Consider the following 144,179-nt stretch of genomic DNA (forward strand, 5'->3'; position numbering starts at 1 on the left):
TATCTAAGGATACTTATGACCTGGATTCAAAGTTTGGATGGTCACCTCCCAGTTACGTGATCACATTTTGGGCACTCGGGAACTGGACTGATTTACAGCCATTTGCAACATTTTATTATGGTTTTGCCAAAAACCAGCATTTACTTCTGATTTTTGGAAAAAATGAGTCATAGAAAACCATAAGTTTGCTTAATGACTGTAGGGTTCATTTAATGACCACAGCAAAAAAAGTTCATAAAATCAGGTCAGTCACATAACTGATTTGCTTTATGACCATCATGAGTTACAACCATTAAGAGCAGGTTCCATTATGGTTGTAACTTGAGGATTGCTAATATCGGTCTTTATGGATGATGCAGCTCCCCTTTTAGCTGTGGTATCAATCAATTTGGCTATACTTTCTACATTATGCACAGAATTAAGTTCAAGACCAATGACAATCTTTCAAAAATCTAATCAGGAGTCATCCTGTACGACTCTTTGGAGAATGTGAGTGAACGTCAAGCACTTCCCTTCTGCTAAATTTAAAAAGAACACATAAGATACAAATGGAAGGGAAAAGGCCATAAAATACATACAAATGTTCAAATCTGTTTGCAGGTGTTTTATTGTTCTACATAAAGACTTCAAGTGACTCTTACTGTGCAGCAGAATTAGCTGGTTGATTCTGGGAAAGTTCCCGTTACATAATAATTCTGTTTTGTTTTTAAAAGAAATGTGTGGCAGCTGTTATACAGGCCTCATTATTGATATTTTTAGAATTATAAAGGAATGCTATTAATGAAATAAGTTAGATAGGATTTCGTTTGTCTGCAGCAGTCCTGGTGCATAGTGACAGAAGTGTGTGAAGGAATCAAAGAGGGCAGTTACCCCAGGTGGCACCAATCTAGAATTATTTTCTTGAAAAAAGTTACTAAATGATCATGGTAGTCAGGACAACAATGGAAAGATGGATGGCAAGCATCAAAAGAATATAAGAAGATGCTTGAATAAGTCTGTGTTTCCACCAAGTCTTGAGGCAGCAATGATGAGATGGGAAGTTCCAACCCCAAAGCATTCTGGGAAAACAAACAAATACAAGATTAGTTTACAGGATATACAGCAGTGTATCTCAACCTTGTCAACTTTAAGCTGGCTGGACTTCAACTCTCAGAATCCCCCCAGCCAGCAATGCTGGCTGAGGAATTCTGGGAGTTGACCTCCACACAGTTTAAAGTTGCCAAGATTGAGAAACACTGGTACAGGAGATAATTCTCTGGAAATTTAAAAGAGACAAGTACAGCCCCAGCATTTTTTAAAAAAATAGCTGTAGATTCTTGAGGCAGCACAAATGAGGATTTATTTTAATCAAGCCCATTAAAGAGGGACGTATTCTTTCTCAACTATGCCTAGTGGAGAGGACAGTGCTGTTTTTAAATCTAGGAAGGGTTCACATGCAAACAATAATTAGCGTAACATTTACCATTCAATATTTAGTTCCTGATTAGCATAACTTGTGATTCAGAATTTGAAGTCTGGAAACTATAGCACTTTTAACAGCAAAATACCTAAGCATTTCTTCTTTACCTTTATATCAGGAAGAAGCAATCTATGGTAATAATGAAACACTGCAGTGGCTTCCTTGGCTTTCAGTTGTTTGATATGCAGGGTAATTGCTCAACACACTTTTTCCAAGGCAAAATAAGAAGTGGCAAGTAGTCTTTACTGGCAACGGGGCAAGCAAAAAGTATAGCTCCGGCCTCAGTCTCAAGTTAATGGTATATGCAGAGGGTGAGCTTACAACTAGAAAATACTATAATGTGGTAGATTGCTTTTGTATCCCATTAACTGGACTGCTTTAGAAGAACAGAGATGTGATGATAACTAGACATGTGGTGGGGAAATGCAAAAGTTCCACATCTGGAGCATACCAGGTTGAAGAAAATAGTTATGGGTTCAATTTTAAGTTGAGGGTTTAGAAAAAGAGTTAATGGGGCCAAAAGGACATATTAAAGTGCCCTATTGATCAGCAGACCAAACTGCCAGTGTCAGGGAAATTGCACATAAGTGGCGGAGAATGACAAGGAAATAGCTCAGGACAACTTTAGCATTTGGGAAAATATATCTTTCTCTCCCTCTCTCTTCTCCACCAGATAGGAATGATTTAAGTAAGATTGGAATATGAACAGATGAGGAGGAAGAGGAAATCCAAGGTCTATCAGCTACTACAGACAAAGAGGTGCTTTCCTCTGGATAATTGATTGGGCAGTAATGAAATGCTTTTTGACATGCTTAAATTGTATGCTGAGCTTTATTTTCAAATAAACTCAAGCAGTACCAAGCCATCAATGATCTTCTGCATCAAAGAAAGCCAAACCCAGATCAGCACTGTCCACCCAAAACCTTCTCACCACTTGGGAGATCTAGTGTGCAACCTATTGCTAAGTCAGATAACTGGATTAGCTGTTCAGACAAAAACCCAATTTTAATTAAACACCAGATCTATAGCTCAAATAACAGTACTGAAAGCATTACTACAGTGGAATACAGTATTAAACCTTGTCCTATAAGCTGCTATAAACTCATCAGGAATCATGGTTTCAAGGTGATAAGTCAATTAGTAAATAACTTCTTTAAATAAGTCTAAACCGCAATCATTTCCTTCTCAAAGAACTAAATATATATCCCCAGTGAATTAGTAGGATTAAATATATATCCCCAGTTAATTCCTATAACGGTTGAGCATGGTTTATTGAAGAAATTTTCTTGGCTGAGTTTATATATAAATGTACACCATACCCCAGAGTTTACAGATCACAGTGGTTAGCTTCAGATAATATGCCAAATGAAAGCCACACCATATTATGGGGCAAGTGTGAAGCAAGCCTTAATCCATTTAATTAATCCATGACACACTGGGGCCAGAGCTCAGATAGTAGACATGATTTGACAAATATATAATAATTCAAAAATTCCCTTCTCAGCCCTATGAGTTGTTTGTATCTTCCTCAATCTCGGGTCCTCTACCAGAGGCTTGGGACTTTGAGAGTTCTGCACAGCATCTTAGCTGTTCTTAGCACTGCACTCTTCTGGACAAAGAACTCTGATGTTGTCCATGGAATCTGATGGAGCCACTCAGCCAGCTTAAGAGTCACAGCTCCGAGTGATCTTACCACCACTCTGGGACCACTTTGGTCTTTATTTACCACATCCTCTCTATTTTCTCCATCTTTTCCTTTTTCCTGATGTTGCTGTCACTTAATACCATTACATCTATCACCACTGCTGTTTTCTGGTCTGATATACAGTGTATTAGAACCCTGAAACTCCCAGATCTCTAGTAAAGTACCTGAAATTGAAGAAGTTACATATTACTCATAGAAGTGAGAAGGGAATTTATATATCAGCACATGCTCACCTTCAGTCTAGGTGTTTGTCTTCTCAGTCAGTTCCAGTAAGAACTTGGTGACACTCTCTTTCATACTCCTGGGAGCTCCAAAGAATGGTATTTGTCATTGTGATAGTTTCATCTGTAGTCTCCTCCAATCCTATTTCACAGTTCATATTTCCATCTTTTTCATCTGAAGGGGTTTCTTCTGAAGGCTCCCCTATTCCTTCTTCTGAAGGCTCCCCTATTCCTTCTTCTGAAGGCTCTCCTGTTTCTTCTTCCGAAGGTTCTCCTGTTCCTTCTTCCGAAGGCTCTCCTGTTCCTTCTGAATGCTCCCCAGTTCCTTCTTCCTCACTGTTACTGCTCTCAATTATCTCCCTTTCTTCATCTACTACAACAGCAAAAAAATCTTCACTCGTGGCACACTCCTGAGTTGATTCGTCTTCTGCTGATCTTTCCACCGAAGGTTCTTCTTTATCTTTATCATTTTCATTGATCTGTGATACTTCTGTTATCAGTTGCTGTATCCCTATTAAGAGAGCTTCTTCTACATCTGCAAGTGTTATCATTCCTTCTCTCATCTCATCACATGTGTCTGATTCGTCCTGTTCCTTCTCCTCTTCAGGAGCTATGACTTCCTCCTGTACTTCCATGTAAAGAAATGTTTCCCTTGTTCCAGTCTTGTCAGATACTCCAGTTTGGACACTAGGTTCTTTTTTCATTTCTCCTCCAACGAATGCTTCTTTTTGTGGGGCTGATTCAGAAGTATGTTTTATTTCTGCTATAATCTCTTCTCTCCTGGTGACTAACCCTTGCTCTCCAAAGGTAGTTTCATTCAGAGATCCTATGACGACAGAAAGCACTTCTCCATTTGCTTCTGAATCTTCTGTTTCTTCTTCCCCCCGGAGTTTTGGTACAACTTTAACTTCTGCTTTCTCTTCAAATGCTACCTCAGTCTCTGGCGTTACAATTTTTGCCTTCTGTTCCAAGGCTACCTTGCCTTCTGCCTTCTTTTTAAGGGTCCTCTCAACTTCTGCATCTTCAGCTTCTAAATCCTTTCCAGCTATCACTTCAGACTCTGTTTCTATAGTTTCTCCTTTCCGCTTAAGTGTCATCTCGGCTTCTGCTTCTTCCGCACCTAACTCCCCTTTAGGCACCACCTTAACTTTGGCCTGTCCGGGTTCTGCCTTCCTTTTAAGTGTCCACTCAGGTTCTGCCTCTTTGACTTCTAATTCCTCTTTAGGTATCACATCAGCCTCTTCCTCTATAATTACTGCCTTCTGTTTAAGTGCTTTCTCTATTGCCTTTCCTTTAAATGTCAACTCAGCTTCTGCTTCTTCAACTTCTAATTCCCCTTTAGATACCACATCAGCCTCTGCCTCTCCAGTTTCAGGCTTCCATTTCAAGGCAACGTGGCTTTCTGCCCTCTTCCCCTCAGCTTCTGACCCTTCAACTTCTAATTTTCTTTCAGGTATCTTATCAAATTCTGCCTCTATAATTTCTGCTTTTCCCTTAAGTCTCACCTCAGCTTCTGCTTCTTCAGCATCTAACCACCTTTCTGGTACCATCTTAGCTTTGACCAGTCCAGGTTCTACCTCTCTTTTAAGTATCATTTCAGCTTCTGCTTCTTCAGCATATAACTCCTCTTTAGGTGTGACTTTAGCTTTGACCTGTCTAGTTTCTGCTTTCCATGCAACTGTCAACTCAGCTTCTCTTTTTTCAGCATCTAACTCCCCTTTAGGTGCCACCCTAGCTTTAACCTGTCCAGTCTCTGCTTTCCATCCAATTGTCACCTCAGCTTCTGCTTCTCCAGGATATAACTCTCCTTTAGGTACCAACCTAGCTTTAATTAGTCCAGTTTCTGCCTCTCTTTCAAATGACACCTCAGCTTCTGCTTCTTCAGCATATAAGTCTTCTTTAGGTACAATCTTAGCTTTGACCTGTCCAGTTTCTGCTTCCCTTTTAAATGTCACCTCAGTTTCTGCTTCTTCAGCATATAAGTCTCCTTTAGGTACCACCTTAGCTTTAACATGTCCAGTTTCTGCCTCTCTTTCAAATGACACCTCAGCTTCTGCTTTTTCAGCATATAACTCCCCTTCAGGTACCATTCTAGGTTTGACACGTCCAGGTTCTGCCTCTCTTTCAAATATCATCTCGGCTTCTGGTTCTTCAAGATATAACTCCCCTTCAGGTCCCATCTTAACTTTGATATGTCCAGGTTCTGCCTCTCTTTCAAGTGTCATCTCAGCTTCTACTTCTTCCGCATATAAGTCTTCTTTAGGTACCATCTTAGCTTTAACATATGCAGTTTCTGCCTCTCTTTCAAATGTTACCTCAGCTTCTGCTTCTTCAGCATATAACTCCCCTTCAGGTCCCACCTTAGCTTTGACACGTCCAGGTTCTGCCTGTCTTTCAGGTGTCATCTCAGCTTTTGCTTCTTCTGCATATAAGTCTCCTTTAGGTTCCATTTTAGCTTTGACACGTCCAATTTCTGCCTCTCTTTCAAGTGTCATCTCAGCTTCTGCTTCTTCAGCATATAAATCTCCTTTAGGTTCCATTTTAGCTTTGACACGTCCAATTTCTGCCTCTCTTTCAAGTGTCACCTCAGCTTCTGCTTCTTCAGCATATAAATCTCCTTTAGGTTCCATTTTAGCTTTGACACGTCCAATTTCTGCCTCTCTTTCAAGTATCATCTTAGCTTCTGCTTCTTTAGGATATAACTCCCCTTCAGGTCCCACCTTAGCTTTGACACGTCCAAGTTCTGCCCCTCTTTCAAGTGTCACCTCAGCTTCTGCTTCTTCAGCATATAAATCTCCTTTAGGTTCCATTTTAGCTTTGACACGTCGAATTTCTGCCTGTCTTTCAGGTGTCATCTCAGCTTCTGCTTCTTCAGCATATAAGTCTCCTTTAGGTGCCACCTTAGCTTTGACACGTCCAATTTCTGCCTCTCTTTCAAGTGTCATCTCAGCTTCTGCTTCTTCAGCATATAAGTCTCCTTTAGGTCCCATCTTAGCTTTGACATATCCAATTTCTGCTTCTCTTTCAAGTGTCACCTCAGCTTCTGCTTCTTCAGCATATAAGTCTCCTTTAGGTACCACCTTAGCTTTGACACGTGCAATTTCTGCCTCTCTTTCAAGTGTCATCTCAGCTTCTGCTTCTTCAGCATATAAGTCTCCTTTAGGTACCACCTTAGCTTTGTCACGTGCAATTTCTGCCTCACTTTCAAGTGTCATCTCAGCTTCTGCTTCTTCAGCATATAACTCTAGTTTAGGTTCCACCTTAGCTTTGATACGTCCAATTTCTTCCTCTCTTTCAAATGTCATTTCAGCTTCTGCTTTTTCAGTGTGTAAGTCTCCTTTAGGTTCCACTTTAGCTTTGACATGTCCTCTTTCTGCCTCCCCTTTAAGTGTCATATCAGCTTCTGCCTCTGTGACTTCTAACTCCTCCTCAAGTCCCACATCGACTTTAGCCTCTCCAGTTTCTACCTCCCTTTTAAGTGCCATGTCTCCTTCTGCTTCCCATGGATATTCCATTTTCTTTCCTATCTCTTCTTTTTCTACTTTTCGTTTAGTTTTAACTTCTGTCTCATCAGTTTCTGCCTCTTCTTTAAGTGCCATCTCAGCACCTCTCTCTTCAGATTCTGCCTTTCTTCCGGGTGTTTTTTGTTGTTCAATCATTTTCTGTCTTGGAGATAATCCTTTTACTTGTCCCTCTGCCTCTTCAACCCACATTTCTCCTTTTGCTTTTTCTTTCTTTGCTAATTCTTCCATCAGCACTGCCATAGATTCTAAGCCGGGTTCAATATAAAGCCCTTCTTTCTCCAAGTCCAGTTTCTCTTCTGGAGCTGCCATTTTGAACTTTAGCCTTTCTTCTGCTCCTCTTTCTACAGGTTGTACTACAGTCTTTTCTCCTTGGGCTGTTTGATCAATTGCCAAAATATCTTTTGCTCTTGCTTGTCTCTCTTTCTCTCTTTCAGAATATGGTTTGCCTGCTAACTTGTCTTCCTCAGTTATTTCAATTTCATGGTCGAGGAAGGCCTCTCCCACCAAAGGCTCTATTTTCTTGAGGGATAAATCTTCTGTAGATATGGCTTTCATCCCAGTCACATCTGGATATTCTTGGTATAAATCTTCATCCCATCTGGATGAAATTCCTTGGATTGTTTCTTCCATCTCAGATGGAACCTCTCTTCCACTAGTGATTGCCTTTTCTGCAGCAGCTGCTTTTTCATCTCCATAGAGAACATCTTCCACTTTTAATTGTGATGGTCTAAGTCCTGCTTCCAAAGGGGAAATGGGCCTCAATTCATATTTTCTCTCCTCATCTTCCCTCAAAAATGCCTCATCCTTTCTTTTCTTTTCCATTATGTCAGCTTTTTTTCCGGCCTCTGCTTTATGTTTTTTCTCTTGAAAAATTTCTTTGGATTCAGCTTCTCCTACCTTTTCTGGTCCCTTTCCAATACTGATCTTTTCTGCAGATGTTGTCTCCCAATCTTCAGCTGTCTCATATTTTCCTTTCATCTTTTCTTTTGCTTCAAGCCTGTCCTCTGTCTTAATTTTTTCTAATTCTCTTGTCTTTAAAGCTTTTGGTGCCTCAGTCACTTCTGCACCTTCTTCTCCCTCAAGGATCTGCCATCGCACATGTTCTTCTCTCTTTGCTGCTCTTGACTTCTCACTAATTTTGGCATCTTCAGTTTCTTCCCCTTCTGATCTGAATCCCCCTAAAACCTCCTCTCCGTCAGCAGCTTTATGTTTTATTGCCATTTCACCTGTTTTTGTCACGCTCTCAATTTTTTCATCCTTGGGGGTTATTTCTTTTTCTATACTGGCCAGGTCTGATTCTATGGGTTCTCTCTCCCATTCTCTTTTTCCTGCCAGAAATTCAGGTTTTACTCCCTGGTCTCCTCTAAGACTTGCTCTTTTGGGGGCTAGCAATTCTTCTGTTAGAGCTGCTTCTTTGGGGCCTTTACCAGCTACAAGCTCCTCTTCCTCAAGTATTCCTTCCTTGTCCATCATCTCTCTCTCTCTCTTCATTTGCTTTGTAGCCCTTTGCGATTCAGTCCTTCTTGATGGTTTTGCCAAGGAAACTTCATCTGGTGCTATTAAAATAAGCACAGTATGAGTTGTAATTGTGATAACTTTATCAGTGTGGCATTTTTAAAAAATACATTGACATATGTTTCTCCTGTCCTTGTTGGCCCAGCCATTTTGAATGGATAGCCATCAGTCACTTTGCTTCTTAGATTAACCTGAGAGCAACTGATTTGTGAAGGATGGTACAATATAATGGAAAATTGGACAAGTTAATTTTCTGGTCCCACATTATTCTACATAAGTCAAGAGAGAAGAGTATTCTGAAAACTTGCTCTTGTATGGTTCATTATTAGTCTACCTTACAAACTACCTGGTATTCCTCCTATACTACTAATTTTGCTGCTTCTTTTTACACAAAACATTGCCAGCAAAGCCTTCCTTTTCCAAGCAAACTAACTATTATAAAATATTAAAGAGTGGCCATATCACTGAAGTTGGACTACAAAAATGATAAATCAATTAGAAGTTCTCCACTGCAGAAAAGGTCCATAAAAAGGAAATAGTTGCAGAAAATTAAAAGTATAGAAATATAAAGGTTTTGCCCCCAAGATGGTGACAGATAATCTCTTTTCTCTCATGGACAAACAGCTGATTATGCAGCCAAACCTGCTCCCTAGATCTGAATGGGAGCATTAGGAACAACCAAGGACAACCCTAAGAAGATCATATATCTTTGCAGAAGAGGGATCTTGATGACCACAATTCTCAGTAGGAACAATCGGAGAATCAGGTCTTTTATCTTCCCTTCACTTTCACTTTTGCTCTAAGAAGTTGGTGGCGAATAACTTACTCTCTGGTAGTGAAAGCTATTTGATTGATTTGCATGCTTTTCTCTAATTGTGTTTTGGGTTTTTTTGTAAAATTCCCTTTTTCCTTTTTGGGAGTTTATATAGTTTTATTTTTCAAAAAGTTAAAATACAAAGAAAAAAGGAATATAAAGGTTCTGAAATGCATTAAATCAAACATTAAAGGTCAATGTGTACACACATATACATAGGAATGATATATCTTGAAAACAAGTGTGACCTTACATCAAAATAACTGGGAATTTATTTTAAAATCAAATACTTTAGACATTATATTCTAGACACTACAAAATAAGCCTGGTCTTAGTTGCTGAACTGAAATTATTGCCCACCTCCTCATGGCTTTGTGTCTATACTAATATAAGGATAAGGGGGAAAATGAGTGGATTAAATATCTGGTGTAATAATTTCTTTCCAAATATCCTAATATTTTGAAAAGCTTTCTAAAAATTGTAATGTTCTATACCTCCTGGATCTATCATAAAACAATTCCTCACTTTAAAAAATATATATATGTATAAATGTACATTTAGGTTCATATGAATATGAATATGACTTTTCATGTAGTTAAAACAAGTGAATTAAAAATGCAGATTAGTAGGAAGTGAGAAATAGCTATCTGGGACCAAGAACAGAGTGTCTGGGGGGGGGGTGTTTAAAAAGTTAAGATGAGGAACGCACAATAAAGCCCTGCCCCTTTTTATGTTTGTTGTGTGACCCTTTTTATGATTGCTCCTCTCTGCTTGATTTTTTTCACCCCTATGTATAAATGCACCCAACTTAGAAGCCTTATAACTACTTTCTAGAAATATCAGCAGAACAACATATGATCCACTAAGGAGGAATTGTGAGGAACAATAAAATATTCTGGTCTGGATGGGAATAAATGCCTCATCAGAATATATACAGAAAAATAGTGTTAAACCTATTTGAGAATAATGAACCCCAATTGATTTGGGATTTACTTTTCCCACTGATTTCAGTGAGAATTATGCAACAGGTAGTATAGGACTACATATAAACATAATGTTCAATGAATTTTGATAGGATTTTATTTTTGCCCAATTGTTTACACTACAGTCTTTTTACTTTAATTGGAACTACTGTACAAACTCTCAGTGTACTCATTATTAATTATGTTCAATAAATTATCTTCTAAAACCTTAAAAGATTAAAGAAAATATTATAATGGCATATATAAGGACACAGATTCTTATAGACCTTTCCAACCTGTATGCTTGCATAATTTAAGTACTTGGCACTAAAAACTGTTGAAATTGAAGTGCTGATAGCATTCATCTAGACCTTTATATTGTAGGTGACTTTCAACAAATAATCCAATCAAATAAGATATATCTTGGAATCAAAACTTGTTTCTTAGGGAACAGAGCTAAAGAAAGTGCTTATAATTCAGCCAGGAAAATAAAGGGGAAAAAAACACAGTATTATTAAGAAAATCTCCATTTGCCTTCTGACAAAATGGTTTATTGGAGCTGTAAAATTTGCATGGTATTGTATGACATGGAAGAAGGTATCTAAACTCTTATTGGTCAGTCTCATGAAGAGGCTGCCAGTCTAACATGTATCCCAATGTTGGGGATTTGGGTACTGAAGGCCCAAACTATACATTACAGAAGATAAGTAACTGATATTGACTTTCATTTCCTTATATCAAATAAAACTCAACATCTGTATGTATTTATAGGTCTCTTGTTCTTCATGAACATTAATAACATGATTTGTTGAATAAATCCCAACTGAAGGTCATGCATAATGCTGAGCCATAAAGCACAGTTTAGAAACCAAAATTGCTGAGTTCCCACAACAGGCAATCAGAACTGTATATTGAAAATATGACTGCACCACCTGATGTGCATAAAATATTTCCCCTCTAGCAACAGTATGAAAACTTGTCAAGTATTTATATTTTTCTTCTTCTATACTTAGGGCTGGATTTTGCATGGCTAAGATTTTAATTCACTATGAAGGAGAATAAACAGCTGCTAAAATCTGACTTGGACTCTACCCATTCTTAAAATACTCTAGAATAGGAATGTGTCATTTTTTGTGGAATCCCAGAGAGTTACTTTTGAGGATTCCTCAGAGGTTTCAATAATTTAAGACAATTTCATTTCACTATTATATTTTTATTCCATGTAATATAGATCTACAGAAGATCCTAAAAAGTGACCTGAAGTTTACTTTGTGTTCATGTGATGGCAAAAATCCCCACTTGTTATGCTGTGTACAATTGTTGGATAAGACATAAACAAGCAAATTTTTTTTAAGTTGACTTCCAGGACATACAAGGAATATACAATCTTGTCAGCATTAATGACAAGATCAGCCATGTATGCTTATATGTTACTTGTAAGAACTCGGAGGGTTTGGCAAATTAAAGGATAAAACTGATGCATTCAACCTCAAACTGACTGCATTCATTTGAACTTTAACTGACCAGGAAAAAAGGCTGTAACTGTGGTGCCAAATATCAGCCATAATGCCAGCAAAGATAATCTAGGTCAGTTTTTCTCAGCCTTGGCCACTTTAAGATGTGTGGATTTCATATTGGCTGAGGAATTCTGGAAATTGAAGTCAACACATTTTAAAGTGGTCAAGGTTAAGAAACAATGATCTGAGCCAATGGTGTGAAACTGTCAGCCCACAGGCCGGATGCATCATGCCGAAACCGCGCCCACCCCATTGTCGGCAACGGAAAAAAGTCATGATATGTCGCGACATGTCACGTGACGTTGCAAGTTTGACACCCCTGATCTGAGCTATTCTGGAAAGCTCTAAGGATCATAAATAAGAGGCTGGGGAAGGTCTCAGGAAGTCTACAATTGTTGCTGCTGACCTAAATTATATCTGAGTTCCCTGCCTATATAAGAGTTTTGTAACACATAGGGTGATGTGCAAGGACTGGATTGAAGGTGAAGCGGCTTCAAAGATCACTATTTCCTGAGGAAGACAGTAGTGATTGAGAAACTTTTTCCCCCTAGGGAAGAGAGAAAAAGAAGAAAAATATGAAAATATAAAATATAAGGAGTGAAACACTGATTAGACCAGTGGTGGCGAACCTATGGCACGGGTGCCAGAGGCGGCACAGAGCCCTCTCTGTGGGCACGTGTGCCATCACCCCAGTCCTAGGCCTTCAGCTGGGTTTTATTAAAACCTTTTCGCTTTAGGCTCTGCCGCCATGTACAAAAAAAAAAGTTCAATCAATCAGTCAATTTCAATCTCTCGCAGGAAAAAAAAAGATCTTGCAAAGTTGGAATTGATTGATTGAACTTTTTAGTCACAGTCTGCTGTTACCACCGCAGCCACACCCACCCAATGGGTCACACCCAGCCAATGGGTCACACCCACCCGGCACTCGACGATGCATAAGTGGGTTTTGGGTTGCAGTTTGGGCATTCGGTCTCTAAAAGATTCGCCATCACTGGATTAGACACAGCATTTAACTAGAAAGAAATACTGAAGACAGGTTCCATGCAAACAGTAGAACTTACCTTCATGTTTGTCTTGAGCAGCTGTTATATGTTCATCCTCATCCTCTGTACTGTAATCGCTAGGTTCAGGTTCAGAACTCAAAAGCTGATCTTTTTCAATAGCCTCAGCTATTTTCTCTCTGACCGATTTGCGATCTTCAAAAAAATAGTTCCACAATCATAAAAGAAGAGAGCAAAAGAGAAAGCAAAAAAATAAAACAAAATAAAATAAAAACCAACCCATCCTTGAACATAAAATGAGCTTACAATTACTGTACAACTAGCTAAGGATGGCAATTAAGATCCAGCAAAATTCTTCACCATAAAGATGAATTATGTACACATATAAGCAAACATCATTCTTTCTTTAGGCAATGAAAATTTCATGCAATGCTGTCTCTCCCATGCAAAAATTACACAAAGCACTCACTACTTTCAAATATCACCAAGCTGTAAGGTCAGAAATGGTTTTAATTTGTGCACAAATTAAAATCAGAAAGGTATCCTGAAGGCAGGATACAAATAACAACAAGAACAGTAATAGCAACAATACAATTGAAAAGCTATTATTCCATCACAGATAAAATAAGGGCATCTTTGAATACTAAGCTTCCTGATACAATTCCAACAGTTTTGTTAACTCCTTAAGGAAGTAAAATAACTTGCAAGCTTTGTCTCATTTTGATGCATGGGAAAGGCTGAGTGTAAATCCCCAGATGCTCCAGTTTTGCTATGCCGTTCTACAATATTATTATTATTATTAGGGTCCATGACAGCTTAAGGGAGTACTAGTATTTTAACTGTAACTTTAGTGTGTTAATAATTAGGTTATTTATATTTCACTTGTTTATAACAAAATGTCCATTATTAATATCATATTCCTATCAGCTCAGAAACCATGATTTACTAAGAAACAGCACATTTTTTCTTTTGTCCAAAATGACATTAAAGGAGAAAGAAATTGCTCTGTAAAAATGCTCTTCAGCATTTATGTCTTGTCTTTTTAAAAAGGAAAATATTGAAGACTCTTCTTAAGTATGGACACCCTATTCATGCATGAGCAGTGGTTGTGCAGTGGTTAGAATGCAGTATTGCAAACTAACTCTGCCAACTGCCAGCAGTTCGATCCTGACCAGCTTAAGGTTGACTCAGCCTTCCATCTTTCCAAGGTTGGTAAAATAAGGATCCAGATTATTGGGGGCAATATGCTGACTCTGTAAACTCTTAGAGAGGCTGTAAAGCTCTATGATGCGATATATAAGTCTAAGTGCTTTTGTTATTTTATAGGAAAATTTTCAGTATTGCCACATCACCTGAAGGTTAATGTATGTATAATGTGGTAAATCCTGTTTGGTGCATGGAGATTCCTTTATTTTATCTCATCTGAAAAGTTTTTGCCTACCACAGACATAATCAATTATGTCTGATATCTTTGTTGTCATGGCTGTCATATGGCATGGCTATATATTTGAAGAAGTAACTATTGACCTTTGATCAAACCTAAAGCTAACCCAGTGTTTCTCAACTTGAAAACTTGAAAATGTGTGGACTTTAAATTTCTAAATTTCCTAACCAGCTTGCTAACTGGGCGATCTCTGGGAGCAGAAGACCACACATATTCAAGTTTTCAATGTTGAAAAATACTACTCCAACTCATTAAACCTAACCTAACCCATAGTTTTTTAAAAAATGCAAAACAGCCAAAATAATCAACTGATGCCTGAAACTCAGTGGGCTGCTAAAGGTTCTTCGCAGGCAAAAAAGGAGAGTTGATGCCTCTCACACTGAATCTGGGCAACATGCTAAGAAATAAGATTCATTCAATTTACAGACCTTTGAGAGGTACTACCTGTAATACATTTCCAAGGGAGAATGTCCTTTTGCATCATTTTCACATACATGCTTCTTTTATATGTCTCTTCTGGGAATTCCTGCTACTCTTTCCTCTGGCTATTGGCAAATGTTACAATCTGAGTCCCACTTTAAAACAGGGGAGTCATTCTGTATAGGGATGATTGTTCTGTGAATAAAGAGACCTGACCAGAACCGATCACAGTATTTGAGCTTCAGGCCATTTTTAGAGTCTGATCTCCTGCCACAACCTAATAGGTTAATTGAGCGTTATATGGTCTTAATGATTTACCAAGCTTGAATAGTTTGCTGTTCCCAAAACTATCATCAAAATCATCCATTAGAATGTTCACGTGTCCTCACATTCCTATTCAGAAACTATTAAGTAACAACTTTCTTTGTTTGCCAGGACATTCATCAAGGCATACTATATCATCTACTACTACCCTGTAAAACGTCTTTTAAAGAGGTGTTGGTAGCTGACATTTTTAAAACCTTCAATCACAGCAGCAGAATCTGAAGACACTGCTGAATGCTATACTGAAAGCTAAAACCGTTGCACAGTCATTTCATGATTATGGTCTAAACAAAATAGAAGTAATGATATTCTTTTATGCTAAAATCTGGGGCAGGCCACTGACTCAGCCTACATACTTTTTTCCACACTTGCATTTAATGTTAGAATATTTAATTCTATATGTATTCCTCTTAAGTGGTTAATTTCATTCCTCAAATATTCATCTCATCTAACAGTGTAATTGCAAAGTCGCTCATACTGAAAACCTAGCATATGGATGAAGGAAAATATCTCAAGCAACGAAACACCTATAAATAATTCAGCATAATTATCCCGAACTGTATTTTTTTCAATATTCCTCCATGTTTTATACATAAAAAATTGCAAGACAATGAAAAGCAATCCAGCACCAAGATGTTAGCAGACAATTACCATTTTATAATCGTCTGACCCTGCCAAACTAGTAAATCCAGCAACACAAAGTCATATGAAACAATCTATCAAAATATATTAAATCAAGCAAGAACATAATGTATCACCATCCAAAGAACATATTCCAAACCACAAATCAAAAATATTAGCATGACTTATGGCTTTCTTTCACGCCTGCATCACCACTGATAAAATGCTAATTAGTATGAATTGATTCACCCTTACAATATTTCCATCACGAGCTACATTAAAATGAAATAAAATATTTTTGTCTTTTTGCCAAAGGGATCTGAGGCAGGAAATGGGAATAATCATGTAAATAATATGTATTTTATGATTCACAGAAATAAGCATATGGGTTACAATTCTGGATATTGTAGCCTAATATGTTTAGTGGTCAACAGGTTTGGAAAGGTTGTATTGGACAATGGTAGCCGAGATGATCAAATAATCTAATACAGAATAAAGAAGGATAACCTAAATATGGCAATCCATATTCTTCATGATCATGAAAAAACTGAAAAAATATCATGTATTTGGGTCTCCCAATTCATTGTCTCAAGTGATAAAAAGACACAAAAACTATGTTTCTGAATCTTTACGAAATATACACAACTATTTTGATTTTGTTCTTTTTGTATGAATTGTACAACTAAGATTTCAATTATGGTCATTATCAATTCCAGGCATATTCACTGATCTAAGATTCATTTCATCTCTTTGCCCCTGGCTAACTAGAAATTAAATTAATTCAGTCACCAAATGTGATGCACAATAGTGATGGTGACAAAGAAAGACTCACGGAAGCCCTATATACGTAATATTATTCAATCCCGGCACTTGAAATAGTAAGACGGCAATTTCAAGACAAATCTCGACCAGTTATCTGGCCCATACAGCAAAGCAAAATCTTGACCCATTCAAGGATATTAATAGATTTAGGAAGATTCAAGCAAGGTTTTTATTCATATTCAGTATCAAAACATGGCACCAGAAAAATCAGCATTCACTTAAGAATCAACAAAGCAACACACTTGTATTCACCAACCCTAGTACAGATCTCTCTGCCAACCATACTTACCACCTTCCTTATCTTCAGAAATCCTCCTGCTCGGATAGCCTTCTAGGGCACTGCTTTTCAAATGCACTAACTTATCCTTCTCTTCCTCCTCCCCCATGTCTACCGACCCTATAAGCTTGGGTTTCTCATGGCCCGGACTCATGTCCTGAAGGGTCATCTCCACTTTTTCTTCATAGAAGATATCTGGCACATTCTTGGTGGACAAGCTTTCTGTTTCCCCCAAGTTTTCCTCTTCTTCCACATCAGTTCCCTGACGTCCCTCCCGTTGAGACTTGGTGGTTTCCGTTTCATATTCTGAATGAATGTCTGTAACGTCTTCCTCCTCATCACGCTTCCTGCCTTCGGACTCGGATTCGGTTGCGCTGCTGTATAATGTGCTGCTGCCGGAGACGGAAAGCACTTGTTTTCTACCTACAAAGAGTAAAGACAGTTACTGGCATCCTGCAACGCAATCCTTGGGATGTATTTTTTGTAAGGTCAAGTAGAGAAACTTACAATTAAGCCTGAAAAAGTGCCTCTCTTCACACACACACACACACACACACACACACACACACTGCACAATCACTTCATCCACTTGAAAAACACACTTGGAGCTTTATATTATCCCCTTTTTTATACAAAACATAAGTGATGCAAGTGGGAACTGAAGTTGGTGATGCTCGCTCTGCCATGGCTTATGAGGAATATGCAAATAGCATTAGGTTTAAATCTCCAAGAATGTAAAAAGAAACAGTACCTTTGAGTTATCCAGCTCATTAAAAATATTATCAGAATTTTAGAGAATATAAACAGACTAATAGCAAAATCGCTGTTTGCTACCCTCAGCAAAACATCATGAAATGTTTTCTCTAACTAATGAGTCTTGATTTATTCACAGCATTATGGCCTACCAGGATCTGAAAAATGTAAGTTCAGTCTCTCTGACCACCTCTTAACAAAACAATGGGAGGAAAAAATAAGAGTAAAGATTCCTTATCTATCTGGAGAGGTTATTAAAAACTTCCACATTGGGAGAAATTTTGCCTTCAATTAGACTTGCAGGTCTGCAGCTGTCAAGAATAAGAACAGATTTTGTGGATCATTGTATATAGAAAATAAGTCTACTGCTACAGTGTTTGAATTTTAATTTTCAGTCAAAATTAAATAAAAAATGCATAGTCCCTCCAAAATCTTTCTGTACTACTACCTGAGAATGAAGATAGATAGATAGATAGATAGATAGATAGATAGATAGATAGATAGATAGATAGATAGATGATACATACATACATACATACATACATACATACATACATACATACATACATACATACCAGACAGACAGATATGGAAAGAAGAAAAAGAACTCATCATATAATGCATCTGTTTTCTATGTCCGAACAGTCCAGCATCTTTTAAATAAGAAATCCATTGATACTATAAGCAAAGAAGCAAATCAACAAGGACCCTGACAAAATGACTTTGTTCCATTCCAACAAAATAAATTACACAATAACAAATCAAGGAGCTCGGATATATTTTTTTCAGATATAAAACAAATTCAATCATGGCTAACCATCCAGCGACCTGAAAGAAATGAAGGGGTGAGCTTTTAACAAACATCTAAATATTGTATTGACAGCAGAACCAAAGAGGAATGGAAATGAACAATTAAAGAATAGTCATTGGCCTTCTGATTATCATCTCTGTCTGGACAATCCTCTATTACAAAGTGAGACTCCCCACCCATCACTGTATGGTATCCATATCATATAGAGTCGGTACCCTACAGAAAAATACCTACACAAAAAAGAAAGGTCTGTATACATTCATTTGGAAGCAAAAACCCCACAAGCAAGTTGCCCACATTCATTTGGAAGCAAAAATTAGCTGCTAATTACTTTCCCGAACACGAAATATGATCATTGTTGAAATTCAAATCATATGATATAATTTGGCCACAAGCCTCAGAAGACACACCAACTTTTTAAAAAAGGAACAAAATGTGCAATTATGCTTATTAATGATTAGCAAAGCTGCAAGATGATTATTTGTCACAGTCAGTGACTATGTAAAAATTGGGTTTGTCTTGATCAGAACCAAGATTCTTTTCCATGCAAACCAACCCCAAACCTGGTTTGACAGCCTGAGTTTGCTGTTGACCTTTATGCTTCCTATAAAAAGCTTGGATCTTTCGGGCAGATGCATCCATTTCCAAGTCAGTTGCTTTACCTTTGCCTATATTTCACAGAGAAAACATGAAAGTAAAAGCAACATTAACATTTGGTTTGAATAAAACAATGTTCTTTCATGTACAGTAAGGCCCATCAAAATGGAAGAATTTTAGGGATAAGCAGTAAATATAGAAAAGTCTGGAATAGCTTCGGTGTCAAGAGGGGAATAAGTTACAGCCAAATCAGAAACAGTAAAATAGAAAAGAAGAAATCAGGTTTGCATCAAGAAGAAAGCCAAAAAGCTGGCTGCTTCCATAATTTTGCAAATGTGCTCTGCTTGAGACCTGCTTCCACACTTTTTGTATTAATGAATGGGAAATGAAATACATGCTTCCCACTAGATTATTTATGGGAGTGGGTGGCTGCAAATACATACAGGAAATAATTATCTCCATCAGTCATGGTGACTGGAAAAGAGAGAGGTTACCCAAAATCTTATTTATTCTCCTGAAACAAATCCTGTGACATTTTAATCTCCTTGTGCTAATAATTATTGAGGGTTCGCTACACTGAGCTTTCGTTCCCTGCCTCGAACCCATCTGGCCCATGAACACACATTTTTCACCTTGAGGTTGGGACATTTCATTGTAGGAACAAAGTGAGGGTGGGTCGAAATAGTGCACCGTAAAGTTCTGTGGTGCAAGATCACAAAGATAGGACAAGAGATCTCTACAACTGCTGACAGACAGACAGACAGAGATGCAAATGGAGAATACTCTTACAGCACTTGACACTTTACAATGCTAAAGTGACACCTACTGGCTACCCTGTAAGTGTAGAAAGTGAGAGAAAAATACCACCAACTCAGAAAAGACAATGCATAGCATAGACCATTGTTCGTACTATCCGACTTTGCAAACAAAGTCATCAACTCGCCTTTGTTTTCTCCAGTGTAAACCATGGATTACAAGCTATTTGAGTTTATAAGAATATAATCCCATCTTCTCAGTCTCTCCTGCAGGGAGCTTTTGTTAGCTAACTGGCATAGAAATTATTCAAAGATCTACTGGCAGGAGCCTCCTAAGAACCGAAGATCTGCTTCTGATTTGACAACAGTACATAGAACAGAGTACATAACATGGTTATGAGGGAAGTTTCAAAAAAGACAATAAGAAGCAAAGCTCTCCTTATGCCTTGTTTTGTACAGAATAGAATAGAGTCTATTTCATTCTACACAAAGGTAAGACCATTGTGGTTCAGGCTTCAAATGCAGACATAAGTCATAACAGATACTATAATATTTCATTCTATAACTGTCAACTTCATTCCTTCATTCGTACACTCCTCTTTGGCTGAACAGTCACAGAGGCAGATTCAAAAATAAGAACATGGGAAATGAATGAATGAATGAATGAATGAATGTAAATTCAACTTTAACTGGTACTTAACCATGACCCTGAAAATGAAGAGTCCTCTGAAATATTAAAAAGCTATTAGGATGGTGTACTTCAATTTAAGAAAAAAACAACTAACCATGTTTTCTCTCCTCTTCCTCTGTGTAGCTTTCCGTATATCCCTCACTTTCATCTCGCTCACTATCAGAAGTCCGTGAAGATTTCTGTGATGAGATTTTTTTCTTCCTTTCATCATCTGAACGATCTGTTTCCCCTTCGGAGAGCGGCTTCCCTTTTTCACTCATTTGATCATCAGCACGTGCTTCTTTCTCAACTTTCTCAACTTTCCCAACTGATTTCTTTTCATCAGCTTCAAAATCTTCCTCATATGCTGAAATACAATGATACATATATTGGGAGATAGGAAATTGACTGCATCTTATTACTGGCTCTCATTAACCCCCAAAAGGTTAAGTCCATTAGCTTTTGGTTCGCCTTTGTACTTGACCCTAAAAAATAGCAACAACATCAAAGTTAATAGTGGACTGAACCTGTACAATGTGTTTTTCTGTCAAATTTAATTGTCCACTCTGCTTTTATTCCTTTCATTCACCCTCCCCCCCCCCATGTTCTAGAATGCCAGGAAACAGGAAGAGATCTCACAGGAAACCATTTAAGGAAACAAATTATCAATAAAATGCGGCCAAAGCAGCATAGGACTGATTATGTTGATCTCTCTCTATTCTGCTTGTGAAACTCCATTAAAACAACTGGTATAGTACAGTGTTACATTTGCTTTATAAACTGTCAACACTTCCTAAATTATGTGCAGAAGAGAGGCTCTTCTTGTCCTTTTATCTGCTTTTAGACAAAACCAGTTTTATTCTCCTAGATGGTATTCAGTTCCTATTGTGCACAGGATTCTGCTTAACTACTTTGACTTTATTGAGTGATCCACGATAAGAATGAAATAATAACAACAAGCGCCTTAGAAGCTCAAATCTGGTACACCTGGACAATAGTAGATCCAGGATGGCTGTTTCAGATCAATTCAGTTTTAGGGATTCCTTCATGCAACTTACCCTGATAAAAGAGAATATTTGTAGCTCAGGGTTGAAATGAGGAGTCCTTGGTGTTCTTTGAGCTTGGTTGTTTTCTTGCAGACATTTCATTACCCAAATTTGTTACCTAGTTTGGGTAATGAAACATCTGCAAGAAAACAACCAAGCTCAGAAAGCACCAAGGACCCCTCACTGACTAACTTGCTTTCTCTTTTCAAACCATACCTTCATAAGCAGACGTTTTCTGGGTATCCTCAAATTCATCTCTCTCTTCTTCTCTTTTTTTGGTCTCCAATTGCTTTTCTTCAGCACGTTCTGCAGCCCGTTTCTTTACTGCAGAAGCTGAAGGAAAGTGGGGCGGTAATACTTTTTTTTCCTCTTTCAACTTGTGTGTCACGTCCTCTTTCTTCCAATCTTCCAGCTTTGCACTTTCTTCAAGGGTCTTCTTTTTTGGAGGTGTAGGCTTTTTGTCCAGGCCCAATGAAATTATACATCTGATAAAAATTTAATATAACATTATGAAAACATACTAGCAAAAGTGTCTGATTCTACGGATTACTCGAAAATAAAAGCAGAGAAATTTCCTGCATTTCTTTTTTTAAAAAAAAAAACAAGAATGGGTATACAACAATATACAACAAAAAGATTTATGTATACTGGAATTGTACAAGTATTACCAAAACAGCTGGAGAAAATCATTTCACCAGCTAATTGACCCTAATGAAAAACTGTAACGTGAGAGGAGACCTTTTTTGGGAGGGAGGTAATTTTCCATTTGTCAGTCGATTTTCAGATGAATGGATTCATAACGCATTAAGGGAAAATATGGCAGAGTTTTTAAAGTCTTTTAAAAAAAGGAACGTTGGATGAAGCTTAATGTAAGGGAAAATAAGGGCAATTGATTTTATAAAATCAATTTTTAGGGCGATAGCCACTCTTAAGTCTAAGGAAGTGTTGAAGTCAATAGGCTGTGTCATTCGTCTACATACTTTCAACTGAAAGAAATATTTAAATTACACACAAAATTATGGGACTGACCCTGTGAAAATGAATTTGAAATTATACTAGGCAGTAAGGACGAACTTGTTATTGCCAAGGTTTATAAATTGTTATTGAAACTGAATTTGAAAAACAAATATGTGAAGCATTGTATGATTCAAAGAATTTTGATTATAATGTAATGCTAGAACAATGGGAAAACATGTGGATGAAGGGTTTAAATTTTATGTTGAATTATAATTTAAAGGAAAATGTTTATAAAATGATGTACCGATGGTATTTAACCTGACAAATTGTTAAAGATATATAAGGATGCTTTAAATATATATTGGAAATGTAAATGTAAAGAAGGAACTTTTTATCACTTTTATTGACAAAGCAAAGAAATACTGGGATAAGATTCATATTTTAATACAGAAGATTCTCAAAATAAATATAAAAATCAAACCAGAGACTTTTCTTTTTAATGGATAAAGAACTTGGGGAAAAAAATCAAGAGCTTTGTTATTATAGAGGTTGATACAGCAAAAATGCTATATGTGCAAAAAAGGGAAAGAGACACTATTTCCCATAATGGAAGAACGGCTGAAAAAACTGTTGGAATTAGTAGAGATGATGAAGTTAATTGTTTTAATCAAACAAAAGAATATATCCAAATGAGCCGAGGTGGCGCAGCAGTTAGAGTGCAGTACTGCAGGCCACTTTAGCTGACTGTGTTCAGCAGGTCAGCGGTTCAAATCTCACCGGCTCAAGGTTGACTCAGCCTTCCATCCTTCCGATGTAGGTAAAATGAGGACCCAGATTGTTGGGGGCAATGTAAATATATATATACATTGCTTACTGGTGTACACCGCTTAGAGAGTGCTTGCACTTAAAGCGGTATATAAGTCTCATAAATAAATAAATAAATAAGCTTTGCTTGGAAACTGCTTCTAGATTTTGTGCTTGAGACAGAAAAAAATGACTTTGACTTTGGATTTTGCAAGATTAGACAAGTTTGTTGTTATAGAAATGGCTAGTACATATTAGATAAAAAGTAAAAGTAAAATGTTGAGTCTGTAATATTATTTTTATTCTACTGGGCTGAAGAGTCAGAAGTTAATGTTTTTCTTCCTTTTCCCCCTTTATTCTATACTTCTTTCTCCCCATTTTCCCCTTCCCCATTTTTCCATTGTAAGCTTAATAAAATATTATATGTAAAAAAATTGAGGGCAATTTTTCAGGGAAAAAGCAAATGTACTGATTTGAGGAAATTAAAGTACCACTTCAAGATCAGAATTCACAAAATGAATGAACAAAATCATTGAGAAAAATATTTTTAGTAAAAACTTCTGTAAAATGAAATAGGTATAAGATTTCTTCCACAGTTCCCCAATTAAATTCCAAATTAAGAATTCAAAGATTTGTAGAAAGCAAATATTCCAGATTCAACTATACAACTGGATTGTATAGGCACAGTTTATAGAAGCATTATTTAATTAAACTGTGTTGTAATTTCTTTATAAATTGTAGAAATAAAAAGTTATTTCATGGGTTATTTTTTTATTTATTAAATTTATATGTCATCCATCTCACTGTTGAAGCAACTCTTGATAGCTTACAAAGTGATAAAAAGATAATATAAAACAATTAAGATGAAGAAAGATTGAATAAATATTTTAAATAAAGAGAATTTAAATAGGGACTAAACACCAAGAGGATGGGAATTTAAATAGGGACTAAACACCAAGAGGATGGGCAATACATAAAACAAAATCCAAGAAATCATTAAAGTATAGGAAGAAAGGACAATCGAGTAGAGGTATGGTACCTTTTAGAAATCACATTCAAAACACCTCATATATTATTTGTTTGTCTGACTGCCCATCTTACCTGTTATAATCTCATAATAATCTTATGAGAAGAAATCTGTGGGAAAATGGTGAGGCCACTGCTGTTTGATTTGTCTCTTGACTAACTAGCCGGCTGTGCTATTCCAACATTCTTTTAATTCTGTATTATCTAGACTATGTTATCTTTAATTTAGAACACCATAACTCCTCCCCCCCCCCAGAGATCACCTAGGCCAGGGGTAGGCAACCTTGGCTCAGGAATTCTGGGAGTTGAAATCTACGAGTCATAAAAGAGCCAAGGTTGGCCCTTTCTGCTGGCCTTTCAAAGGACCCTGGAAACATAGTTTTGCCATCAAGCATGGGCAGCAGAGAATGTGGCAAGCTGGCCCAGGGATAGAACTGAATGGTGTTATTGTGATTACCGTGGCTATACATTTTATGAATTTTGATATGATGGTTTATATATGTTTTTGGATTGTTCTTTTTTTTAATTGTTGCGTGGCTATATAAATTTGAATAATATATAAAGAAATTCAACCATCCATAAAGTGAAAGATAGTCTATATAAACAAAGTTTTAATTGACATTTAATATTTCAATGGCTTTGCTCTTGCGATGGGCAACAGTGGTTCTCAACCTTTTCTTCATCATGGACACCCTTTTAATACCTTTTGTGGCCACAGACCTCCATGACTTAACTCAAGATTTAAATCTTCAAGCCTTCATGAACCCCCTGTGATGACATCGTGGACCCATAGAGGTCCGCGGACCACAAGTTGAGAATCACTGGGCTACAATATAGTTGTATGATAACTGGGGTTCTTACTACTATCCCAATGGTTAGATAAGCTAGCAAATTAAGTGCCATCTGTTTGGAAAGGCGTGATCTAAATCAATCAATTAACAAAATAGCCTGCAGTCAGAATAAAAAACATTTTGCTTATAGAGAAGATTACAGGTGTTTTTACGCAAAGCAAAATCAATGAAAATGATTAAAATGCACAACAAAGCTATGTCTGTTCCCCAGAGTAATTATTCAAAGCATTTCACTATTCTCTTGCCTGATTTTTTGTCAAAATAAATTGGCATATAAGCAGACCTATATGGCTAGACTAGAAATGTAGTGAAAAAGTATCACCATGGCTTGAATTTGCATGCTTTCCAATCCTCAGAAAGCGCTTATCACATTAGTGATAGCATAACATTTACATTAATCATGCAAATCTGACTCTGAAGAGGAAGTGAAGTGTTTCTGGATGGTGCAGTATGCTTATCAGAAAAATCATTTGGCTCTCTGGGTATTTCTATTTCTTTCCTTTCCTTATTTTTTCACTGCTGTTTATACAATATTTTTCCCAGTGGGGAAATGTGCACCACTTTTTTGGCCTATCAATGCTTTGCACATCAAAGAAATGAAAATATTACAGAAGAAATGGAGGTGGTTGATGTTTTCATTTCTGGCAAAAGACGTAAAGAAGGTTCCTGGCCTAGACTAAAAATAAATGCCCTATTCTTTTATTTACACAATCAGCATAAATCAATACTTTTTTCAAACAGAGAATGCCCAGAAGAGCCCATCTTTTGAAACAATATAATATATGAACCTACTTTCTGAATTTATATCTTATGTTTCTCTGTATTATACTTTTGAAACATACTTTGAAAATGTAGGTTAAATAGTGTAATGCTCACAAATTGTAAATAAGTATTTTACTGAAAGGAATTTGGGCATAGAATTGAAAAGTAATCAACAACTATATAGCTACTGTTCTGTGATATAGAATTGAGCCAAAAATATCCCCCAAAATCAGCCTATAACAGGGGTATCAAACTGCTGGCCTGTGGGTTGGACGCGTCATGAGGAAACCATGCCCACCCCATTGCCGGCAATGTGGAAAAAGTTCTGATACATCGTGCGATGTCACATGATATCGTGAGTTTGACATGTCTGGCCTATAACATCCTAGGGTGTAGGATCTAGGGAAATAGAATTTGAAAATATATTACAAAAGGACTATGTACTATGAACAAGAGAACAAACTATTTTAAGCCAATCTAAGCCATTACATTATATTAATAGATGTCTTAAGTTTACCAAGCTGAAATCTACACTTCACTGTTTCTTTGAAATAATTGGCATTCTGACTGGTTATTTGCCACCAAACATGTAGAGGTCTTTATTGTCCACATCTTCACACTTTTGCTAACAGAACAAAGTGGGAATCTTCATAAATGCAGCTAAAATTATCCACACCACTGGAAAGCTGGAGTGAACTAGGTCCACAACCATGTAGATGATTCTAATGATGTTCAGCTGAATATGCAAAGTTGTTTCTTTCTAACTTTACAATCAAACCCCGAATCTTTGAGGCCACAGATTGTGAGGACAATCTGCTGGTAACAGTCTTACTGTGCCCCATCTCCCCTTCAAATATTCTGTGAACTCCCAAATAGTCTTAAGTATGTTTCAGTCTTCCTCTGCAACTTTCAGACAAAAGTGGATATAAAAATTAGATGGTTGGAAAAGATTTAATCAATCCTATTTTATAACATAAATTAATGGTTCAGTGGATGCTCTGTGTTATCAACATTAAAAAAAATAATCAAATTCTGATTTTATACAAAAAATCAAAACACAAGAGAGATCTGAGATAAATTTAAGGTTTTAAATAAACAGTTTTCCCAAATTTTCCGAGTAGAATAAATTGACAGAATTGTGCAATTGAAAAATTAATGGAAATGGTTGCTAATAATGTTTTGGAATCAAAATACATGTAGAAATGCCATAGAACAGTTACAAGTATACAGGTTCTACTCTGGCTTTGTGTTTGAATAAATATTATTCATGGCAATTTTCTTTCATAGGAGCGCTCCAGCAAGTGTTTAGTATGGATTTTTGATATGGTTGTTATTGGTGGTTATTTATCATATTTAGCCATTTCAGTCCAAAGCTCAAGATCAGGGACAGGAGTTGGTTGAGTCTTCTTGTGTTCCCAGAATTATTAATTCTAGCCCTGCATTTAGACTATTTTATCATGTATATTCACTACATGATGTGCTACAATTCAAATTACGATGCAACTACTTTAGATATCAGTTTACTGTAGTTAGGGAGAAAGGTGGATGCCATAAAATTGATGTGATAAACTTTTTGGGTAGGAGAGACTTCTGCTATATCATATATTATTCAAGCTGCTCTTTACTCTGATGCATTGTGTGGCTATCTGCAAATTGACCCCTAGATATGAGGAGTGACACATATACAAGACTCCATTTGACCAGCATTCCAAGTGGTACCAATGTTGTTATCCTATGCATTGAAAAGGTTTTCCTGTACACGGGTTTCTTGGGAACCAAATGAGCCTAACAAATAGACCCAGCTCTGAGGATAAGGTGAGGAGCACAATGCCAATCATGCTTTATGAGATCATTTTTCTCAACATAAATAGGTCACTGTCCCATGCCATGTAAAATGTATAAAGTTATTCATTCCCATGGAAAAATATATATAGAGAAAGATTTATTCATAAACTATCATTTATTTTTATATTAAGGATGCAAAGGGACTCTCTACTTTATAAGACTTAAATGATTTCTCCTTCAGAGCTGTGATCCAGACAATACCACTTGAAAGAAAAATTTGGTGGCAAATTAAAGACAATATTAATGCCTCAAAACAGACTGATCAATATAAACGCATACCTATAGCAAGGAGATGATCTTTCCACATTGATGAAACCAAAGTATCCATGCTTGCCTCCTAGCCGAGTACCTTTCCGATGCTTATATTCGCAGCAAGAACTTAATCGGTCAACCTGAATTCCATTGAGATAAAAGGTGAGACTGAAGGGGAAGCCATGATGCCTCCTGGAGATGAACTGAAATGTTTCTGTAATTGAAAAAAAGAAAAAAAAAGTATATATAACGGAGCTTTTTTATTATTTATTTATTTTTTATTTATATTTATTTTTTAAAAAAACAAAACAAAACCCAGAGCTTTTGATCATATTTAAGATAGACAAGGAACCAGTTCAATACAAGTATATCCCTGTTTCTTCCAAGACTGTACTACTTCAAGCTGTAAGTTAGAGGTGGCATGTTTCAAAGCTGTCCCAAATAAAGGGATCATGTATGCATAGGAAAGTAGTACTTCTAGGACAAATCCATGGTCAAATTGTCTTTGGTAAGCTTTCAAGATGCAGAAACATTTTATATGTTGTTGTGGGAAAGTAAGAGGAGAAAGGTGTATGGGATATGTTCACCTCCTTGGGTTGTTTGTAAAAATAATAAAGGTGGGACACATTAAATGAACAGAATTTAATAAAGGGGAATAAACTTAAAGTGGAGAGCTTTCTTAAATACAAAACAACTATAAAAACAATAAGCTAGTGTTAGTTTCAAGATTCATACATACACATACCATTACCTTACTATCTGACTAAACAGACTAATCTGATGAATACTAACAACAATAAAACTACTTCTAAGCACACATTTAAATCCAACTCTTTTTCTCTGCCTTATCAAGATCCATTCCCACCCAAACCTCCTTATGCTTATTTAGACCTTAATTGTTCTTTTATCAGATCTCATAGAGACTATTTTAATCTGTGCTTTACTTAACGCCAAACAAGATGTGACACTACTATCTGCAAAGCTGCTTTTTTCCTGATAGTACCACCACATCTTGTTTGGCTCTAAGTAAAGCACAGATTTGAATAGTCTAGATTAGAACTGACTAAATGAAGATGAGGATTCCAATGTAGAAGGGCAGAAGCTTTTACCTCAACATGGAATCATTGCAACAATATACCAGCTAGTTACACTACAGGAAAAAAAATACTTTTAAGCTACAGGAGGTATTTTTCCAATTGCAAATAGCAAAGGTGTGTGTGTGTGTAGGAAAACAAATATTCACTGGGATTACAGTAAAGAATAACCTAGTTTATATCCCACTTTAGGATTAAAGCCCTCAAATTTCCTATTTAGTGTTTTTAAAAAATGCCACTGCTAAATATACAGAACTGAGGGGTAAAACTAATTGCATAAAGGTATCTTTTCTGGTTTGACCCTTGCTTCTGTCTACTTTCCAACTGTTGCCCTGGTCCACTGCAGTCCGAAACCTCTGCATTCTCCTTAAACCTTATTAGTAATGCTTTAAAAAAAATAAAGTTACTCTTGAACATCATTTATTGCAAGTTTGCAATGCTTTTTTCTCTTTTCTAGAAACTTAAGTATCTGCTGTTTCATTCAGTATCAATCTCAGTTCCTTCTGCTCTTTACTTGCATATTTATGGATCAATCCTTCCTTTCACTAGGGAATGTTTTGTTTTGTTTTTTGCTGTTCCCCTTCATTTTTTTCTGTAACCTCCTTTCTCAAATACCATTCCAGCTTTATTTTACAGTTTCTTCATTAGCAGCTGATTTTTTATTTCATCGTTCCTTGACCTCTTCCCCTGTTGTTGTTAACCAGTCAGTCTAATACAGATTTAAGGCCTTTGGGCACAGACTACATTATTTCCACCTAGTGCCTAGCACTATGACAAATTAAATAAATGATAACTAACGATATAAAGGCTATCATTCCTTAGCAATAGCCCAGGACCATGGCATGAGATTAATTCTACCCAGTATGCTATTCTTCCCTTATTTCTGCTGGCAATTATACCTGGAACAGCTTTGCTTAAGTCAATATCATCACCATTGATTCACATTCAGAATCAAACCTCAAGCCTGCATTCATTTCCCTTCTGGAGCGATAAACAGTTCACACTGATATATTATAGCTTCTTGTATGTAGATAATTTGGTATTCATTTTACCCCTGCAAGTATTTTATTAAACATGCATCTCCATCCAAAAATTAATCTAGCCCACTGCATTTTGTTAAATCACCCCTGTACATCCCTCCTTCCACAATTTGCAAAAGTAATTGCAGCCTCATTTTCAATCATGAAATAGTAAATCTAAACTTGGTTTGAGGCAGCTGGAATATAAGTCCCTGGACACACATAAGCAGACTAAGCTTTGCAGAAATAATTCTGCTACCACTTCAACAGTTTATCCATATAAAAATAAGAGGTTGCCAGAATTCAGATGAATTCTTGGTGGTTTTTTTCAGTCTCACCTCCCTCCAGCAGTTTGCCTCTATACACACATAGGTTTTCTCCTCCACAATGCTGTTGGTAAATTTTTATTTCTTCTCGATAATCTAAAAGGTCATATGAAAGGTGCACAGTTTTTCCCAAATAGACCATGGTAACATATGCATTGCTTTGTATTTGAGGCCTGCAGAATTTTCCAGTGTCCTGCATAAAAAGGCAGAAAAGTGTACTGAAATATGTGGATTGTTAGACATATGTTCCCATGTTATCTCATTCTATTTTGAGATCACTTCAGTACTCACCCATGAACAAGTGCTAAAATTCAAAGGGATTTAAACCATTCCAAGTACTTCTTGCACATATCACAAAAAAGGCCCTCCAAAAGAAACATGTTGAATTAAAATCTGAGCTCAATCTGGCTGTATAAAAGTTTGTTGCATAAAGAAGAGCTACTTTAACGATATACAAAGCTGCTTTTGACTGCCTCTAGATAACCTGGTCTAGCATTACTGAATGATTGACATGGTTTCTTCAGAATTTCAGATAATTGCTTGAAGTTAACTGGAGATGCCAGAGATTAAACTAGGGTTAGAGTTAACCTAACATGAATAATGGCTCTCACCTTTGTGCTGATATAGCACAAAGGGAGAAAAAGATAAATTCTGGATAAATAAGGGGAACCTAAAATCTAATTTCACAATGGCTTTACTATCATAATGCCTTTCCACAAAACTTCTATGAAACCACTTTCAAATACAATACTGGTTACTGCAACTCCAAAAAGAATATTGTAGAACTAAAAAAAGGTACAAAAAATTGAATCTGTATGAAAAAAAAAAGTACTGGAACAATTGAAACTTTTTTGTGAGAAAAAAGTTAAGAGGAAATGTAATAGGAATTTGTAAAATTAGGTATGCTCTGAGGATGTAGAGAATACTGAAATTAAAAGTAATCCTATAATTCTGAAGGGTGAATAGTCAGGATAGTGGAACCAAAGTCATTCTCATAAAAGTAAATAACCACATTTGAAGCTAGATGATATGGTAACGGCACCCATACTAATCGTTTTAAAATAGGATTAGACACATTCGTTTAAATTAATATAGTAATTCAGAATCTCACTGTGGATAGCTCCCACACTGGAGCCTCGGGTAAATCTAAACACCTGCTGAAAAAGCCTAAAAGAAATGAAAAAAAGGGGAAAGGAACATCTAGGCCAGTTCCAGAGCCCAGATCAGCTATCTGTAAGGTCTATGGGCCCAAAGGCATAATACAGTGCTTAACTGAAATTCATGGGATTTCAGTTACTTGGTTATTTGTATTTTATAATGGCTTTATTTAAAGTCGTCATCCTTAATTTCAGATTTACATAACATAACGTTTGCTCATTGAGATCAATGAGCAGATATGAGTTCTTTAATATTATGAGCATCACATATAACACTTTTTCTAAAAGTGTTACTTGTATATTTAAATGCAGCTTCTCTAGCTACAAGGAACAGTCAGTCTTTTGCAAAAGGGCTTACCTTTCTTTTCCAAGTTATTTGCTATAAAGTATCACTCTATATCCACTTTCCTTATCCTGGTGCCTTCCCCCAGATACAGCAAAAGCTTTCTGATGGCAATTTCTAGAATTCACAGCTAACATTTTTGCACTGCTGTAGGTTGGGAAAATGTACTCTATATTTTGAAAAATACTTGAAGGAAAGCTTGGATGAAAAAGCAGTAGAACAGATTCAAAAGAATGGTTCAAAGTATTATATTTATCTATTCAAAAGACTGATATTAGAAACAAAACCAAGTTTTTACAGGAAACGAAAATGCAAACTTTCTTTATTTTAAAAGATGTATCTCTGTGTGCATTTTAAAAAGATGGAGAACGGTATTTCTTTAGCAAAAAAAGCCCATCAAGGAGTAATTCAGCACATCTTCATATGCTTAGTAGAGGCCATTACAAAATTACTTACACAAGAAAAAAATGCAATAGTGGGAAGAAGAAGAAGAATCACCTTCATTAGCAACTGCTCCAGGCCATTTGATGAAGTTGTAGGGCGAAACCGTCGACCTCTTCCCACAGGTTTCATGGGGATTATAGTTTTGTCACTTCTGGGTGGTTGTGGAATAGGTATCATATAATTGTTAATAATGGGAAGTCTGTATGGGGATACTTCAACTGAATAATCCATTGAATGCACAGGCCTTAATATCCCTTTGTCCCCCTGAAAAAATTGAACAATATTAATATTCATTAACACTTAGACTCACAGAGCAGTTGAAAGGTGCTTAGCTAGAATTTTCCACTTAGTAATTCTTTAGTATTTTGTTCATTTTTAAAAAAAAAAAAATCTAAATTTCATTGGTTTCAGCAGGGATTCTCAGCTGAAAGAGATTTCTCATTCCTGACTCCATGTATAAAATAGACTATTGCTTGACCACATTCTGTAATAAACCATTAAGGTTCTTGGCAAGTGTTAAAAAGGCAGCTCATAAGTACAAGATCAATTGTTACATCCAATCTATGAGTCAGATTCTGAACTAGAAGAGTAGGTTTGACATATTCTGAGCTTACAACTCAGGAGTCAGAGGGATCTCAGGTATCTGCTCAAAAAGAGCAGGACCTGTTGGAGGAAGAGCCTGCAGTTCTGAAGCAGTCAGGTAAGCTCTCACCTGACCTAAAGCCTGAGCTGAAAAAGTTCCATAACTCTTCTTCTACAAAAAGTATACTAGCTTGCTTGAATCGGGGCTACAGCAACACAGGCTTGGGAGTCAAATTTCTTCTAGCAAACCACTTTTTAACTTTGGATTTGACTTCCTGAAAGTATGGTGCTTCTGATTCCCTGACTGACTTCTGAAAGTACAAGACTCCACTCAGCTTTTATTCCTGCACCTTGGGTTTATCGGCACAGAATTTCCACTTCTAAAATAAAATTGTTTGTTTTTCCTCAGCTTTTTCATTCCTGCACTGCGGGTGAGATTTACAGCCACTATAAAGACCATTTTTTCTGACTTCTCGCAAATTGCTGGTTGAGAATCTAAACCGAATTACTACTTGCATGTAGAGATATATTATATTATATTATATATATGCTTTCTAAGGCCAGAAATGATATGAGGTATGTTTAAGCTGAATTTGAAGACTATCTTCCCATACTGATCATGTTATTTACAAGCTGAGTCCAATATAATGTATGGATAAAGTTATTGCTATTATAGAGTGGGTTCTCTCTCTAACCAAATACTCCATTTTGCATTAGCTGAGCACCTGTCACTTTGCAGTGTGTATGTGTATAAATGATTTAATAGTCTTAATAGCTTAATTATTAATAAAACATTACATGTTATTAATAAAGGCAGAGATCAACTCTAGGCTGGAGCCAATATGTACAGGTGGGCCTAGTCATGCTGTTTAGATGTCATTTTTACCACTAGTGTCCCACCAGAGCTCCTATGGCCTAGATTGCTCCATTTTGTAGCTGCTTTATCTCCTGTCACTATGTCCTCCTGAATATCTCCCAGGTTCAGTTAATATGATTAAGCCAACAGAACTATACATTTGGTTTCAATCACTCTGCTTTGCTCACAGTTCAACAGTTTTCCTTGCCCTAAGCTTAACATGGTGTGAAGTAAATCAGGTATCATTGAGATTATTGGCAGCTCCCTCCCTTCCATCCAGGACATAGCATATAAGCGTTGCTTGAACAGGGGCCGCAAGATTGTCTGGGACACTACATATCCACTTCACAACCTGTTTTCTTTGTTTCCTCCATAGGAGGAGGCTCCGTGGTATTCGAAGCAGAACATCCAGATTCAGTCACAGTTTTGTTCCATACTGTATTAACCTTGTGAACTCTAAAGCTTCCTCCTTCCGTTATGTATTAAAGATGGACAGCAATTAATATTTATGTTACTTATATGTAAGGGTGTAGGTCTATACATATGTTGTATATAGTATGTTTAAATATGTGTTGTGTATGTGTACACTTTGAGAACAAGCGACGAAATTTCATTTTTAATGTGTGCCATTGTGCCCACAGTAAAAAATGACAATAAAGGTTATCTATCTATAACCATAACACTGCTGCATAAAACAATATTTTAGGAAGTATTTTTATCTCACAAGCTTTCAGAAGCTATAAGCTGACGCCAACTTAATTCAGAAGAACAGTAGTACTAGGAATTAGACGTGTGTAGAGTTTCAAAGACGTGTGCCTCAAAGGTGCTTTTTTGAAAGATCTTCTTTCAAAGAGGTGTTTTTCCCTTTCCCCCCTTCTCCATTATATTTGTGTCTATATACATGCCATACGCTCTATGGGTCACTTTGGGTGAATCCTTCTCTCTCAACCCAACCCACCTTACAGGATGGTTATTGTGGGGAAAATAGGAGCAGGAAGGCGTATTAGTTATGTTCACTGCTTTGAAATATTTGTAAAAGTAATAAAGGCAAAATAAATAAATCTTTAAAAAAAACAAATGGTGAAAGAAAGGAAAGGAGAACAAGTTCCATTACAGAAACAGTGACTATTCAGGCAGTTTCCAAGCAACATCTAATCTTCAGAGGCATCCATGCCCTTTGCACCTTTTCCCCCCTTCCTTTATTTTCAGCAGCTGCTTCTCTTATTTCTTTCTTTCTTTCTTTCTTTATTTATTTATTTATTTATTTATTTATTATCTGTTAAAGTTATTTGCTGATAGCTAGTGCTATCTCACCATAGCACTAGCAGCTAGCAATAACACTCAGACTTATATACCCCCTCCCCAGTGCTTTGCAGTCCTTTCTGAGCGGTTTACAGAGTCAGCCTAGGGCCCCCAACAATCTGGGTCCTCATTTTACTGACCTCGGAAGGATGGAAGACTAAGTCAACCTTGAGCCAGCTGAGACTTCAACTGCTGAACTGCTGGCAGCCAGCAGTCAGCAGAAGTAGCCGGCAATACTGCATTCTAACCATTGCACCACCATCCTAGGCAGCTTACAGCAATAAAAAGGAAGAAATGAAAAAAGTGTAAAGAAAATAGAAGTAAAATAATAGAACAAAGTAAACAATGAAAATGAAAATGAGAACATCCGTATGATAACAAAAGATGGATAGGTGGAGAGCAGAGATCAAGGGGGAAGGTGGAGCCTGCCATCAATCCAGCAGCTACCTCCAGCATGGAATTCCCCCACTGGGTCTCCTTATCAGGAAGATGACCCACCCCCACCCCCCATTTGCAACCAATTGTAAGAAATAATTGCCCTTTGTGGTTATCAACATTCTGCATCATTCTGCATTACTTCACATTCTATTTTTTTAAAAAATGTACTAGATGGTTCCTTGTGTATAATTGAACAAAATGACGGTATATCCTCATTCTTCCTATTGTAGTGCATGTGTAAAGAAGTAAATGCTAACCTCACTAGCAAAATGATATTCTTTGTCAACAGTGAGAAACTTTGGTCTGCAGCTCAAACCAGTCTTTGATGAACCTTCAGTCACAACATTTCCGTAGAGGGGCTGAAGCCGGAGTGGCTGTTGTATGTTTCCTGGAGCAGTGCTTGGTCGAGGATAAGTAATCTGAACCATTAAAAGACACAGAGGTAAATACTTAAGTTAGGTTGAGTAAACTGGTACTCTGTAAGTTTTTAGTTACAACTCCAAATATCACCACTGGATTTGTAATCAAAAATACTGAGAGGACACCACACTGCCCCTCCCTAACTTAAGAACACGTACCTTATGCACATTTCTGAAAACGAAATTGTAATCTGTCTATATTTGGACTTTTTGTTTCAAAAGAGATAGATGGATAGATAAAGATTTTACAACTATATCAATTTATATCCCTTAAACTAAATTGTGCAAAAACTGAATTAAGTAAAATAAGCCAATACATATTTCATTCAAATAGGTACAGTAAATCCTTATGATCAGTGGCTTAATGACTATTCAAAGTTATGACAGATGTCCACGACAGCTACTTATGACCCTGTTTGAAAGTTATGACCTAGTTTGAAAGTTATGGCCGCTGCAAAGTTTCTGCAGTTGTTCACTCTTACAACAAACTGCAGGGATGCTGCAGTTTCCCCTCCACCCATTTGTCTCCCCCACCCATCCTGCTGGGTCCTCACAGGCCTCAGCCTGCTTTGCACCCAACCATTCAGACACCCAAGAGAGCCTAAAGCCAGGCAGCCAACACTACTGGTGAACAAGGGGCTCTGAGAGCTTGTAGGCCAAGGCCTGCTTCCCATTCAGCCCCTCCCCAGGGAGCCTAAAGCTTGGCAGTGAATGCTACTGGTGCATGTGAGGTTGTGAGAACTTATAAGCTAAGGCCTGCTTCGTAATCAGCCACCCAAGGGAGCCTAAAGCCAGGAGGCAGACATTCCCAGTGCAGGTGGGGTTATGAGAGTTTGTAGGCCGAGGCCATCTTCCCATTCGGCCACCCAGGCATTTGCAGGACTTGGCCTGCTCCTCAGCCAGCTCCAGGACCCAGTAGCACCAAGTTTACCTTTCTGCCTCTTGCAGAAACCTGCTTGGCCAATGCAAGACTCAGCATTCCTATAGAGCAGTGGTTCTCAACCTGTGGGTCGGGACCCCATTTGGGGTCAAACGACCATTTCACGGGGGTCTCCAAACAAGGCTGTCCACCATTTTTCCCCCTTTTCTTTGGCCACACCGTTGGCACCCGGTGATGTATAAGTGGTTGGGGGTCACCACAACATGGGGAACTGTATTATGGGGTCGCAGCATTAGAAAGGTTGAGAACCACTGCTATAGTGATTGCCTGCCTTGTGGCAACCTCATGCTATACTACAAGCAAATGTTATTCTCATGAGCCTGTAGGGGACTCTTGTTTTTTTTAAAGAGTCTTCATTTGTTTGTAGAGTTTGTGGATGGAGGGTAGGGATCATGAAGCAAGGCCATCTCACTTAACAACTGTCACCACTTGTGACCATAATGGCCATTATGGTTGTAAGTCAAGGACTACCTGTATTCAAAAATAGCTATATTCTAACAGATATATATTTAAAATGGTCACATTAAGTAGAAGATAACATTAGCATAAGACAGTGCTCATGAAATTAAGCAGGGATTTCCACAACAGAGTTTCTTTATATCCTAAAACGGGTCTTCAAACTTGGCCCTTTTATGACTTGTGGATTTCAACTCCCAGAATTCCTCAGCCAGGCATGCTGGCTGAGGAATTCTGGGAGTTGAAGTCCACAAGTCATAAAAGAGCAAAGTTTAAAGACCCCTGTCCTAAAAGATCAATTGGGTGTATACACTTGGAAACATGAAAAAGTTACATGAACTGTAAGCGAACTAGCATGATATAAAAACTTTTTTCTAAATGTTGGAACTGCTTCTTTTGGTCTAGGCAATCATGTTTTAAATGTGATTTTTTTTTATATAAAAAGGAATACCTCATACATATTTTAAGCCAACCAGTGCCATTCTAGAATTGGGTAGCCTAAACAAATTACATAAATAAAGAAGTAAAACCTGTAACATTGACTTTGAGTAGCCAAATCTCCATATTCGTGCATCGAAACACATAAAATGATTCTAAATACTTCAGTCTTTAAACAAGCCATAGCTTGCTAAGTTCTTACAAGGATAAAATAAGTACATATGGCCCAATTGTGCCACTAAATCTCCAGCACTTTTTTTTTACCAATTCAGTCTAATGAAAGAGAATTTGTTTTACAAAACCATTTCAAACTGGAAGAGAGAGTCAAAAAAATTCTCTTGATTAAATGGATGGCAGACTTGTTTAGTTTCCAGTTAGTTCAGGACTATTTGTGAATATCTTACCTCCACTGTTCAAATATTTTTTCAAAGGAACCACAGCCTTCTTGACTGGCCATACTTCATTAAAATCCCATCTCTCCATCTATAAATTTGGTGGAGATCTGCAAATGTCATTTACAACCACAGCCATGTATGGCACCTTGACATCCTTTGGATTAAAAGGGAATAAACATTTTAAGATAGTTCCCAGTGCTGCAAATTTGCATGATGTCACTTTGATTCCATTAAACCAGGGCTCCAGCTCCAGGAATCTATATATAAAAAAAATTGAAACAGGACTATTGTTTATCCTACAGAGAGTCACTAGAGACTCACCGTGTGACTTGATGGTCCTCTCTCACCCAACTTGCGCCGCCCAAAGCGATTTCTTGGTACAGTGGGTGGATGTGGGGAAAGCAAATGATGGGAACCATCTGCTGCCTTTCTCGTTCGGTCCGCCTAAATGAAGGAGAAATGACAGACTTGACATTACATATACAAGTATGTTACCTTATGGTGGGCAGCCTCCTTCTCCATGTCTTTCAGCCATCCCAGGTGAATCCAACCAGAAATATGCCTAGGTGAACTAATTATGCTTAACTAGTTCACTATCTTAAAAGAATCTTGCAAGTCTAAAAGTACAAATTTACCACCACCACTTTTAACTACTTGATCCATTAGGGTGAGTCCTCCCTAATTTTCTTTCTCCATCCATTAAGCCACTGACGACTCCTGCCTCTCATGGGATGGTTTCCTAGGCAGCATCTCTTCCCCTCATTCCCCAAGGTCATCCATACATTCCATTACAATGTCATGCTGGTGACATATGTGCAGAGATGGTTTCCATTTTTACAGCCTGTGGTTTCTAGCAAGGACTTAATTCTATATATAAGCGATCCCATGTGAGACAGTCAGGCTCCTGTAGACTCGTGTAAAGGCAATTCTCTGTGAAGTTAATGTGGCTACTGCAGAGAGCTGTACTGTAAGCATATGGCTAAGGAAGGGGAGGGCCTGCTTACTCCTCATGCAGCATCAGTTTGAACATGGAATAGTAATGCCTGAACATAGCTTGAGATACCTGAGTAAACAACATTGTTAGAAAATAATGCTCTTTGGCAAAGCTCTTTGTAAATAAGACTTCTACCCAGGAATTCAGCCAATATCTTCAAATCCCTGGAGAGAATCAAGGCCCACACCTGAACCTTCAAATATTAGTAAATTTGCTTTTGTTTTGTTTTGTTCTTCCTTTGAGTCAGTTATAACTCCTGGGGACTGCAGTCTGTGCAGTTTCCTTGGATATATTTGTGGTCTGTCATTGCCCTCTTTCTAGGGCCAAGAAAGTATGACCAGTCCAAAGTCACCCAGCTGGCCTCATGTCAAAGGGATGCCTAAAACTCACCATCTCCTGGTTCCTAGCCTGGTCTTCAACCATGTATCAAACAGGCTCTCAAATTGGCTTTTCTATTTATATAAAAGTAATTATGTCTCCCTGTGAGAAAATTATTAGGAAACAGTAGCAGAATGTAACCAAATACCCATCATGAATAGAATAAAAAACATTCTAATTGCTAGACATAGGAAAAAGGAATAGCTCATAAAATCAAGACAAAATCTAGGGCCACTAGATTTATGCTGCAAAAAACCAGGGTAGCCAGGGAATTCATAAACTCTCTTTTGATGCTGTCTAGCAATTATTGAGACTTTTGCAATCCAGAATTGATCACCCTAAGCAAACATGTATCTCTAAGTCTTATCAATGGCAATCAACTCTAGTGCTGGAAGAAATCAGGGATTCTTTTCAAAAAGAAAAAAATCATTACCTTGGTTCGCTGGATCCGCTCCCGCCTTGCCGAACTCTCAAGTTTTCTTTTTATGTCACCCTGGTGATGTCGCTAATAGGGCCATTTAAAAAAAATAAAAAGTAAAGGCAAAATCACATTTCAGATTTACCATATGGTTACATCATTCCTAGAGCACATAACACTACTCTGGGTTGTTACACCTTTTCTCTTTCCTCCCAATCTTAAGTTATGTTTTTTTTTCTTTCCTCTTCATAATCTCTTTTGGATAGTAGGATTGAGATTCTTTCTGGTTTTTATACATTGCTCAGCTGGCCTTTTGGGGGAATGAAGAGCATGACTTCTTAAAATATAAATAGAAAACAAAGTCTCCCATCCAAATGGTTGGTCAAATTTATTGTGTAAGCAAGGCTCATATCAAAGAGCAAGTGAGTGAATGTCAAGTGATTAAAGACATGAGTTTTATTCAAATAGCTATTAGTAAAACATGGCCAATAAGTGCTGCATAGGCTTCGAATCCTCCTACATCCAAGCAACCTGTTCCCTTTCTTTTTCTTCCTTCTGTCTTTTCAAACCACATCTCCCAGCAAGCAACACTCCCAGCCTAGTTGATAATGATGATTTATATCCCTTTTAAGAACACAAGTAGTACTTGAGAACAAAACAGAAGAGATGGGATGGGAAAATTATATAATGCTTTAGCTATCTATAGAATATTATAATTCTCAGCGCGCATGCAGAGGCAAAATAGGGTGTCTATTTTGATAACATTTTGTCCCATTTTCTGCAATGCATCACAATAATTAGGGATGGAATGGAAGGGAAAAGAAGCAGCAATTCCCAAGCACACCAAACATTTCACCGCCGCAATGCATAGTGGTCACGTCACGTAATTAAGCACTGCAGTTTTACCACTCAATAATGAAGTAATTTTCTATGATGAATACGGTGAACAAAGCTATCATCCATACCGCAGTAAGTGGAGAGGGCTGTTTAAGTATTGAAAATTTATCTGGACAGGTAAAAGCATTTTCCCGATGTTTCTTAAAGCTGCTCTTAAAAATGGAGCATGCCTGGTTTCCTTTGCAAGGAAGAATAACAAGACACTCTATACCTAATGAGCTCTTGTGAAAATGTCTTTTAAATGTAGACAGCAGGTGTTGGGTATGGAGTGTCATGTCTAACTTAATCCTGAGAGACAACCATTTTCGCCGTTTTTTTAGGTAATAGGCAATAAGCTCATATGTGTAAATCCCTTGGAGATTTGGATCTAGTAAGACTTCTGTGAATTTTATAACTGAAGACTGAGATCCTCAAAAATCTTTGGGAAAAAAGTACCCAGCAATTTGAAAATCATTATTTTAATATATGGCCAACTGTTCCTAGGGCTGAATCCTTTAACAAAAATGTTGGTATCTCCTACATTCAGCACATAATACTTGCATATTAATAATAATAACAACAACAACAATAATAATAACAACTATTATGGATCATCGCACAATCAGCCAGATGTCCAGACTGGATTTGGCATTTTGTCTACCTATCGAGTCCTTACCCAGGACCTGGGATAGGCAGATGTGGATGTTTGATGGTATTACAGATATCGTCGCAGGATGGAAGCAGTTCCTAGTAAGGCCGCCTTTTGCAATTGACTAATAGCGAATTTGTCAATGCCAATGGTGTTCAAGTGGTGCTCCAGTTGTTTTGGGATTGCACCCAAGGAGCCTATGACTATTGGTACTACCCTTGCTTGCTTTTGCCACAGTCTTTCTATTTCTATTTGTAGGTCTTTGTATTTTGTTATCTTCTCCAGTTCTTTCTCGTCTATTCTGCTGTCTCCAGGCACTGCCACGTCCACTATCCAGACTTTTTTGTCTTTCTTATCGACAATTGTTAAGTCTGGGGTGTTATGTTGCAGTGCTTGTCTGTTTGAATTCTGAAGTCACAGAGCAGTTTAATTTTATCATTTTCTATGACTTTCTCTATTTTATGATCCCACCAGTTTTTGCTTACAGGCAAATGATATTTTTTGCAGATCTTCCAATGCACCATTGTTGCTACTTTGTCATGCCGCTGCTTGTAGTCAGTCTGTGCAATTTTCTTGCAACAGCTTACCAGGTGGTCCACTGTTTCTTCAGCTTCTTTGCATAGGCGGCACTTACTGTCTGTTGCTGTCTTCTCAATTTTGACTTTATATGCATTTGTCCTTAAGGCTTGGTCTTGTGCAGTCAGAATTAGTCCCTTGGTCTCTTTCTTCAATTTTCCTGCTCTTAGCCATGGCAGGTCTTGTTATTATCTGCTTTCCCAGCTATTTTTTTAACGTATTGGCCATGTAGTGCTTTGTCTTCCTATGCCTCTATTCTGTTCTTCATTTGGTCTTTCTTGTAGGCCAATTTGGTCTCTCCAGTAGTCAGTAAGCCTTCCTGATATACTAATTTCAGTGTATCTTCATCATTGTTCTTCAGATATTCTTCAAAAGCCATTTTTTCTTCTTCAACCATCTGATGTATTATTATTATTATTATTATTATTATTATTAAAAGCTGGAAGGGACCTTGGAGGTCATCTATTCCAACCCCCTGCTCAGGCAGGAAATCCTATACCATTTCAGACAAATGGCTGTCCAGTCTCTTCTTAAAAGCTTCCAGTATTGGAGCATTCATAATAGGAGTATTAAAAACCTAGCTGCATTCAAATGAACTGCTAAGGGTGGGTTATTGTAATATGCACTTTTGCCCTATTGTGGCCTCACAGAATAGTGTCTTCAAAGAGAAGCAGGGGCAAGACAAGAATAAAAAGTCAGGGAGACCAGTCTTGAAGATTCAATTTCTAGCTCTGATGTCTTGAAAGAATTACTGTCTACCATTCTAGCAAAAATCCATACAACCACTAGATGGCAGCAAAGGCACAGATCCTCATAACATTTTGGTGCCATCTAGGGAGTTATCTAGATTTTTGCAGTTGTCAGAATTCTGACACAGTGCTTTTGAAATGTCTTAATTTTACTATATTTCTGAAATATTTTACCTTAATACTGAATAAGACGTTGCTTAGTCTCTTGTCTATCAAGGGATCTAAGTATTAGAGCTAGATTTTGTTCCAGGACTCTTTGCTACCTGGGATAGGACACTTGTCACTGCTGGCTCCTTCTCTCATTTCTAGCTAATTTAGGGCTTGTTTTGTTCCCTGCATGGTACTTTGAAGACTAACAAACTGAAAATAAAACATGGCTTCTCTCCTTTTACATGTTCCCATGAACACTTACAGAATATACAATAAGACCCAAACAAGCTGTACTGTTCAGGAGAAAAATGCAATAATCTTAAGTAGACCTGTTCAACTATATTTGTAAGCTTATTGTGTTGTGAAGCCACGTCCATCAAATCTAAATCTTGAATGTGAAATCACAAGCTGGCAATATGGATATATTGGCACATGGACTTTCCTAAACATGGAATCTTTCCTCTTTGCTTTATACCTACAAAGTAATTAGGTTTGAAAAGGTCTTCCATTTATGAATTATTTTTAGCTTATGTACTGTAATCACATAAAATGCCCCAGGCACAACAAGAAAATCCCATAGAAGTGTCTGCCTCATGAAAGAAGAAAGATCTGTCTGTAAGAAGGAATAGGCAAGTGTTGCCATATATTGTGTATGGTGTATGGATGGGTCCATAATATAGGTGTGTATTTTTGAACAAAGGATGGAAAGAACGTGAGCTGGTGGCCCTGATGCAGCCTAGTAACATCAGTTTTTTTCAACCACAGAAAGGAAAATTCATCAGTGGGACATTTGTTAAGGATTTTTAAAATAAATAAATGACTGTCATGGAAAAACAACAAAAAGGTACTGTGTATGCCCAACGTAGTTCATAAACAAGTAAAATTCTCTGATATATGAGATTATCAAAATCTTTATGTGGTAGCCATACATTTTCGCTACCACTTCTCATGTTGGAACAAGCTTAATTTACATTCAACATATATACTAGTATTTATTTAACAAATATCTCCAACTTGGTGCCCTCCAGATGTTATGGATTAAACTTCTATACTGGCTGGGCTGTAATGGAGATGTAATCTATTATATCTGAAGGTCCCAGACTATAATGAGCCACTATTTTTCATTCCAGCAGAAAATTCAGAAAGAAGAATCCTCATTAAAAGCCACATGAGATCTCTTATCTCCTTCCCAAAGGGCCATTGCCCCTTCATTTCCTTTTCACAGACCCTGTTTAGATTTTTCTTTTTACCCCAAAGCTTTCCTCACTATCCTTATCTATTCAATTTTCTTGTTATCACAGAAAGGAAATGGGAAGAAGGGAATATAAAATTTCTATTATACTCCAAACCAAGTCATAGGTTTCCGCTGCCATCTTTTGTCTTCCAATGCAGATTTCGGTGTGTTTATGTATAGGAGGAAGGGTAATGGAAGTCCACAACAAAACTCTCTTTGGGAATTCCATTGGCAAACTGTTGAGAGCTACTGGCTTAGATGATCCATAAGACTTCTTCAAAGATTTTGGCCGTGCAGGGTGTTTCTGATGTTACCAGATGTTTGATCAGCCGGGGAGGGGGAAGTGATAGTCACTACTAAATAATCTCCATGTTTGTGCAAGTATGTATGTATATGCACATCAGACTTAGGTGGTACCTCCTTAGAATTCTAAGGTTCTAAGACAGTTGGTCTCAACTGCTGTTTTCTGTTTGTCAGGCAAGTAGCACATAGGATTCTCAACTTTGCCAAGAACCTGTATAAAATGAATGCTGACTTCTTAGCAAGGCTCAGAGTCCTAAAGTTCTTTAGGGGGGCTACTCCTGAACCATATATCTGAGTTATAGGTGAAATCATGGGAAACAGTAGCATCACAAAGGAAGTCAGAAGGTAGAAACAACTGATAGCTGGAACCAAGCTAGGATGAGGCCTACCTCCAGCCACGTTTCCACTTTTTGTGTGAATGAAATAGCGTCTCCTCCTTCCTGTCCTTTCTCACTCTTTATATCTATGCTTTTGTTTGTTCTTGCCAATTTCCCATGACCTTTGGTGTTCACATGGGTAGAAGTAAGCATTTTTCTGATGGACTGTGACCAGTTCTTGAGTACACAGATGGGACATGACCTCCTGTTGTCTTTCCCACAGGAGATGACTGTGTGGAATCTAGTGACTAAGGGCTACTTACATTCTGAGGTCTGGCCAGTAAACTGGCCAATTACAAGTCTCTTTGCTTCTTTTGACAACTAATTTATCTCTCACCTAAAGCATTCTCTTAGAATTGATACTACATTAATAAATCTAGAATAAATGAAACTACTAATTTTCCATAATCATAATTACTAACACATGTTAGAACTACAGACATTCCTTAGGTTAGCGAATCAATACAGATTTTTTGGGAAACAAAAATTAAGCCTTATAAATGTTCTGGGAGTTAACATCAGGATTTGCACCAACTGAACATAATTTTCCAGATGCTCAATCCTTTACTCAGGAGTTGATTTATCTTGCAGAAGTATTTCTCGATTAGAAACTTGATTGCAGATAAGAATGAAGCCTCTACCCAAACAATTGATTGCCTAGAGCAGAACAAGGGATTCAAAGCTTGAAATATCTATGACCCAATGTTTAAAAGCCCAGCTTCATCACCAGCACCATCTTTCTAAACTAGGCTAGTCTCTTGATAGCCTTGGCTCCTGGGATATAGTTTCATAAGGGTTCTCTCTAGCTTAGGAATTGATGGTTTCTGCCTTGCTGGTTTCACCACGTACAAATAGGACAATTCTTCTGTTCTAATGTATGTTAGAGTTTTCTTGCAATTCAGCATCATTACTAACCCATAATAACTGTCAAACATGTGAAAATGGGTCATTATAATACACTGATGGTTACTAATCAGTGGTGTAGATCTTCCACCAGTCGAAGCATATTTAATGACATTTCCACCTATAGATATTGTCAGAAATCCTGAATATGACTATGACTTTTATGAAGAGTAGCCATAATATAACCATACTTCCATATCAAGAGCTTTGTGGAAAATAGCCTGAGCCAAGCATTCCCGTATATACTTCTGATGATCCTTCTTCATGGCATTTAACCGGTATTCCTTGTCTGATATTATTCTTCCACTTCTTGAGATCTGCCATGAAGAAAACAAAATATGCAGGCAGTGTGTGTTAGGGAAAGAGGATATAAGACTTGTACAGCTTCTCACCATAAACTAAAATATTTTCATCATAATCTTAATCTTCTCTGAGGACATGGAGATTAAGATAAGCACAGATTGCTCTATTCTCTCCAGCAAAAATGTGATGATCTACATAACCAAGATCTTGTTATATATGTACCAGAGAGACAGGCTAGGTTCTTCTGCCATAAAGTTTGTATTTTAATCAAACCAGAATTCAAAAGGGAAAAAAGACAATAGTATTTTTCTTCTCTTTTAGAAAAAAAAGTCATCAATGAGGAAAGGCTTTGCATATTAACTAAAAAAACAAATCTCATTGTGATCACTGGGGCTTACCTTCAGTGAATACGTATAGCAGTGGTGGCGAATTTATGGCACAAGTGCCAGAGGCGGCACTTGGAGCCCTCTCTGTGGGCACATGTGCCATTGCCCCAGCCCCGCCTCCCCCGCGGCCCCCTCCACACCAGCAGCCCCCCTGGAAGAGAGTCACCCCCAGGCACGGCCCGCCTGGAGCAGCGCAGCCAAAGACATGGCAGCTGGGCAGTGGGGACAAGATTGTGCCCTTGCGCCCCATCGCAAAAAGTTGATGCTGTGGGGCACAGGTGGAGAGCGTGGCCACCATGGCGCTGCTGGGCCACCTGGGCGATCTGCGGCGGGCTGTGGAGGTGGTGCATGGCCCTGCGGATGGGTGGAGGCGGTGCAGGGGTGGGGCGGTGCAGGGGTGGGGAAGTTTTTAGGTACTCGATCTCTAAAAGGTTTGCCATCACGGACATATAAGCTTGTAACTACCAAAGCTAATGAAGGGGTACAGAACTCACGTAGAAATCCACCTTTTTTCTGTGATTCTATTTTCTATCCATTACAGCAGGAGTTTCCAAAGTTAGCAACTTTAAGACTTGTAGACTTCAACTCCCAGAATTCCTCAGTTAGTTATGCTGGTTGGGAATTCTGGGAGTTAAAATCCACAAGTCTTAAAGTTGCCATGTTTGGAGAGCCCTGCATTACAGCAAGGATGGACATTTTTTTTCCCATCACAGGCCACATGTATACCCACAGGGATGAACTAATAGGTTGTTTAATGGCAATGCTGATGCATGTAGCGGCTATGAATTCCCTTCCTCTTTCCAATACCCTCCTTTTCTTTTCCCAGGTCCACAGTATAGGGAGTTGAACTGGCTTTCTGGATTTAATAGCAATAATACGTAGGCTTATATACCAGTTAACAATGCTTTACAGCCTTCTCTAAGCAGTTTATAGAGTCAGCATATTGCCCTTAACAATCTGGATCCTCATTTTACTTACCTTGGAAGGATGGAAGGGTGAGTCAACCTTGAGCCGGTCAGGATCGAACTACTGGCAATCAGCAGAATTAGTCTGCAATACGGCATTCTAACCACTGTGCCATCATGATTCAGTGGTTAACATGAGCCCATGAAGCCTTTGTGAACCACACACTTCTTATAACTATGTTATATTATAAGTAGAAGGATGATTTTGAAATCCAAATGCTGAATTGCTGGAGTTTAATTTTGGTATCCTTTTTAAAATACACATCCCTTCAAGCATTGAAGAGTAGCCTTCCAATTATCAACTGGAAACATGCCCTGACATAGCAGATTTATGAAGCCACTCAAGAACAAATCATGCCTGAAAAAAGTATGGAACAGCAGCCTGGTAAGAAATAGCTTAATATTAAGCTTTCTAGTTGGTGCCATTCATGGGTAGAAATGATTTAATATAACTATGCTAAAAGCCCAAGCTTTGTGCCAAGATAGCAAGTCTACATAGAACCTAATCAATCCATGTCACCAAAAGGTCTCCCATAGCATTAAAGTAGGTTGCTGCTGTATTATTGATAGTGAGCCAGGTTTATTAAGATGGAACAAAGCTTTAAATTCCATTAATACTTCTTCATCAGTCATTTTCAGTGTGTTAGACATCTTGAGCATAGAAGAGGCTTATTTAGCTTCAAATGTCACTTGAAAATGTGAAGTGGCTCATTTGGTGGGATGAGTCTCCTCTAAATGGCTTCTATTTGAATGCTTTTTGACCAAGCAGTCTACTGTTCTATATTACTGAGATTATCTATTGGATTCTCATGTTATCCTTTTTCCTGCTTCCTATACAACCAACACACACACAAAATTCCTTTGTTGTTTTAATACTAGAAAACTGCCCCCCTCCTTTGAAACTTAAGATTGCCCGCGTCTCTTATCTAAAGCACTTCAGTATGAAACATATAATCTGAGTATCTGCATGGAGATCCCACTAGATTAAATACAACCCCAGGCACATATACTAAATAGCAAATATCATTCAACTCTGCAGGATATGCTTCTAAGTAAATATCCATCTTAGATGTCTGTCAATACACCACACGATGCCTGAGTTGGTAGGATATAAGCAGCAGTATCTTGGCTTGCAGAGTACCTCTAGGTTTTAGATCCTAGCTTGTACAAAACAGAGTGAGCATACATGGAATAAACCTAGGCTTTGGTTACATTTTATACTAACCAATGCTGTAGAAGGCACAGGGCCAATTAAAACTGGTAACTTATAAAGAAAATTACTAAAAGCATTATGTGATATTTTAAATTGACCAAAACTATGAAGTGGAAGTCAATAATTATGAGCCTACTTGGTGACAAGAAGGCTGAAAGTTAGAATTTAAGAGAGTAAATGTTAATGAGCATGAATGAATGAATAAAATTAGAGAACAATCAGAATTCCTATATTGATGGCAGTTGCATACTACATTCCAGACAGCGGCATCTTCAGGGAAAACAAGGAGGGTCAGATTAAGGAAAGAAGCATTGTGGCACTTATAGTGCATGACCTAGTCTTTTTCTATATTCATCAAAATATTTGATGCCCAAAGGGGCAGAGTTTATAGCACAAGCTAAACTAATACAGATTTCACCTACTCCAGTAAATGGATTGAATAGAAGAGCCAAATATGAGCTTTTGGGAGAACACTATGCAACCTTTTGAATTAATGCAATCCAGAAAGAAAAAAAAATATTCTGCTAAGTGAAGTGAATGGATGATGGCAACTGGATAAGAGATTACAGAAGTGATTCAGTGACCAAGAATGAAGACTGTTTAGTGAGCATCTGCATTGGAAATTATACATTTCTTTCAAACAGCTGTTAGCAGACTCTGTTTGTGTATATACATGGCAAAAGAATTAATATATCTAAAACATGACTGATTTCCTTATTTATAATGAAAGCCTGAGAGAATTATTGAAGACTAGAAGGTGCTAGAAGGTTCTAAATGTGGGGCAAGCACTGTTTGCTAGTTTTAAAAGTAAAAGTAAACTGACTGCAGAAAGATTAAATCAATTAAATTGAATTGAAATTGAACATGGCCATAAAAGAAATAGTACTAGTGTATTAAATATACTGTATGTAGAATAGTTTTGATCATGTTAGAATGATGAGACTTGGTGACGCAGTGGTTCAAATGCAATGCTGCAGGCTAACTCACTGCTCACTCAAGGAGTTCAGCTCAAGGTTGACTCAGTCTTCTATCCTCTGAGGTTGGTAAAGTGAGGACCCAGATTGCTGGGGGCAATATGCTGACTCTGTAAACCATCTAGAGAGGGCTGGGAAGCACTGTGAAGTAGTATATAAGTCTAAGCCCTATTGCTATTGCTTGCGGACATGAATGTACATGGAAGACCAGAGTACAAATAGTCCTCAGCTTATGCTCAGTCACTAAGTCACTGTTCAAAGTTATGACGGACTCCACACACAAACACAAAAAAATACTTATGACCTGGTTCCAAAGTTCTGATAGCTGGGCCTCCCCTACAGCCATTTGAAGTGTCCCACAGTCACATGATCACAATTTACAATGAGTTTGCTAAAAAAAAACCCTTCAAGTTTTTGGCAACCGCACCACAAAGCAAACATTACTCACTTTATTGCTGTCATGACTTATGGCCATAATGGGCAGACTCCATTACGGTCATAAGTTGAGGACTACCTATATTTGTAATTCAGACAGTACATGAAGGAAATGATTGCAACTTTTAGCTAAATAAAAACAAAAAAGTGTAGCATAGTCGAACTAATGATGGAAAAATACACGGACAAATTTGAACAGGTCTCTATATGAAGAAATGGATGAAGAAATGTGATAAAATGAATAAGCTTTAGTGAAATGAAATGCTTTGCAAATAAAATTAGACGTTGAATTTGATAAAAAGCAGATACAATGTAAGTAGGGAAAACTTGAAAAAAAGTTAAATGCTTGCAAGTACTTCAACACTGAAAGAGAGTGAGACAAGTTCATTTGATTTTTTTAATGCACTAATCAATAAATTAAAAGGAATATAAGTAGTGATGATACAGGGAAATTGATCAGGGAAATACATGTGTATATACTTTTCTTTTTTAATAGTAATTTTATTAAATATTACAATTTTTTTAAAAAAGCTAATACAAAGTAAAATATAAAAGAAAGAAGAAAAAATGCAGAAAAGAAGAACAGGAAAAAAATAATACAGTAAATAAAAAGCTAAGAAATATATATGTTTCATCACAACAAGTATAATCCATTTAAGTAACTTATCCCCTCCTCTAAAACTACAACCAATGATCTCTTATTCCCATATCTCATCTCTTATCTATAAATGAATCCTTAAATTCCTGTTGTTCAGTCCTGGTCAGCAGAAACTCATTAAGGATTGTCAAAGATAACATCATATCTATTTTAACCTGAGAAGATGGACAGAAAAATCTGAAGATGTTTAATATTCTAGAAAGGCCGTGGGCAGTGAGGAAAGAATGTTAAAGGAAGTAAAAATAGATGTGCAAAAGAATGTGCTTGTGCCTGGTTTGTTATATGGTAGCTGGGAGTTGGATGATCAGAAAAAAGCATATTAAATATAAGTTGAATACAGTAGGAACATGAGTAATAAAACAAAAAGGCCACCAGCACTGACAGGGCAAACCACCTGTATACAAAGAGAAGAACAAATTCTCTTCTAGTCCTGATGATTTTACCTAGTATGGTAATGAAACGTCTGCAAGAAAACAATCACAATTTCAGAGAGCAGCAAGGACCCTAAGTTCAACCCTGAGCTACAAATATTCTCTTCTATTGGTAAACTAAAAAGAACATCAAAAAAAATGAGCACTGGCCAAATGTGGATCAAGTATACAAGTGAGTGACTACTACGAAACAATTTAGGTAGCTTAATTATAGACAGAGACTGAATGATCATCAAATTGCAAATAAATCTATTAAGAAAGAATGGGCCAAAAAGAAGACTAAAAAAGCCATGATTGGATCCCATTGGTGAGATCCTCAAAAAGAGACAGTGAGGCGTTTAAATAACAAAAGGCAAGATGTGAAGCAGAGCATGGATGTGCTGGAAGCAAGACATTGTGTACATTCAGAAAGATACGGGAAGCATAGTCAGATAGGTTGGCCTAAACTCGGTTTATTCCTTTTCTTATTTCATATCTTTTGTTTCCTTGGATTTCTAGTTTATACTTCTTTTTGTTCTTTGCCTACTGCTGTTTACCCCCAAACTAAATACTGTTACATGGCGGCTATGTATCTATGTATGTGCATAAACATGTACAAAAATCTATTGTTAAATGCTTCCTGCTCCCACTTTATAGGCTTTCCCAAATAAAATGGGAGGCAAAGAGTAAAACAATGGGCCTTCTTTTCTGATATTGGAAAGTATGATCTGCTCACAGTAAACACAACAGATGATTAAGGGAATGGAGGAGAAATACATTATTTCAAGAAACTAAGAAATTTAGTTCCCTATCTACAGACATGCACATTCTTTACTGAATGTTGCGTTACTGACACAGATGAGCATAGCACAATCCTTCAACTAAAATTCTAACTTGATTGTGATTTTGGCTTAAGGCTGTTTTTCTCAGAGAAGGTTAAGATCACTTAACTTTATGAACAAGCAGAAATGGCAATATAAAGCAAAAAAAAAAAAAAAACAAACACCCAAATCCTTCCACTAAGTAGAGGATTATAATATAAGGGCAAGACAGGACAAAAGAATGGATATTCCAGATGGATCTATTTTTGTACTTTTTCCTGCACTATTAGGCATGTAATGAAACACGGGCTTTCTAGGATGTGCACCAACACATTCATTAACCGTTTAAGGTCCACTGAGAGTCATGGTCTAAAGATCTAAAGGTATACAAAGAAGCAACTTTAGCCCTTTCAGACAAGCAACAGAGTGGATTAAGATGGTGTGAAAGTGCCCTCTACTGGTAAGAAGTACATTTGGCTGGTGGGGGAGGAATATCATAAAAACAGATGAAACCAAACAAAGATCTAACTAATCCAGCCACAAGCCGGACAGGAGTGCAAATAGCATCTTCTCATTTATGTTCCCCAGCATCCAGTGTTGACAGGCATCTTGTCACTGGTATTGAAAGGAATATAAACAGCGTCGTGATTGGATTAGCTTCCATGTATTTGTCCAATCTACCAATGTGGTAGTAATGGCTACAAAGTTGAACTGGGACTCAAATATGTAGGTCCAAGTCTCCACTCAATCCTGAAGCTCACTGGATGACACTGACCTTAACACACTCTCTGTCCAATCTACCTCCCAGCGTAGCTGTTTGGAGGATAAAAATGAGGGTGAGTTTCTTAAAGAAAAGGCAGGATATAAATGAAATAAATCATAAAGCCACCCAAGTTTGTGGCTACTATTTCATCATCCTGGAAAGTCAGACTTACACTATTGAAAGTTTAGGTGATTAGATTTTGGATCTGCTGAATTGAAAGCATAAGTCATTTCTCTATTCTTCTCAGACTGTTTTAGATATTTTTCCTCCCACAAATTTGAAGGAGAAAGACATTTGTAAAATAGCCCAATTGGTCAGAGAAAAAAAGGAAAATAGTCAAGCTATTTGGCTTTTATGTCTGCATGTCAAGGAGCATTCTATAAGAGATTGCAGGAGATTCTACTTTTCTGAGACATTCTCTAATTCATCTGTAATTCTGTAATAAATCTGTAATAAACCTGTAACAACCTGTAATAATTAATCGGTAATTCATCTCTAATTCATCTTTACTCAATATTAAATGCACAGACCTTAGTTCACTAATCCTACTCATTCAACAGGTCTAATATTGGAGTGTGAGTAAATTATCATGTTGTTAATTTACAAGCATTAATTTGTTTTTGAAATACAGTTTACTATTTTTGTATGTACGTGTTCTTTTGAACTACATATTTACAACATTGGAATTGACAGCTGGACAACAAAAATGCATTCTCCATGCCCTCATTAATGCCAAGATACTAGTTCTTCAACATTAGAAAGATAATTTATAGCCCCAATTATTCAATGAATTGAACCTGATGTTACATTCACCCTATGAATAAATTGCCTACAATCATAGATTATGTGTGAACAATTACAATGAATTGTAAAACGATTCTAGTGAAATGGTTACATATGTATGCATGAGAAACTCTTATATATACGGTACATATAAAATTTATCTTGCATTGTTTTTGCTTTTGTTTTATTGAATTTTTTCTCAGTCTTTTCTCTGTGTTTTAGTAAATAAATTAAGCAAAAGAAAATATATAATATTGGAGTAGTCATTATTTCTATTCATTGTTCCTCTTCCATGGTACATGGCTACCACAATAATTGAAATACTTGAATCTGACATCTCTGCTTTTTAATGGTAGATGTCCCACTTATCCTCCATTTTGGCACAAAAGACAGCACCTGTCAATGAAAGTATGTGGGTTTGGAAGATGGGCAGAGGCTGGTTAGATAACTGGTTTTGATCAAATGAGATTTCTAGGTGAAATTGTGAAAGTGTCATCAATGCTACAATGACATGATTACACGTTGTCATTTGATGCCACTGTGGCTTATAACAGACATCTACGGATACAAGATATTGTGTGAGAAATAGACTGTATCCCAAAATGAAATGTGACATCAGAGCCTAATATGACATCAGACTGTTTTCTCAGAGATGGGGACTGTTCTTAGGAACACTAAAATCAATGTAGTTGTATTATTCTAATAGAAATAACAGGTAATAGCAAGACCAGTGATAGAATCTCTAGGTTTCTATTCTGCTTCTAAAGTTACTCATAATTTAATTCTTATTAAAATAACCTTGCAAATAAACAGTTGAACCTCATTTCTTCCTTAGGCTTTTTCAGATTCCCACTGTTGAGTCCCTCGTGGAAAGCAAGACACGAGAAGCAGTTGTAGTTCTCAGTTTCCTTTATTCTGTGTTCAGCTCACAAGTAGATGGCTTCAGCAGCTCCCAAAACCTCCCAGCTTCTTATATAGACATTTCCCGGGTAAATGCGATACTTTTCCCGCACCAGCACCCGCGCATGCGCACGGCGCTGGCGACAGCCTGTCTGGTCCCGGGCAGCTTTGCACCTGCCCGGGACTGCCTGCAAACGCCCCGAGCCGTTTGCAAGGCTCGGGACATAACACCCCTTTCCCCCGGGCTAAAACTACTACCAACATATAATCATTTATTTTATGCAGTGTTCTGCTTCTCAGTGCTCCTATCGTTACCTGGCTTTTGTTTAGCCAGCAATGTTATGTAATCTTCTAAGTATTTAGGAGATTTCCTTGCTCTCTGTGACCTTCTCAGCTCTGAGTTTCTGACAGGTGTTCCCTGACTGAGGGGTGACAAGAGCCTGTTCCCTTTATCATGCCTTGGTGCCTTCCAAGGACTTTGTCCCAATGCCTGGCCTGCTCGCTCGCCCACCGGGCTCGTCAGGCCAGGGCTTCTGTCACCTTGTGACCTGGTTGGCCTGCCTAGCTGTAGGCCCTCGGGCCCCTTGAAGTGATAGCCACTGCTGGGCGTCTCTATAGAACCTCCTAGGTCCGTCCGAGACCTGTCAGGAGGCTGTCCCATCCCTAAGCCCCGTTCTGTGTCCGGGCTCGTGTGGGTCTCTGTACCTTCCCAAAACTCAGTTACTTCCTGATTTGGGCTAGAGGTGTTGCGGTCGGGACTTGGTTCCTCGACCACCTCCCTGTAAGTTTGACCCCCTGTAGGATTAGGGGTAAGGTCAGGCCAACTCTGGGATTGTGTGCCAGCTCTCTTGCAGGGAATGATTTGTTGGGATGCTCCCAGGTATCCTCCGTGACTGGAGTGTTGTGTGATGTGTGTGGAAAGTGAGTATGCCCCCGGGGCGACTCCCTGGCTGGAGTAGGCGTGAGTGCCTGTTGTGTGGGTAAGCTCCATGAATTCCTTTTCGGAGCACTTGCGGAAGCTTGAAATGGGCCGTCAGTGGCTCCATCAGTGGAGATGGGCAGCAACTCGTGCCCTTCCCTTTGCTCCAAAGGGTCCCCCTCCCCCCCTGGAAAAGACCCAGGAGTCTCATCTGAAAGGTCCCGCCTAGGGCGGAGTTGGTCGATGTGCCGACGCAGGACACGACCGTTGTCCAGGGCTACCTCGTAGGAGAGAGGACCTGTGACCCTGGAAATAGAAGCGGGGACCCATGTATGACCAGGCCCGTAATTGCGAGCCCAAACCGGGGCACCCACAAGTAGTTGTCTAGGTGCCCTAGGATGTGAGGTAGATGAAGGCAGTCTGTCCGGATGCAACCGGTCAAGTTTAGTAGTAAGTTGACGCCCCCAACGAAGTTCAGCTGGGCTTCTCCCTGTAGAAGTGGACGGTGTGGTGCGATAAGAAAGGAGAAAGTCAGCCAACCTGTGATGCCAGTCCCCGTAGGTGAGTCTTTTCAATGCGTCCTTCGTGATGCGCACCATACATTCAGCCATACCGTTGGTGGACGGGTGGAAGGGTGCAGACGTGGCATGACGAATCATGTTAGCCTGTAAGAAAGCTTGGAATTCGGAGGAAGTGAATTGAGGGCCGTTGTCAGACACAATGACATCTGGAAGCCCGTGTGCAGCAAAAATCCCCCTCAGTACCTGAATAGTCTTTGCAGTGGTGGTGGATGAGACAGGTACAACCTCAAGCCATTTTGAATGGCTGTCAACAAGGACCAAGAAGAACTGGCCCTGAAAGGGCCAGCGTAGTCAATGTGCACCCTAGACCATGGGGACTGTGTTTCCTCCCATCTATGCACGGGAGCTTGGGGCATCTCTGGGCGAGATCGTTGGCACAGGTGGCATGCATGCACCTTAGCCTCAATATCTTTATCTAAACCAGGCCACCACAAGTGGCTGCGCGCAAGAGCCTTCATACGAACAATGCCAGGATGACCCTCGTGGAGGGATTCTAAGACCCTAGTCCTCATTGAGGTGGGAATGACAACTCTGTTTCCCCAAGCAGACAACCCTGAGAAAGGGACAGCTCGTTCCTTTTGGACCAGAAACTCTGAAACTCAGGACTAGGGCAGTGCTCAGGCCAACCAGACAAAACCCAGGAACGGACACGTGAAAGTGTGTGATCCGTACCTGTTTCAGCGGCAACATCCCTGGCACTAAGAGGGAGCTCGGGCAAGGCTTGGATTGATAGAATGTTGACAGCTGACGCAGGGTCAGCTTCTACTACTGGCAGAGGCAATCTACTGAGGCCATCAGCATGGCCCATTTCTTTCCCAGGCTTGTGGAGTAAAGAAAAATCATATGCAGACAGAAAAATAGACCACCTAAGCATTCTAGGGGAAATGATTTGGGGAGTCTGCTTACGTGTGGTAAACAGTCCCAGCAGAGGCTTATGGTCAGTGAAGACCGTGAAGTGCCTGCCATATAGAAAGTCATGGAATTTTTTAATTCCAGCAACAACAGCCAGAGCCTCCCTGTCTATCTGAGCGTAGTTGCGCTCAGCAGAAGACAATGTTCTGGAGTAATATGCAACAGGAACCTGAGTTCCATCAGACCTGAGGTGGCTCAGGACAGCTCCTACCCCGTAAGGGGACGCATCACAAGCGATGCACACAGGAAGGGACTCGTTGAAATGTGCAATTACACTGTTAGAAGTGAGCAAGGCCTTGACTTTGTTAAAACAAGCCTCATGTGTTTGTGACCAGTGCCACACTGCTTGCTTGTCTAGTAGCCTGTGAAGAGGCTCAGCTACACTGGCTTTATGTGGAAGGAAGGAATTGTAGAAATTCAGGAGGCCCAGGAAGGCCTGAAGTTCGGCCTTAGACTTTGGCCTAGGTGCTTCTAAAATAGCAGGTAGTTTGGATTCAGCAGGGTGAATTCCAGCAGCGTCAATTTTGAACCCCAGAAATTCAGTAGAAGGCACCCCAATCTTGCATTTGTCTTTTTTGAGCTTGAGGCCTGTTTTCCTGAATCTTAACAGAACAGCCCTTAGCCTTTCAGCTAGAATGTGTGTGGAGTCTCCTGCAATTAAGACATCATCAAAGTAGGGGCAAACCCCCGGTATGCCCCGTAGTGTGTTTTCCATTACGCTTTGGAAAATCCCAGGAGCGACATTCACTCCAAACTGTAGCCTTTTTACCTTAAAGGCTCCCCTGTGGGTCACAATAGTCTGAGCTATAGCAGCAGCATCATCAACAGGCAGCTGTTGATACGCTTGAGCTAGGTCAAGCTTTGCAAAAACGCGCCCCCCCTTGAGGGAGGCCAGAATATGACTGACCACAGGAACAGGATAGGCATGTTGCTGCAATGCCTTATTAAGAGTGCATTTGTAGTCAGCACAAATGCGAATGTCCCCATTTGCCTTTAGAGGCGTGACAATGGGGGTCTCCCAAGGACTGGAATCAACAGGTCTAGAATTCCCTGTTGGATCAGTTTGTCCAACTCAGTGTCAATTTTACTCTTTAAAGCAAAAGGACCCTTCTTGCTTTAATTCTAATGGGAGTGACAGTGGCGTCTAACTTTAAGGACACAGGGGGTCCTTTGAATGTGCCCAGCTGGGGGCTGAAAACATCTGCAAATTCTTTGCAGACTTCCTGTAGGTCGAGTGTTTGTAAGCTGTTGAGTCCTGTGACGTGTATCCCCAGGGCCTCAAACCAATCGAGTCCTATGAGACTCGTTCGTTCACCCCCTACTACTAATAAGTCTAGTGGACCTTCAAAATTCTTGTATTGCACGTTAAGGGTGGCCTCCCCCTTAACACACACTCTTGAATTTTGAAAATCTGTTAACACAATGTCAGAAGGCCTTAACTTGGCCTGAGTTCCACTACCGGAACAAATCTTCCTAAATGTATGCAAGGAGATGATTGAAAAGGCAGACCCTGTGTCTAGTTCCATAGTTAATGGAACCCCTTGTAGCTTCACCTTGAGTGACAGCTTTTTCTTGATGGGCTTGTGTGTGCCTGTCCTGAAGATGCTTCTTCGCGAAGCGCAAAAACCTACCCTATTCTGGCTGGGAACCCTGGTACCTTTCAGGCGCAGTTCTTCCTGAGGTTGTACCTTTCGTCGGCCCAGACACACAGCTGCAATGTGTCCTTGTTTGCCGTATGCCTGGCAGGTAGCGGAGCGGAACTTGCAGTCGGTTCTCCTGTGGCGACCTCCACAGCCGATGCACTTGAGTGGAGCTGAAGAGCTTCCCTTCTAATTTCCTTCCTTCGTGGGGTGGAGACGGTCGACTTCCTCGTCCGGATCCTCCTCGGAGTTTCCTTGGACGTCTTCCTGGTGCACGGATGCAACTTCTGGACTGTTCCTGATCGGCCGCATGTTTTTGACGGCGCCGCCTGCTGCTTCTTCTGCGGTGACCTCTCTTAAGGCATCTTGGAAGGACAGTTCTTCTTTGGCGAAAAGCCTCTGTTGTTGATCTCGATGCCTTAAGCCGCACACGAATCGGTCCCTCAGTCATTCTTCGAGGTCTTTGAACTCGCAGTGCTTGGCGGCCTTCCTCAATGCGGCGATGTATTTTTTGGCCGACTCTCCGGATCGTTGATCCCTCTGCTCGAAGGTGTGGCGCCATGCGATGATGGACATCTTGGGCTGGAAGTGCTCCTTCAATAGCTTCTTTAGATCTGCGTAACTGACAGACTCTAATGGGACAGGTGCTGCAAGGTTCTCTGCGATTTCGAAGGCGTCTTGACCGCAGACACAAAGCAGGGTGGCAGCTTTCAAGCTCTCTTCCCTCACTTGGTTTGCCTTGAAGTAGTTCTCCACCCTGGCTACGTAGGACTCCCACCGCTCTGGATGTGAGACGTCGAACTCCGAAAGCCTTCCAACCTTTGCCATCTTCAGGAGATGGGTCTATCAGCCAGCCTACCCCCGAATGCGCACTGGATTGGCGAGTAGCTGCAGAGTCAACGCCGTTCCGCCGCTCAGGACTCACTTGAGTAAGCTTACACTTCTTCCTTTCCAGGTGATGTAAGGCATCCCACCTTCGTCGCCAGTGTTGAGTCCCTCGCGGAAAGCAAGACACGAGAAGCAGTTGTAGTTCTCAGTTTCCTTTATTCTGTGTTCAGCTCACAAGTAGATGGCTTCAGCAGCTCCCAAAACCTCCCAGCTTCTTATATAGACATTTCCCGGGTAAATGCGATACTTTTCCCGCGCCAGCACCCGCGCATGCGCACGGCGCTGGCAACAGCCTGTCTGGTCCCGGGCAGCTTTGCACCTGCCCGGGACTGCCTGCAAATGCCCCGAGCCATTTGCAAGGCTCGGGACATAACACCCACTATCTCAGATAACACTATGTGATGACTCACCTTACAGATCACATATATAGTATGCATACTGTACATATATACAAAAGTACATACTCTTACCTTTGTGAAAATATGTGAGAATTCCCATATAGCACGATCTTATGGAGGCTTACTCAGAAGTAAGTCCCACAAAATTTAGTTGGACACTCCTTAGAAAATGAACTTAGGGCTACAGCCTTTATGTATATTGGTTGCTATATTATGCTGTCACCTTAACTGGTAACTTTGGGTGTTGTCACAATGATTTATGACAACTGTAATAAAAGTGCATTGGCATGCATTTTTAATACAGGTAAGGCCTGAGGTTTTGGCTAGATTTGATTAAAATAACAAGTCTATTTTAATAAGTTTAAGAGAAGAGGCATGGAACAAGGAAACAGAAAAAAATCTTCAATCATTGCCTGATTACAGTTTTAGACAAAGGACTTTAGTTTAAATTATTATACAGCTAACCCTTTGGATAATGCAGACCCAGTCACTTTCTCTTAGTCTAACCAACTTCACAAGGTGTAAGAGTGGAGGAAATCATATCTGTCTTCTTAAACCCCTTAAGAGAAAGCTGGCGAGATAAATCTAGAGAAACTAAGAAATATTTGCACACCTACCAGTCCTGACCGCCGCAGATGACGTCTTATCCTGGTGTTGCTGAAATACCCTGTAAGATGCTTGTCTGTTAAGCTGTTGTAATTTGCAAGGTATCTGAAATGAACATACCAGCAGAGTATGAGAAAATAGTGTGTTTTTTTTTAAAAAAAATAGAAAATTAAAAGGATCCACAATAGCATAGATGTCAAGATTTTTTTTTTCAGAATTCTGAGTGGCTCTGCCCAAGCCTAGAATCCTGCTAAACTGAAGTATACTTTCAGTCATCTGCAACTTATTGATGTGCTGGATAGAAAATATGAGAGTCCAAATCTCTTCTGTCTAATAGGGGTCAGGCTAGGAAAGGTCCTCTATAATTTGATGAGGCTATTGTGTTTAATATAAATACTCCTCCATTGGCTATTAGCTATTCCCAGTTTAGCTTGTTAGCTGTAAATTGCAAAAAAATTACTAACAATAGTAGCAATAATTCATTGCTAACCTTTAAAACCGCTAAAATGACTGGGCGTAAGCTTTCTGATGTCTCTCTCTATATATATGGCATTTAAAACCATGTATCTATATTGCTATTTTCTATGCTCCACAAAGACAAGAGAGAGAGAGAGACACACACAGAGAGAGATAGATTAAAGCAGTACCTCTGTTAAATATCAAGCCAACCAAAAAGATAATAATATGATAAGCATCTCTATGGGCTGAGTCATCATTTTTTTCTGTTTTATTATTCTGCATTAATCCTATGCCTTTGAAACCAGATTACATCTTATCAGGATATTTAGCTTTAATAAACAAAATCACTCTGATGGTGAGAGGGAAAAGAAAAAAAAAGAATAAACTATTCCCTTTATAAAATCATTGACAAAGGCAAAAGAATTACAGGAAGTTTATTTTTGGTTTCACAATAATCCCACAGGTAGCCTACAGGAGATAAATTAAACTTTAAACACATAATTTAGTTTGCTGTGTTATGCCTGGTGATTAAACATGGGTGCTATAGCAACTGTTTTATGTTACTTTCTTTATCCTGTTGTTTGCATTTGCATCTGAAACTGCCAGATTACAGTAATTATACCAAATATTGATTTAGTGTGCTTTGCTGGCTCTGGTGTTCTGCATGAATTGGAGGTGGGAGGGATTGCTTTACCCAATATCCTTTTACTTACTTCCTTCTCAGTATTTCATGGCCTACCTCACAAGCTAAAATGCAGGAGATTAATCCACTGTGATTCAACATTAGCTACTCTAAATCAGGAAAGAATAAGTCAAACAAGCATTCAAGTCAAGGTTTCAGTCTTTATATTGAAAAGACTCATTACAAAAGACAAAAATTGCCTCTTCAGTGTATTAATGCCTGTAGTCTTAATTGTCCTAATTTAGAGTTAGAGAAAGAAGAAAATGGAGAGCTTTTTTTAAAAAAGACGATAGGTATCAGTTTAGGCACTGTGAAAATGGTTCTTATAATCCCCTCAGTTTCTTGTTTGACTGTTGCCATTGAACTCAAAGTCAGCAATTCACATGGAGGATGACAACCTGTATGGCAGTGGTTCTCAACCTTTCTAATGCAGTGACCCCATAACATAGTTCCCCATGTTGTGGTGACCCCCAACCACTTATACATCACCGGGTGCCAGGGGCGTGGCCAAAGAAAAGGGGGGTAAAAATGGCGGACAGCCTTGTTTGGCGACCCCCGTGAAATGGTCGTTCGACCCCAAATGGGGTCCCGACCCACAGGTTGAGAACCACTGCTGTATGGAGTTAAAAGGAGGAGAATCAGAGAGCCAACAGATGCATTATGAATTTATGGAAACAGATTTTGATAAAGGCTGCTTTGCCAAACTAAACTTGGGAATTCTGGGAGTTAAAAGTAGGCATTACAGCAGAGCAGAAATACTGTTCTGAAAGCATAATGAGGAATAGTCTTGGAAACTAAGTGAAAGGCTGATCTGGCTGCTGTCTAACCACAACCTTGTTCATATTTGATTCTTGGAAAGAAGCAAGGTCAGGCACTGGGTATTTATATTGGAAAGTAATAATGCACTTCAGAAAAATGAAGGCATGGGAGTCAGTGGCCTTATGGTTGGGTAAGACCATAAGTTATCTTTGAGCATGAAAGAAAACAAAAATAATCCTGGCTGTTGATATACCACAAGTATAAACTGAATGGACATATGGGGGGGGAAAGATTGTGAAGATGATACCCAGCTAATCTGAGGCTGCAGATTCTTCAGGATTATGAAAAACAAACTAGCCATTTACATTACTCCTGTCAGCCAGCTGGTCCATTTATTGTCACATTTTCACCTGTCCCCAGAAGCATTTCATTTTTAATTTAATCATGGGAAAGAGGGCACTGACAGTTTGGTTCTGGTTCTTTGAAGTCACCTGGAAGGTCCTTGGCTCACTTTTCGAGAATAACAAAATGTCAATAAAATCCAAGAGAAAAACTGGACATGTACAAAGGTCTACAGACGTAACTCATCTACAACACAAGACTTCTAGCTTTGGTGGATAACTTCTAATCAGACCTGGCATTCAGCCCCTTTATTTGAAAAATGAAGTAGTGAGAGATCACAGTTCATAGGAGAGCTTAACTACTCAAACCAAATTAGCTTTTCTGCTGCTTAGAAACTCTAATACAATGGCAGATAATATGACATCATTTGCTGCCTGCCTAGATGTAGTTTCCACTAACGTAATGAATTGTGTACCATTCACTCAAACATGCACAAATTACTGAAAACCTAGGCTAGGCTTTCTTTTACAGGTGCTAATAACAAACTATTGTACAGGTATAACGTTTACATTGCTGGAATGAACAGAAGGGAACAACCCTGTTCCTAGTTACCTGTTCCTGACCATTAATGGAACACTACTTGTTTACCACAACCTTATTGATCATACCTGAGGATAAAAGTGAATAAACACATCTTTAGGTGAGGTGAGGAAAAACATGAAGATATTCAGTAAGAAGGAACACGCTAGTCAAGATCAAAAGCCCATTTCAATTCAATCTGCCTACCAAAGACATCATATGGGAAATAGCTCTCTCCCAATGGTGTTCTTAATCATTATGGTTCAAGGCCATGCTGTTTGATTCTTAAGGCAGTATAACGTCATTATGATTGCATCATTACCTTTATCCTTCAATCAATCTTTTTACACAATTAAAGCTGTCCAATTAAAGATGGTGATGCCCATCTCCACATCATGTGGAAGTGAATTCCAGGGTTTATCTATGCTCTATGGGAAGAAATCCTGCCATTTTTCAGCTCTGAGCGTTCTACCATTCAGCTTGGTTAGATGATTCAGGTACATGTATTACGAACAAAGAGAAAGTGCGGCCTTTTACTTTGGGGCAGCTAACAAAAGAAATATTTATTCTAAAAATATAAACTCACCTTAGCTACTTGACATTATTTTGGTATAGCTAGAAGACACTCTCTTCTCTAGGATACGAACCAAGTGATTGTATGGACAACATGACTCAGTGGAAGCAAGAGAAAATTAATTAGTGATCTCTAGCATAGGAAGGCAATTTGGAAATAAACCTCCATTTGGTTATCAATAACAGACACTCACAGATACAGAACTTTTATTATACACATTAGGAAACTACATTACTTTTTGACATAATCGCCATTCAAATTGAGGCACTTGTCATAACGTCTTACAAGGTTTGAAATTCCTTAGTAGTAATCGCTCGGCATCAGATCTCGGCTATGGAGTAGTAGTTGCTTGGTGCCAAATCTGGGCTATAGGTGGGGTGATCAAAAACATTCCAACGGAACTGCTTCAAAAGTTCTTGGGTGAGTCTAGCGGTGTGTGGGCAAGCATTATCGTGAACCAACACCACACTGGAAGTCAGCATGCTCCGAAGCTTATTATGGATGGCTCATCTGAGTTTTCGTAATGTTTCACAGTAGACTTCTGAACTGAGGATCAAACCACACTCCATGAACTTTACTAGCAGTACTCCTTTGGCATCTTCACATTTGGCGGGATTTTCTATGGCACCACTTCCAGTGTGGTGTTGATTTACGATTATGCTCGCCCACACACACCACTAGATGCACTCAAGAACTTTTGAAGCAGTTCCGTCGGAACGTTTTTGATCACCCCACCTATAGCCCAGATTTGGCGCCAAGTGACTACTACTAAGGAATTTCAAACCTTGTAAGACATTATGACAAGTGCCTCAATTTGAATGGCGATTGTGTCGAAAAGTAATGTAATATTGTAGTTTTCTTTTTTAAAAAATATTTTATTGATTTTCTAATTTTACAATTAAACATTTAAAAAGCAACGTGGTGTCTGGGTAATGAATGATTCCATAACATACATAAATCTTTAGCAAAAATTTCAACTTACAACATCAGATATTTCCTCTCTTTATCCCTTAATATCTACTATCTCATATTGAATTAATATAATTATTATTATCAACTAAGTAAAACCATCTTTGTTACATTTATCAGTAATTTTGAACTTATACATATCTTAATTGTGTTTACATTCAATCTTATATACATCACTGTCCTGTTGTAGCTTTTTCCCCAGGCTTTAATTTCCCTTCAATATTCAACTTAACATTTGGTATATTATAGTTTCTAAGCTTGAGGTAACTAGAGTTTTCCTTATCTCAACTTCTACATTTTCCCCTTTTTATAACAAAATCTAATATTCTAAATATACATCTTATCTATTTGCATATAATCTTATTCTATTTTAAAAATTCTCTTTTTTTCACCATATTAAACCAAAAATCTATTAATCTTATTACACATCTTACCTATTCAGTTGTAATATTAATTTCTAAAAAATTTCTAAAAAAAATTTAATTTTTTTAAAAAAATCTACGGTATATTCGACCATCTTCAACCTTCTAATCAATAGTATAAAATCCCCCCTAATAAATCAAAACCCTAGTTTCTTTCAGCCTTACTCTGGCTTTTTTCCTTTGACAACTAACCATCCATGTCAGTACTTTTGATTCATCAAACAGCTCTCCCTCTATTATTGTGTGTATTATTTGAGTTACGAAAAACCATTTAATTACAATTTTTTGGAAGAACTAGCCCCATTATATTTCTTTGATCACCTCCCCATTATTCCAGTTTCCCACAGTTGTCCTAATAAGTTTATCTTCCATTCAGTCTGTTCTTCTTCCCTTTCCTCAAGTTTCTTCTGATTTATGAAAAAAATCTTTTCCATTTTCAATGTTGACACTTTTTTTTCTAATTTCCCCATTGGCTGGATCTGCTGGGTCAGTTGGGTCCTCTGTCTTAATGTTTAGTTGTTTCATTTCTCCTGTTGCTTTCTGCATTGTTGGATCTTTGGTTGTAGTCAAAATCTGGATCTGTGTATTTAAGCTGATATCTTGCTCTTTTTATGTTGCCTCTCATTTTGTTACAGGCTGAAAGAATGGTTTCATGTATTGATTTCAACATAGAAAGGATTTTTTCCTGATCTTCATCAGTATTCCCTTGATAATGTATTAAATTAAGGATTTTAAAATCAAATGTTAAAAATAGTTTTTGTAGTTAGATATGTGACATCTATTTCACATGTTGCAAATAGTCTTATGGTGAAAATTATTTGACAGATAAGAATTTATAGTCCAAAGTATTCCATCATCTCGTGTAGTAATAAAGACTTCTCATATAAAGAAATAGGAAAACAGTTTCCCACATATAATTCTGAAAGTCAATAAAGGTTTATTTTCATAGTTCAAACATGCCAGATAAACTGCCTTGCAGTTCTCTTACAGTTGTGTTTCTCACAGGTGGTATGTCAAGGTCTAGAGGGTTTTTTCTAATTTCTGGGCTTCCAGCCAAGTCTCTTTTAGTCAATAACAAATTGTAATAACATATTTCGCCACAAGATGTCACCAATGCCATTTAAAACTTCTTAAGTCCCGAGTTTTAATAATAGTTTTTCAAGGTTCTTCTTTCTTTTCTTTTTAAATAAAAGCCAATATCTCCAGTAAGAATAGGAAAACTTTTAGTTTCCAAATTTCAAAGGTATATGCATCCAATTAAATTAAAATTGTTCTTATAATTGCTCTTTTCTCCTAGGTAGTCAATTGCCACTGTTCTTAGAGGGTGGAGTAAGAATTCCTTTCCCTCTCTCCTCACATGGGGAGAAATACTTTGGGCAGCTTTTGCACGAAAAATATTTAAAGTCTTAAAGAGAAGATCAGATCTCACCCAGTTTCATCCACGTTGCTTTAAAGGTGCTTGGTTGCAGTTTTGACTTCGGCTTAATGACGAGCCATATTGCTATGACTGGTCTTTTCCCCGCCAGTTTGAAGAGCTGCCCTTCCACGATCAAGCGGGGGTCCTCTCCTTGCTTGCCGCCCCTACAGGGTGATTTTTGACCCTTTCCAGTGTCCCCCAGCGGGATAAAACCGGACGCTGAAGATGGAGTTCGCCTCTATGTGTCTGCCTGCGCCGTGATGGCAAGTCTAATGTTGTAGTTTTCTAATGTGTATAATAAAGGTTCTATATCTGCAAGTCTCTGTCACTGATAATCAAACGGAGGTTTATTTCTGAATTGCCCTCGTATTTCCTTTGGAAAAGAGTGGAGACTGAGACTAATTAATTTACATGGTCTTCAATTCTAAAAGTTTACATGAAGTGTTACCACCAGTATTTGAAAAGGGGTTTCAGAACTCTAGTCATGACAGAGTTCACTTGACAAAACTAAACATCCAAAGTACATGACACCAAAGCAGATGTATGTAGATCTCTAAAATTGCTTAGTGCCCATCAGTATATCCATGTTCTTGAGCAGCGTACTGATTCAGCTGCACTCCCAAAAGCTAATTTCTCTCAAGGATGGTAACTGTATTGACTTGTCTTCTGCTGCATGAGTTCCAACTCTCCCATATTTATTGCATCCATAGTCAATGTGGGAGGAGTTCTTTATTAATTACAAGTGGTCCTTTTCTACTCAACTTTTCACTTACAAAATTGAACACCTAAACAAATCTTTCAAGGACGTTTATCAGGGACACTTCTGACCCTGACTTTTTCCCATTTTAAGTAGCCAAATGTGCTTACATATATTAGGATTAAAAGGGAAAAATCAAAATCAAAAGTCACTATTGAAAGAGGCATTTTGAAATACCCCATGAGCTAGTAAGTGGCTGATCTTGGATGATAATACATTTTTATCTATTAATTTATCTTTTTTATCAACAAATCATTTTATCCCCAGTTGATTGGTATAAAAAAAAGAGGTCAAAGGCTTACAAAACTATGTTATTAGGTTAGGCCAGGGGTCTTCAAACTTGGCCCTTTTATGACTTGTGGACTTCAACTCCCAGAATTCCTCAACCAAGACATAAACCAAGGAAGCTGCTCAGAACCACTGACAATTGAAATGGCATGTAAGATCAATAAATAAAATATTTCATGTAGGGAAAAAAAAACCTGTCCAGAAATAACAATGGGTCAAAAACGAGATGGAAGCCACAAAAATTACATGGTATCAATTGCTTAATGGATACAATTTAAAGTGTTGCCATTGCATTCATTTTAAAAGGTTTAAAGGCAGCCTCTCTCATTACAACCATCTTAAGATCTACAGGACAGGTCTCTTTGGAGATGTCTCTGTTAGCAAAAGGCTGGTCTTTGTGACATGAATCAAAATGTCCTCCTTTGCGTTGTTTCTGGGTAATGGAATGTACTCAAAGCTGGGTGTGTTAGTTCTCACACAGTTAGTGAAAAACAAATATGACCACTGCAGAAATAAAGGACAGATGGAAACAGACCAACATATGCAAAATTATAGGGCAAGATGTACCCACTATAGGGCATAAAGAAAAATGAAATGAAAAGGGCCTCAAACTTTGTTTCTATAGGCTGGTTTTTGAATGACAGCTGAAAAGGTGCTGCCTTTTTGGGGGGTTATGTTTTCTAACTTCCATTTATCATAAGCTTTTGGAATTCTTATGATTTGGCTCGCATTGTTTCAGTTCTGCTTGATTCGGTGAAATCTGTTCGGCTCCCACGAAGTGATTAGAAAACCTATAAAGGCACTTCCTTTTAAAGCAGGATTTTAATTATTAAAGACTTTTAGAATGATGGTTAATTTGAACTGTTGTTTTTTTTAAGATCTTCTATTTGTGTTTTCTAAATCTGGTCCGCTTCCATGAATATTTATCAGAAGAAGAAGGTAGAGGAATCAATGGATACAACAGGTGATATAGAAGAAAAATATGCATTAGCAAATCATATGGCAATATTATGAGTAAGATACAATAGGATGATTTTTAATCCTATTTTATGACATAGAAGCTGCTCAGAATCGCTGACAATTGAAATGGCATGTAGACTGGCAAATAAAATATTTCATGTAGGGAAAAAAAACTGGGTTTTTTTCCCATAAACTGGAACTAAATGCCAGTTTCTGGGGGGGGAAAAACATTATAAAATGCAGTACCGTGATCATGGGGTGCTGGAAACGTAAATGCACACCAGAGCACTCAAACTGCAATCATGTAACTGCAGGGAAGACCTGGATGTTGTAACTTCAGAACTGGGTCATAAGAAGCTTTTGAGGGTCTGTTCTAACTTTGCCTGATCACTAAGCATAAATCAAGAGCTATCTGTACTCATAAGGCAGTTCACAAGTTTAGGCTCAGTTTTGTTTGCAGTCACTGTTGGTAAAAACATCAAAAATACCTTCACTCAACAACCTGAGGTCTTTATGTCTTATTGAAAAAAAAAATTGCTTTTGAAGGTTCTATGTTCCATTTGCAAATGAGTTTTTTCTTATCATTCTTTCGGACATGAAGTTTCTAACCTGGAGAAAGGGCACCAGGAGGTTTATGAATATATTATCTTCCAGAGACAAAACTGACAGGGTATTTGCAATGCAACCTCTGTGAAGCTATTACTCTGCCTAAAATAAAATAAAAAAAAAGTCACTATGACAGAGGTGCTAATTAGTTAATCTGAACTATCTTTCAAGGCAGGCTGGAAAAGATCCTGGAAGATGGAGAAGTTTAAAGGGCAAGAAGAACATAAACATTTAGTGATTAAAGAAAGTTGCCAATTATAAATAGAAGGGTAAGGTCTGGTAGAAAAGTGGTTGGAAGACAGGTGTGAAGGAAGAAGGAACAAGGAAAAGGAGGCATAGAGAAATTACTGAGAAGGTACTGAACAAATATCACTGTGGTTACAGTCAGGAGATCTTGCAGTGAGAAGGAAATTGAAATGCTAGAAGGATGATCTGAGAAGGGGAAAGGGCCAATAGGCGGAGTCAATAGCAAAGAAAGGTCTATCAGATGGGCATGAAAGCCACAGCAGCACTCCACTTCCCCTTCCCCGGCCTAGCCTATTGGGACTACAATTTCTATCATTCCCAGTCACTATGGCTTATGGCTATACTGATCGAGAACTATAATCCAGATTCATGGGGACATCCATCATATTAAGCAAGACTGATATATGCAACCTAAGGATTATTTACCTTTAATAATAATTACATAGAAAGGCAGTTTTGACCTATTGTGATTATTACTTCTTACTGCATCAGTATTGACAATTGCTTCTATGATGCATTATTTTTCTGCATGGATGGACTTCTTATATGAGGAAGTATTTTAAGTAAAAAAAAAAAAATCAGTCCTCTGCTGCAGTCTGAAAGAGATAAGACTTGTACAGAAAAATGACAGATCCTATCCTAATTTTTTCAGCTCATGAAAACACAAATGTTTTACTCTCCCTCTGTATATTTGTGTATACATGCACTGATGCATTGCGTGAGAAATGATAGTTTATGACTGATCCATATCTAGTGTTACAATATAAATGGTTTGAAAACTAGGGATTAATAAATCTAAATAAATGTAATTTTGATTTAGTGCAATATGTGGATCCCGCTATTATTTTTCAGTTGAATATTTGATATAACTGCTAGAACACAGAGGTGCTAATATACATATACACACATACACACTTTTTTTTCCATGATGAAATTCAGACTTTCTAGCCATCAGCATTTGGCCAGTTGCAAATTTACGGTATTAAAGTTGCTTCGTATTTCCTTAAAATTTGACTTCACAATCCCTCAAGAATTAATTAGAAAACTTTCAGTGTTACTATGAACATTCAACATCAAGGTTATTAACTTTCTAATGCATAAATCTTACAATGATTTAAGTTAGCTGCCTTTAGGTTTTGTATTAATTTAATTTTACTTGTTTTTCCCCTTCTGAAAGGTAATAAATAGAAGGGATTATATTAACTACAACAGGACAAGTTTTGCAATAGGACCAGCTCTTGAGCTGTTCACCTACTTTCTTAAAAAATGTATACTACGGTTCATTAAACAAACGAAAACTTCATCAGAGCAAGGGGGATTTAGATTAGATTTTTTCTCCTTGCTTGAAAGACTTCATTGATGAACTAGCAGGAGCTGCCAAATTTATATTCCAACAGGTTGTCCAAAATAAAGAATGTAACCATTTCATTCTGAGATGCAATTTCTGCAGATTAAAATTATTTCTCCATGCTCCCTGCCACTCCATCATGCCTGAAGAAGATGGATGAGCTTCAGCCTAGTCAAAACCCTATGCTGTCCCAAACGTCATACGCTAAACAGCATCTCCTTAACCTGGAATTTAGGGGAGGGAAGTGACCACAGCCTGTTCACTTTGCAAAGAAATGGCATTTCAATAACCAGGAAGAAAAGGCTTCCTCTCTGAGGCACAGACAGAAAAAAAAGGGTGGTTTTTTTTTTCTTCCAGAAAATGAATTCATAACCCAGCCGCTTAAGGAGATAAGATAAGCTGACAGCAACCTAAGAGATGACTCTGATCTCATCCCATCCACCCTCCCCCAAGTATTTGGAAGCTTCTCACTTACCCAAAATGGGGATGATTCATGCTTACAGAATAGCTCTTTTTGGTGTGGGGAGGATGCACTGGATACCCAAAGGGCAGCTTTGGGGCGCTAACAGGCTGGATGCTTTTTTTAAATGAGAACCTTCATTCTCAGCGCTTGGAGGCTGCGCTGGCTCGCTTCGCCTCGCCCCGCTCCAGAGCCCGGACCCAACTGATGCCCTGGAGGGGGGGGGGAACCGCACCTCACCTCGTCCCCGCCCCCCCTTCCAGCCTCCTGCATCAACGCAGGTCTTCGCGTTGCTAAGAGAGGACCACGTGGTGATGCTTTGAAGAAGGTGGGCGCAAAGGTCTCCCTTGACCCAATGAATTGGAAGGCTCCGCGGGCTCTCCGCGCTGATAGGGGAAGCCGAGCTGCCCGTTTCTACTCGGTTGGCGAGCCAGTTCCCCGGGCTCCTGTAACCCGACGCAGAGAAGTAGATGGGAGAGAGAGAAGCGAGCTGCTTGTACTTGTGCAATGAATGCTCCAACTTAACTTGGCATATGCAAAGAGGTATTATTCTCAAACGCGAATGCTGATGGTGTTAGGATTCTCCCTGGCGGGGTTTAAAGTAAAGGCCCGCCGGGCGGTCCCTGAATATGGAAATGATTAGGGTGGCCACGGAAGGATCAGACCCGACGTGTCATCAAGGGCTTGACTGTTCTAAACTCAGATCTCTGAAATCTGCGAGGAAGTGTCCACTCGCAGGGTGTAGCTTCCACAGTTACAGAGGAAGGTGCCTGCCTTTCAGGTATTTGCATCTTAAAAAGCTACAGAAGTGCAGTAAAGAGGCTGGAAAGGAAGGATAGAAACGAAAAACGCTGCACGCCCTTAAAATTCGGTTACCTTCAGGCGTAAGCAGGCTAGAGACGATCCCAAGCCCACCTTTATTCTGACTGCAGTGCAAAAGCTATTCTTTCCCCTGCTTTTAAAATACACTTTGTGGCCAATTTGAGCATCTCTCCTTCAAGATAAAGCTTCAGTGCTAAACCCTTTTAGCTTAGTTAAATTTTAAAAAAAAAAGCATTTGTAGAAAGGAGCATGGTTTATGGATAGAATCGCAACCATGGTAGAGGTTTTCCTTTCTGCTCATGATGGTAGAACCGGAAGTGGTTGATAAATCAAGAGAGAATGAAGGAATTGTTTCTTGTTACTGAATATGCTGGCTGAAAAATTAAACAGAGTTGCATTCAATTAATACTGGGATGGGACACTACTAGGAAATCTTAGATCTATAGCAGTGTTTCTCAACCTTGACAATTTTAAGGCATGTGGACTTCAACTCCCAGAATTCCACAGCCAGCAATGCTGGCTGTGGAATTCTGGGAATTGAAGTCCACATGCCTTAAAATTGTCAAGGTTGAGAAACACTGATCTATAGGCTGGACATAGAAGTTTTTTAAAAAATCCCATAAGTAAGGAGAAAAACTTGTTCTATAGTGTTCTCAAGAAAACAACTGGGATTTCCATCTGGAGGGTATAGTTAATCCTCGATTTACAATAGTTCATTTAGTGACCATTCAAAGTTACAATAGCACTGAAAAATGTGACTTATGACTGTTTTTCATAGTTACGACCTTTGCAGCATCCCCGTGATCATGTGTTCAAAATTCAGATGCTTGGCAGCAACTGGTTCATGTTTATGACCTTTGCTGTATCCCAAGGTCACATGATCCCCTTTGGCAATCTTCTGACAAGCAAAGCCAATGGGGAAGCCAGGTTCACTTAACGACCCAGGTTACTAAATTATCAACTGTAGTGATTCACTTAAAATGGGGCAAAACTCACTTAACAAATGTCTCACTGAATAACAGAAATTTTGGGCTCAATTGTGGTCATAAGTCGAGGACTACCTGTACCTTTAAAGGGGCTACTATTTAACATACATGTAGCAATGGCTACTTTGATGATTTTCAAAGCACTGAAACATGTTCCTGGTGAGACCTCTCTACCTATTATTACTTCCAATAATTAAACGAAATGTACTCAGACTGATTGCTATGAATGCCAAGGATTGAAGAGAGACTTTTTAAAATAGACTTTTTGAAGTGTCTTGTTAGCTCTAGTGTGATATGGTAATTAATTGTTGGACTACGAGGATACAGATTCAAGTCCAACCTCAGCCATTGAAATTCACTGAGTGATTTTGGACTGGCCACCTCTTGGCATAATTCAGCTGAGCAGACCCACGTATACAGGGAGTCCTTGTTTACTGACTGCCTCATGAAGCAATTGTTTAAACTTACAGTGGTGGTGGTGAGGGGGAAAACCACTACAGGTAGTCCTAGGCCAGGGGTAGGCAACCTTGGCTCTTTTATGACTCATGGACTTCAACTCCCAGAATTCCTGAGCCAGCCATTCTCAGGAATTCTGGGAGTTGAAGTCCACGAGTCATAAAAGAGCCAAGGTTGCCTAGGTATACAGCCAAAATTGAGCTCCAAATTGCCCCATTTTGTGACCTTTCGTGTCACAATTGTTAAGTGAATCTCTGAAATTATTACATTAGTAACCCAGTTGTGAAATGAATCTGGCTTCCCCTTTGCGTGTGACAAATGGCGATCACATGACTTGCAATCATCATAAATACCCACTAGTTACCAAATGTCCAAATTTTGATTAGGTACAGTAACCATGGCGATGCTGCAACAGTTGTAAGTGTGAAAAATGGTCATAAGTCACTTTTTTCTGTGCCATTGTAACTTCAGTCACTAAATGAACAGTTGTAAGTTGAGAATTACCTGCTACTTTGTTTGTTTGTTTCTTTGTTTAACTTTACTTTGTGACTAGTCTTCACATTTACAGCCACTGCACTGTCCCATGGTCATGATTGCCATTTGTGTGATTTTTCAACCAGCTTGTGTCAGCAGAGTTAATGGAGAAGGTGGAAGTAAAATTGTAAGTCTCAATTACAATTGCTACTTAATGATCCTGTCACTCCACTTAATGACTGAAGGGGAAATAAGGGCATAAGCCTATTGCAGTCATGTGGTTTTCCCATTTAGCAACTGCAGTGCTTAGCAATTGAGTTGCCAATCACAATTGTGGTCATCAAGCAAGGAGTACCTGTATAGACATTGATTCCTCTGTTTAGCAAAAAAGCAGATCTTTTCTACAGTTTCTTTCTTAACTAAAATAAAAAAGACCTCTAGCAAGATTAAGTCTGACAATTCTAGTTGTTACTTAACATAGGATGTAGAATAGACATTTTCTGTGGGATAAGGCATAATACATGCCTACTTGGAAACCAAGATCAAAGGCGTATGTAATTAAGAATATAATTCATAAAATGGAGACACTGCAATTTGTCACACTGATGAGTTGTGCAGCTGTATAAATTTGATAAACAGCTCCCCAAAGTGTCTGACACACTTGAAATGGAGCAAGATTTCAGCTGTGCTCCTAGTTCATCACAGGCAGGTCCTTTATGTAACTAAGCAAGCTGCATTTCCAATCTGATCCACAAACGCTGGAATGCCTGCTTGTTAATGTCTTATTGACAAAAACTTCCATAGAGACTTGGTTTCAATTGCCAGAGAAGCCTATGCACACTAAAATCCACCTTTGAAGGCTTCTCTAACTTAAATGCCTATATACCATTAGAATGGGAAGATGTGCAGGTAGTCCTCACTTTACAACCATTCATTTAGTGACCATTCAAAGTTACAACGGCACTGAAAAAAATGATTCATGACCATTGTTCACACTTAACAACCATTGCATCCTTCCCATGGTCACATGATCAAAACTCAGATAATTAGCAACTAGCATGAACTTATGACCGTTGCAGTGTCTTGGGGTCATGTGATCACCTTTTGTGACTTTCTGGCAAGCAAAGTCAATGGAGAAGACAGATTCATTTAACAACCATGTTAATTTGACAGCTGCAGTAATTCACTTAACAAATGTAGAAAGAAAGGTCGTAAAATGGGGAAAAACTTAACTGTCTCACTTAGCAACAGAAATGTTGAGCTCAATTATGGTCGTAAGTCAAGGACTACTTGTAAGGCTTAGAGGTGGAACTCACACAATAGCCCATTTTCTTTATTAGATATAAAAAATAATATTTTAATATCTAGATAAGTGGCCAGGGATGCTGTCCCAAATGGCAAGAAAGAAGGAGAATATAAATGTATCAAATGCCACATCATAATGAAAGAGAATAACTGAGGCTGGAGTACAGATAGTTCTTGACATACAACCATAACAGAGCCATTTTATGTCATAACAGTTGTGGTTCGAGTCACTCACACAATCCACCCAATTTTACAAGCTTTTTTGTGGCGGTTGTCAATTGTTTGCTATCTGAAAAGTAGAAGTGCTGGTTTTCAGCAAAACCACTGTAAAATGCAGTTGCATGACCACGGGATGTTGCAAAGAGCTGTAAGTGTGACTATGTTGTGAAGTGCACAAAATTCAGTCTCATAATTGCAGCGGGAGCCCAACCATCAGCATATCCAGCTTATGAATCCCCTTTTTCAAGTTGGTCATCATTTTGAATAGTTGCTAAGCGACCGGTCATAATTCAAGGGCTACCTGTAATATAGCTGGATCTTACCAGTTCTAGAAATGGCACTAAAAATCACATGTATTTATAAGGTCAAAGTGTCTATATAGCAAGAATGGGAAACTGGTCTGGCAGCCATTGCTACAAGCATATTGCTTCTCAACACGAGTATGCTTGTAGGACTCTTATGAATGTTAGCTCAGCAATCACTGAATGACAAAGAAAAAATATTGGAGGACCAAGAATAAAAATAGTTGTATTTTATGTACTTGGCAATATGGTTGAAAACAAAGAAATGGCATCCCTAAGAATAATGTTCCCCAATATCTGGTCAAAACAAATTATTTTTTTTATAAAAGACTTTTTTTCAAGTTCTATAAATTTTGCTCATGTGATGAAGAAAAAAATTAGCTGGAGAAAACACAGATTGTCGAACAAAACATGCTATTTATCTTTATGGAAAAGTATGAAGCTGGCTTTTTTTATGTCAGCATAAATTGGTCCTTCAGACCTTGACACTTTTACTAAACTATATTAATCAAATAGCTTGTATATCTCCAAATACATTTATAGTATTGGCTGTAGTTTATTGCCTTCATAAAGTTCACATCAGCTCACTGAATTTCAGATGGTTTGCTCATTCTTTGTGAAGGAAGTTTGTCATAGATCTTGCAAACAAAACATAACCTATTAAAAAGGAAGGTCTCCCATAATTTCCATCTTCCGTGAGAATCCCACATGCATTTCAAGTAGAGGGTGTAAAGTTATATTCTGGCAAATGATGTTACAATTATTTTCCCCCTTCAAAGTCAAAAGTGATAGAAATAAAATGTGTTTAAAATAATACTCGTATGACACCTTCTGGTGGGAAGTCAATAAACTCTCATAATTACTTCAAAACCAGTGAGAGGCCTCACCAACAGAAAATAGTCAGAATTTCTCCACAGTGGTTTGAAAAATTATACACATTTAAAATTATCTTTTTCAGATGCTTTGGATTAGAATTCCAGTAATCCAAGGAGTGGAATTTATAGAAACTTTAGTCCAGAATACTGTAAATTTCCTATCCCTGCCTTATATCATGCTTGCTTTCAACTAAAGTCCCATATAAACAAATTATATGTATATGTACATCCAAATTATAATAAAGGGCCAATCTTAACTTCTCCTTCAATCTTTTCCAACAAGAAATTGTTGGAAACTCTGTAATTTTTATTATCCTAGCCTAAATCTGAAGCTGAAATACTTTAGCCATCTAATGAGAGGACAAGACTCAGATGTTGGGAAAGATTGAAGGCAAAAGGACAAGAGTATGGCAGAGGATGAGATCGCTGGATAGTGTCATCAACACAATGAACATGAATTTGGGCAAACTCTAGGAGACAGTGGAGGACAGGGGACCTGACGTGCTATAGTCCATGGGGCTGCGAAGAGAAGGACACAATTTAGCGACTGAACAACAACAAATCTGCCCCAAGGTTAAGCATCTGCTCTGGAACTGCCAGACTATGGAGAATTTTGGATCTTCACACACAATGGAGGAATGGATGGTGAAGATAATGGAACTTGCTGGGATGACCAAATTGACTGATTTAATCAGGATTAAGACATTGTTTATGTTTAACGATGATTAGAAATTCCTTATTAATGTTTTCAGGGAACTGAAAAAATGAAGTTATAATAGTTTTGATTATTAGAGTAAAAATAATAGATTATAGAAAAATGTAAACTGTGCTCTAACCATAAAATAAGAGGTTGATTTATATTTATACTTATAACTGCTGTAAAAAAAAATCAGGTCACTTTTTGATTTTTTCTTCTTTTGATTTCTCACTTTTTTCCTTTTGCTCTTTTCTTCTTTCTTCTTTTTTTTCATTTTAAATACTAGTCTTGTTAATTTTTATTCTGTTTTCAAAATTCTTATAAATAAAAAAAAGAAAGACAGCTTTGGATCATCAAAATTCTCTACTTGTGAAGGGCTTTGAAGGGTTTTTCAATATTGGGGTAATTTTTGTATGTATAGGATCAGCAAATACTGTATATGTGGCTTTTTTTTGTTGTTGTTGTTAAAATATAGTCAATTTCACTTGGAATGCCAGTATTTACTATAGAAAGCCACAGGCTCTTTACAAAAAGAAAAAAAATGGGAACAGGAATTTCATTCCTAGTCTCCACCCAAGTCGATTACAATGTTTTCAGTGGCTTTTTTAAATTGCCTCCTTGCTTTTCATTTCTACTATCCATTTACTGAGAAACTGAACATCAATTTTCTTCTCTTTATTGGTTACAGTTACTGAGTTACTTATTGTACTTGTGGATTGCTCATTCTTGGAGTCTCTGGATGGCTAATAACATCAGGGTAAAATAAAATACCCCAAGTACATATTAAAAAATGACAAGTTCAGAAACATAGAAATGCCACACATCTGCCACACTTTACCTTCAGTTATATCACATCTTCCTCCTCCTCCTTCTGTGCAATATGGAACACGTAGGTCTTCCAAATTTTTTGGAGTCCAATAGGAACAAAACTGGCTACCTGTCAGGAGGGAGTTCCCAAGAATGAGATCAACTAGTCAAAGTCCATGGATTTGAGACCCCATGGGGGATGGGATTTGGAGAGAATTGACTTTACCTGATCTTGTTACACAAACAGATGAATATAGGAGAAGAAAGGTCCTCGGATTACTAGATCCAGAGCTACTTAGGGCTTTAAAGGGAAAACCGGTTCCTTGAAACATATCCAGAAATTAATTGGAGATCAATGTAGTTCCCAATGCAATGGGGTCACCCAAGTACATAGGGATGTATTTCTTATTGCTCAGGCTACTACAGTACATTGGGTAACTGCAATAGCTTCTGAATGCACTTCAAGGGTAGCTCTATGGAGAATGTTGCAGCTATTCAAACAGGAGGTGGCTATATAGCATGAGTGATGTGTGCAGGGCCTCTCAGTCCAGAATACTCACAACTGGCACACAAGATGTAGCTGTGCAAAGGCCTCCTAGCCACAGCTGTCACTATGTCATCAAGTAGCAGCTGTGACTTTATAAACCCCCCAAATTGTGACCCTACACCCCATTCAGAGTCAAAGATGGAATTTCCCAGGAATCATTGGATCCACAACACTTACAGAATTTAGGTTCTATTCAGCCACTGCTAGAGGCTTCCATCAATGTCAAATAGTTACTACCTGGCCTTCACACCTAACTGCTCTCCTTCAGTTATGCTTTGAACTGAGAACATCATAGATCATATCAATAGCCTGCAAGTTATAAATCTGTAAGTTTTCACCAGTCTGAGAAAAATTATCCTTCAGTACTAACACATGATTCCATATCTGTAATGCACTCAGGCGAAGCCAGCAATCCAGAGGTACTGTATATGTCAGATAGCATTTGGTAGGAATCAGATCAGTGATCATAGAGTTAAAATGCATTTCTAAGCCAAATTTAAGAAAGTATGAATTATACACTCAAAGCCTTACTTGGGTCGATACGCTTTTTACTAATTTTCAGTGCACCGGAATGGCATACAATACATTATGTCTTGAAGTTGACTTATTTGAGCTATGTAACTATGAGGATTAAGCAAAACTCAGATAATATACCAAGTAGTATAATTCTGAGCTCTATACAGTTGTAAAAAAATACATACAAGGCACAAGCCTAAGACTAGCTGTGGCTCATAGTGTCAGCTATTACATCTGTGAGGGCGCGGTGGTTACAATGTAGTATTGCAAGCTGCCCACTGCCAGGAATTCGATCCTGACAAGCCCAATTGTTGACTCAGCTTTCCATCCTTCTAAGATTGGTAAAATGAGGACCCAGATCATTGGGGGCAATATGCTGACTCTGTAAACGGCTTAGAGAGTGCTGTAAAGCACTATAAAGCGGTATATAAGTCTTAAGTGCCAATGCTACGTCCCCATAATGTTACTAGGTGCAGGAGGTTCACAAAAGATGACTGACTGCATGTTTGTGTCAGAATAGAAGAGCCCTGGAGGATTAGGCTAATGATACATCAGTTCCTGCATTCTGGATCCCAGAGTGGCCAGCAAGATACAGCCAGGAAACTCATCATCTTTGGCATGCCAATTGAAAGAAGGCCAATACAACCCTCAGCCTGTGGTTCAAGTCATTCTCCCTGCGATATTTATCAAAAGCCCAATTCTTGAATCCCATCAAGCTTATTTGAAAACCATCTCAACTGGTATCCATCACAACTGATGGAATCAAGTCATGCACCTCAGTTTGCCTTCCAAAACCTAGTGCTTTCTCTTACAGCTGCAATTTCCAGAATTCTTCAGCCAATACGGGCATTACCCCTATCTGCTGGGAACACCAGAAAGTTCAATTTCAAGCACACATGGAAATACAGGCAGTCCTCAACTTAACAACCACAACTGAGTCCAAAACTTATGTTGCTAAGTGAAACATTTGTTAAGTGAATTTTGCCCCATTTTACGACTTTTCTTGCCACTGTTGTTATGTGAATCATTGCAACTGTTAAGTTAGTAACACGGTTGTTAAGTAAATCTGGCTGTCCCATTGACTTTACTTGTCAGAAGGTCGCAAAAGGGGATCGCAGGACCCCGGGACAGTGTGACTGTCATAAATATGAGCCAGTTGCCAAGCATCTGAATTTTTAATCACCTGACCCTGGGGATGCTGCAACGGTTGTAAGCGTGAAAAATGATCATGTCCCTTTTTTCAGTGCTGTTGTAACTTTGAATGGTTACTAAATGAACTGTTGTAAATCGAGGACTGCCTGTACTCGCCTTAAGGAAAATTAGTGTCGTTTCCCCCCCCCCTCTTTTTCTGAGAGGAACGACTGCAAGTATTCAAGCCACATCTCTCCAGCTTGCACTAAAAATCAGAAATTGTATGAACTGGAATTTTGTTGTCATCAGTGCTAGACATACAGTACCCTAACAGACGATTCAACCGATGAATGCCACTCTGTAACATAATAAGACAAATAATTTAATAGCTTTACTTTGCTGCTTGTTGATTTCTAAAGGAATAGGGTTCTGTGATCTGTAAATCTCAGAAGGCATGCATAGGCCAAAATATGTGCTTCAGAAATTTCATGAAAACAAGACTAGCAAAGGATGATTCAGCAGTATGGCCCAAATATCTGTGACAAGGATCCATAAAGACTTTCAGAAGATAAATCATTTAATTGTGTGAAATCTGATACAAACATTTAAATTTTAAATTTGTTGTGCAAATTCATGCCAGTTGTGTGTGTTATATTTTACTTCAGCATCACATTTTTGTATATTTCAAATGCACTGGATAAAAGACTGCAATTCGTATTTATACAATTACTGTAGAGGAACTTAACATGTAAGAAGCACCATCTTCCCCAAAGCCCCTTGGCTGTGGATTATGTCTTTATGAGCCTCTGCCGCTTTCTCCAGTGGATATTCAAGGCCCACTGCTGGTTTCAGCCATCCAACTTCGATCCCTGCGAGAATTGCCATTGCACATTGGTGCATCTCTTCCTAAACAGAGAACATTTAAAATCAAGCATTTAAAAAGGACATTTCAGATATATCCTGACCTTGATGATTTGACACTGCTGCAAATGTCAGTAATGATCTTTGTCCCATTGAAGCCTTATAGAAGCCAAAATCTAGCCATTCCCTTCATTAGCCAGTCCAAGGCTCCTGAACAAGAAGTAAATGTAAAGCTTCCTCCAACTGGAAATGTTCATACTATGTGGCTAAATCAAGGTTCCCTTTCCTTGGCCATTTGAAGATATGTGGACTTCAACTCCCAGAATTCCTCAGTTAAGCTGTCTGGGGAATTCTGGGAGTTGAAATCCACATACCCTCAAGTGACCAAAGTTGGGAAACACTGGGCAAAATGAATTAACACAACAGAACAGAAGCTGGAGGTTAAAGAAACTTCCAGAATTCTCCACATGGAGGCAATCATCTGAGATTGTGTAACCGAAAAGATAAACAGTTCAGCTTAACCTATTATCATGTCACATCATTTTAGTTTTTACCTTAGAGGCAGAAAATAAAGTAATTCCTATGATGCTTGACTCATTCCCCATTGATTCCCTGGGGTTTATCTCAATTGAGCCACGACTTCCAACAATCTATCGCAGAGAGAGAGGAAAATTATAAAATAAGAATGCTTTATGGTAAAGCCACTAATTAAAAAGTGGAACTGCTTGCTCACCATCACTCTTCCTCCTCTTGACAGCAGTTGCAAGTCATTTGCAAGGTTGACACTGGCTAGCATCTCTATTATCACATCTATGCCTTGGGCACCAGCAATTTTCTACAAAACAAATAAATCAGTGCACTGTGAAAGCTTGGAAGATTGGCAGATTTAGTCTCTCCTGAATTGTTACTGTTCGTTTGTGGAGTCTTTGGTCCAATAGTGTCCCTCTCTTGGAATATATATGACTAAGTGGGGATGTTAAGCTCCAGGTTCACACAGGTTCACACAAATGGTCATTATAATTCACATCTTCCGTCGTGCATTGCTCAGGTGGCTGCCCTCTTTGGTTCATTCCTTCCACCACCCAACAGTAAAGCTGAGAGGATGATGGTTTCCCAAACCTTCTTTCTTTTTATGGAGGAGGTTAACTTTTGCCTAAAAAGAATCCCAAAAATTGTTCCATGCCTGCTGCTAAAAGTAGGGAATGATATAAACTAAAAAATGAATGAATCAAAGACTGAGAGAAAGTCAGCATCTAAAAATGTTGCCACCAACCATCCGAAGCAAACATTATATATTTATTTAAAGGAAATGAATGCGTACCTTTAAGGTTACGATTATAACTGTAACCTTAATTCAATGTAACTATGATTGAATTGGGTGACTTTGGGCCAATCATGCTTTCTCTCAGCTCAACCCACCTCACAGGGTAGTTGTTGTGGGGAAAACAGGAGAAGGAAGTAAGATTGGGTATGTTTGACATCTTGAGTTATTTACATAAATAATAAAGGTGGAATATAAACAAACAAATAAACAAACCGTGCATAATTCAATAACACACGGAAAGCAGAGAAAGACTGCAATCTAAACTGGCTTACCTATTAGCTGACTCCCCTGGAACTAAATGGAACTTACTTTGAAAGGTTACAGGTAGGATACTAGATAACGCTCTCAAATTACCTTAATCTCGGCCAAGTAATCACTCTTCCTGTGATTAAATACTCTGCAAGCACCATTTTTCAAAACTAGATTCATTCCTTTCTCTGTCCCAGCTGTGCCCCAAACCTTCAAACCATAAGCTCTTGCTAATTGGCATGCTGCTATTCCAACCTAAGAAATAGACAGGAAAAACAGCAAAGATAGTGATAAGAAGTGGTAACGTTTCCAGCACAACAGCATCATGACAATCATCCTATTGAATGAAGAGCCCTTCAACCACACAGCGCTAACCCCTTCATTATTACCACACTTGTTATAGTGTTCAGTGTGTTTATAGCTCACCCTCATTTAATACATCTGCATGAGACAATCTACTTTCTCTTAACAATAGTTCAAACATCATTTCTGAAACAAAAGCAGGCAAATGAATAATTAACTCAACCATCAGGGTATACGATTATACTTTTTCAGGTAGCGTGTAAAATCTATCTGCTCAATTATCACCATAATGCAACCATTCCCTCTTCAAATTTCCAAGGTATCAACTTGAAGCTACTCCTTATAATATTATTCAAAGCCAGGGCGTTCCCAGTCTGGGGTACCTATACCTCCCAGAGGGTTTAAGATGGAATTTCAGGGGGTGCGACAAAAGAGTGGCTTGTGTGCTTAGTGACAAGTCACGAATCACAATTACTTTTGTAGTGGGTGCTAACATTGATGAAACATTTCCTAGGAATGTGGGGCAGAGAAAAAATTGGGAACCATTACTCTAAGCAATGCAGAAACCCCATACTTTTCAACTAAGGGAGATGCATTTTCAAGCAACACATTTCCAAGCATCATAGACCTTTTTTTTAATGCTTAGGAAGTTTCAACCAGAGGACCACTTTGTTGCAACCCCTAATCCATTATGTGGGGTTCTACAGCAGGGGTCCCCAACCCCCGGTCCGTGGACCGGCACCGTTCTGCAGCATGCCAGAAACCGGTCTGCGCAAACAAGCAAAATCCCATCCACAGGATGCAGGCAGCACATGAACCACGTAACCTCCGGTCCACAGAGAAAACTCTCTCCACGGGACCGGTCCCTGGTACCCAAAAGGTGGGGGCCGCCATTGTATGGCATAAACATTAAGCGTACTGTAGGTGAAATGCACTAGGAGTAAAGGTAAAGATTTTCCCGTGCAGTTGTGTCTGACTCTAGAGGGCGGTGCTCATATCCATTTCTTAGCCTAAGGAGCCAGTGTTGACCACAAACACTTCTGCAGGCATCTGGCCAGCATGACTATATCCTGAGGCACATGGAATGTTGTTACCTTCCCACCAAAGTGGTACCTATTTACAGGTAGTCCTCGACTTACAATCACAATTGAGCCCCAAATTTATGTTGCAAAGTGAGAAATTTGTTAACCGAGTTTTGCCCCCGTTTTATGACTTTTCTTGCCACATTTGTTAAGTGAATTGCTGAGGTTGTTAAATTAGTAACACGGTTCTTAAGTGAATCTGGCTTCCCCACTGACTTTGCTTGTCAGAAGGTCGCAAAAGGGGATCACATGACCGTGGGACACTGCATCCGTCATAAATGTGAGTCAGCTGTCAAGCATCTAAAGGTAGACCATGTGACCATGGGGACGCTGCAACGGTCATGTGTGTGTAAGATGGTCATAAGCCACTTTTTCAGTGCCGTTGTAACTTTGGACGGACACTAAGACGTGGACTATCTGTATCTACTCACATTTACACGCTTTCAGACTGCTAGGTGAGCGGGAGCTGAGACAAGGACTGGCACTCACCCTGACAAGCTTGGCATCTTTAATCACTGAGCCATCACTTAATATTTTTTAGGCCTTTTGGGTAAGATTTTGCTTACCCGGAAAAGGGAATACCAACCTGCTTAAGAACAAGAAAGTAATTTTCCCTAGTACATATTGTATGTACCCACATACTATATTTATTTCTTTAAAGGATTTATACGGCCACCAGTTCACAAAAGTGCAAATCTGATTGGCATAGTTTCATTCCATACAGCATTAACCTTGTGAACTCTCAAGCTTCCTTCTTCCATTATATATTCAAGATGAACAGTATTTAATATTCATTTGTTATGTATATGTAGGGGTGTGGGTCAGTACATATGTTGTATATAGTACGTATGTCATGTATGTGTTTTACTTTGAGAGCGGGCAACTAAATTTCATTTTTGATGTGCGCCATTGTGCCCACAGTAAAAAAAATGACAATAAAAGTTATCTTAATCTTAATACAGCAATAAAAACAGAATCACTTACTCCTCCACTTGCTCCATGGACTAGCACAGTTTCTCCTGCTTTGGCAGAACCTCTGAAGAAAATATAATAAATATTTTGAGCATAACAATGTGACAGTTTCACATTATGCAGACTCAAAATCTAGTGTTTACATAGCCAGTGGGGAAAAATATCATCCATTCAAAATTATATTGAATGGAGTCTTGATAATTAAATTGGGATCAGTTCCAAATATTTTGAATTTCCTTTAAAAAAAAAATCCTTTGTTGTAATAAATACAGATATGCCTCATTTAGCAACTGCAAGTGGGACTTGGTTGGCAACTCGATTGTTAAGCAAAGCAGTCAATAAGTAAAAGTGTGTGAATGTGCTTGTGATCTTACTTCACTTTTCCTTTGCTTTATAGACCTGCAAAGTCATAAATGCACAGACCGGTCACAATTATTTACATAACTGTAAATGAAAGATAATATAGTCCATCCCCTTTGAAGGGCACTCATGTGGAAGATGCTGGAGTCTATGATAAATTGGTTAGATTTACAAAATATGTGCCCCCGTGTGTATCTATTTCTCTGATCACTTGATAATGCCAATGTTGGCTCTTGTCATACAACGAACCAACAACCAGAGATATGCTTGCTTAGAGGACTACTGACAAAATGATATTGAATGTCTCCAGCAATCTCCGTGAAGATTTATTTTTATGCCTCACAGAGGAAAAAGCACATCACGTCATTCAGCACTTACAATGTGAAATCCAGGAAGACTTAATAGGAGTACATTTGGAAAGTCAGAAAAGGGAAGGGGGCAGTATGACACAAGAGTTTAAAAATAGATTTGGGAAAGTGGCATCTTACTTTTGAAAGAGGGCTCGAAATGCAGTAAAATATGGAATTCCAATGGCCGCACCTTGCTTGAAGTCCAGTTTATCAGACAAAGGAAAAATGGTGTCAGTGGATGCGACAGTGTATTCAGCATAGCCACCAGAAATAGTGCCCAGGGTAAAAACCCGGTCACCTTTCTAACAGGAGCAAACAAAGGTAGAAAAATTAATGAAAGGTTTTGGGGTTTTGTCCCTGTTTTCTGCAATGTCTGTACAAAAAAAATAGAATGAAATCTGAGCAAAATATAGTTGAAAGAGAAACATGAGGTGAACAAACGCATAAAATACCAGCAAAATGACTACTGGGGAAGAAATGAAGAACTGAAACCAGGGCTGATGACCACAGTGGAGTGAAGAGTCGGCTCTATGTAATTCTTTTCTGGACAAATTAAAAGGGATTTAAACAAATCAAACGAATGACCTGGATAACTTTCCTACATTGGATTTAGACACTTATTGAAGTTTTGAAGAATTTAGTAAGAAAGGACAAAGAAAAAAAAATGAAAAGAAATCAAGTTCTAGGACACTATTTGAAGGGATTAGAGATCAAGTTTGTTAAAGGGAAGAAATAAAAACTTGATTTATTTGATCAAGGTTAAAATAAACATGTTATCTCCAATAAGTCTTAATGGACTTTTGCTGACCAAAACTGAACAACAAGGCTTTAAGGATTTGTTTACATATTAAGAGATGAGATATGGGAAGAAGAGATTTGTTGTATTTTAAAAGGTGATTAAGTTACTAAAATTGTTTGCGATGAAGGGGGAAATCATTTCTTTATGTATTTCTTTTCCTTTTCATTACTATATTACTTTTCTCTCTATTTTTCTTTTCTACACTTTCTATTTTTCTTTTTGTTATTGTATTTTTTAATTTTATATTTTTATTATGATGTTTAAATTACTATAAAAATGTCAGCAAAATGACAAATGTGAGATCCAATGAGGGATGGGAGCTTTATCAAGGCCAGAAAATCCAGATAAGCATTTATTTCCCGGGCCTAAAGATTAAGAGGAAGGAAGTGAGCAACTAGCAACCCACCTTGAAAGCAGTCACATGTTCTCCAACTTCTTCTACCACTCCAGCTACATCTGTACCTGGTGTATATGGTAAAGATGGTTTCCTTTTATAAGATCCAGAACGAATATAGGTGTCCACTGGGTTGATCCCACATGCATGAACTTTGATGAGAACCTTAAGGAGAAAAAAAAATATCTCAGAACTTAGTTCAAAAGGAAGGAGGATACTTTTTTAAATGTGCAACCTCACAATCTCAGGTCTCTCAGATCAGAGATAAGTTTGCAATCACCCGATTTGGGTCCCTCCAGAGGCATTAAATCATAACCTCCAGCATCCACATGGATGCTTCAATCATGAATGACTTGGAGAAATATCCTCTCTCCTACAGTTTCTCCTTCCCCCACCTCCCCAAAATCATTAATCAGCCCATTTCCTTGCTGCCTTCTTACGAACTGTGAATCTGCACATATATCCACCACAACTGTTGGTAGAATAGTTATGTTCCAAATTATTGATGTCAATTTCAATTATCCAAATGCAAATTCTGGGTTCCAATTAAGGTGCAACTGCAGTTATTTTCCCCATTTTATCTTCTGAAATGAAATTATTTGTATCAAGTTTTATTCAAGCTCATTTTGCATTATCTGAGCAGGACCTCATGTTTAGGAATAGTAGCAGTAGTAGCAAAAGCAGCAACATTGCATATTCTTTATTTTACCTGGTTCTCTTTTGGAACTGGCACTAATGTATCTAGCTGCAGTTTGAGCACTTCAGGCCCACCAAATTCAAACACTTTTATGGCTCTCATCACATTTCTTCCTGTTGTCATGACAACCTGAAAATGCACAGATATAAAAACCACAGTATCTGAATATCTGCTGCCTTTTCACTTCAAAGAGAATCAAAATCATTTGTTCTTCACCTGAAATTTAAACCAGTGGTCCTCTGTCTATTTCTTCCTGTTCTATTTTATGTCCCCATCTGACTTTTATCCCTAAAGGGATAAAATTCCAACCACAATGTGAAGAAAACTTGAATCAAACACAGCAAAATATGTATAAACAGATACATCACTTTGAACTGGCATCATTCATCACATTTTCTGAATGATTTACTGCATTGCAAAGTTAACAGGATTTTGCAAAGGAACAAGAGTCCTAAATTACAACTGGCCCGTCTCTACTGAACCATGGAACTCCCAAGGAGATTACTACACAGTCTGACCCTCCTTATAGAATTGTGAAAATAACCAGAAGGGGAATATAACATGTGTTACCTTGAGCTCCTGACCTCCTGGAAGGGGAGAATCAAAATACAACACAGATTCAAAGATCCTGGTGCCAATAAAAATCTCAGGGAAGGCAAAATCAACAAACGTTCAAATCAGGACACCAGTGTCTTTGATCTGATATGCAAATAATTGGCACCTTTTTTCCCTTTGGGGTCCAAAAGAAAACAAAGCCATACCTGCAGTCTAATAACACTTGTCATAACATAGCATGATTACTGTACAGTATGCTGAGTTCTGCTCAAATTCCATCCAAATGTTCCTTTATGGGGAGAAATCTTTTCTCCTCTTTAGGCAAAAAGCAAACAGTGCTTGATAAATGAACATGTAAATAGCAACAAAGGGCCTTGCAGTGTTTTAGATTAAATCTCTAAAAATTGACTCGAGGTACATGGGAATATGAACCTAGCACATGTATAAAACACCTTAAAGCAGCCTTACCTTGTCCTGACATTGTATGGCTGCAGATCAATAAGTGCAGAAAATCCTGGTTTGCACAACCTGAATGTTGCAAATTGAATTCACTTGCTCAATTTTTTTTTTACATCATTTCATCTATAAAAATGAAAAATCTCAAAGTTTCTTGGCTAAGTCTACATGGTGTCATTTCTTATGCCATTTTGGTTTGGCTTGTTTTATATGCCAAATGAAAAGTGTCTTCTGATTTAAAAAGCATACTGCAAAAACTCATCCTTTTGTAGTAATTAAACTATGTGTGAAACTAAACTATATGAAAATGTGCAGACAGACCAATAATATATTGCTGCAAATCATATCCATAGAGATGTCAGACATATAATATTTCTGAGAAAAGCTGAATCCAATTATCAGTGGCCAGAGTCAATAGATCACCAGTATTTGTAACAAATTGTTCACATGATCAATTGTTGTTTTAATCATTCAGTCTTTTCCGATTCTTGCCAACTTTATAGGCAAGTGCTCTCCATGCTACCCTGTTAAGCACAGCTTCTTTCAATTGTTGGATGTCCATCTTTGTATCAGTTTTGATTTTTTTTTTTTTGCTTGTCCCTTCTTCTTGTTCCATTAACTATTCCTAGCATCATTGATTAGTAAAAGAAGAATAGTAGAACAAGAAGAATGAACAGTAGGAGTTACCTATTACACTCCTAGAAAAAAAGAATTTTGTCCGTTAAAAAGCTATTCAATACATTTAATCAAAGCAAGTTACATTTTTGCCATTTCTAACACAATCAACAAATTTTAATAGATACTAGATATTTCTTTAAATAAATGCACAAGAATAAAAAATCTACTTCAAAATAGTTTTATAATATAAAAGAATAACTTAAATAATGTCACACTGTTGATAATTCATAGAATCTTCATGCTTCTGGCATGAAAAGGAAACAGATGGAAAATTTTGCAAGGACAGTAGTACTTAAAACACTAAGCATATAACATATTTCACCAGAGTGTCTGAATTCCTGTGTTGTCCTTCTTTATCTCTGAATTATTTGAACCACCAAGAAATTAGCAGGACCACAGAACTTTTGGGTCAAATCAGCAAACAAATATGCTTTTAAAGGTTGCACAGGAATGTGCAAACATGCTCTCATCTGTTTGGGAAGAGATCACACCTATATTGGCTAGTGCTAGCTTTCAATGCTAGTAAATAGTTTTAAAATTATTTTTCTACTGCACTGCATGAGCATTTGTCCAAAAATTGTTGTAATGGAACCTATTCCAAAATAAGCTTTCATGAATTGTATCCCTATTCTCTTTAGAGCTGCCAAATTCATACATATGATCAATCTGGACACCCACATGAAGGCAGCAAAGACTTACAGAGGGCACCTGCCTTTCTGCACAACAGATCTAGCAGTCCTTTTTTAATTTCAGAATTTAGCTAGGGTACCACTCTGTGCAGATTTCTTCTTACTTAAGCAACCACCATCAAACACTTCAATTTTTCTATATGACATTTATGAAGTTTTGTTCAGGTAGTCTTCCAAATTAGGTTTTTTTTTTAAAGGCTATGAGCCGCCTAGAGTCTTTCTGGACTTGGGTGGTCTGAAAATCCAATTTAAAAAAGGAAATATTATATTTCAATCCTGTTATAGTCCAACAACAAAATCGGACTTAGTTCTGATGTGAACATTCCCCCTGCTATTTATTGCTGTGGAATGTCTACCACAAAACCTCCCAGACTTATTGTTGTTACACAATATGAATGACTGCCCTTTGGCCAAGGACAGGTGGTCTCCTGATGTTTGCAGGACTGCAGCTCCAGTTAGCTCAACTGATACAATTTAAACAACTAAAAAAAAAAAACCACCCTGTTTTCCCAGCTATACTAAACAGCCATCTGGTCGAATCTTCTCTTGTCTAACAGGAGCTATAGACCCTCACGATGGAGAATGAGTAGAGCGAAGCCACCCTTGAATTGATTTCAGCTTCTGCTGACTTCATGGATATCTCCAGATACTTTTCTTGGGAGCAGTATAAAACTAGGCGGATGATGCCTTTTTTCAGTGTTTTGCTGTCTTCTCTCTCCAGCCCAAGACATGCTGGCGAAGAAGTCAGAGTGATGTAGTGGTTAAGGCAGTGTTTTTCCACCCTTAGTAACTTTTAAGATGCTTGGACTTCAACTCCCAGAATTCTACAGCAAGCCATACTGGCCGGAGAATTCTGGGAGTTGGAGTCCACACGTTTTAAAGTTGCAAGGATGAAAAACATATGTTTAAGGGCGTTAGAATGGCACCAGGAATACCCGGATTCTATTCCAACCTCAGCCCGACCTATTTCAAAGATTGGTCCGGGGAGAACCAGGAAGAGGAAGCAGTAAGTGACTCCATCAGACAGGCGGGGTACAAATCTAAGGAACATCAGACCTACAATCACAATCGAATCATGTCGCAAACCGTGGCTTTAGTTTTGTACCTCTCGACTCACCGTCGCCTAGGCTCCTTGAGCAAGGAAAGAAGCCTCCGCAGGGTCTTCGCTTCCAAGAAAATAAAGAGGGAGGGTGAAGCCCGAAAGCAATATATACTCTTATCTAATCAGAAAGGGTCATCGAACGTTTACTTCCGAGGATCCGGGACTTGGGGAACTAAGTTTGCCCCAAGCGAGACGCCGTCCGGCTAAGATGGCGCCTCCCACGGACGGGTCCCATGAAGGCCGCCATTGCCGCCGTCTAGGGGCGGGGAGGAAAAAAAGCCGCCGCCGCCGCTGCTATTGCTGATGGCCGATTTCAAGCACTGGAAAGAGCAGCGGCTGTCGCGCGCAGATGCGAGCCGGAAGGGCAGCGTAGACGAGCCTATCGAGGAGATCGTCCGGCTCTTGAATGCCCGCGAGACTTTCTGCACCACCAGCTCGTGCTCGGGGCGCGTGGTGGTTCTGGAACAGCCCCCGGCCGCCCCCCCGGCTGCGGTAAGCCCAGCGTCGGCCTGTGCTGCGCCCCGCAGATCTGAAGCCGACCTGAGGTTGGCTGGAACCGCTCCTTCCTCCTCCACCACCACCACCTCTTCTTTCTGCTCTGGAACCTCGTGGGGTTGTAACCTGACAAAATCCAATTCTTTGGGAGTTAAAGCGCTGCTTTAGGGCAACCCTCCGCTAGGTTAAGACTCTTGCAGCATCTGGGTTGCAAAGCTCCGCTCGACCATTCAGACCATGCGTGTAAAATGTGGGGAGTTGATGCTTCCCGGAACTTTGCAGCCCCAAATCTGTAATAAATTGGGTGCTGACACAACACACACACACGCACACCATCGAGAAAGCTCTTCTTGCTATTTCTGCTTCGCTATGAGAACTTCATTCCACTCTCAGATTGTTGGAATTGAACAAGCAGCTCAGTGAATTCAGATTCCCTTGAAAAATCCCTTTATGTGTAGGTCTCAGTTTTAGCATTGACACCTGGCGACTGCATGGTCTGGTTCCTGAATTTTCTTGGCAAAATTTTCAGAAGTGCCTCCTTTGCCATTGCCTCCTTTCTACGGCTGAGAGAGAGGGACTGGCCCAAGATCTTCCAGCTGGCTTTGTGCTACCTAAGGCAGGACTAGAAATCATGTATCTCTGTTTCTAGCCTGGTGCTTTAACTAAACTGGGCAGTTGTCCAGAATTATTCTCCAGCTTAAGTAAGATGATTTGGATAATAGCAATAGCACTTAGTCTTATAGACCGCTTCCCAGTGCTTTATAGCCCTCTTTAAGTGGTTTACAGAGTCAGCATATTTTCCCCAACAATCTGGGTCCTCATTTTACTGACCTCAGAAAGATGGAAAGCTAAGTCAACACTTCAGAATTCCTCTTAAAAGAAAATGAGACATCTGATACATGTATTTACTAGGAGGTGCTTCAGATTGCACCTGAGGTATTTGAAGTATGTATGTCCCAAATTTCTCCCCTTTTGAAAATATAATGTCAAGATATGCCTTATTCAGAGTAAGTGCCACTGCTTCAATGCCTTCAAGACTTGTTCTGTCAGAGATAAATGTGATATGATCTCCAGAAATATGTCTTCTTACTCTTTTTCATCTAACTACTAGTCAGATATGTAGCTTGAAACTGATTCATTCATACATTTTATTACCCCATCATCCTTAGCTTTTTTCCCCCCTTCTCTTTAGCATGCTGGGAAATTCTAATGTTTTAATGTTGGAAAATTGGGAATACAGCAAGTAGTTCTGAGTGTGTTTCTATGCCTAAAACATTTGTACTGTGTATGATTTTTTTTTCTTAATTAGGGTGCTGCTGGCTTTGAAATACAGAAGCAAAGCTGTACTTGGCTTATGGTGACCCACCAATTATGTAGTACAAAAGATGTGGTAGGATCAGTACATTGTTTATTTCACAAGCTTTCAAAATGTTGCTTATTTCTGCATACTAACAATATTGTAAGAATTGCCAAGCTTCTGTAATCAAATTTATATAACAAAATCAGTAGGAAAGGAGTCTGCTCTTCCATGTCATTGTCTTATGTTTGTGGCTGATGCAGTTTTTTATTGATCAAAGTAAATGGAATTATTGTGTTTTCTTTTTTGTAGAATTGTGAGTCATTCAATAGATGATAGACATAACTGGCTTTCTGATGCTTTTTCCATCATAGATATTTAACTCACATGTAATGACTACTGTTAACTGAAGTCTGAGGATATCCAAAAAGCTGACTATATCAGATGATCAAATCACCTTATTTATTTCAAAATTTTAAATGTCTTGGTGATGATTTCTAGTGATAGGAACAAACTTGTTTTAAAGCCCTTGTAAGATATATTTTTTGTAATAGAAAATTGCAGGCTTCTGAAAGAAAGGGACTATGTGAGAGCAGAAGTACATGTGAAAAGGAATTGGATGACTTGGTGGATCACAAGTTGAACATAAGTTAACAGCTGCAGAAAATTCAAATGTAGTTTTGAACTTCCCCAATGAAGTATAATATCATGATTAAAAGAAATAGTCCAGTTCATCAATCTTCCTTTTTCTGTTTTCCTTTCCTTTCTTTTTTTCCTTCTTTTATATTTACTATTTTTCTTTGAATGTACTACTTGTTATATATGTAAAATCTTTTAATAAAAACATTTTAAAAAGATTGGTGAACTGGACTACATCCAGAGAAAAGTAACAAAGATGACCAGTGACTTGGAGGGAAAAGGTACAAGAAATGGAGAAAGTGTTAGGTTGCTCAGCTTGGAGAAGACAAGATAGACAAGGGACAGCATAATAGATTGTTTTCTTCAAAATCTGAAGGGCTGAAATACAAAAAAAGAGACAGAATTCTTCAGAATTGTTCCAGAACATTGTTTATACTACAGAGAAATAGAATCTGATTAAATGTCAAGGGGGAAAAAGTCTTCACTACCAGACCTGGAAAATGCCTACCTCTGGAGGTGATGGCCTCTCGTCACTGGAAGTATTTAAACAGAAGTAGGAGAGCTCTGTATCAGGAACGCTGTAGAAGTGGATTCCAGCCCTTATTAGGGGGTTGGACTAGATGATCTCCAAACTCCCATTTTAACATTCTAGGGTATGGTGATCAAAGAGAAGATAAAACTTTATTGAGTGAAAGCATTCTAGGGAAACAGTGCTTTGTAGTGTTCATTTTCTTCCAAAAACCAGTTTTAAAAGGTTAAATAGGTCAATATGTGGATAAGATCTGTACAGAAAGTAATAAAATTTTTGGAGTCAGGAATGTTTTTGTAGTATTCTTTAAACATGTGCCTTATTACTGTAAATGTGCACTATTTTTTCCCCTATTGCAGATCTTCTAGCTAGATGGAGTTTATTATTTTTCAAAGTATTATTTGAATAACATCTGGAAACTGATAGGCCAGATTTGATCAGAAGCTTTTCTGAAAACTGGTGTGCAGACCTTAGAATTGTGGCTATATGATACAGCATCAAGATTTCTAAGCCTCTTTATCGTTAGCAGTCAATCTTTTGGAAAGTTAAATCTCAGCAAAATGTTACACCAAAGTGAATGAAACCAAGCAGAGCACATATTAGGCAGTGCGTATGAATATTATAACATGGGAGAAATGTATTTTAATTAGCACGTCAAGTCAGTTTCTGTCCTGCAGTGTTTTTAGATGCTTAATAAGCTACTTATATTTCATTGCTAACAGATGTCGCATCAATATTAACCTTTTGCTCTTTCTTAGCTTACCTCCTTGCAGAAAGCTGCAGCTGATGCCATCTTCAAATTTGAACCATTTGTTCTCCATGTGCAATGTCAAGACCTGGAAGATGCACAACTTCTGGTAAAGCATTATGCTTAAAACACTGTTGTTGTTACATAAGTAATGTTTGATTCCTCCCAGTTCTCACACATGAAAGCATTACAAGTAGTCCTCTACTTATGATCACAATTTCAGATCAGAAATTGTGTTGTTAAATGATGTTCTTGTTAAGTGAGCCATACCCAATTTTACAAACTTTTTGCCATGGCTGGTAATTGAATCACTGCAGTTATTAAGTGAATCACATGGTCATTAAGAGAATCTGACTTCCCCATTGACTTTGCTTGTTAGGACCCCAGCTGGCAAGGTTGCAGATGATGATCACATGATCCCAGGACATGGCAACTGTCCCCACAGAGTTCTAAGCACCTGAATTTTAATCCCATGACCATGAGGATGCTGCAATGGTTGTATGTATGAGGACCAGTCATACGTCACATTTTTCAGTGCCTTTGTAACTTTGGTCAATAAACAAATGGTTGTGAGTTCAGGGCTACCTGTATATGAAGCATTGTGTGTTAAATAAGTGGGCCTGTGAAAATGCTGATGGAGATATCATGCTCATAAGTGGAAGCTTGTTTTGTTGGGATTATGAGGTTGAATGAGAATTTCAGAAGTGCAAGTTTTAGATGGTTGGCAATAGTTGGTGGCTATCATCAAAGTATGTAATCGTGAATTCATGAATACTGGATTGTGGATGTGAACTTGTATCAGTAAGGAACTAGTGTAAGCTTTTAATTATTTTGATTCACATCAGCAAATGTAGGTCTTCTTACAGTTTTATGATGCTGTGGGTAATATAAACAGAGTTCAGAAAAAGGGAGAGATTAGATGCATGAACATTTTTAGGGATCAAAGTGTTTGAACCCTAGAGTAGCTCTTATCAACCTCACCAAAAGCAGTTTAAGCTGTTTCAATCTGACAGACAGTATTCCAGCCTTTAAACTGATTGCTCTGATTGGAAAATAGAAATCAGAATGGCCAATTGTGAGGTGAAAACACTTCCAGTAAGGTACTGTTCTACTACTTGCACTTCAAAATGCTTTGCACAACTCTTTAAAAAAAGATGTATTTTGTCTCTGATTGGTACTGTTGTCCATTCTAAGGCACCATGGTTCTTCACATTTAGTTGTAATTGTGTCCTAATGTTTACTTCTATTTTTTCTGCTTCATAATATGGATTCACGTTGCTGCGGGCCTGTTAAATACAAACATTTTACAATTATGTACTTTTTGAAGTACATCCTTCTGCTATACAGGTAGTCCTCTCTTAGATAATTGCTTTGTTAGTGCTCACTGCTACAGCAGTGATGAAGAAGTAACTTCCTGATCAAGCCTTGCATTTATGACTTTTGCAGGTCTACAAAGCAAAGGAAAACTGAAGTAAGATCATAACCATAGTTCTCATTTCCCTTAGTGACTTCACTTAACAGCCAAGTTACCAGTCGCAATTGTGATGGCTAAATGAGGACTTCCTGTAATACTGCGGGATAATGTATTTATTTATTTATTTATTTATTTATTTATTTAATTTTATTTATATGCTGCCCAATCCCAAAGGACTCAGGGCGGCGTACAAAATTAAAACAATCACCTAACAATAAAACAATAAAATAATACAATCATACAGCATGTCCGATCATATCCTGCCCCCCCCCCCGGGGACATCAGCCCCAGGCCTGCCGGAACAGGAGAGTTTTAACGGCTTTCTTAAAGGCCGGCAGGGTGGGAGTAGTTCGAACCTCGGGGGGAAGTTGATTCCACCAGATCGGAGCCACCACAGAAAAGGCCCTTCCCCGAGGGCCCGCCAGCCGACATTGTCTGGCCGACGGGACCTTAAGGAGGCCCAATCTATGGGACCTCACCGGTCTCTGGGAACTGTGCGGCAGTATGCGGTCCTGTAAGTAACCTGGCCCTATGCCATGAAGGGCTTTAAAGGTGATAACCAACACTTTGAATTGCGTCCGGAGACCCACAGGAAGCCAGTGCAGCTCGCGGAGGATAGGTGACACGTGGGCGTACCTTGGCGTGCCCACCATCGCTCTCGCGGCTGCATTCTGAACCAACTGCAGCCTCCAAACGCTCTTCAAGGGTAGCCCCATGTAGAGCGCATTACAGTAATCCAGTCTTGAGGTGACAAGGGCATGAGTGACCGTGAGTAAGCCTCCTGGTCCAAATAAGGCCGCAACTGGTGCACCAGGCGAACCTGGGCAAAGGTCCCCCTGGCCACAGCCGATAGATGTTGTTCCAAATTTAGCTGTGAGTCCAGGAGGACACCCAAGTTGCGTGCCTGCACCGAGGGAGGTAAATTTGCCCCCCCCCCAGGACTAATGATGGACCATCCAGTTGACCTTTGGGAGGCAAGACCCAGAGCCACTCGGTCTTGTCAGGGTTGAGTCTAAGCCTGTTCACCCCCATCCAGACCCTCACATCTTCCAGGCACCGGCACATCACGTCGACTGCTTCACTGAAAGGACACGGGGTGGAGATATATAATTGGGTATCATCCGCATACTGATGATACCTCACCCCGTGTCGCCGAATGATCTCACCCAGCGGTTTCATGTAGATGTTAAAAAGGAGGGGGGACAGGACCGAGCCCTGAGGCACCCCATGATCGAGGCGCCTAGGGGTCAATCTCTGTCCGCCCGCCAACACCGACTGCGACCTGTCAGAGAGGTAGGAGGAGAACCACCGCAATACGGTGCCGCCCACCCCCACCTCTCCGAGACGACGCAGAAGGATACCATGGTCGATGGTATCGAAAGCCGCTGAGAGGTCAAGAAGCACCAGGATAGAGGAATGACCCCTATCCCGGGCTCGCCAGAGGTCATCGGTCAGTGCGACCAAAGCAGTCTCAGTGCTGTAGCCGGGCCTGGAACCAGATTGAAAAGGGTCCAGATAATTAGTTTCATCCAAGGATCGCAAGAGTTGGGACGCCACCACCTTCTATACAACCTTCCCCACAAAGGGGAGGTTGGAGACAGGACGAAAGTTCTTCAAAACAGCTGGGTCCAGGGAAGACTTCTTGAGGAGGGGCCTCACCACCACTTCCTTTAAAGGTTGCGGGAAAGACCCCTCCCTCCAGGCGTTGATTATCGCCTGGAGCCAGCCTCGTGTCACCTCCCTACTGGCAGAAACCAGCCAGGAGGGGCACGGGTCCAATAAACAGGTGGCGGCATTCATTGCCCTCACGGCCTTGTCCACTTCATCAGGGGTCACAGGCTCAAACTCGCTCCAGATAACATGACTAAGACCAGCCCCCGGCAACTCGGCTGGCACGGCCCAGTCGGAGTCCAGGTCTCTCTGAATCTGAGCGATTTTGTCCGAAAGAAACTGAACAAACTCCTCAGCTCTCCCCTGCAAGGGTTCCTCCGCCTCCTCCACTTTAAGAAGGGAGTGGGTCACCCTAAACAAGGCGGCCGGGCGAGATTCTGCGGACGCAATAAGTGCAGAAAAGTGAACATGCTTTGCCGCCCTTATCGCCACTAAATAAGTCCTAAGATAGGCTCTTAATAGTGATCGGTCAGATTCAGAGTTACTGGCCCTCCAACGTCGCTCTAGACGTCTCTTGTGGCGCTTCATCTCCCGGAGCTCCTCAGTAAACCAAGGCGCCCTCCGGGGACCACCACCACAGAGAGGTCGCAAAGGCGCAATTCGATCCAGGGCCCCGGATGCCGCCTCATTCCAGGCCGCAACCAGGGACCCGGACGAGTTGTGGACAAGGGAGTCAGGTATTTCCCCAAGCTCCTCCTGGAACCGATCTGGGTCCATTAGGTGCCTGGGGCGGAACCACCTAGTCAGCTCCCTCTTCCTGCGATGGGGGAGTGATGCTCTGAAGTCCAGCCTCAATAGGAAATGATCTGTCCATGACAAGGGCGAGATCTCTATTCCCCTTAATTCCAGATCATGTCTCCATTGCCCCGAGAGAAACACAAGGTCGAGTGTGTGACCACCCCTATGAGTCGGATCCTGAATTACCTGGGTCAGGTCCATGGTTGCCATGGAAGCCATGAACTCTTGCGCCGCCTCTGAGCGATCGCCGAGTGATGGTAGGTTAAAGTCCCCCAGTACCATAAGTCTGGGGAACTCCACCGCCAACCCAGCTACTGACTCCAGCAATGCAGGCAGGGCTGTTGCAACGCAGCTGGGAGGTAGGTACGTCAGCAGCAAGCCCAACTGAACCCGTGAATCCAACTTCAATAGGAGGGACTCACACCCAACAACCTCCGGGGCAGGAATCCCACGAGGACTCAAGGACTTCCGAGTGATGACTGCCACTCCCCCACCCCTGCCCTGATGTCGAGGCTGATGAAGCACCACAAACCCATCCGGGCACATCACCGAGAGGGAAACACCCCCCCTCAGGGCCCAGCCAGGTTTCGGTTAATGTAAACCAAAAATCTACTTTTTGGATCTAAACATAAGAAATAATCTATATTCATGTAAATAGGAGAAAAATTGGTATTCAAAAATATACCTTGTTTCAGTGTGGTATATGTTTCTTGGGAAATTCTTAAATTGACATAGAACTTAGACACTTTGTTTATGCCAGCTGTTTGGTCTTATTTTTATAGCACACCGTGGCTATAGAAGCTGGGTTCAGAAATTCTGGTATAACCGTTAGCCGGAAAGGAAAAATTATGATGGTATGTTGTGTTCTTCTACTTTGACCAAATGGATATTTGCAGCTCCTTGAGAGAAAATTGCTAGGGTGTAACTGCATACAGGCCGCATTAAGGTGAACTAGCATCTCTACATGGAAAGTAAATGCATGAACATCACTGGCCCCCAGATGGCAGGGACGTTGCTTTGACCTGCTCTTGTCACAGCATAAGACGACAGTTAGAACAATTAACCGGTGGAACAACCTGCCTCCAGAAGCGGTGAATGCTCCAACACTGGAAGTTTTTAAGAAGAGATTGGACAGCCATTTATCTGAAATGGTAAAGGGTTTCCTGCCTGAGCAGGGGGTTGGACTAGATGACCTCCAAGGTCCCTTCCAACTTTATTATTATTATTTCTGAACCTGTCTAATAAGATGACTCTCACCATAGTACCCAATAATAAACCAAATACATGTGGCAAGCTGTGAAAATATATGTTTTAATCAGCAGGTTGGATCACATCTTAGCCATGTTAGGGTCTCCTTAAAAGCTTTAAGTCAAATCTTGAGTGCAGCCAAGAGCCTCAGCCACTTTCAAAGGCAGTCATATGTTAATCACCAAAATAGACAATTTCAGCTGGGTTGATGGAAGCAGTGTGAAATGTTTGGTAATTACTAAAAAATGAATTGTACCTTGCAAAAGAAATTTAGACACCTTCCTTTGTCACGTCAAGTATCTTTTCTATTAAAGGCCATACACATTTTCTTTAACAATCTTACTTATGCTGAGAACTGTTTTCATGTCAGCCTTTTTTTAAAAAAATATACTTTATTGCTTTAATATACAAGGAAAAAAACAGAAGAAAAAAACCCCAGAAGTAAAAGGGAGAGAAAGAAAAAAAGGCAGGAAAAAAGGGGAAAAATTAAACAACAAAATCAGTTTGTGTCAGATATAAGAAATCATTCAGCTTTATTTTTAAACGCCATTATGTCTTGACTACATTGACTTGTCTTTCCATTATACTGCTAGAGAGCTAGGCCATAAACAGAAAGCAAATCTATACTAATGTACCAAGGCTATAAATACAGGGTTCCTAACACTGAAAAATAATCTTTCTGTCTGCCGTCATCCTCAGTAGATCATAATCCTTCATTAGCATTAAGTTGCAAGTTTTTGACACAGTATTCAAAAATGTACGCATCTTTTATCAGATTTAATAAAAGTTGGTTAATATGTAAGTTTCTCCTTTTACATCATTACAGGCTGTCCGAAGTACCCATTGTTTAGAAGTTCCATTAACTCAGAAAGGAAGACTAATGGTCAGTGAAGAATATGCTGACTTTGTAGTTCAAGTTGCGAATCGGAAGATGAAAGAAAATTGGAAGAGAATTAACAGGTTTGTTAGCAATGCAGAAGTCAAGGCGCTGGCCTAGAAACCAGGAGACTGAGTTATAGTCCTGCCTTAGACATGAAGCCAACTGGCTGATCTTGGACCAGTCACTTTTTCTCAGCACAACCCACCTCACAGGGTTGTTATGAGGAAAACAGGAGGAAGAAGGAGTATTAGCTATTTTTGCCACCATGTGCTCTTTGTATAAAATAATAAGGGTAGAATAAAAAAGTTCATATCTATGCACCCAGTACAAAATGTGTGTGTGCACATATACATACATATTTACTATGCCGATCCATGCAGAGTGAGTTGGAAGGAATTCAGTGGGTTTTTCTCCTGAGTAAAGGCAGATAGGTGTAATGAGTAACCATTGTAAGAATCTATTTAATGAGGTTTCATCTTTGCTGGACTCCCAATTTTTAAGACAACAGCACAGGACAAACAGTCCCATTAAACAATTCTACTTTGCATTCATCATATAAGCACCATATTAAACTATGTTTTCTTGTATAGATATAATTAAGATGATTTCATCCTGTGATATTTTCTTCCTGCACATGGCTCCATTTGAAGGTCATATATTGGTTGCTTTTGATCATTAGCCTTCTATATTCTAGAACAGTGATGGCGAATCTTTTAGAGATCGAGTGCCCAAAAACTGGCGTGCTCCACCCCAGCCCCTGCCCTGCCTGCCCGCAGGGCCACTCACCGCCTCCAGGGCCCGCTGCAGATCGCCCAGGCAGCCCAGCAGTGCCATGGCGGCCACACCCTCTGCCCGCACCCCGCAGCATCAACTGTGCGGGATGGGGCATGAGGGCAAAGTCTTGTCTATGCTGCCTGGCTGCCATGTCCTTGGTTGCGCTGCTCCGTGTGGGCCACACTCGGGGGCGACCCTCCTCCAGGGGGTCTGCTGGTGAGGAAAAGGTCGTGAGGAGGAGGCAAGGCTGGGGCAATGGCACGTGTGCCCACAGAGAAGGCTCCGAGTGCCGCCTCTGGCATGCGTGCCATAGGTTCGCCACCACTGTTCTAGAAGCTTTATTTATTATAATGTAGATGTTTTACAGTTGACTTTGTGTCATTCCCAGACTCTTATGATTGTAGAAATTTAATAAATACAGTATATCAATACCATGCTATTTTAGCCTCTCACAAATCAGTTAAAAAAACTCTCTGATTCTTCTGTGGCATTGCATTAATTTATTTTGTTATTAGTGCAATCCAGTTGTTATTTATGCGATCCAATTAATGGAACTGCCAACCTGAAACATATTTAAAATCTCTCGCTAGATTTTACAGCTCTTTGAAATTTGCACTAGAAAACAAGGATCACTCCAGGAGTTCTTCCTCAGAAGAGAAAGAAAAAGGAAATGACGTGGATTCGTGTGGAAGAAAAAAATCTGAAGCAGCCAATAAGGATGGCGGAAGCTGTTTTTCAGAGCAAAATAAAAATTTAGAAAGTGAAGATGATAGTCAAAGTAATGCTAGTATTTTTCACTAAGTTGTACTATAGAATTGTGTGAAGTAGTCCTACATACCCATTACGTTTGTATAATGTAGTTTTTTTTTTCTTTGCTCTTTATAAGAGCTTAGTAGATTAGAACAGGGGTGGGCATTTATGGCCCTTTACAACTTGTGGCCTCCAACTTCCAGAATTCCTGAGTCAACATGGCTGGCTCAGGAATTCTGGGAGTTGAAGTCCACAGATTATAAAGGAGCCATAATTGCATATTTCTGCTCTAGAAACTAACATGTTGTTTATACGGTTTACTTAGGTTATTAGCAAGGTTTTAACTGCCATATAATATAAGTGAACTTCAAAATTGTTATGGACAGTTTTTGGACCTGGAGTGTGCCTTCCCTATTTTAGCTCATGAGATGTGTAGATACCCCTAGGAGAAAGTGATTTTTATTTTTTTACACATTAAAAATGTGCAATATCACAAACTTGTACCTAAGACGTGGCCACAATAAACACTGTTTTGCTCTGCGTGTGCTTTTCTGTGAAAATATTCCTTAAAGGGTTAACTACTGTTCTGAATATAATCAGAGAAACTTCTGCTATTAAAATTACTTTCCTCTTCCCATTTCATTTAGTATGGATAATTGAGACCATAAGGCCACGTCTGGGAGCAAACGTTCTTCAAGTGTTTGGGAAAAAAGCAGGAAGCAAATACATCCTTGATTAAGCTACTGAAATAAATAATTTTAGGAAGTATTAACCTTTGCCTTTCTTGATAAACATTTTGAGACATTGCATTGCTTCCTAATCTACACATGAATAGAACCTTATTCTTTTATGTATAGCTCCTTAACTTTATCTTTCTAAATTACTCTGTTTAGATGTGAATGTATTTCACCAAAATTACAGGTAGCTAATACTCGATCAGAATTGTAATAGGTTATGTCCGACCCTGTGCATTTTATTTGCACTCACCCACACTTAGATAACAGCCATTCTTTGCCGTACTTCCTAGAGAAAAACCCTTTTTCAGACAATTCTGCATTTCTCCAGGCTGGTGTACTGTACAAGTCATACAAATGAAGAATACATATAAATTAATGGAAGTAGCATTCACCAATAAAATGACATATTTAGATATAGCTCAGCTACTACTTTGAATCACTGATTAAAAGTGACAATCATCTTACTGGTACATTCTATTCAAAAACTAAGAACTTTTTAAGTACTATATTAATGTACATTCAAAAGGCACATTAATATTAAAGCGTAATTATTTTATGCTTTATTTCAGTCTTCCCTAATCTGGTGTCCTCCAGATCTTTCAGACTAAAGCATTGCTTTCGCCTCCCAGCATAGCATCGATGAGAGTTTTCAACTCACTGTCTATTTATAAATGGGACACATAAATGTTGTAAATTGATTTCTGAATCTAATAACTGATTTCCATATCTACAATAGTCTCTTATGAACCAATTGTTCATACCAATTGTATATTGGAAGCCAAATACTACCAATGTCAGCAAACGTCTGAAGTAGATAGTCTATCACTGTTAACGCTCAAAGACAAAAAATGCCTGTTAAATATAATAGTGCCTCCTACACTTAAAGATTAAAAATGTAAGCAATTGTGTTTTTCAGAAGTTTAGAACCTGAAACTAAATTTGGTTTGTGAAAAAGTTGCTAGCTGACAAACATATGTGGTCAATTACATTTCTAGCTCCTAGAAGATCATGGACAGTGAAGTTCCTGGAAATTCTGTATAGGACTGCAAATTGTTCAGAGGAATTCAAAACATTAAAATGAGTATATTGTAATCATCTAGGTTTGGCAAAAAGATACCTATCTTTGGAAGGGGATCAGTTCATTTCCCAGTTGGATGTAAAAACTAAATTTAATTGCATACTATGTATATGCAAATTTTCAAGACAGTATATGGCTATTACACAACTAATTATTTGGAATAATATGAACACACGTATACTAATATTAACAAAGTATATTTCTGATGCTGTTCATTGAGTCTATTCACTTACAGGTAATCCTCAACTTACGACCGCAATTGAGCCAAAACTTCTGTTGCTAAGCGAGGCAGTTAATTTTGCCCCATTTTACAACCTTAATTGCTGCAGTTGTTAATTGAATCAGTGCAATTGTTAAAGTACATAACACAATTGTTAAGTGAATCTGGTTTCCCCATTAACTTAGCTTTTCAGACGATCACAAATGGTGATCGTATGACCCTGGGACACTGCAACCGTCATAAATATGAGTTGCCAGTGGGAATGGTAGAACAGTTGCAAATGTGAAAAAAGGTCGTAAGTCACTTTTTTCAATGCCATTGTAGCTTTGAATGGTCACTAAATGAACCTTGTAATTTGAGGATTACCCGTACCATCCTAGATATGAATATTTTATGAATATTTCAATGTCTGTTTTATAGATGTGAACGTGGCTAGTTAATTACCTTTAGAAGGCCTTTCTAAAATGAACTGGCTCGCACAGACCCCTCAGAAGAAGACAATGGTAAACTGGTGCCTTCTCTGTCATAGCACCTGTCTTATGGAACAGTCTCCCTTCAAAATCTGGAGGGTCTTAAACCTGGACTTCTGGAAGACTATGAAAACTTTTCTAGATGCTGGACCAGGACATTAGTTGAATCTAATATAGGTGTAGTTGTGTCCTGACTTCTGGTGCCTCAGGTACTGTATTCTGGTTATGTATGTAAGATGGGCAGTCTTGTATAAATAAGTACATTCTCTAAATAAATATTGTTGCCAAGAAAAATAATTTGACAGAAAACTGATCCTGGCTGTGGTTTAGATGTACACACAGACGCACGTCTTGAATTACCAATTGCCCCTAGGTTGCGTTTCTTCCCTCAGCTTGAGTCAGTTGCCTCATGTTTATCCAAGTAAGACAACTTAGCCAAATAAGGAAAGCCTCACAGCAAATGTATATGAAAGCTAGTACACAACTAAACATTTTGTTCTGACATTGGCAAACTGAGCTTCCTTCTCATTATTATTTTTTTTCTTTTCCTTTGAGTATGTTGTCCATTTAGTAGGAAGGTCTGAGGCAATTCTCCTGTCACTGATGAGAGCTGAGACAATCTTTAACAAAAAGTGGAACAGTAGTAACTAAATTAGTATTACATCTGAATAAACTCTAACAATTTTGTACAGCTAATCTTCAAGTAACGACTACAACTGAGCCCAAAATTTATGTTGCTAAGTGAAACCTTTCTTAAGTGAGTTTATTCCATTTTACGACTTTTCTTTCCACAGTGGTTAAATGAATCATTGCTTTGTTGTTTAAGTGAATCTGGATTCCTCATTGACTTTGCTTATCAGAAAATTGCAAAAGCTGATCAAATGACCCCAGGACATTGCAACTGTCATAAAAATGACTCAGTTGCCAACCATCTGAATTTTGATCATGTGACCATGGGGATGTTGCAACAGTTGTAAGAGTGAAAAATCGTCGTAAGTCACTTTCTTCAGTGCTGTTGTAACTTTGAACAGTCACTCAATGAACTGTTGTACACAGAGGATTACCTGAATATATAAACTATAGTTTGCAAAGTGCAAAGATCATAACTATGATTATATCAGCTGCCTCCCATGGCTTAAATTAAGTAAAATTCTAATAAAGTAATTAATCATTTTTATTCTTAGCAGAAACTAGGGAAGCCTAACATTTCTCCAAGGATTCATTTGGAACATGGTCTTCTTCATCTTCTGCCCATAGACTAGTTGACTAATTTTGCTCCGCCTCTCCTCCTGGGACCTCCCTTTCCCAGTCTAGACAAGGTGAAAGCTGTTTGGCTATGTTTTCTTGTGTTGACTCCATCCTCTCCTCTCACAGGACCTGACTGGCCTCAAGGGTGGGAGTGGATTCTCCATCATCATGCTGAGAAAAGGCGTTCAGGTAAGACCAATGCCCCTTCTCCATCATGACGAGTGGAGAATCCACCAGTGGGACATACCAAAGCCTCACTCTCCTTGTGGGTGGGATGCCGTCTGGGCCTGTGTCCCACTCTCTGATACTATGCACTGGAGTACCCTTCTGCCAAAGGAGGCCTCCGCAGATGCGAATCTGTCTAATTTGTAGTGTCTTATAAAAGGGGAAGGCGACATCCACGTCGCCACTCTACATATTTCTTGAGTTGCCCATGCTGCTGAGGTTGCAGCACTGCGCATGGAATGTGCAGTGATTTGTCTGGGGACCATCAAGGACAGCCTCTGCTATACACCTTCTAATCCATCTACCGATTGTGGATGCAGTGACCTTCCAACCTCTTATGTGAGAACGGAAGGAGACAAACAGTGCTTCCGATTTACGGAAGGGTGCCGTTCGCTTGATGTACTGTTTTAAAACTCTGCGAACGTCTAACATGTGCCACTTGCGCTCCAGTTCATGGGACAGTTCGGGGCAAAAGTTTGGTAGAACCACCTCCTGTGCTCTGTGGAATAGGAAATTGGCCTTTGGAACGAAGGAGGAGTCCAAACATAACACCACCCTGTCCGTGTGGAAGGTACAAAGGTCTTCCCTCACTGACAGGGCTGCTAGTTCTGAGATGAGTCTTGCTGAGGTAACAGCGACTAAGAAGGTGACCTTAAGGGTCAGGTACTGTAGGTCACAGGTCCTGACAGGCTCAAATGGAGGTAAGGTTATGGCTTGCAGGACCTTAGGTAGATCCCAGGAGGGGTATCTGTGTACCACAAGTGGCCTGTGCCCTTTACAAAGGATCGCACCACTGGGTGTCTAGCTAGAGTTTCGGAGTTGCCATAGGTAAGAATGGTTGATAGGGCAGCCACCTGTCTATGAATTGTATTGGGTGCTAACCCCCTATCCAGACCTTCCACTAGGTAATCTAAGATATCTGGGATAGAGATGTTGCATAGGTCTAGTTGTTGCCTGTTGCACCAACTGCAATAATTCTTCCAAGTGGAATCATAGATCCTGTTAGTTGTAGGCCTTCTAGAGCCTTCTAATAGCCAGACGAAATAATAATCTGGGAATGTAATTTATTTTGGAACAGAATCATTGTTATACAATGAAACCATCTCTGGCTACTTATAGACTTTCAATACAGTATGTGGAAGTTATGCAATATTCCAATTCAAATGAAGATGCTTATGCTCTGAGAAAAATGGTGGCCATTCATTTCAAAGAACTGGAATAAAGTATTTGCTGGGCCTGACCTTTAATTAAAAACAGCATTTAAGAATTGTGGCGCAGTGGTTAGAATGCAGTATTGCAGGTTAACTCTGCCGACTGTCAGAAGTTCAATCCTGAATGGCTCAAGGTTGACTTAGCCTTCCATCGTTCCAAGGTCAGTAAAATGAGGACCCAGATTGTTGAGGGCAATATGTAAACCACTTAGAGAGGGTTGTAAGGCACTGTGAAGTGGTATATAAGTCGAAATGCTATTGCTACTTGCTAGCTGCTATAGGTAGTCCTCGATTTACAACTATTCATTAATTAACTGTTCAGAGTTACAACAGCACTGAAAAAAGTGATTCATGACTGGTCCTTGCTTTTACGACCATCAGAGCATTCCCATTGTCATGTGATCAAAATTTGGGTCCTGGGCAACAACTGACATGTGTTTACAATGGTTGCAGTGTCCCAGGATCACATGATCACCACATGAAACATCTTCAGCCATCATCCAACAAACAAGTTAATAGGGGAAGCTGGATTCACTTAATGATCGCATGATTCACTTAACTGCAGTGATTTGTTCAAACAATCATGGCAAAAATGGGCATAAAATTGGGTGTAATTCACTTAACAACCACCTTGCTTAGCAAGAAAAATTCTGGTTCCAAATGTGATCATAAGACCAGCTGTGTCAACGAGAGGAATTTTTTGCCGAAGGGCAAGATTATCAGCCCAAATTAATATTACACGTCTAAGCAAAGTATCCTTTCTACATGAGATTGAAACAATTTCTGAAATTGCAGTGATTATCAGAAACATTTGCCAGGTTAGCTATGATAAATGAAGAATGTAGACCAGGGCTCTTCAATCTTGGCCCTTTTATGACTTGTGGACTTCACCTCCCAGAATTCCTCTGCCAGGCAAGCTGGCTGAGGATGATGTAGACCAACCTTTACAAAATTATGCACTCTTGAATTCTGAATTTGGGTGGTTTCTATTTCCATTTTAAAGAGCGGCCACCAGGTGGTGCTATCCTACATAAAATTAGCTAAAGAAGCCTGTTCCAAATTTTATACCTAAAGATGTATAAACAAATAAATAAAGGGAAACTTAGATTTGGAAGGCTTTGTTGTTGTTTTGTTTTGTTGTAGGGAAACAGTTTCTCAAGCAATTCATTCAGAATGCCATGAAATTAAACTGACAGCAGAGATAAATAGAACATCTAAAACCGTCGATACTATGCAGTAATGAGCAACAAGAATGTTAAATATGAATATATGTGTGTTTGTGTGTGTTAAATGCACCTAACATGTTATAGTTTATGCAAACTGTAACCCGATTTAAATTTTCACCTTTCTCACAAAGCAGATATATTTAAGGTATAAAAGAAATCGATGGATTTTTGCTGACGGAATTGAAACCTAGCCTAGCAAGCCACTATGTGTCCAATTCAGAAGTAAATTCCATTTAAATTGTACAGGATGGCAATACAAAATTTTCTCTATTTGTAAAACTACACACCATAGAGCAGAGGTCTCCAACCTTTTGGGCACCAGGGACCAGTTCTGTGGAGAAAGGTTTTTCCACAGACCGGAGAGTGTGTGGTTTTGTGTGCTACCTGCATCCCACAGATGGGGCTTTGCTTGTTTGTGCGGCCCGGTTGTTGGCATGCTGTGGCCTGGTTCCGGTCCATGGACCGGGGGTTGGGGATCCCTGGCATAGAAGAAATCATTATCATTTTTATCTACAGATATCCCTGGAAATATAAATAGAAGGAAATGTCCACACACAAAAAATATATAGAATTTTAGTATGAATCTACAGTCCTATACTTGAGGTTCGATTGCCATTAAATATAGCCAGATGCAGAAAGGGAAATAATGTAGGCTACAGAGTTCACTCGTCAAAGCACTGTTAATAGTAATTTGTATTTATATTTTCAGATCTATAACAATGTGCATGAAGTGTGTCAAACTGTAGATTTTCTGCCCAAAGTAGATTACAAGGAAAAACTAACTTATGGAAAACAACCTACAAAATATAAGTAAGTAGAACATCAAAAATAACAAAATTCTGTCTCTCTCCATATATGAATTACACCTCCAGGCGTGTCTCACCAGTGACCACAATGGCTGAGGTTTTAAAACATGTGATGATGAAGTCTAGTAGAACTTAGAAGAAGCCATTGGTGCCAGAAACCACAGAAGTGACGGATTAAGCATGGATTAATTAACCACCATAGCTATCTTCTACAGGTAGTCCTTAACTTACGGCTGTTTATTTAATGACCACGTGGAATTACAATAGCACTGAAAAAAGTGACTTATGACCGTCTTCACATTTACAACTGTCACGGCGTCCCTGCAGTCTGGGTGCTTGGCAGCTAGTAGGCATTTAACAATGATTGCAGCATTCCTGCATCACAAGATTGCTATTTGTGACTTTTCCAGGGGGCCTCCCACAATCAAAGTTAATGAGGGAAGCTGGATTTGCTTAATGACTATGATCATTTGCTTAACTGCCACAGTAAGAAAGGTAAAATTGGCCACGATTCGCTTAGCGATTGCATTGCTTAGCGATGGAAGTTCCAATTCCAACTGGGGTTGTAAGCAGTGGTGGGATTCAAATATGTGAACAACTGGTACTCTGTGTGGATGCCGCTTCCGGAAGTCCATTCTGGGCCTGGGCAACAAAAATTTAGCTACTGGTTCTGCCGAACTGGTGCGAACTGGCTGAATCCCACCACTGATTGTAAGTCAAGAAGAACCTGTAGCAACATGTATCACCATCAAATTAGTTTCTGTCACACAAATTTCCTGTACCTGTCTCTGAATCCAAGTCATGAGGCTGTTTTCCAATGAGTTTTGTCTTTAATCTGCTTGATAACTTTCAAATACCTCTCCTCTATTCCAATTCTCCAATAAAAGTTCAACAGCCACACTACCTAAAGTCATTTTCAATGGGCACATTAAGGATAGAACTGAAAGTTTTATGCAGAGGCTTTGCTATTCATCCTGCTTATTTTCATACTTCTAAGAAAAATGAACCTGCTGCATACATTGGCTGGTGTCCAAATAAATACAACCATGCTCCATCATTCACATGAACACACATGATGCCTTTCCCCCTCAACCTGTAACACCCCTTTGCACCCCGTCTCTGACTATCAGGGAACCTCAAATGCAGCATAGCAATTGGCTTAAAGGATGCAACTGTAATATGCGTTTTGGTCTTTCAGAACTGCTTGGGCTTGTAAATGGATTGTGCAAATGCTACAATTCGCCCTTTTAAAATATTCTCTCAGCTCTCACAAACTTTTTAAAGGCATACTTTTACTGAATACACAATCATATTCTCTGAAAACATGCAGGATTTGAATATTGTCCATAGAGCAAATCAAGATAGATAACAGTGCCCATAATCTTAAATATAAGTACTGTAGCCCATGATTAAAATAAGGAGGTCAAGAAGAAATTTGAGATGTGTTTCAAAGCTTGGAGGAGGAAAAGTTAATTACATAATAAATACAATAGAGGAGTGCTATTTTAAAAAGTAGACACACTTGTTAGTCAAGCAACATATAATATTTTATCAGGGCAGTACAGCCCTTTTGAAAGTATACCAATTCTTTATTATTTCAATAATAATCTCTATTATTAATAATTCTCTATTATTCATTAAAGTAGCCATTTTTTTAATGACTTGGACATGAACCTGAAAAAAAGCTTATGAGGCTCTGAGGAAGCCATAGTCTGCAACTAAGGTGAATGACACAGTGATACTACCTGATATGATACATGCTTCAGGCATGTTTAAAAACCTGGAAAAGAATAGGCTCATGCATGAGCAAAATCTGAAGTACAACCTTGGGAGCAATTCCAAAGCAAAATCAAATAGATAGATAGATAGATAGATAGATAGATAGATAGATAGATAGATAGATAGATAGATAGATAGATAGATCGATAGATCGATAGATCGATAGATAGATAGATAGATAGATAGCCTTAAAAGATTGCAATTTGGATCAATTTGTAGTTTGAATCCCAGCATTCGCCCAAAGCTTTAATTCTCTCATGGAATCATTACAAAAGTAGTATACTCCTGATGCATAAATATAGGAACTCATTTATTCCTTAATTAGTGAAGAATATTCAACATTAATGAATATTCAGCAGCACCCAAGTATCTTGTACACATCTAGAATCTATGAGAAAAATAATAAAGCTTACATAGGATGAAAATTAAGACTTTAATCCAGATTCACTTGCTTGAACTGTAGCTGTGAAGTTCTGTTGTACTCTTAACATGGGTTTTTTTTTTAAAAAAAATGACCTAGTGAGCAATATATTTGTATTAATATTTTGGTTATATTTTGTGTTAATTTCCTGGCCAAGAAGAACAGAGATCCAGTCATCAGCATAAAAAAAAGCAAAGAAAAAGAAAGTTACAAATTAATAAATAATTGTACTGCTATCATCTAAGTCCCATGTATAAACACTACAGCTGCCTTTTAAAGGCCATACATTTATGACTAGAACTGTGGCCTAATTTTTTTGGACTATAAAAGTATTCCTATTTATTTTTCTGAGAAAAGAACAAAAATATAACCATTTATAAACATTAGATGCATGTATGCTGTTCACAGAATGGAATCCCCAGAGTGAAATGTGGTATACATTTGAAGCTTTGCAGAAGAAAATGAAAAATTAGACCACAGATAAGTATTATACTCCTCGTAAAATATTATGCTTTTAAAAACTTTAGCCCAGACAACTTGCTATATACATTATGTCATTTTGAACTTTTTATTATTATTTAAATAGTGTTTTTCTAGATGGTACAATATACCATAAAGCTGAAATCAGTGGTAAAAAAAAAATCAATTTGAAGTGACAAATAAATATAAGATTGTCCAAGTCAGAAGAAAATGTTTAAAAAAATCAATTTTGGAGGTAAATATTAGGCTTGCTGAGGACATACCTGAGATTTGTGAATGAATTTCAAATGTTTTGGCCATTAGCAATCGTTGCCTTTATTTAAAATGACAGTTTAAATAGAGAAAATTACTCCAATGGACATTTGAAGAAAACTACTAGTAGCAGTACTTTCTTATAGTCACTAATCAGAATTCAACAAATTAGCAACTAATTATTATTTTTTATTTCAGGAAACCTGGTCAGTTAACAATCTGTTTTAATTTGACTACAAATTCCTTCCTCTGACAGCAATCCCTTCAGCACGATGAAGCTGAATACAACCAAGTTGCACTGTACAATTACATAGCTAGATCTATTCAGTTACTAGGCAAAGTCCACACTGTTAAAGTTTAATAAGTTTACTAGTGGTTGTAGTAATAAATTCCAAATCAAGAGCTAGTGGACCAAGTAGAATCTTAATTAAGCTAGCTTATATTTAATTATCTTTCTAATTACATAATAGTTTCTAGTGATTTAAAAATTATAATTCAGCACCAGCTGATACTATTTTTCTTTCTTTTTTTTGAAAAATAAATGTCATTAAAATAGTTATATAATACAAATTTTTCAGTCCCCAGAACTGAAAAAATCACCATTTAAAAGGTAGAAATGTTTGAAATACATTTAATTTTTCCACTGGGAAGATACTCACAAAAACATTACCTTAGAGAATAATAAATATCAAATACACACTGAAAAATAGCACACACCGAAAAATTACATGCAAAAGTTAGTAAATGGGGGAAATGATATACAAAAGTGAGCAGAAATGTTTGAGCTAAACGTGTCTGCCTGAAGATGGGGTCAAACTATACGTACAATCTGCACAGGGATTGCAATTTGGAGAGAAAACGTCCATGGCTACACAACTTGACAAAGGTATCATTAAGACAATAATTGCACCCTGAAGAAAAGGAAAGTGACTGAATTGTGGATCCCTACCTTTTTTTCTTAAAAATGTTAGACTGACTTAGATACTTGTGCATTTGGTGGAACAATCTTTCTTGTTTTATTTATTTATGTATTTATTTTTGTTTATTGAAATTTTTCAAAAGTTTTACAAATAAAAATCCACCCCCCCCTCCCCAACCACCCCACTCCCCCCCCGACTTCCCAGAACTGAATATAGGATTATTTAACAAATATTTTAAAAATAACATTTGCAATTTATAAAATAATTAATAATAATAATAAAAATCACAGTAATAATATATATAGAAATAATATACATAACATAAACTTTAAAATGAATAATATATACTAAAAAAGAAAAAAAAAATAAAAAAATAAAAAGAGAAGAGAGAGAGAGAAAGAAGAAAAAAGAAAGTAGACGAAAAATAAAGCATATATATATATAAAAAAAAAAAAATTTATATGAATAATAATACATTAAAAATGTATATATATAAAAAAGAAAAAGAAGAAAGAAAGAAAGAAAAAACAATCATTACAAATTATAAAAAGGCTAAATAATATTTTTCCATATCCAAATTATGTTGTATAAAATTTATCCATTTTTCCCATACCGCAAAAAATTTTTCTTGAGATTGCTCCTTTAAGAAAGCCGAAATCTTTGCCATTTCTGCCAAATACGAAACTTTATGAAACCATTCTTGTAAAGTAGGCAAAGATTCCTTCTTCCAATATTGTCCTATTAACAACCTAGCGGCTGTAATCAAATTTAACATCAATATAACCTCCTTAGCATCACAGTCAATAACAATACCTAGTAAAAATAATTGCGGAGTAAATTTTACCCTTCTTTTAAAAATTCTTTGAATATTCCACCATATCTTAATCCAAAAAGCTTTTATATGCTTACACGTCCACCAAATATGGTAATAGGTAGCATCCAAATATCCACATCTCCAGCATTTCGGCTGTAGATTAGGGTACATAATGGACATTTTCTTTGGGTCAAGGTGCCATCTATAAAACATCTTATAAAAATTCTCTCTTAAATTTTGCGCTTGTGTGAATTTAACATTTCTTATCCAAATAAGTTCCCAAGTATCCATTGAAATCGTTTCACCAATATTCTGTGCCCATTTAATCATACAATCTTTAACTAGTTCAAGTTCTGAATCTAATTCCACTAAAACCCCATAAACTCTCTTAATATGGGTTGGCCTTTGATCTCTTACTTGTTTTAAAAAAATTCCATCTTCTCTAAGCCAGCCCATTTTACAATCCATCTTCCATCTATCCACTATTTGTCTATATTGGAACCATGAATAAGTTAAGTTTTCATGTGTTAATTCTTCCAAAGATTTTAACTGCCAGTCTTGGCCATCCCATCTTAATAACTGTACGTAAGAGACCTTGTCCATATTTACCCCTTTCCTTATACCTTCTATGGCATGCCGAGGTATAGCCCATAATGGTATTTTGAAGTCACTTTTATAATACTTTCTCCACACTCTTAGCAAAGAGTTTCTTATAATATGAGACTTAAAAACCCAATCCACTTTTTTATTAAATATTAAATAGGCATGCCATCCAAAAAATAGGTCCCAGCCTTCCAAATGAAGTATTTCTGTATTTGTTAAATTCACCCAATCGCTAATCAATGTCAATACTACAGCATCATAATACAATTTCATATTTGGTACCTTGAGTCCACCTCTCTCACGAAAATCTTGCATTATTTTAAGTTTCACCCTTGGTTTTTTCCCTGCCCAAACAAATTTATTAATACCTTTTTGCCATTCATCTAAATTACGTTCGTTCTTTAAGATAGGTAACATTTGGAACAAAAAAATAAACTTTGGCAGGACATTCATTTTAATAACTGCAATTCTGCCCATAAGGGATAACTGTAAATTATTCCAGTTTTTTAAATCCTTCTGTACCTCCATCCACAGCTTTTCATAATTATTTTTATACAATTTTACATTAGAAGCAGATAATGTAACCCCCAAATATTTTACCTTATCAACAATTTCAAAGTCTGTTAAGTTAACTAGAGCCTGTTTATCACCATTAGTCATGTTTTTAGCTAATATTTTGGTCTTATTATTATTAATTTTAAAGCCAGAAACACGTCCATATTGTTGAATCAATTGTAATAATTTCACCACCGAAGAAACAGGTTGAGACAAAGTAACAACCAAGTCATCTGCAAAGGCTCTTAATTTATATTCTTTTTTATTAATTTCTATTCCTTTTATTTCTTGAGACTCCCGAATTTTAATCAACAAAATTTCCAGTGTTAAAACAAACAATAACGGAGACAACGGGCATCCCTGTCTTGTTCCTTTTTCTATTACAAAAGCCTCTGACAAACCCCCATTTACAATAATTTGAGCAGTCTGTTTTTGATATATATTGGATAATACTTGTAATATATTTTGTCCAAAATTCATCTCCTTGATTAAACACAGCATAAACTGCCAATTCACTTGATCAAAGGCTTTTTCAGCATCCAAAAATATCAAGCCTGCAGAGACTTGGTTATTCTTTTCTAAATACTCTAATAAATTAATAATTTGTCTAACGTTATTCTTCATATACCTTCCAGTTATAAAACCCGATTGATCCCTATGTATAAACTGCTGCAAGATCCCCATAAGCCTGTTAGCTAAAATTTTTGCAAAAATTTTATAATCCACATTTAAAAGAGATATAGGCCTATAATTTTTAGGCAAAGTAAGATCTTGACTATCTTTTGGAATCAATGATATAAATGCATTACGCCAGGATGGAGGGATCTCTAACCCCTGTAATAAATTATTAAACAGTTCACACAACGGTTGGATCATCTCTTCTACTAAAGCTTTATAATAAATAGATGTCAACCCATCCGTACCCGGCGCTTTGCCCAATTTCAATTGTTTAATAGCTGTAACAATTTCTTCCTTAGTAATTAAACCGTTAATCTTTTTTTCCTGATCTTCTGTTAATTTAGGAAAGTTGACTTTGCCTAAATAATTATTTATATCTGTAATTTGAATATTGGTACCCTTATATAATTTTTGATAGTATTCTAAAAAAGATTTCTTAATCAATTCTTTCTGATAAACCAATTTACCATTATAATTTATTTTATCTATATTCCTCTGTTTCTGTTTTTTTCTTAACTGATAAGCCAACCATCTCCCTGGTTTATTAGCATTACAAAATGTATTTTGTTTCATAAATAGCAAATTAGTTGCAGCTTGATCAGCCATCAGCATGTTAAATTGTGTTTTTAACAATTTTAAAGCTCCTTTAATCTTTTCATCTAAGGGATTTGAAATTAAAAGTTTCTCTTTTAATTTAATCTCCTCTTCCAAGTCTTTCCGTTTCTGAATCTGTTTCTGTCTATGCAAATTATTCATTTTTATCAAAATACCACGCATAAAAGCTTTACTTGCATCCCAGACCATTGACATTGATGTTCCCTTGTTCATATTTAAAGTAAAATATTCCTTTAAACATTCCTTTAATTTATGAACATTTTTTTCTTGTTTAAATAAATTCTCATTCACCCTCCAGGATCTCCTATCTTCCTTCTCTACAAACAGTTCCATCCAAACTGGACTATGATCGGACAATGTCCTAGGAAAAATTTTTACATTCTTCACCCTGTTGTATAAATCTGTTGTGATCAAAAAGAAATCAATTCTTGAGAAAGATTGGTGTCTATCTGAGAAAAACGTAAAATCCTTTTCTTCTTGATTACGTTCACGCCAATAGTCTCTCAATTCCCAATCTTCTTTCATGTCAAAAAAGGCTTTAGGTAATTTAGCCTGTTTAAAAAAGGTAGAAGAGCCTTTTTTGTCCATTTGTATATCTAAGACACCATTCCAGTCTCCCATTAAAATCACAGATCTATAGTCCAACAAAGTTATTTTCTGATGTAGTAACCTATAAAATTGCTCCTGTTGCTGGTTTGGTGCATACAACCCCACAATAAGAATTTTCTTGCCATATAAACCAAGTTCAAGCATAACATATCTTCCATAAGGATCTGATTCTAACAAGGTAGCAGATAAATTCTGTTTAACATAGATTACCACACCCCCTTTCTTCCCAGGGGCGGGAGATACAAAATGAGATCCCAAGCGAGGATTATTTAAATATTTTTGATCTTTAGCTGTAATATGAGTTTCTTGCAAGCAAATAATATCATTGTTGTGTTGTTTCAAATAGTGGTAAATTTTTTTTCTCTTTTGAGGAATGTTTAATCCATTAACATTCCAGGACAGGAGCTTTGCCATCTCCCTTGGCCTTCAGCCTGGAGAAGATCCGCTCAAATTCTGCTGCTGATGAATATGTAGCAGAGCTTTTGGGTCTTGCTCCTCCCACCGGCACTGAAGCAATTTGCTGAGTAGATTCTTCAATTTCTTTTTCTTTTTCTTTTTTCTGTTGTTCTTTTTCTTTACGTTTATGTGCTGCACGGGTCATTCTCTGTTCTTTAACCTCTGGTTGAGACATCCATACCACCTGTCCAGCAGTCATCATCCCTGTACCTTCAGATTTCTGTTCCATCTCTTTGTCACTCAAGACTTTATGCATCATGGGCAAAGGAGAGCCTGCTCCCAGGACCGTTTTATAAAATTCCTTAGCTTTAGCAACTGTATTAAGTCTATAACGTGTCCCCGCATGGCTCAAAACAATGCCCATCGGAATCTCCCATCTAAATGGCATTTGTCTTGCTTTAAGTTCATTTACTAAAAAAGCAAAATCTTTTCTGCTTCTTAAAATTTTAGGTGGAATTTCCTTTAAAATAATAATATCTTGGGCAGCAATCTGAAATCTTTTATTATAAAAAGTTTGTAGAATCTGATTTCGCAAAGACTTCTTAGCAAAATATATCACCACATCTCTAGGCAAATTCCTCTGTTTTGCAATCCAAGAATTAACTCTATAAATTCTTTCCACATCCCCACGTAACTCTTCTTTATCAATATTCAAAATAACAGCCAAGTCATTAATCACCATTTCCATCAAATCTTGAGTTTTATCTTCTTTCAGACCCCTTATTCTCAAAGCATATTCCATCTGTCTATACTGGAACATAAGAATATCATCTTGTGAAGTCTCCACTTTTTTCTCCATATCTTGAAATTTATAATCCAAAAGTTCAACTGTTTCTTCAATTTCCTCTACTCTGGAGTCCAGCTTCACAACCACTGAGGCCATTCCAGATAGAGCTAGAAGTATATCATCCCTCAAAATAGCATTATTCTGTTCTAAAAGCTCCTTCATCTCTTTCTTCATTTCCTCCTTAGTTTCAGATTTATTCTGATCCAAAAGTTGTTTCATTTCCTCCCTAAACTGTGAGACAGCACTTACCATTATTTCTTTAATGTCTTGTGCTGATGTGCCAGATGGGGGAGGTGAAGGTGGAGTAGATTTAGGTTGCTGCACTGAGGGTATTATTTTAAGTTGTTGTTGCACAGTAGAAGTAGCAGGAGAAGAAGTTACTTTAGAAGCTGCAGTAGCTGGTTGTCGTTTTGAAGCCATTTTAATTTATCTTCCTTTCTTCTTAAAAATACCAATAAAAATAAGTAATCCAAAAAAAAATTAAAAATAAGATAAAATAGAATAAGATAAGATCAATCTAAAAGTCCCCAAGAATAAAAAAGTAAAAAAAGTAAAAAAAAAGCAATATAAAACAACAATTCAGCCGATCCGTCTTTTAAAGGAAAAAAAAACTTTCAAAACGCCATTTTACTTTCACTCTCACTTTTCCGCCCAAAAAAAAAAGAGAAAGCTCAAAAAAATAAAAAAAAAATCAGCAGATACTAAATAAACTAAATAAACTAAAAAAAATAAAATAAAGCTAAACTATAAATAAAATCCTTTAAACAGTTCTGTCCGGTTTAAGATTACTCACGGTTTCTTTAAGTACGGAGATGGTAGCGGCGTCTCGCTTTGTTTCCGAAGAAACAAAGACAGCTGAGAGGCGGAGAAGGCAATGAACTCCGAGGGAACCCTCTTTCTACCCCCCTAAAAATAAAAATCCAGGGAGAGTTAAGAGGTTCTACCTCTATTCATGCGATCTCTACCCCTTCCCTTCGCCCGGGAAGGGGATTGCGAGCCGCGGGCCAGCTGATAAACGCTGTGCTCCGCGGATCTGACACCTTCTCAGGAGGACGGCTACAAAGTAGCCGCCATCTCCACCGCTTTGACCACCGGAAGTTCTTGGTGGAACAATCTTTACATGTACCAAGGTAGGACTATGTAGTAATCCTGATATTCTTGGACTGTAAGACTCATCATACTGTTGTATCATGTTGACCTTGGTCTATAGGACTTCAAGTATCAGGGAGGCCTCAGATTTATTACTCCTGTTCTATGCAGTGAAAGGGGGAGATAGAGGGTAGCAATACTTCAAAAGATTGTGTCTTGCATCCACTTATGACTCTAGTGAGATCACATGTTGTATACATGTAGGAAATATAATATGCTACAATCACTGAAATAATTTTATGTCAAACACAATTTGTACTGTTTTCTAGATGCATTTAAGGAAAGATATATAAATGCACAGGAAGATGTCTGTCTTGACAAACTTGACAAACTGGCATTAAAAGTATTGGCAAATGACAGGTATTTTCCTGCAGCTGTAGGGCGCAGTGTTGACTAGGCTTATGGGGCTAGGGATATCAATCAAAGATGTAAATACCTTTGCTCCATAATTGTATTTGTGTATCTCCTGCTTATAATTCTTATTCATATAATTTTACCCTAACAATCTTTATAAAAACTTGAAAAGAACTAACCAAATTTAATAGCAATATAATCCCACAAATAATCACACTTTTAAAGGCTAATAAGGAAGAGTTAGCATCTAAGAAATTAAGTATTAACTAATTACACAGTGATTTATCATTAGGTTCTACAGATCTCAAAGACATTTTTTAAGCAGATAAGTCTTGGATTTTAGCACAAATGAGGTGAAAACAGTCTAGATGCTAAAACTAGATGCTATTATCAATAACTGACATATTATTGGTTTCTTCTCTAAAGAGAAACTGGCCAAGTATGCTATTAATCAACAGGAAATATTCACATATGTTTCTGACATATTTTGCTTCTTCATGATTTAACCATTTATTGAAACTATACAAAAAATAGGCAAATCATTACCTCATGGAAATAGCTTTCAACTTTTCACATTCCAGATCTTAAATTGGATTCTGTTCTGTTAAACTAATATTGATAAATATCATGTTGGCAAGTGGTTTTGGATCTTTTAACCTAGCATTCATTATTTTAATATAGTTTTATTTATTTACCCAGTCAAACCTTCAACTTACTTCCAGGCAATGTAAAGAATCTTGAGACAATGAGTAAAACATGTTTTAAAATTCATTCTAAAGGGTGAGTAAGGATACATTTTTCTAGTTTCTTTTTTGCATTGGTTCAAAAAAAAAAAAATTTCCCTGATTCCTAGCTCACTTTATGTAAAAGCAAAAACTTCAAGCATCTTGATATTTAAGCTCTAGTGAGAGGACAAATTATGCACTACTCGGAATATTTTCTTGTTTTTGTACCAAAACCAAGTAAAGCAATCATAGCAACCAGAATAAAATGATATGCTTATTTTCACCACAAATCTGTTTACCTATCTTAATTGTGGGTGGGATAAAAGAGGCAGAATTGATACCTACTACCTCTAATATTTTGTTTAATATTTTGCCTATACACTTAACATTTTTATTTCCATTTTCTTATGAAAATTATCTTTTCCTGAAAACCAATACTTTTGCTGACAAGAAAGTAGATGTTCACTTAATCAGAAAAGACAGCACCGTTAATTTTGAAACTTAAGACTCCACAGTCCAGGCAGTTGAATAAAATTCCCAAGGACTAAATGACTTGAAGATTTCAACTGTTCAACCATAATTTATGTTACCGGTAGAAGGTACCAGACCAGGCTTTCAGTCTATGTAATTTCTAAAGGAGAATTTTATGATGAATTCTTCACTTCAGCAGAGCTTCTTCTGCAAAAGTAGTTTGGTTAGAAATTCATTTTATGATGCATAGATAAAACCACAATATAAACTATAATTCTTTGTAAATGCTCTTATCTACAGAGAAGCAATTTTGTAAATATTCATGTACACATGCTTTCCTGGGAGATATAATGAAAATTACAGTGTGGATTGATTGAGAGTTCCTTCTTGAGCTAAAGAATCTTAAGGAAAACAGAGAGCATTTTAATGAATTCAATTTCTCAACATCTATACATCCCTTATTATAGTATAAAAAATAAAACTGCTGGATGAATGAACCTTCAGGGTGCTATGCATATTGCCTCATTAATGAAAACATTATTATATACCTGTGCAGTAAATCACATGTTTTGTATAGTTGAAACTTCAGCTTCAGTCTCTTGATGCAATCTAAAACTTCTTAATTTACTGACAGGACCAATAAAAACTTCTCCCTGAGAGCTGTTACTATCTTGAGCTAGATGGACTTTTAAGAATGCAAACCTACTGAAGGAAGACTAAGCCATTTCTACATGATCAACCCCCCCTTTTTTTTCTATATAGAAGAAATGATTATATATATTTCTGATTGATTGCGTGACAGATAATGTGAACATCAAGGGACAGAGAGAGTAGTCTATACATTTGGGTTATAAACTCACAAATGCCACAATTTCATAACTAAAAGGATTTCTTTGTCATGTGTTTATATTGTTGCTATAGTTATGATTACACACAAACACACACTATCTCATACATACATATGAAACCATTTTACGCTGCTTTTTGCATCTGAGAATTTAAATATTTCCAAACACAGACCTTAATACCGCACCAAAAAGCTTGTCTCTTTTCCTTCATGCTCCAATAAAGAAATCTGAAATGACCTACCTCTAGGACCTTTTTAGTTCTCCACTTCTAATTTATCGGCAAACAGCAGAAGGAAAGAAAGTCAGCTATACCATACAGTGTATCATGTATACTGAGTACTTTTGACCTACAAAGAATCCCTATTGTTATAATTCTTAATATAATAATTGCTAAAGTGCTTTTATATCCATCCGTTATGTGATCATGTTATGCAAAAACACGCACACAGGCACATACACATACACACACAAACACACCATATATGGTTTGAAGGGGGGGTATTTCAGATATTTGCATTTTTATGAAAAATGCTTTTCCTTCCAAGTTTTGGAGAAAAAAAATCTTTGCAATTTGATTTGATAAATCCCTTTTATGTACTCTTTCATTAATTAACCTTTTAAGGTATCAGTCAATTCACTGCAATAACTAGACAAAGATTTTACTTTATCAGGAAAGAATTTCCTAACAATTCAGCTTAGCGTTTAAGAAAACATTTCCAGTATCATTCAGTGTTCCATGTAAAAAAGTAATAATCATCATCACAGAAAAATTAAAGACAAAGAATAGCATGGCTATCAAACATCTTAGCCTTTAAAAATCAGCTTTTGCAATTAGGTGGGGAAAGCATATTTGTTCTTTAATTGAAATGAATAGGTGACTTTTTTTGTTGGATCTATTTGTATTAAATTACATTAGCATCGTCTAATATTCATCATTATTTATACCACTTTCAGCATGTAAAACATTGACAGCATGGTATTAAAAATTTTTCTATTTTGTTGACAATATTCAATTGTACCATTTCCCAAACAACAAAGCGTAAATAAATTGAATAGGGCAGCAGGACAAATAATCAGTTTTTCTTCATTTAACAGATTTTCTATCAATTTAAGGTGGCCATTTTATTTTTAGATCAGACCATAAATGTAGTTTAGATTATTAGCCCCCCTCTCTTTCTGCATTATTATCTTTGAATAGGGAAAAAAAATCAATGCTTGTAATTGTTTTAAGCGTGCTGCTTTTTGACACTAGGGGTCATTTAAGCTTGCACTCCCGCTGTGTACTACTAAACATTCAGAGAATACAAAATTTCTCAGAAGGCAGCATTATTAAGAAAACCATTTTGCTGAACCCTGACTGAATTTTCTGTTAATACAGCTGTAAATTGATCCGATTACAATGGGATCAATGTTTGATCTGTGATATATCTATGAAAATATCATAGATAGATATCAAAGCCACATGGATTTGTGGGAACGTGAATTTTATAAAGAGATATTGCTACCTCCATATTATATTATCGCTTTTTAAAATCACACTCTTCTTTTCTCACAAGTAAATAATATGAACTCTAATCAAAATGGGTTATTTCCCTGTTGAAAATGTCACACCATTATACAGTTGTAAATCCCTGAGCTCTAATATGGATGATAAAACAGCACCTGTGGATTAATTGAAAGAAGAATTAGAACATACCTGCATATCCCATTATTGGCTTTTTATGTAATTATTATGAAGTTTCTCATAATTTCCTTATTTTGTGCAAGGGAACATTCCCACTGGACTCAAGATTTAGGCCATTTCTGCAGATTTATTTATGTTTCTTATAATATTTCAACTTCTTACAGATATTTAAATTTTAGATTTTTTTAGTTACAATCTTTTTTCATAATAAATTCCACTACAGCATACCAGATACACTATTATTACCCCAGCTGTTAGATTGATTTGAGTATTATCAAATAAATAGATATATACCTATGCCATTGCTTGGAGTTAATTGAGTGAGAAGGTAATGCTATAATCCTGTACGTGGGAAATATATATATATTCCACTCAGCTTAGCCACTCTTTAGAGTAGAAATGCACAGCAGATCACTTTCAGTTTCTTCTTGTGGATTATAGATCATACCTGATAATTAGCTCCCAACTTCCCTCATGAGCTATAGATACAAATATAAAAAAAGATACTACCACCCAACCATGTCCCACAATTTACCTTCCCATTAATAGGAACTAGAACTCTCCATCAAAACACAGTTGTACACACACTTTCAAAAAAAGATTTCTTACATTTTTCTAAGATAATTTTTAGCATACACAACTGCAAAGATAACCTTACCCTTGGAAGTGGGGAAGCAGCAACAAATTTTGAATTATCTTTGTAGAGGAACTGTCAACTTAGAACCTATTTCTATTTTAGTAAGTCATGCTTTTTCCAAATATGGTAAGAGTTCTTAGAAGCAAAATGCATTCAAAATTCAAAAGCTCTTGAGGTTGAGATCTGACATTTTGTTTTCTGTACCAATACAAATAATCTTTAGCATTATCATTTCCTCTAAAAACCTTTCTATAACATTTTGGAATTTAGTAAAGTCCTTCATGTGCGATTTTTTATAATTCTACTTTCTGAAAGCCTGATGAAATAGTGAATTTGAAATTCTAATATTATCATAGAATCACAATTGTCATATGGTGCCTAATCTTCTGCCAGCAGTACATCAAATTTAGGTGAATTTTGAGTCAGATTTAGTCCCAACTGGGCATGATTTTCACACAGGATCTGCAATATGCCCCTTGCAGTTGAATGGATATTTGCATCTACTCAAAGTTAGGGAGATGTATATTGTAAAAAAATCCGCTTTCTGAACTGGTTTAATGAGAGACACGAATTTAGTAAGCTGACCAGCTTTCAGAATTCCTAGCCAGATTGGTCAAATATAGACTACAATCCCAAACATGGGTGTCCACAGGTATAGTTAAAGATAACAATAAAGGAGAATATTTGTAGCTCAAGATTTAAATGAGGGGTCCTTGGTGCTCTCTGAGCTGGCTTGTTTTCCTGCAGATGTTTCATTACCCAAACTAGGTAACATTATCAGTGTTAGTACCCCCCTTATAGTTAAAGAAAAAGCCAAGATGGTGGATGTCACCATGCAAAGCTCTGTTGTTGTTTTAAAGGCATGCCTCTCACACACACACATCTATCCCATTGCGACTCTATGGCACCATATATGTTTTTTTAAAATTTAATATTTTATGTTCTATATTACATTATCTCTCTCTCTCTGTGTGTGTGTGTGTGTGTTTGTGTATGTGTGTGTATGTATGTGTGTGTGTGTGAGAGAGAGAGAGAGAGGGGGGGGGAAGGGAGGAGGGGGAACAGATAGATAGATAGATAGATAGATAGATAGATAGATAGATAGATAGGCAGATAGGTATTTGCTGATGCTTTATTTAATCTTATATTTGTATATCAGTGATTGTCATACACTAAATAAATACATAAATAAAATAAACACATATACATACAAACATTAAAAACAACAGGCCACCATTTTGACCCCTTTTGCCATACCTTTTGGACATTCCTGGTCCCAATCTATTTAGAAAGCACCAGATTAGGAAACACTAAATAGTTTTAAAGTCGTCACAAAATGTCTGATCATTTTTATGTGGAGTAAAATGTAATCCCATTGCGTGAGTGGGTTTACTGCCAAATAAATAGAACTAACACTTCATCCTGAGGTTGATAGCCTGCGCCAGGGATCTACAAACTTGACAACTTTAAGACTTGTGGCCACGTTTGGAAACCTCTGGCCAATGTATACAATAGTCAGATTCATTCATTTCAAGCGGGTTGATTTATGAGAGGATGGCATAGAACTGTATTTTAAATGTGTAAAATTTCAGCTTGATCTAGTTAAATTAATAAGGTAGCAGGTTAGCACAGATGTTGCATGCATTGTATGAAACTCTGGATCAGGGTTTATGGATAGAATATAAGTTCACAAATATATTTTAAAAACCATTTATCATCATGAATTTTTGAAATATACATTGAGAGATATTTCCAAAAATAAAGGGAGAGATTTATCTGCCTACCAGACCTAATTTTATATCATGAAACCTGATAATGGTTTAAACATGCACCCAAATCCTACAGTTCATCTAGCTTTTTTAATCTGCATTCAATAAGGAATGAAAATAGTACCAACTAGGAGCAAAGCCTAATTCACTGTCTGGCTTCAATCATTAAACTACAAAAAATATTTGTAAAGTACAGTAAAAATATATTTACTTGCTTACTCCTTCATAGCCATAGATCCCATGCTTCCATGTTCCAGATCCCAAGCGAGAAGAATTAAGGAGGCTGTTAGAAACATATAGAATGAACAACTAACTTAAAAACAATATAATAATGGATTGATAAACCATGATCTAGTAGCAAAAAAAAAAAATTTTAATGAGGGAGGAAACCCATTATTTTGCAACATGCAATTGGCAAATGGAAATTTAAATGCATACTAATTCCTCCCACCAACTGTGATATCCAAAATGCTGTATGTGCAGACTTACATCTGGTTTGCGTGTTTATAAATCTTGCTCTACTATGATAAGCATCTTCATTAGGGTTATAAATAAAAATTTCTCATAAATATCTTCAGGATTGGACTATTAATAAACTTTATTATTCTATTTGTTTGTTAAACAAGTAACTGTTTTAATTATTACGCCAAACATGTATCATTATTGTTAAGAACTGTTAAGAAATAATTTCAATTGGAGGCTTCACGGGAACAGTATCATGCCTTCTTTATTTAACACTGGGAAACTTATAAACTGTTAGGTCATTGTTTCAGAGATGCTTCCTTACCTAAACAGAAAAACAGAATGATCATAACTTGTCAAAAAGCAGTGGGAGCAGGAACAACAGTTTCCTGCTACTTTCCCATTGACATTCCAACATTGAAAAGGAGCATTGGAAACGACAATCACCACAGCTGACTGTGGCAGCACTAAAGTGACCACAACATGGCCAAATTTCAATCCCATGGGAGTAATGGATCCTGGCTTTTTTAAATGTATTCTGTAAGTTTGTCCAACTGAGGTATCTTGATTCAAAAATAGTTGCCCTATGATACACTGTTTCACCCAACTGAAGGTTAGAAACAGACATAAGAGTTTTCAGTAGTATACAGATGACAAGATATACAAGCATACAATTCAGATAAATCTGTTATTACTGGAAAAACAATTTAATATGAATCACCCATACCCAGAGAGGTGCGGATTGTTGATAGTTAAATATTAGTATGGATTGCCCTTTGAGAAGTAGGTTTAATTTTCATAGCTTTAAATACTCCATCATTATATATTTGTTGCATTCAAAACGATAATACCACTATAGTGTAATAATTAAGGAAATAAGTAAGTTTGTTTAAAATGTGATCAGATCACATTACTATCATTCTATTAATTAAGTCTCACTAAATCTGGATACCAATGAATGACTTCTGGGTCTTTTGGGCCAACTTATGTCCCCTATTGCTCATTCAGTTAGAACACTTTATTTAAATTTATGACGGTGGTTATGTAATGATTAAACATTCAATATCCTACTAGATTCATTCTGGATTTTTGTTGGGGTTTTACTTTTCTTTTTAGGATAGAATTGGAAAGAATGGATTATATAATGATAACCCAGTTTTTTGGGAGGGGAACAGGGGGGGAGGGTGAAAGAGCTTACAAACAGCAATAGCTTCACAACAACCTCTTTTCTTTCTCTCCCCCCTCCCCCGCTGCCAAATAAAAACAATTTACCAAATTGTTGGGAAGTTGTTATAATTCCTTCCTTAAATTATTACTCGCCTTTAGATTAGAAATGAGGCCAGGCTTAGCAATCAGCCATAAATGGTGGGATTTCTAAAGTAGGAGCACTTGTCTGATTGTGAAGTGGAGGCCATTATTGCCTTGATTGGGTCTTTTTTTATCCCCTCTTAGCTTACTTGATTTGTAGTTGAGACACACTACTACGACACACTACTCCTCCGAAGCAATCAAAGCTTTCTCTGCTCATTTCTGCTCAGCGATTTGGGGTTGACTACTTTGGCACAGCTGCCACCTTTTAGCCTCCATCAGGAGATACACGTTTACACACACACACACACACACACTCACATGCACAAACACACATACACACACACACACACACAATGTATAAAGTTTGAAACATCACGCACTTGGCTTAGAGCAGGTTTTCTCCCAAATTATTTGTTATTCCATACTTCTAATTGTGTATCCTTAAGAAGACCATATTGCCCTTCTAAAACCGGATGTTGGGAAGAGAGCTTTAGATACACATGAATTCAGCAAACATATTGCTAGATTACAAATGGGTGGTAAATGGAATAAGCAAATCAAGGCGATTCGTATATTTTTGAACAAATCAGTAAATAGATTTATTTAGTTCCAATGGTTTGCAAATAATTCTCAGAAGGCACCACTAATCAATACTCAAAGTATCATCATCATTTTAGGCACAAGTGAACATAACATGAATTTTCTTGCTGTAACTTTCAGGCTTTAGTTTCCTAATAAATTAGACACAACAGTCCAGGTTAGTTCAGGCCATTATTTGAGTTTCCCAAGACCAGACCAAAGTATATAGCAAAATTGTTGGTTAATTTATAGCACTTCCATTTGATCAGCTCCATAAGCCTACAAATTTATGAGCAAAATGTTTCATATGTATTTCCAACAAAGTCAGGGATTCATTCCATGCCATAACTAATAGTACAAATTCTTTCTAATTAAAGAATTTCTTCCTTAAATTCTCTCTGGTTTATTTCAGCAGAGACTTTGAAATGCATTTAATGGTTCCTAATATCATTTCTAAGCAAGAAAAACTAGTATATTTTTAATTAAAATTTTCAATCTATAAAAGCATCTTTTTCTCTTTAGTGTAGCTAACAAAATCTCTTGAATCCACAACCATTTCTGAGAAGGAAAAGTTATAAAATTGATTCTCAGGAATACTCTTTTCATCAAAATCAGCAGTTGTCTAATTACTATCATCCAGGTGTCAAGACTAAATTACTTTTTTACAAATTATTTTAAAGTTTAAACGCTGATTTATGTTGTATTGTTTTTAGATTCCTATCTATTTATAACACTACTGATTTTTTATTTAACAAAGTATTTTGTAGCCCCTTAAATACCAATAGTTATCCAACAGATTTAGCCATAGATCTATCTGCCCATCCACCCTTCTACCCATCCATCAGTCCATCCATCCAACCATCCATGTTTATTTTACATATTCTATATTCTCATTGCTTCATAGTAGTTTGATTTCAAATTTGGTGAAAATTAGATTCATACTCTAGGATCCCAAATATTAAGGACTTTGAAATAAACCTTTCCAGTTTTTCAGAGACAAAAATTAAGAATTCAAAAAAGAACTTCTATTACATCTGATTATTTGAGACAAACTAAGAATATCCAATATAAAAATGCAATAATAAATTACACTAATAAAACTACAGCCCAAAATATCTTTTGACATAATCTATTGGCACTAAATAGGCAAAATTATAAACACTAGAAACAAATTTCTCTGAAAATATAAGTGATTTTTCCCCTTCTTTCTTAAAAAGAAATAGTTTTCTCTTTTTTAATAACTTTATACAAATTATTCAAAAGAGTAACACTGAACTGCCTTGCCTCTCAAGAAATTGTGCTTTCCACTCCATATCTACCAACAAAATAAGGGCTCTTACTATAATTGAATGGTTAAATCATTGCTGACCAAGGTTTATGCCTCCTACTCTATAATACATTTTGGTGAAGATTAATATAAATATAAGAAATTAGGCTAGCACGGAAATGATAATGATTAACTACTTCCATGTGGTAACACAATTAGGAAAAGAAGAAAGGAAAAATATTAAGTGTTTTTTTTTCCTTAAATTATCCTGTCCTAGAAGGAACTTACAAACAAAATTGCAATTATTCAATATAAAGTGGCTTATAAAACTACTTGCCACAGCAAAGACCGCAATTTCTGGATGTGTGGACTATTATTTATTTGTTTGTTTGTGTGTTTGTTTGTTTAAGTAATTAATTAATTTTATGCCACTATCCAATATCCAAAATGATTCTGGATCATAAGGTCATTTCCAGACTTTCAAATATTACTGAAGTCATGAGGTACTATGGATTATTTTGGAAGTGAGAAACAAATATGTCTCTTGAGCATATTGTTTTCTAAATAAGCATTTTTGATGCTTGAGTCATAATGCACAGTATTTTCAAAATTCTGCTTCCGTTGATTTTATTTAAGACACAATAATTATTCATGTAGTGTTATATGCACAAAAATTAAATTGTTTTCAATGGAGCTATTGAAAACAACATTGTCCAATTCTCTTGCCAGCCTTCTTCAATTGAGTGCCTTCTCAGGTTAGACAAGGGTGTCCAAACTTAGCACCTTAAAGACCTATGACTGCTGGAGATTTCTGGGAATTGAAGTCCATAAGTTTTAAACTGTTCATTCTGAGAGTTGAAGTCCAGAAGTCTTAAACTGTTTATTAGCTGGTCCTTCAAGATCCACCAATCAGACCCTAATGAGCATGCTCAGAAGGAAGATATACAAAGTTAAGTACAGGTAGTCTCAAATTAAGACCACAATTGAGCCCCAAATTTGTGTTACTAAACAAGACAGTTGTTAAATGAATTTTGCCCCATTTTATGACTTTTCTTGCCCCAATTGTTAAGTGAATCACTGCAGTTGTTAAGTTAGTAACATGGCTCTTAAATGAATCTGACTCCTCCATTGACTTTGCTGATCAGAAGGTAGCAAAATATGATCACATGACCCGGGAACACTGCATCTGTCATAAATACATGCCAGTTGCCAAGTGTCTGAATCTTGATCATGTGACCATGGGGATGCTGCAAGGGTCATAAATGTGAATAAAGGTCATCACTTTTTTCAGTGCCCTTACAACTTCTAACAGTCACTAAAAGAATGGTTGTAAAGCGAGGACTACCTATAATGCAGCAGTTAGAGTGCAGTACTGCAGGCCACTTTAGCTGACTGTGTTCAGCAGGTCAGCGGTTCAAATCTCACCGGCTCAAGGTTGACTCAGCCTTCCATCCTTCCGAGGTAGGTAAAATGAGGACCCAGATTGTTGGGGGCAATGTAAATATATATATACATTGTTTACTGGTGTACACCGCTTAGAGAGTGCTTGCACTTAAAGCGGTATATAAGTCTCATAAATAAATAAATAAATTTGTTTCATGCCCCAGAGCTGTCTAGAAGTCCCAGCCTTTTCATCCACATTTTCTTTTCTTGAACTGACAGTAGTAGCTCCAACAACAATCCTGAAATAATCCTTTTATTGTGACTAAAAAGTCCCCTGGTACATAAACAAACCTGATTTAGCAGTTCATAAGTAAGCATTCCCAATCTGCGAGTCTCAACAGGAAAAAAATAAAATAGGAAAAGGAAGAATTGTCTTCAACATTAATTGTGCTAGTGACCAAACTGCTCAACAAATGAAGAAATTCATTTCATATTGATCTTTTCTAGACCTTAATCTTGGGAAGAGAAGTATGGCAGGTCCTCAAGTCTTATTCTTACAGGAATATATTAATATCGTGTCAGCCTCTTTTGATTCTAAAGTTGGACAGCCCAGAGTAAAGCAATGCTTAGCTGTCATTTAATATTATCAGTTACATCTACTGTATTCCCAAGCAATCCCCCCTCCTAAAAAGGGGGGAGGTGGGTGGAGAAAGGAGAGAAAGAGCTCGAGTGAGCAGTATGTTTCCTGGTGCTGCAGGGTGGTAGCATGCCTGATGTCTGGTAACAGAAAAGGATAACCATCTTTGTGCAAACTTGACATCTATAAATTGATTACATAAGTGAGCAATGGTGGCCCTTTCATGTAGACTCCTTTTGTTTCAGCCTTACAGTAAAATTACCAGCAGCAGTTTACCATTAAAGGGGAATAATAATAACTGGATATGCTTTCATCTGTACATACAATTACAACGCATGGCATGCTTTAATAGGATTGTGAAAAATCTGTGTTTGACCCATACCAAAAAAAGTAAACATTCTTGTTCTGGATACTACATCATTATCACAACAAAGAGAAACTCCTGAAATCTGAGGATTTACACATCTGGAGAATGTTAATCACTTCAAAATGACGGATGTTTTTCATTTTAGGTTTTGACAGACACACTCCTTTCATAGATAGATGATTATTTACATAAATTACATCATCAATGTGAAAAAAAATCGGGAAACTTCAAAGGGTAAGAAGCTTAATTAAAAAGAGACTTTTATTCCTCCTCCCCACCCTCATTTTCCCCAATGCTGTCCTTTCAATAGGATAGCAGAAAAAAAAAATACCCTTTTCTACCCCTCTTGCAAATCTTTCAATCCCTTCATGATTTTATAAATATGAAGCAGTTGCTCTTGAAAGTTCATCCACAAAGAAATACTGAGGACCTCAAAGGCAGTGGAGTGTTTTCTTTTCCTTATTTTTATACCTACAAAATTTCATCTCAAGAAATCATCTCATAATTTACACATTTTTTTTCTATGCTCTATAGCGCTTTCATCTTAATCTTACTTTCTGCAGTTCTGTTTTCCTGAAGCAAACAGGTATAGCTTCCCAAAACAAAAATAAAATGAACAGGAGTCAGCCTTGCCTTTAGGCTGGGCTTAAAAACTGCCTCAGACAGAAGTTGCTAGAAAGTATGTGGAAAATGGCAGCAATTACTCTATGCTTGTGAGTTCACTAGACTAGAAAAATAATTGTGCATGCCATGTGATACTCTTACACACCATAAAGTCTATATCTGCAGCATGGCACTTTCAAACACCTCTCTCGATCACGGGAAGCAAGCGGTGTTTCAGCTGCAAGGATCATCGGAACTTCCAGAAATTCTTTGGGACCCATATAGCTGGATATTTATTTTTTATCCCACCTCTATTATTATTATTTAATAATAACTCAAGGTAGCAAACATACCTAAAATTCCTTCCTTCTTCTGTTTTTCCCATAATATTAGTCCTGTAAAGTGGTTTGGGCAGAAAGAAAGTCACCCAACTAATTTTCATGCCTAAGGCAGGAGAAGAACTCATTGTCTCCTGGTTTCTAAATAAATAAATAAATACACAAATAAATAAATAAATAAATACACAAATAAACAAACAAACAAATCAGAAAAAAATGGATGGCCATGGAAATATTGATGATGTCTTTCTCCCCGTTATCAATTATTCCTAAATGTTTTAAAATCCATTTTCATCTTATTCTCTCTAACCATGAACTCAAGAAACAAAGCTTGACTATTAGACAAATGGGGACACTTCCAAACAAATGCTTCCGAAATGTCCCTATTTGACCAGAAATACACACACACACACACACACACACACACACACACACACGGGTAAATTGAGACACTTGGAAGACCTCACCACTGCTTAAAGAATGCATGCCCAGTCATGGCAGCCATATTGTGACAGAACCAAAAAAGGTTATCAGCATTCAAAATATGTCCACTGCATCATAAAGAGGGAGAAGATTAGCCTAAAGTCTCCTAATATCCTCAGGCATAATTGAAGATGTTGACCTGTTCCCTGAAAAGTAAAATTCAACTGTCAATCCAATTAATTACTGCATTAAAAAAAAACCTGAAAAATTTGTACACTATTTTTCCCAGGCTAATTCTACATTGTACTCTCAGACATATAATCCCTGGTGGATAAGGAATATCCACCTCACATTTGCAAAAGTGTATGTAAATGTTGTAGCCTGCCAGAATTTAAAAATAAATTGATAAGTCAGAGGAAAAACAAGCCTTTTTCCACAACGATTTCTTCTCTCCACAACCTTACTCCAGCAGCCATTTATCTAAAAGTCAAACTTTGTTTCTTGAATTCAGGGCTAAAGAGAATAAGATGAAAACTGATTTAAAAACATTTAGGAAGAATTGATAACAGGAGGGGAACATTATCAACATGTTCATGCCCATCAGCTTTTTGTTTATTTAGCACACGAAACACTAATCTTATGGCAATGTTCAGATTTGTTTCTAAAAGCTGCTTTTGCCACACTCTTTAAAAATAGGATGTTATCTTTACATGACAAAGTGTATACTTTTGTTGGTTTTTTTTTTATTTTTCCCCATTATTTTATAATCTTTATCTTTGCCACCGTAAATCTAAATCTTAATTCTTCTTCATGCACTACTTGGAACAACTTCATTTCATTCACACATGTAGCTGGGCCAACCATGTGATCTGTGGACACATCTGAAGGTAAGCATCACCAGTAGAATAGTAGAATACACTGTATTGCTGGAACTCCATTACTTTCTGTTTGTTTTGCTAGAGAAGCCCATCAATCGGTCAGAGAGGTTAGGGCAATGCCAATGCTGACTGAATTTAAATTATATTGTTTATGTTTTCAAGAAATTCTACAGCAGGATTAAGGGAATTACGGCTTTCCAGATACTGTAGAATTATAATATCTCAGAATACTAGCTAGTTAGACCAATGATGAGGAATTCTGGGAATTGTAGTTTGCAACATTTAGTACATTTCCTCGGAAATGGAGCAAGTCTGAACTGGAATGGAATGCAAAGTGTTTAAAGGGAAAATTGATTTTGTATTTTTCTTGGGATTGTTCTGATTTGGTATACTGTAGATGTTATACCAAAGTTTCTGGTTAAATTTCTCTTTCAAAAGAATTTCAAAAGATTTAAAATTGTGATCTCTCCACTTGTTTGTTACATACCAAAATAAATATTCTTAGCAAAAATGCCATCACTTCAGTCTTTCTTTTTTTATTCTATCTTTGAGTCAGTATTGAGTCACTCATTCTGATATATTCTCCCTGAATAAATCCCTGCAGTTTTCCTAGCAAGGTTTTTCAAAAATGATTTGCCATTCTCTGTTTCTCTCAATGGCCAAGAGCAAGTAACTAGTATAAGGTCACCCAGGTAGCTTTGTGCCTAAGTTGGAACTAAAATTCGCGATCTCCTGGTTTCTAGCCTGGGTGCTTTAACTACTAGACCAAATTGGGTGACCTCATTGCCTAAATTCCTCTAAAATGTCCATGATAGCATAAAGCAGGAAAGATTGCTCCCAAATATAAAATATTCATATTGCAATTCTTAGTCCTCAAATCCTGAAGGAGAATTGAAACCCTTACTTACTTATTTATTTACTTATGTATTTATTTATATATTTTTCTTATCTTATGAAACCAATTGCAAGTGGCTTTAACAACAACAGTAAAAACCAAAAAGAGTAAAATCAAAAATCAGGTGCCTTAACCAACAATCTCCAATCTATCCAGCAATACATTTTAAACACAGCCCCTAGTTTTCAAATCTAAGGGGTTAAAGGCAGACTTGGTGGAACAAAAAATAGTCACAACTACCGGTATTCACATTGTTTCAATAGGACAGTTATTTCAATATTTGGGTGACTTAACCTGGATCCAAATCCAATAAAATTATTTTGCATTAGTTGAGTGATCCGAGGATATTTCTTTGTGGAAGTGGAATATCACACACATCCACTTTATTAGCATTAAGTAAAAGAGCAAATAAATGGTCATGCAGCATAGATAATTCATTTTGACGTTTCGCTGCACTAGTCAACTAATGACAAAATCTTATTGTAATTTCACAGATCCAAATCACAAAGCTTTGATAACCATTTTTAAATCCTTTAAGTCTCTCAAGTAAAAACATCATTTGTGGAGTTTTTCTGTGAATTTGGAAGGATCTTCTAAATTCTACAACATTCCTGTGCCTGATTAGATTCAGGATCTGCTTAAATAAGAACACTTTCAGGCCGTAGGATATTCAATGGCATATTTTAAGTGCCTTGTTCCTCACAAATTTGGCTGTATTTTAATCTACCCACTAAGGAAGGTTGTGTTTGTGCCTTGTGACTGACATGCTGCCAAATGCGAGCTGGTAGACCTGGTGCAATTTAGCTGATCCCATACAATTTCCTCCTACCTTCTGAATTGATCTGCAGGATGACCTTAGACAATTTGTCTTCTTTCTGGGAGAAATGTCACCCAAAAGGAAGCTATTAAGTCAAGAAGGTAATTCAGCAAGAACAGTCCACTGTATAAACAGAACTTGACCTCGGCTAATTCATTTCTGGTCCTTTACAAAGAGACTTAAGAGATAGGACTGCTAAATGTCAGGGTCTCAATCTGTCAATTAAAAAAAATGGGAGACACCAGCCTCTTAATGTGTTATTTTGGAGTGGCTGAATGAAATGTGCTAGGAGTTAACAAGCTAAAAAGCAGGCTTTGAGAAGAATAGAGGAGCTCAAAGCTCATTCAAGCTCCAAGATAAATTTTGCACTCTAGACCAGGGGTTTATTGTACAAATATTGTTCAATGGTTGGATTCAAATTAAGGTTGACATCCTAAGCATATTGAAAATAATGAGAATCATGTCAGGAACAATAACAGTTATACAATTCAGAGAAAAGAAATCACAAAACAAAAGTATCAAGAGGAGGATCTGTTGTAGATAACTTATAGTCAGAAAATCAGTGCATATTGTTTATTAGATTAAACAGGAGTGTTAAATTCAGGGATTGCCTATTGTCAGAATAGCTGCCTTCCAGAATAGATGGGGCCCAAAAATGTATGTCCTCTCCACCTCCATTTTTTTTTGGGGGGGGGGGTATATTATATGGTGTTAAAGCACTTTAAGAATTTCAGATTCTCAAAGCACATACAGTATTTTAACACTTAACAATCCTGAAAACTTTTTCTAAAATGTTGCATGGCAACTCTGAGGTGGGCCTTTTGTCCCATATTATCACAGGAAAAGAGGAGAATGGAGCAGAGATCTGGCTATTAAGCTTTGTTTGTAGGACAAAATCCTATCTCTTCCTTCTCTTCTCCTACTACCAACTTGATTTTTACAATTGTTTTGCCATCATGTTCAGGATATGGGTATTCATATTTTTCCAGAGGTATCCACCACTTAATGGCAGAACAATGTGGTTATATTCCAAAAGGCTACCTTTTGACTTAGGGAAGTCTTTGACTCTCCTTGACTCATAAAGATTTTTGACAGACATCGATAGTGTGGTTCTGACAGATATACAAAAAGTAATCATTTATTAAAGGCATTATTTGCATAAAATAATCATTACTTTTGAATGAGAAAGATTAGCCTAAGTTTAATGGTATTGTTGTTATTATTAAACACACTTAATTAATTATTCCCAATATATATAATAATTATCCTCAACTATTTGTACTTGAATCAGTAATTTTTCATCAAACCAGATCTCCCTAGTACTTATCCCAGACAATCACTCACAACCAGCAAAATGTGCCAATTACCATCTTCTTCTGCCTCAAGCTTTTCCTGCCCTTCTGTCCTTTAGAATGAGCGATTCAGATATTCCAAGGAGTTCTTATTAAAGTTCCCTTTGGTCAGTACTGAAGCTTGAATCCATCAGGTTCTGCTTCCTGCTGAATGCATCGTGTTCAGATTAATAATGAGAACTGTTATTTATCAACCCTGGGAAACCTCTAGCTAAGTTCCAAAGTCCAACTGAACATTTGACCCAGTCAGGTCTTTCTGCTATCCCATGAAACTATTATAAGCAGCAGTTAATAGCCCTTGAGCATGCAGCCAATATGAACTTAGTAATACATAGCTGAAAAGAACAAAAGAATGAGAAAACGAACAGAACAATATCTATTTAAGGGTGAAGTTTCCTTTGAACCCAGCTTCACTAGCTGCAAAGAAAAATATGTGGTATATCCCATTTTCTTTTTTCTTTGAAATCAATTTTGACTGCTGCACAGCAGTGTGCCCAGATGTTCATTTTGAAAAAAAAGTGTGCTTCTCCCATCAAGTCTGCACTGAAAGCAACAAAGTTTGAAAACCTATCAATCAACACAGAGGTGATGTTAGAATTAATATATTTAACAGTTTTCCAAATTGGTTCAGGTGTTCATTTAGTTGCAGAACATGAATAAAGATAAGATGTTCTACTATTAATGAAAGAGGATGGGTTTTACTATCCAACAAGGAAGAATTTGTGCAGTGAACAGCAGTTTTCACTGTAATTCTGCAGATTGAAAAAACTGATTAATTCTGCTAAAACATCTGGTGTGTATATTCTTTATTTTTTACGCCAACTCTCTATTGCTCTTTTATATATTTTAATATTTTTTTTAAAAGAATACATAGTAAATATGCACAAGTTATAATGCAACACTTTAACCCTGCTATCACTAGAGCATTAACCATTACAAATTTTCGTCCTTTATTTTTAACATGATCAAACCATTCAGGTTTTTGGTGTTGTTGCTTATCATGCCATGAGATTTTGGCATTATTGCCCAAATCTCAGAGGCTTTCAGGGCTGAATATCAAACTCTCACGACCTTTGATGTTCTCAAAAAATTGGGGTTTTAAAAATTAATCATTAACATTCGGAGATCCCGAAATGTCCTGTTATTGTGGGTATTGATGCCTATTGGGACACACAGGAAACTGTAACTCTGTGTCTCTTATCCTCTCTGATAGCATTTGTTTAGATAGATTTGCTTGAACAAAGAGATGGTAGGGAGAAAAGAGAATTATTCTGCAATGATAACAGATAGATAGATGATAGATAGATAGATAGATAGATAGATAGATAGATAGATAGATAGATAGATAGATAGATAGATTTTTTTTAAAGGCATGGCTTGTTCTTTTTTGTGTGATCCTCTACCTTTTCCCAAATTCATGCCCCTTTATCCTTCTTCCTTAAATTTCAGTTTATTTGCCTTATCTATAGCCTATATCTATCTTTTTATCTAGTTTGTCTGTAGTTCTTTGGCTCTTTTACTTTCCCATCAGGATTTGCATATATTTTTCATTCTCCACAATTCCTCAAAATAATCTCCTCTTCCAAATTTCCTCTTTTCTTTACATTACTTTTCTGACTATGCCTTGTCTGGTGTTGAGTGAGTCCTTCATTGCAGGAGTGGGTATAAGTTGCTGTTTATCCCGTCTGTCTGTCTGTCTGTCTGTCTGTCTGTCAGTGCAGTTGTAACCTCAATGGTTGTAAGTCGAGGACTATCTGTATGGTACAGTATATACACAACAGTAATAATACGCATACTCATCAGATTTTTTTTAAAGTTGTGCAAACGGCATATAGTTTGTTCTAATTAATCAAGTGCTAAAGCGTTTTTAGCAAATTTGAGTTGTTATATTAAATGTAATTAGTTGTAAGCTTCTTCAATGGTATTTGTTGAGTCTCGAGTCAACGGCGAAAGAAGAGCACACATTCTGATGGTTCTAACAGCTTTTATTCTCCTTAGCTCTCTCCGACACAACTCAGAGGCTTGCAGGCCTCTCTGCCTCCTTTAATAGAATCCCCGGGCAAAAAGGTAACAAACTGGTGCGCTTCTGCACCTTGCGCATGCGCGCAGGCTGGCGCCACTAAGTCTAGTCCCAGGCAGCTTGCAACAGCCCGGGACCATTGCAACATCCCGAGCCTGCTTTTGCAGGCTCAGGACACAACACCCCTTCCCCCGGATGAAACTTAATTAAACTATATTGATAGATATACGTGACCTCAACACGAGCGTGGTGTGCTATCCCTATGGAACCGCACATCTGTTGCAGCTACTTACTAGCCACACTATAGCATGGTACCATGCTATTGTTTTGGAATTAAGTGCCCAATACTTGCACTTCCAAGTTCCCCAACAGCAGGCACCCTCTTCACCTCCCTTGCTTTGACAGCAATGTCACAAAATCTTCCAGGTATTTGGGAGATCTTTTAACTCTCTGTGACCTCCTCAGATTTTGAGAACTCCCTTGATTATCCTGTGCAGAGATTGTAGTGGAGTTGCCCCCTCTTTTAAGCCCTGGTGGTCCCCGTGACCTGGGTTCTGTTGCCTGGTCTGCTTGCTTGCCCACCAGGCTCGTCAGACCAGGACTTTGCTCCCTACTGTACCTGTTTGATCTGCCTAACTGTAGGCTCTCGGGCTCCACTATGTTCCCACCAGTGTTTGGCGTTTCTCTGGTACTCTCCATGTCCACAATGGACCTATCAAGGGAACGCATCCCTTCACTCCCAAGCGCCGTAACTGGGTTGTCTGGGGTTTCTGCAGTGCCCCAGTACTCGGTTGCCCCCCATTCTATGCCGGAGGTACCAGAATCAGGATTTGCCTCTCTGACTACCTCCCTGTGTGCAGACTTCCTTTTGGAAGCAGTAGCAGCATTGGGCCAGCTTATTTGTTTGTATGCCAGTTCTCTTGTGTTATATGGGTTGTTTGGATGCTCCCGGTTATTCTCCCAGGTTGGAGTGCTGTATTGGGGTTGTGAATAATGAGTATCCCCCCCTGGGTGACTCCCTGGCTGGAGTAAGTACTGGTGCCTGTATTGTCCCTTGTTCCCCTGAATTCCTGTTAGGAACACTTGCAGAACCTTGGGAAAGGCCTTCCTCCGTCTCTCTGTTTGGCTCCGATTGTTGCCAACACCCTTCCCTTTGCCCACAGTGGTCCCCCTCCCCCTCGGAGAAAACCCAGGAGTTGCAGAGGGAGAGTCTAGTCTCATACTCAGCTGATCGATATGCCACTGAAGGACACGACCATCATCCAGGGAAACCTCGTAGGACAATGGACCAGTGACCTTGCATACTACCACCGGAACCCACAGGTGACCGGGCCCATAGTTCCGGCTCCATACTGGGGCACCCACTTGCAGACACCTTGGTGCCCTTGGTTGGGCGACCCGAAGAGCCACCCTGTCCGGATGCAGCCTGTCAAGTTTGGTGATCAGTCTGCGCCCCCAGCAAAGTTCTGCCGGGCTCTTCCCAGTGGAAGTAGAAGGTGTGGTGCGGTAAGCAAGAAGAAAATCTGCCAATGTGTGGTGCCAGTCCCCATAAATCAGTTTCTTGAGAGCATCCTTGGTGATGCAAACCATCCGTTCAGCCATACTGTTGGTGGAAGGGTGGAATGGTGCCGAAGTTGCATGACGAATCATGTTGGCCTGCAAGAAAGCCTGAAACTCAGAAGAAGTGAATTGAGGACCATTGTCAGAAACCAGAACATCTGGAAGGCCATGTGCAGCAAAAATTCCTCTCAGTACTTGAATGGTCTTGGCAGCAATAGTGGAAGAGACAGGAACAACCTCAAGCCACTTTGAATGGCTGTCAACGAGGACCAAGAAGAATTGTCCCTGAAAGGGCCCAGCATAATCCACATGCACCCTAGACCAAGGTGACTGTGTCTCCTCCCATCTATGCATAGGAGCCTGAGGCATTTCAGGGCGTGAACGCTGGCACAAATGACATCCATGCACTTGGGCCTCTATTTCCCTGTCTAATCCCAGCCACCATAAATGGCTGCATGCAAGTGCTTTCATCCTGACAATGCCAGGATGACCCTCATGGAGGGAAGCTAAGACTCTAGGTCTCAATGAGGTAGGAATAACTACTCTGCTGCCCCACAACAGGCAACCCTGAAAAGTGGATAATTCATGCTTCTTGAGCCAGAAGCTCTGGAATTCAGTACCTGGACAACTCTCAGGCCATCCAGAAAAAACCCATGACAGCACACGAGTAAGCGTGAGATCTGTGGCTGATTCAGCAGCCACATCCCTGGCATTTAGGGGAGACTCAGGCAACGCCTGAATGGAGAGAATATTGATGGCAGGGGCAGGGTCAGCCTCTACCATTTGCAGAGGTAATCTGCTTAGGCCATCAGCATGGCCCATTTCCTTGCCAGGTTTGTGAATCAATGAAAAATCATAGGCTGACAAAAAGATAGACCATCTCAGCATTCTAGGAGAGATGATATGGGGAGTTTGTTTGTTAGTGGTAAACAACCCCAATGGAGGCTTATGGTCAGTATAGACCGTGAAATGTCTGCCATATAGAAAATCATGGAATTTTTTAATTCCAGCGACAATGGCCAAGGCTTCTCTATCTATCTGAGTGTAGTTTTGCTCAGCAGAGGACAAAGTTCTGGAGTAATATGCAACAGGAAGCTGAGTTCCATCAGTTCTTAAGTGGCTAAGTACAGCCCCCACCCCATAAGGGGAAGCATCACAAGCGATGCAGACAGGAAGGGTTTCATTAAAATATGCAAGCACATCATTTGATGTAAGTAAGGCCTTGACCTCATTGAAACTTTTTTCATGTACTTGGGACCACTGCCACACTGCCTGCTTGTCTAAAAGCCTATGAAGTGGTTCTGCTACATTAGCCTTATTAGGTAACAAAGCATTGTAAAAATTCAAGAGGCCTAGGAATGCTTGTAACTCAGCTTTAGACTTAGGCCTAGGAGCCTGCTGTATGGCTTTTAATTTAGACTCAGCAGGGTGAATACCCCTGGCATCTATTCTGAATCCCAGGAAATCTGTAGAAGAAACTCCTATCTTGCATTTGTCTTTTTTAAGTTTTAGGCCTGTTTTTCTGAAGCGAAGCAAAACAGCCCTTAACCTCTCAGCTAAATTGTGAGTGGATTTTCCAGCAATAAGGACATCATCAAAATAGGGGCAAACCCCTGGGATACCTCTCAGGGTGTTTTCCATAACACTTTGGAAAATTCCAGGAGCTACATTTACTCCAGATTGTAGTCTCTTGATTTTGAATGCCCTCCTATGGGTTACAATAGTCTGTACTTCAGCAGCAGCTTCATCAACAGGTAATTGTTGATAAGCCTGTGCCAGATCTAACTTTGCAAAAACACACCCCCCTTTGAAGGAAGCCAAAATATGGCTGACTACAGGTACAGGATACTCATGCTGTTGCAATGCCTTGTTTAATGTGCATTTGTAGTCTGCACAGATGCGAATGTCCCCATTAGCCTTGAAAGGCGTAACTATGGGGGTTTCCCATGGACTTGAATCAACAGGTTCTAAAATACCTTGCTGGATCAATTTATCCAGTTCAGCATCAGTTTTCTCTTTAAGAGCAAAGGGTACTCTCCTTGCTTTCACCCTAATGGGAGTGACAGTGGGGTCCAGTTTCAAAGAAACTGGGGGGCCTTTGTAAGATCCAAGCTGTGGGCTGAAGACATCCGCAAACTCTTTGCAGACATCTGCTAGGCCTAACATTTGCAAATTGTGTAGCCCTGTAACTTGGATTCCCAAGGCCTCAAACCAATCGAGTCCAATAAGACTCGTTCGTTCACCCCCCCACTACCAATACATCCAATGGACCTTCAAAATCCTTGTACTGTATTGTAAGGGTGGCCTCCCCCTTTACATACACCTTGGAATTTTGAAAATCTGTTAAGATTATATTGGATGGCCTAAGTTTGCCCTGGAACCCGCTGCTATTGCAAATCTTCCTGAAAGTGTGGATAGAAATGATTGAAAGAGCAGACCCAGTGTCCAGTTCCATAACCAATGGAACTCCTTGCAACCTCACCTTAAGTGACAGTTTCTTTTTAAGTGGCTTGTGTGTGCCTGTTCTATAAATACTTCTGCGTGATGCACAGAAACCCACCCTGTTTTGGCTGGGGACCCTGGTCCCTTTCAGACGCAATTCTTCTCGAGGTTGTGCCTTCTGACGGCCCAGACAAACAGATGCTATGTGGCCTTGCCTGCCACATGCTCTACAGATTGCAGAACGGAACCTGCAGTCAGCCCTCTTGTGGCAACCTCCACACCCGAAGCTCTTGGACATAGCTAGAGCCTTTTCTTTGCCTTCCTTCTGCTTCCTTTCTTTGGATGGGTAGAGATGATCCACCTCATCTTCAGGATCTTCTTCCGAGCTCTCTTGGACTCCCTCATGGTGCATGGAAACTGCTTCTGGATTGTTCCTGATGGGCCTCATATTCTTGACCGCCCCACCTGCTGCCTCCTCTGCAGTGACGTCTCTCAAGGCATCTTGGAAGGAAATATCTTCTTTTGCAAAGAGTCTCTGTTGCAAGTCTCTGTTCCTTAGCCCACATACAAAACAGTCTCTCAGCCTTTCTTCTAAATCTTTAAAGTCACAGGGCTTAGCTGCTCTTCTCAAGGCTGCAATGTATTCTTTGGCTGATTCACCAGCTCTTTGATCCCTCTGTTCAAACTTGTGTCTCCACACAATAACAGACAACTTGGGCTGGAAATGTTCCTTCAATAACCTCTTTAAGTCTATATAAGTGACAGACTCAAGA

General features: G+C 38.2%; 3 protein-coding genes across 12 annotated transcripts; 1 reads left to right on the plus strand and 2 right to left on the minus strand.

Annotated features, from left to right (window-relative positions):
- Positions 1 to 589: 589 nt before the first annotated feature.
- On the minus strand, positions 590 to 78,119 carry ERICH3 (glutamate rich 3). Of its 9 annotated transcripts, none has more exons than XM_039327179.1 (16): positions 77,969 to 78,119; positions 60,138 to 60,231; positions 45,763 to 45,888; positions 39,770 to 39,841; positions 38,286 to 38,408; positions 35,574 to 35,735; positions 32,193 to 32,402; positions 30,207 to 30,387; positions 27,783 to 27,969; positions 21,475 to 21,743; positions 20,328 to 20,579; positions 18,754 to 18,858; positions 16,639 to 17,049; positions 12,779 to 12,913; positions 3,398 to 8,465; positions 590 to 1,058 (listed from the first exon to the last, which is right to left on the minus strand). In XM_039327179.1, exons 3-15 carry the CDS (start codon positions 45,835 to 45,837, stop codon positions 3,421 to 3,423), a joined length of 7,227 nt encoding a protein of 2,408 aa, XP_039183113.1. In that variant the 5' UTR covers positions 45,838 to 45,888; positions 60,138 to 60,231; positions 77,969 to 78,119; the 3' UTR covers positions 590 to 1,058; positions 3,398 to 3,420. The 9 variants fall into 9 exon arrangements, with proteins under 9 accessions (XP_039183113.1, XP_039183109.1, XP_039183108.1 ...); XM_039327175.1 differs by lacking the exon at positions 77,969 to 78,119 and adding an exon at positions 71,010 to 71,196 and having other exon boundaries at positions 18,853 to 18,858; XM_039327174.1 differs by lacking the exon at positions 77,969 to 78,119 and adding an exon at positions 71,010 to 71,196 and having other exon boundaries at positions 18,784 to 18,858.
- A 2,568-nt stretch (positions 78,120 to 80,687) lies between these two features.
- On the minus strand, positions 80,688 to 91,156 carry CRYZ (crystallin zeta). Of its 2 annotated transcripts, none has more exons than XM_039327191.1 (9): positions 91,018 to 91,156; positions 87,535 to 87,651; positions 86,838 to 86,990; positions 85,771 to 85,934; positions 84,935 to 84,986; positions 82,671 to 82,820; positions 81,726 to 81,827; positions 81,547 to 81,642; positions 80,688 to 81,037 (listed from the first exon to the last, which is right to left on the minus strand). In XM_039327191.1, exons 2-9 carry the CDS (start codon positions 87,643 to 87,645, stop codon positions 80,873 to 80,875), a joined length of 993 nt encoding a protein of 330 aa, XP_039183125.1. In that variant the 5' UTR covers positions 87,646 to 87,651; positions 91,018 to 91,156; the 3' UTR covers positions 80,688 to 80,872. The 2 variants fall into 2 exon arrangements, with proteins under 2 accessions (XP_039183125.1, XP_039183126.1); XM_039327192.1 differs by having other exon boundaries at positions 91,006 to 91,143.
- A 116-nt stretch (positions 91,157 to 91,272) lies between these two features.
- Positions 91,273 to 102,787, plus strand: TYW3 (tRNA-yW synthesizing protein 3 homolog). The gene is made up of 6 exons (XM_039327193.1): positions 91,273 to 91,494; positions 92,807 to 92,887; positions 94,721 to 94,819; positions 99,376 to 99,447; positions 100,668 to 100,801; positions 102,086 to 102,787. The coding sequence occupies exons 1-6, from the start codon at positions 91,306 to 91,308 to the stop codon at positions 102,294 to 102,296; spliced, it is 786 nt and encodes a 261-aa protein (XP_039183127.1). The 5' UTR covers positions 91,273 to 91,305; the 3' UTR covers positions 102,297 to 102,787.
- The last annotated feature ends 41,392 nt before the right edge of the window (positions 102,788 to 144,179 follow it).

This window comes from Crotalus tigris, unplaced genomic scaffold (assembly GCF_016545835.1).
Source record: "Crotalus tigris isolate CLP2741 ecotype Arizona unplaced genomic scaffold, ASM1654583v1 scf7180000024358.1859470, whole genome shotgun sequence".
Lineage (NCBI taxonomy): Eukaryota > Metazoa > Chordata > Lepidosauria > Squamata > Viperidae > Crotalus > Crotalus tigris.

Bases quoted from the DNA above. Each gene is read 5' to 3' on its own strand.
- ERICH3 (XM_039327173.1), bottom strand. From the start codon at position 71,029: ATGAATCATCCCCATTTTGG. The intron at 60,232-71,009 runs GTAAGTGAGAAG...TGTTCATTTCAG, and splicing joins ATGAATCATCCCCATTTTGG to ATACCTTGCAAATTACAACA. The intron at 38,409-39,769 runs GTAATGATTTTT...TCCTTCATTTAG, and splicing joins AGCGGATCCAGCGAACCAAG to GCGGACCGAACGAGAAAGGC.
- CRYZ (XM_039327191.1), bottom strand. From the start codon at position 87,645: ATGACAACAGGAAGAAATGTGATGAGAGCCATAAAAGTGTTTGAATTT. The intron at 82,821-84,934 runs GTAAGTGATTCT...TCTATTTCTTAG, and splicing joins TCCATGGAGCAAGTGGAGGA to GTTGGAATAGCAGCATGCCA. The intron at 81,828-82,670 runs GTAATTTGAGAG...TTTGTTTTGTAG, and splicing joins ATTACTTGGCCGAGATTAAG to AAAATTGCTGGTGCCCAAGG.
- TYW3 (XM_039327193.1), top strand. From the start codon at position 91,306: ATGGCCGATTTCAAGCACTGGAAAGAGCAGCGGCTGTCGCGCGCAGAT. The intron at 91,495-92,806 runs GTAAGCCCAGCG...TTTCTTAATTAG, and splicing joins CGGCCGCCCCCCCGGCTGCG to GGTGCTGCTGGCTTTGAAAT. The intron at 100,802-102,085 runs GTTTGTTAGCAA...ATCTCTCGCTAG, and splicing joins AATTGGAAGAGAATTAACAG to ATTTTACAGCTCTTTGAAAT.